This window comes from Colias philodice, chromosome 3, assembly GCF_061535455.1.
Source record: "Colias philodice isolate Cphi_HAF_F1 chromosome 3, ilColPhil1 Martin Lab GWU primary, whole genome shotgun sequence".
Taxonomy (NCBI): domain Eukaryota; kingdom Metazoa; phylum Arthropoda; class Insecta; order Lepidoptera; family Pieridae; genus Colias; species Colias philodice.
This window is the reverse complement of record NC_143088.1, coordinates 10,589,581-10,733,759: the sequence shown is the minus strand read 5'-3', so window position 1 is coordinate 10,733,759 and position 144,179 is coordinate 10,589,581. Positions and strand designations below refer to the sequence as shown.

Sequence of the window (144,179 nt, the reverse complement as noted above, 5' to 3'; positions counted from 1 at the left end):
CTTTTTTTCATAATATGCTTAGTTCAGTTACACTTGTTTTGTCCGCAGATGACACATTTTTTTCAGTTATCATAGGAAACCATTAAAAAAATCTTAATTAATCACAATTTTATCCCGTTATTCCGAAATAAGCGTTTCATCTCCTATTCTAGGTTTAATTCAAAGCGGCAGATATCCGGTCGGAATTACTTAATTAAAATTGAGGAAATTCCTAATTTTTCTGAATATTCCTGAACCAGACTTTCTAGGTATTAAATTAATGGAAAAGTTAATTGAGATTTCAATCACTTATAAGAGACCGTGATTTTGTTCACGTGAGAGATGATAAATAGTGTTTTTCGTAGATTCCTAATCTGTTGAAACTTTTTTCCTATTTAAATAATATCTAGTATGTTACCCTTCATCAGAACATTCATCTTTATCCAAAGAAAATTCAATCCAAGTGACCAAGTCGTACCATTACATACATAGGTATATTGGGCCAGACAAACAGGAAAATAAAGAGAACGAAACAGAATATTTATGATAATAATATGTTCAATGTTCATGTTCATGTTTATTTTCATGTTCATATTCGTGTTCATGTTCATGTTCGTGTTCATGGTCATTTTAATTTTAATTTTCACTAAAACATCACGAAAGAGTGCTAGACTACGCACGCCTGCCCCCCTAGTCAAGTGGCTTTCTGTTAGCGTAGCGTTCAATAGAATAGACTACGAATGTATGAGATTGACGTAGGCTGTAGATAAACGTATCTACAGCCTACGTCAATCTCATACATTCGTAGTAGCGTTCAATAGAATAGACTACGAATGTATGAGATTGACGTAGGCTGTAGATAAACGTATCTACAGCCTACGTCAATCTCATACATTCGTAGTCTATTCTATTGAACGCTACGCTAACAGATAGCCACTTGACTAGGGGGGCTGTTTACACTAAAATAATTTGACACAGTGGGGCTCTAGCTCTTTGTTCGTTTGATGTAAATGCATCGTAAGAAAACATTATGTTCTTATTTTTATTTACTTAGAATAAACTATTAATCTATTCTTTTGTTTAAACTATGCACCTGTTTTTACGCCTGTCTACCGTACCGAATATTATTTAGCTCCTACCTATATTTTAATGAGAACGTCAATGCATTATTACAAACTATACAGGGTGTCCCACTATCGGTATAAAGCGCGAAGGGATATTATGTAGTTTTGCATACACTTATCACGTAAAAAATACTTAAACAACAAAATTACGTCAAAAAATTTTTGCAAAATTTTTCCTTAAAATCCATGTTTTCTTCTCTAACTTCGCGCAGCCGGCATATACCTACCACTTGCTTGTTAGGGGTGTAGTACACAAAAAGTTCTAAGAATTCATCTATTTGAAAAAAAATGCGTCTGGAATTTTTTAAGTATTTTTTACGTACTCCGCGTACCAAAACTATAACCTCATTTGAGCTTAGTATACCAACGGTGGTACACCCTGTATAGGTGCATAGTTATATTGATTGAAGAGAGTATTTTAAGCAATAGCATGCATCTTTGATAAAGGCCTTTGTCCAGTGGACGTCCCAAGGCTAACGACGACGGCGAATGACACAATAGAGGTCTTTGTTGGCCATGTGGAGTTTTAGACGTAACTATAAAGTCACGGTTCAATGTTTTTCACTTAAAGTTTAGTTCGTTTACGGGAGCAATAAAGTACCTATGTACATTCAATACTATTCTATGAATGTATTATAATGTAGTATATTCAATAATCGATAGATTTTTAAAACAATAATAATTATGAAAACATACATCCGAACTGCCAATTTATGTAGCTTCTGTCTCTACCACGATTCTGATGATTGCAACGACTCCTCAAAAGTCAAAATCCGTCCAGCGGTTTGGGCTGTAGGGGGTGCCAAAGAAATATACTTACATACATACACTCCTTTTTATGCAGTCAACTTTTTCAACTGTATAACAGAAAACACGAAAAATAAAATTTGACTTACGATTTAAATAATATGTAGGTATATGCAAATTTTGAAATCGATAGCAATATTAGTATCGATATCAACCAACCTAGTAGTAGTATACCTAACTAGACCTGTGATAAATTTTTATGTGCTCTCTTATAAAAATGACGTTTTTCGCTTACTGAATAATAAATAGGAAGTTTCGATATACGGATTTTGAAGCCATCAAACATTGATCCTTGTAAAAAGTGTTCGAATGCACTGTTATCACGGCAAAGTTTATGTGAAATCCGCGCAAGCTATTCCGCAGCACGCCCGCCCTTGTTTGTGTGTCGGCTTACGACCTCCGTGTAGGTTAGATTAGCTATCTATAGTATGGCTTGAGTATACAGTTTGAGCGATAGAAAGGATGATGGGCTGCGATGAAAAATCGATCATATCTATACTAATATTATAAAGCTGAAGAGTTTGTTTGTTTGAAGGCGCTAATCTCAGGAACTACTGGTCCGATTTGAAAAATTCTTTCGGTGTTAGATAGCCCATTTATCGAGGAAGGCAGAAGGTATACATATATCAATACGCTAAAACCAACAGGAGCGGAGCAAGTTGCAAGTTAACATCAACGACTGGTATATTATACAAGTTATAAAATATATGACGATACACACAAATTAATTTTTGTAATTACATAATCTTAAAGAATACACAATAACAATCATATTATTTAGTAAATATTAATTAATCTTAAACAATACCTAAAAAAAATTAAGGTCATAGTTACCTAATAAATATTTTATTCTTGTACTAGTTCTAAGTAGGAGTCTAGAGTTATCTATTCACAAAAAATAAACTACGAAAGAGACACTAACACTTAACCTTACTCTCTTAAACCGAAAAGAGTTCTCCTGACAATTTTAAAATCAGAAATTCTAACAGAAACTTAAAGCAAACTCGAAAATTAAATTAATTCAAAGGCAGGATCTTCTTCGTTTATAAAACTTTAATGTATAAGAATTAAGTCCTTTTGACTAACTTATGAGGTTAGAACAACTTAAGCTACCACGTGTAACTCACACGTGGATTTAAAAATGGATAACCCATGCACATGTAAAGTGAAGATTCAGTTAGCATTCACTTTGTAACAGTTTATATAGAGTAAAAGCCTGCCCACGACTTTGCTAGCACGAACTAAAGATCGAATCAGTATTAAAAATTGACTTACTATGTACTACGTACTAGAGAGGACATCGCTACTACACTATTTGTAACACGAGTTCGAGTTAATCGTCTCAAACAATTTTTTTTGTTACATTGATTGGTTTTAATTTATAAGTAATAAGAGGCAGAATATCTACGAAGTGTATGACTCACTAGCCACCCCGCGCCGCCGCGCTTGTCGCACAGATTTCGTTCGTGGTGTCCTCTCTATAATAATACCTCAATGGTATTAAATAGGTACATTCAATAATTATATTAGCTTTTTTCATCCTCCTCTCATAAATTTCCAAATTGTGATAAAATTCTATAACTAAATACATAGCTCACCTAATAAGTTGTTAAGTACTCGTTTAAATTTAATTATAATAAAATTCTCGTGTCACAATGTTAGTCTGCATACTCCTCCGAAACGGGTGGACCGATTCTCATGAAATTTTCTGTGCATATCGGGTAAGTCTGAGAATCGGCCAACATCTATTTTTCATATGTACCACGGGCGAAGCCGGGGCGGACCGCTAGTTTAATTATAATATTTCCTTTTCTTATAACACCTTTTGATGTTAGTGTGCTTATTCTCTTTGTACTAGTGTTGATTGCTCCTTATTGGATTAATAAAACAAGAATATCACTGACTTAACTTTTTTATTAAATATATAATAGTCATTTTTATATCCCCAAAACAGTTGACTAAATTACATAACAATTGATTGTTACAGCTGAAATTGCCAAGGGAGTAAAAGTCACAGTAACAAATCGTAACATTTTAGAAAGCCTTTGGACTTAGTAAAAACAAAGCCCTATATTGCAAATTTACAGCATCGTTCAAAGAAACTTTACGATTTTATTCATTTTACGAGCTATTAAGCCATGTAATGAAATTCCTTAAGCAAATCAATACCCAAAAGTTGAAGGGAAAGAATTTGCTTTCACTAAATAATGTATAAATTTGAATTCGTCGATACGACTGCAATATTGAGATTTTATATTAAATTTGAAAAGCTAGGCAACGTTCATATAAATCTGCACATATTATATTCATACCCTTTACCGTCTACGATAATCCGGAAAAATAGTAATTGCAATGCATGCATTTTTGCAAGTTTACCTCAAAATTTGAATGTGTTTTGTGTGATATCTAATTTATATGTGTGTGTAAACAATGGAACAGAATCTATCGAAATATCAATATGTGACAGTTACCTACCCAAAGACTTAGAATCTATACTAACAACCATTTAATTAGTTTTAGCACAGAATACATAATAGTAACTAAACGCTACAGAACGGACACTCTCCGCCTCCCACCAAAATTAAACACTTACCTCACCCCGCACGATCAGTCTGAAAATGGTCCATATTTTTCTACAAGGACGATACGCAACGAAGATTGACAACATTAATCAAATTGACTTAAAGTAATTTTATTATTTTGGATTTGTGATTATCGTTTTTCGTAGAAAATGGTTAGATATTGTGTTGTTTACGGATGTATTTCATCAGAAAAACGCGATTTTTTTTTACGCTAGTCACAAATGTGTCAACCATAAAGCGTTAACATACACATTTGCAGTCTCTACGGTGTGACTGTCAAAACGATAATTTTGTATGGAATGTCCGGGGTGTGGTTTTAGTTTAAGAAATTGAGAGGTATAGGTACACAAAGTGTTTAAGTATTAAATTTTTTTGTTTTAGCGTCAAGGCAATTGAGACCAATTACCTAATTAGAATCAAATAAAAACGTAGATTTCGAATTAAACTTACAACCCTTCCTTTAAACATTTAAATTAGGCGGCAAAGTTTATACCATAAATTAGCATTTGCGATTGAGGTTTTTCAGTCTTTAGGGACGTTTCGAACCTCGAGTCATGATTTCCATGACCTGATCCATCAAAACTTTGAAGGTTGTCTGCTTTGGTTATTCCAAAGAAATGATTATTCCAAATATTTACATTTTCCGATAATTATAACACGCTTTAGATGTAATAATTAACGAGATTTATGTATTTTATTTCAAAAGGGGAAAGGTTAATGTAGATTTTATCGTAATTATGATTCTTGCCCTGAGTCAAACGTATTAATTTGGTTTAATTAATCGTGGTTGTAAATCAAAACTGATTTAAAAATTTTGTATTTATGTATAATATTAATTGATATCATAATAAATTAATTACATAATATATAGATATCATAAAAAATATTTGATAACTCCACTTAAACTAATATTTGAGCAGGTTGAGGTAAGTAATAAGTTTTGATGAGGAAATTTTAACAAAAATTTATAAGCTCGTCTCTCTCTTCGCACCATACCTACTTAAATAAGCAATGGAAAAAATTAATATAGTTACTAATTTTTATCAATCAGAACAGTTTTTTCGCTTTAAAGGCTGCATTTATCAGCCCACGGCGTAATTCCACGCATAATCAAACCTAAAACTGTCAATACAATGCTGCATTTGAAAAGTGCAAGCTAATGTTCATGACGTCACTTCATCCTGGGTTAATTTCCTCCATCCCTGTCGCACCAGCTTCCGACGCTCGCACGTGTTGGATAGAATTCTAAAACAGTATTTGTTACAAAACAGGCCATAGTATAAACTGTATGGTGTATGGCCTCTTTTCTAACATGTCAAGAGGATATTGGTAACATTCTGGACGAAATTTGTTTAATATTTTGTCTATGATTTATTCAAAATAATGTTTTATGTTCATGGAGTACATTTTTATATAAGTACCTAATCGATATTCTCACCAATTTCTTTCTACATTCAGAATACCTATAAATATACTTAATTCTAATAAAATACAAACATTAAACCGTAATCCGATTTTAAAACGCCAGGATAAACCTATGTTACCCACATTAACGGCTCAAGATTACTCCAGGGAAATGTTGTGCCCAATTCAACGCAAATCTAGATAAAATAAATATAAAGCCTAGCTTTCAATTCATTTTAACACAATATACCTAGCTTAAGTCGATACATTAATAATATATCATACCATTATAATTATTTTAAGTTAAAATTTAAAGTTGATGCGAAAAAAGGTACCGTTTCTTTCTTCTTATGATAATAAATCTTCTTATGACAGTGCATTTACATCAAACGAGCGAAAGCTCATTCTAACCCCACTATCTCAAATTATTTTAGTGTAAACAGGCGTAGAACATTCTTTCGTTGTTCTTAGTGCGTTCGAAAAGATTCTATTCAATGTTCTAATACTGAACAACACTGAATACGAGTTTTCGTTTACACTAAAAGATCCCGAAAGAATGCTCTTGTTCTCGCTCGAGCTCTATGTTCGTTTGATGTAAATGCAACGTAATGTCTGAAATTTATATTAATATTATAGATTCAATTCATAAAATTCAATTTTTTGACTTTTTACAAACTGTTTGAAAATAAACGATTTCTTAATAAGTATTTTGCTGTTTTGATGAATATGCAATAAGTGTCAGTGTTTATTTATTTACCTCAGTGTAAATATCAAATACATAATTATCTACATAATTAGTAAAATTAACGATGTCCATTAATTACGGTTGATTCATTGTCAACGGCGACATTGTAACAGGTGAATGTCAACCATTACAATAATATCAAGTAGGGTTGCTATTAAAAGGTTAAGTTTCAGTTTTTCCATATGGCAATATAAGTGTATATTCCTTCTTTTATTAGCGGCGTTAAGGCATGTATGTGTATGCGTCTCTTTGATAAAAAAAAGACTTGAAATATTTAATAATGGTTACCATGGTCTAGTCAATTGCGCAGAATACTAGTGCACTAAATATTTTAAACTCTCAGAGATGGGATGAATGATTGACACGATAGGAGGAAAACAAGGCTTCAAAGTATGACTACAACGACGTACCTGCCTGGCGCCTGGGCCTTATTTCATGAACTTAAATTCAAGGAATGTATTATTTATTACTTCTTATTAAAATTGCTATTTTGCTAATTTCTTATTGGAGTATATTCAAATATTTGGAAAATTCTTAATAAAATTTTTCAGCTTATATTGTAAAAAACTAATCTCTAAAAATGGATTCTGATATCGAGTGTTTAATTTAATACGAATAAAGTGCTCAATAAAGAGCGATTTTTAAAGCCTTTTTAGAGCGTTGAAAACTAATTTGCTTTTAAAATTTTAGACGCTTTTATCTCGCAACTGCTCCGAACAGAGATAATAACTTAAAGCACACGTTTTATCGTAATTAATTAACCTTAGAATTTTTATTATGTTTATACCACACAGAGTATTATGTTCAACTGCTTTATTTATTAAATGCGAGTCCTACTTAAAATAATATTAATATTATAAATGCGATACCGAAATGAACCGATTACAATGACATTTAGCATACATATAGTAGACTGGGGTAGAAGCCTTTGAAAATAATGAAAAGATAAAAAAAATCGCAGTCGGATGAAACCCATTAGAGAAGGAGGGGAATATGATAAAAATGTAAGGAAAAATAAATTACGGTCAATCCGAGTTCGGGAAGCGGGAGGGGGGAGCTTTTAAGAGAAAAAAATGGTGTCTCTCAATTTCCGACAAAACTACAAGTCCTATAGAAAAAAGTTCAATGACAAAGTTGTAGGTAATTAAAAGTTCTACAACTTTTGTATTCACAATTTTTTCATATAACCTAAAAATTTAGGTGAAAAATTCAAAAAACCAAGTTTTTGGTCTTTTATTTCTATCTACTTCAAAATTTTTTTTTTTTCTACGAAATTTGGTGAAAACTTACTTTATTATGTCCCAAATACACTGTAATTTATTTGATTGAAAATATTTATTTTTTCGCCTTATTTTGAATTAATACCAAAAAAACAACCTAATTTTCAATCGAAAAGTCACCCGTCAAAATTAGCTTTTACTAAATCAGGCACAATTCTTGAACTCTATATCTTCTCTTGTATCGGCTTTTCGGTAATATTTCAAAAGAAAAATAATTATCTGTTCTAAGTTCAATATTTTACAGCATATTCAAAAGCAAAATGATGTCGATAAAAACATTTCAGGTAGTTCGAAAAGTGTGCCTGATTTAGTAAAAGCTAATTTTCAGACTGTTTGTATGCATTTCCTGAGAACATTTACTATGGTGGTGTTTATTTTTTTTACACCATATGAAAGTAGAGATTTCAATGAATAAAAGGCACCCCAAGTTTTTGAAAAAAGCTGATATTTTGACGGGTGACTTTTCGATTGAAAATTAGGTTGTTTTTTTGGTATTAATTCAAAATAAGGCGAAAAAATAAATATTTTCAATCAAATAAATTACAGTGTATTTGAGACATAATAAAGTAAGTTTTCACCAAATTTCGTAGAAAAAAAATAAATTTTGAAGTAGATAGAAATAAAAGACCAAAAACTTGGTTTTTTGAATTTTTCACCTAAATTTTTAGGTTATGTGAAAAAATTGTGAATACAAAAGTTGTAGAACTTTTAATTACCTACAACTTTGCCATTGAACTTTTTTCTATAGGACTTGTAGTTTTGTCGGAAATCGAGAGAAACCATTTTTTTCTCTTAAAAGCTCCCCCCTCCCGCTTCCCGAACTCGGATTGACCGTAATTTATTTTTCCTTACATTTTTATCATATTCCCCTCCTTTTCTAATGGGTTTCATCCGACTGCGATTTTTTTTTGTTTCAAAAATTATCTACTCTAGTCTATAGAGGGTAAGTTGGATTAACACATAGAATAGGTTTATGCCGGAAATCCCACGGGAACGGGTAACGGGTTTTTCTTTGAAAACGCGGGTGAAGCCGATGGCGGAAAGCTAGTTTAAAATAAAGCAAAGTATGCACGTAATCCCTCTATTTTGAAATTCTTTTAAAACTTCTTTAAGCGCTTTTGCATCATGATATTATTACAATTAGTTACTACTGGAGAGCAATTGCAGAGAAAATGGAAAACTGTTGCGTTTGCTCTTTTGAAGCTATTTTAAATTCATGAGATGTAATTTCAAGCTTTTAATATTAATAAATAACAAGATTCTACGTCTTCCATCGCTATTTTTCACGAATGATATCACTTCGAATAATAAATGTAGTGCAGGTCACTTACTTGGCTTTTACAAAAATTTGGCGCACATTAAAATGAATCTGGCCATAACTATGTGACATTATGAAATACAATCGGCTAAGTGCGAGTCGTATTCGCGACACTAAGGGTTCCTTACAAACCTTTAAAAAACGAATGCCAAAAGTTTATAGTTTGACAATTTAAACCGAGAAACTAGAGAAATCCAGAATAAAACGGGGCGCTCTTTACCAACAAATAAATTTCTTCAAGATAAAACACAAGCGAAGCATTCATTTTCATTGCCAACAATGCAAACAATTGCTACCTGTAAAATATTTTGAATCTTGCGGCGTCAAACGTGTTTGAAAATCAGAGAAATTTCTAGAACATTAAAGTAAAAGAGATGAGCTTCTTTCAAGAATAGATTATTCTTATTTGAATACGAAAGGGAACAAATCCACAGCTTTCGCAACTCGATCAGTTTATTTCGTTCAAATTGCTTGAGAATTTTTAAAATGTTTGCCTTGCGTTATTTGGGGACGTATTAAATTTTGTTCTTTTACTAAACTCGCTGAATATCTTTCTTTTTGGGTAGCACGTAAGTTTCTATTAAGTGATATTATTATCTACCTATTTGATTCTAGTATTATACTGATTACGATGTATGTTACGCAACTTTTGATTTAATATTTTTGTAGATGAACAATTGTCAATAACTAATATTATAAATGCGAAAGTAACTCTGTCTGTCTGTCTGTTACTCAATCACGCCTAAACTACTGAACCAATTTGCATGAAATTTGGTATGGAGATATTTTGATACCCGAGAAAGGACATAGGCTACTTTTTATTGCGAAATATGTGCCACGGGTGAAGCCGGGGCGGACCGCTAGTTGTCAATAAAGTTGTCATGCTTAGCTGTCGAATACTATAATGGCGCATTCGTACGAATCGTGCCTAGGGGCTCGGACATTTTTTAGGTATATTACGACGTTTGACTCAACTACCCTCACTTTGCTAATAGTCGTTGGTTTGCTGCGATTTGTTATCAACTGCCTACATCAATTAGGCAGTTGTGTAGAATCGCAGTAGGTACTTTTTTAATAATTAAATTACTAATAAATGTACTGCGATTCTACATTCAAACTTATATTGAACCCGGCCTCTCGTATTATTTCTTATAATATGTATAAGGAAACATAAAGCAAAGCATATATTGTTAAATAGAGGCTTTGGTTTTTGACTAATCAGCTGGAATATGGAATTTAGAGGAGGTTATTAATCTCCTAGAGATTGTTATTCAAATTAGTCAAGTTTGAAGTAATAATTGTTTAAAGGCTCATTGATCTACAGTTCAATGGTTTCTTTTGTTGTGGTTTCAAACTATTTATATTTGTGACTAGCTGTGCCCTGCGGATTTACCCGCATAGATCCGCTTCTATTGGTCTTAGCGTACCTAATGATAATATATAACCTATAGCCTTCCTCGATAAATGCAGGACTATCTAACAGTGAAATAATTTTTGAAATCATACCCTTGGTTTCTGAGAATGGCGCGTTCAAACAAGCAAACAAACGAGCTTTATAAGCTGTTCAGCTTTATAATTTACAGTATAGATGAAATATTTTAAATTATTTACATCTAGAAACCGCAGTATAGACCGCTGTATCCATTAAGATTCGTCTGGTTTTATAAAGAGCAGAGTTCAAGTTGAAAATATGGCTTTTGTATGATGGTAATAAATGCGCGGTTTGTAGGAATGTTTTATTGTAGTCACACTACTGCAGTAGCTATTGTGTCGCTATATTATTTGCAATATTTCTGTTTTATTCATGAAAAAAAAATAGTAAGTACTGAATGGACGCTTTGGCTACAAGGAGAAAATTTTTATGTGCCTTTTTAGTTTTCAAATAAACAAATTAAAGGTTTTAATATTTAATTCTTTTAAGCCCCGATTTTTCAATGCTTGGATAAAACTTATCCGTCCAATAAAGTATTATACGATCATATTAAAATATCACCTGTATTAATATGGAAATGTCGGGCAATAGGATACATGTGTAGTGGTTGTTTAATTTGTTATTCGACGAATAAAATTTTATAAACGAATTTCATTATTGAAACTTCAATCTAAATTAAAACTCTGTACAAAGTGTATGCATAATTCTTGTCAACTTTGACACATTACATTAGCATGTTGTGACAGACAGACGTACTGTTTTCATAATTTCATTAATTAATTTATCTGTACGTACGTTGTTTCTTAAGTCATGTCGTTGTTGAGTAAATTGTCTTAAGTTCTTGTTATTTATAATTTTATGAACTTATACCACAGAATAATAACTAGTAGATTTAGGGCCGATTTTTCAATGCTTGGATAAAACTTATCCGTCCAATAAAGTATTACACGATAATATTAAAATGTCACGTAAACTGTAAAATACGGGCAATTACAATACGTTTTTAAAATGGTAGTTTTATACATTATTCGACGAATAAGTTTTATCCAAGCATTGAAAAATCGGGGCTTAAACATACATAGGTCGTCTGTTAAATATACAAATGGTAAAAATATTTTCAATTCATTATAATATTCTCGTTTAAAGTTCAATTGAAAAAATGTTATAATCACACTTTTAAACGCTGAAGATGAAGCTTTTTTGTTGAATAGTTGAATCTTCAAAATCTGATAATCTAAAAGGCATGTATTTTGACATAGTTCAAGTTTTTATATAGGCATGTTTAATGTATAGTTATTAGTTTGTTATTAATAAAAGCTAAACGCAGTGTTCTCAAAATGTGTTTGAATACAATATTACAGAAATAAATTATTTACCAATAGATGTTGTTTCTTATAAACTATTTAATAGAACATTTAGGTTTACACAGCTATGAATAAAAATGTTGAAAATCATTAATTAATACGTTGTATATTCATTGACAAATAAAAACTTTTGCTGAGTTAAACACATAAAATGCCACGTTTTACAGTTTCAATGCTATCTGATTGTAAATATATTATTAATATTTCACAATGAAATTTCGAAAGGATTTGAATGCAGTAATGAGATCGTTTTTATTACAGATAAAAAATAAAAGAGATTTAAAATAAAACCAAAATAATAAATAGTATACTACTACTGTAATAGTAAATTCTTATTGAAGTTTAAACTCCATAAAAGTATTTTATATGTATTAGCATAAGCTGTATTTACAGCTTAATAAAGTCGAATGTTTGATCATAATAAACTAGTTTATGAGCTTTTTAATTATTTTTGTAGGTTTTTCGTTGTTTTTCAACACGCTAACTTTTATATAGGTAGGCTTTTGTGCCTCATAGGTGTGTGTCATTTTTAGCTAAATAAATACCTATCGTTTCATTTATATACAGTTTTTAAAGTGAAACTTTTATTTCATCGTCTCAAACTTTTTGGTCTGTGTAGCGCATGTCGCGTGTATCGCGGCTACCGAGTAGGTATACCTACTCGGCAACCGACCGACACGCGACATGCGCTACACAAAGCAGTGTTCGGAACCGTTCGAACAGTTTCACTTTTACCGTGGTTTCATAAAACCACACAACATTTTTTGAGAGCTAGGTATATAATTAAAACGTTTGTCACGTATTTAATAAAAATATCGTATAAATATATCAAGACTATTATAAAAACATTCTCATACAAAATCTCAAAAATTCAGCCACTGGCAAAAACCAATATTTCCAAATAGCAGAGTTTCAGAAAACAGACTTTAATTATAAATACTCAGAAGGAATTTATCAAGAAGTTCAATTAAAACTAAGCCTCAAGATTAAAAGGCGTAGTATCTGATTGTAACTTGATTAAATAACTTGACCCTTCGCTTATTAATCCACTACTTAAAGTAAACAGTTCAATTTTAATTTAAGTTCAAATTTCTTGTTAACCTCAAAGACTTAATCAATATGGTCTTGTAGAAAAATCTTTTTAAAACTATTAATAAAGGGGTTTGGGGTACCTTTGTATGGGCTAGTGGCGTCGTGATGAACTTTAGTGGCCAGTGATGGATTATTTGGAACTTGGATATTTTAAAAGAGCTTAAAGCATCCTTTTTTATAGCTTTAAAATTATTCAAACACAAAATATAATCCTAATCATAAATTCCTAACCATAATAATATTATAAATGCGAAAATAACTCTGTCTGTCTGTATGTAAAATATATAGTTGTTGCCCGAATGGTTAGTACAAACTTTCATTCCCTATTTTATCACCCATAAGGAAGAATTTATCAAAATCCTTTCCCAGCCGATGCCTACAATCATCATAGTGGCTATTGCATACAAAATATCAACCTAGTACAATATTTTGGGCTGTGTGTTGATAGTTCAGTTTTTCAGTCATTTGTGTTTTATATATTCAGACAGGGATGTTGATTAATTTATACTATAAATTGCTATAAATTTTATAGCAATGTGTGTTAACTAATTAATTATATTAAAGAGACTGTACCGCCTACAATTCAAGGAATCTGTAGCATGATATGTACTAACTTGATTTTGTACATAATGTTAATTAGTTCTGACTAATCAAGCTGAAATGTGATACCGTTATCAAGATACGATTTCCATGAAATAATCTTTGAAGTATTTTTTGTAAGGTTTCGTCTTGAAAACTTTCATAGTTTTCAGTTTAGTTAATATCTTATATGGTAATCAGTGTTCGTGAATTTTAAGTGTTAAAGGTCAAAATATTTTGAGACGTTATATCTGCCTTGAGATAGAAGATTCCTTTTTAACGCTACAACATGGTAAATGGTTAACTATATTATAATGATTCAAAAGCGTTTCAGAAGAAGTCCAATTGAAAAAAAATATACGTTTGAGTTTGAGTTTAAACCTAATATATTTATTTCAGAAACACATATTTTACGGAATAAAAAGAGCGTGTGTGCCGAGCACACACGTCAAGTCTTTGGCAAGATTGAATCTTCAGATACCAAAATGGTCGTCTTACTCCATAATGCGACGGTATTGCCATGACGTGATCTTGAAATTTTCAATAAAATAAAAAATCTACAATTTACACTAACATTTCTTTGTTAGAAGTTGTGTGTCTTATTGCCCTTAATAATCCACCCTTGTTCATTCTTAAAGGGATGTGTGAAATGGGTTACTTGCAATAAGGTAAAGGAAACGAGTAAAGAGGAATTGAAGTGGCTGAGATATATCTTTGGGTTTCGACATAAATGATAAAACTGATTGCCTTGCGTTTATATTTTAACGGTAAAGTTTCAGATAACGGGTTAAATGACAGCTTTGGGATGTATTGCTAGGTTATAGGAAGTGACTTATCTTTCGCCTAGTGAGGTACTATATTTTAGTTTAGACTAAGAGTGTGCCATTAATTGGATTAAGTTTTGTAATAATTACATTCGTAATAAGGTTTGTTTGTCCATTTTTTCTATTTAAGTTAAAGTATGAAAGTTAATTCAAAAGTGTGCTATAGATTATATCCGTGTATAATACATACCTTCTATTTTCATGAAATACACGACTTAATTTGTAACAAAATAATATATTGTCTTGCAAAACGGATTCCTTAGTATTATTAAAATATGCCTTATACATTTGTTGAACATCCATTAGTTTTCTAGTAGCTTTCGAATATAATATTTTATATCAATAACCTACGCACAATCGATACAGAAAGTTTTTAAAGAAATGTATTTTTGGGAATGGTAGGATCATTTTCATTTCCTATTCTATATGAAATTTTAAGCTACAACTAAACAGCTCTTTTATTATAATAAAACAAGAATATAAACTATATTCGTCACTCCAACACTGAATAACTTCGCTAGCCATTCTCACCTACAAAAATGTGGAGTTTTTCCATTTAAAAACCGCAAGCCTTCAGGGAATTAAGCTTGAATGCATTCCTTTAGATTCATGACCGCTGCTTGTTACGAGCACTGTTTTTCATTACTTTACTTATAGCATAAGAAGCAAGGATAAATAAGAAGTAAATAATTGTGTGACGAATGATTCAGTACAATAAATAGATAAATAGTCTGTAAAGTAAACAGTATTAAATACTATCGGTGCCCCGGCTTCGCCCGTGGTACATGTAAACGTTGTCTCTACATAAGAACCATCCTCGTACTTCAACTTTTCTTTATAAAAAAAATAATTGACGAAATCGGTTTAGCCTTTCTCGAGTTATACGCTTAACAACACATTTCGTTATTCATTTTTATATTATAGATAAGGATCCATACTTGTATTATTAAATGGATTAACGCTTTTGAGAAAACCAACATAGAAATCAGTTTTCGATATTGTATTTATGTTCTGTAGCAACTACGATACCGTCATAAATATTGAGGTTCTTTTCTATCCTTTTTTGCTTATAGTCTTGTTTATTTTTCGGTAGCTCTGATAGTTTTCCCGCTATCTATTTTGATGTTGTTACATGAGGAGTTGTGTGTAAGTAATGTATGTTCTCGAAGATTGAAGAAAAATATTCGAGATTTCATTTCGTTACTTAAAACTTATGTGAACAATCTTCGTATTACAAGCACTATAAAAAAATAAAATTAAATGAATTAAATAAATCAAATATTTATTGATAATATATTAATTGAGGTAACCGTAAGAAACGACCTCGCGATATAAAAAATAAATTACATTATATTTTAATTGAATCATAAAATACGCTGACTCCTAGTCTATACTGACTGAGGGATCAGATTTATCCAGCTGATTGCACTTCTAATATCGCAGTGGAATCTCATTTCTAATGTTTTATTTGAAATTTCAAGACTTGTCCTCTCCGTTAATAAATTAATGTAACTTGTTTTTATATTGGATAAAGAAATAGAAACAGAGACAAATATTTTGTTGTATTGAAAAATTCCTAGCTGATAAAAAATGCTTTTGTAATGTTTATTCGCATGTTTTAACACATGACTACGTGTTTTAATCTTTGTTTTTTTTTTATTATACAGATTTAAAATTTTTGATATTGTGTTTTGCTTTGTATTTTTTTGTATTTTTATATCTATACTTACTTTAATATTACAAAGCTGAAGAGTTTGTTTGATTGTTTGAACGCGCTAATCTCAGGAACAACTGGTCCGATTTTAAAAAATTATTTCGGTGTTAGATAGCATAGATTAAAACCAACAGGAACGGAGCACTGCGGGTAAAATCGCGGGGCATAGCTAGTGATTAAATAATTTTTGAAAATAAATTGAGTAGGTATGCGCCAAGATAGGAATAATACTCACCTAAACCATTTTGGTATGTATGTATTTTTAGGTATTTTTAATCATACTTAAGACAAAAAAAGCACAAAGATTCTATTAAAAGTGACACAGAATCCTTAATCACCTAAAATCAGCGTTTACTTGAATCCGAACATTAAGCTGATCTTAAAGAAAATTTTGTCTAAATAAAAAATGAATGGCAAAATTTGGATATTTTATTCAAACCTTTCAGTGGGTATCAAAAGCCTTATGAAATTCAAATGCGTTCTGGGATTTAAGATCGATCCCAGCATAATTTCACTCGAAATGTTGGCTGCTTCAACTAAACAGGGGTTTTAAAATCGCTGTCCAATTTGTCAATAACGTATTGAATTTTAAGGTGATGTTTTAATGGAATATTTGGTGGTGATTAGTCGTGTTGTATAATAATTGAGAATGAATGATATGTCTCTATAGTTAGCGAAATATGTAACTTAATTGTAAACATTACGTGATACCTATTTAATACATTATCAAAGAAAATAATTTCAATATAACAAAGAAAAAGAGTAAGATTTTTATTGATACTTTATTATGTGACATTATTGATATACATAGAGTCTTATATTTTGGTCTATTTGTTTCAATAACATGACGATTAACTATGACGATAGTATTTTGTAGAAAGGTTATAAAAATTGTCCATACAAATAGCTGGTACCTATGAAATAATACACAGACACACATGCAACTCACGTACTCTATAGTCATCCATTATAAATTATCTTCTATTACTACAAAAAATAAAAACTGGAGCATGAACTTCTGTCATCTGCTTGATTTGTGAGAGATTTTACTTTCTGTGTGAATTTCCGAACCTGCAAACCTTCTACATGAAATATTATGTATTTTATCTGTTAAATGCAAATAATATTAATTACTCTATTAAAAGGCATCAACTACCGAATATGCTTTTTGTTCACTATGAATTTACGTGATAACACAATAATCCTAATAGCTCACCTATTTCTTTACATTATAACAAACACAGTTTCGGGAATATAGCTTTTATAAACACAAAATTACCCTGTACGATAAAACATTTTCCTTGCTCACAAAACATTTTCTACAGAAGATAAATAGCCATTGGGTTGTAATAAATGGGTTGGGTGTATGTTTTTATCATACAAATCTTCCAGAATACAAAATGCCTTAAAATTCAAATGCGCAAGGGAGTCTTTCGATTTGGGCTTATTCTCGGATCGATTTGAACGTAATAGATTGTTTGACTATGAAATTTTGTACGATGTAGCAGTTTTGATGAAGAAATTTTTGCTTTATTTATACAGGGAATGAAATATTTAAAAGTCATTGTCTCTTCTATTGTAAACTTTAAGACAATTGTCATAATTTCTCAGTTATAACGAAACAATTTCGTAGTGTTCTAATCTTTTCATTATGAGGAGGATAGCATTTATTCCGTTCCGTTTTTTGACAAAAAGCGGATAAGAAAAGAACATAATATATTTCTAAATGCAGATTAGATCTTCAGACATAAAATCTTAAGCATCCGATATTATATAAGGTGTCGAATTAATGTTAACTAATACGCTTTTCATTTTAATAACATGATAAATGTTCTAAAAGTAAAGAGAGTTTTAAGGCAGTTACAAAGACATCACGAAGTAGTAACCAATACATTCAAATAAGTAAATTCACTTCAATTACTGTTACCAGGACCTCCTTAATCATTAAGGTCATTAACGTGACTCAATAAAACCATAAATTTAGTAAAGAAGGATTGAATTGGAGCAAGTGGCTCTGAGTGCATTTGCCTAAGAGCCTAACGTAATATTTCATCGTAACAGTGATGTTTTAGAATTTCGCTGTAATGGGGATGAAAGGGCCCATTTCTTGTCGTTCTTTCGTATTTTGAGTACAAGTTCACTTTGTGAACCGGTTTCCTGATAATCTATACTTAATATTATAAAGCTGAAGAGTTTTTTTGTTTGAACGCACGTTCCAATGGTCAGAAGTCAGAACTGATTTGAAGATTGACGATTTGACAAAATAAAGAAAACAAAGTCTCTGAACTATATTCCAGAGGAAACTGGTCAGAATAGAGCAAAATTTTAATGGAAACAACTGGAAGGCACTTATTTTAAAATATAAAAGAATCATCAAAATCAGTTACCTAGTCGATAGTTTGGAGGTAACAAACCCTTTGGTAACAATTTTTTTTGATGTTGTAGGTTGTAATATTTATGTGCAGTTCTTATTTTTACGTTCACAGAGACAGGCAGGTTTTTCTTCATAATATATAGAGTCTAATAAAAGATCGAAAGCTCCTTTATACCTAGATATAAGATATTGATTTCCTATCTTGTCGTACAAGATACGTTACCTACACATTTCCAATATTCTTTGATATCCTCTAGAATTTCTTGGAACACACCTTCAAGTTTTAAAAATGGTATAATATGAAATTCTGGTTTTATTTTAAGCGTCTTTAATACTTGAACTATTAATTCTAATAATAGTCGTCTCACTATACTATAAAATTTACAGGTGGCTCTTTCCCATATCCATTAAATATAAGCGATTATATTGATAATCTATTTCTATTTGCGATATAATAACTTTGGTTTGAGTTCTGTTGAAGACAAATTAAAAATTTTAGGTCAATAAACCGTTTCATGTTGGTCGTATTGATTCATTCTTATCTGCTTATTATGTTTTAGATTGAGTTTCGATATCGACTGTTGTATTGAAGCGCTTATATAAAACTTTTATAATTGTGTTTTATACTAAATTGATTTTTAATTGATCAAGTTTTATGATTCTAACTAGCTTTTCGCCCGCAGCATCGCCCGCGTAGTTAAAGCCTTAGTGCCCGTTCCCGTGGATTTTACGGGATAGCAACTATCCTGTGTGTTAATCTAAGTTAATTTCTATGTGTGTGCCAAATTTAATAAAAATTGGTTCAGCAGTTTCTGCGTGAAGGAGTAACAAACAAACAAACTAACATACAAATTTTCGCATTATAAACATACGTATATTAGTAGAATGATAAGAAAAGATTAAAAACTCGTATTTTAACTCGTAAATTTCCTATTCAAAGAGACCCACTACTTAACATAATAAACGACCAACAATTTCACACGTATAAATTAACCATCAAAAGTATCACCTAACTATAATCAAGCAATTAGCCATTATCTCGTATTTACGGAAGCATAATGGTTAATAACGCTGTGTACACACTGCCACGTTTGACCTGGATAATCCAATTTAGCGAAGCTTGTCGAGTGTGAACTATGCACATATAGGCTGGCAAGCGTTCTTGCGTACAATGTCTGAAACTGATGAATGCTTGACACAAGGTTGGTTTGTCCCCGTACACTATAGTGTCTCTTGTTTGGAACTCGGCTGAGGGCTATTTTGCTTGCGTTAATGCTGTGCCACAACCTTTGTTTTTTTTTATAAGGTTTCCGTATTTGGGCAATAAGCCTGTCGTTTGTATGTCTATGCAATATTGTTAATTATTATCAGAATTATTGTGATATTCACTTCGTGGAATGACCAACTTCCGTGCTGGGCAATAAAGCTGTATTTTGTGCACTATGCAATTTCGTTAAGTATTATCAGAATTTTTGTGTTATTCACTAATGACAACAAATCTGAGTTTTAACCAACAGTTATAAGATGAAGACCTATTTATTACCTATTAGGGGTACACAGAAATGCATTTTTTATACAATAAGTGTAACTAATAATACAATAAATTACCACAGATTTCTGGAGTATTTACATAATAAAATTATGGGTACTTTAATTCTGCGTATCACTAATTAGTATACAAAATCGTAGAATTGTACTAATCACCTCATTAAATTGTCACAATTACAATAAAATCTTGAATACTAGCCGCTTATCCCAGCTCCGTCGTGCTCTCCCTAGGGTAGTGACGAAATAATATATAGGGTTGACCACCACAGTCACGAAATAAAATATAGCTTCCTAATAATGTAGCTTTCTATTAGTGAAAAAGCATTGAAATCGGTCCAGTACTTTTCAAGCTTTTTTATGTTTATAAGAATCTTCCTCTTTATAATATTAACGTAGAAACATGTTGCATACAAATAGTGTAGTTAAAAATGCGCACGTGATTCGAATGACATTCATAGAAAGTGACATAGATGGTTTTCCATATGATTGGTATGGATTGGGTGTAGCGGTGCGCTTGACAGGCTCAATGGGGCGGCACTTTGTTGCATTCTGTATGTAGTTGTGGAAAACTAGTTGCTTGCTCTGGCGCCGCCTGATAAAACTTTTTTTGTATAGGAGAAGTTGGACTAAAATCCCGCGTGGTAGGAAGCGGTGATGTGGCATAATTGAGTGAATGAGACAATATGGGGATTGACTTTTTTTATTACACGCTTTATATTAGCTTCACCTGTATGTTTGTAACCGACTTCTTTGGGCGCGATTTTGACCCCCTTTAAACGGCCAGATTTCGTTCAAACTTTGTAGATTTATTGAGGACCGATGACAATACACTAATTTGATAAAATTATTCCATTTTTTCATAATATAAAATAATGTAACGATGAAACTCATACTACGTATCAACTTATAGTAAAAAGGCAAAATAGGGGTTTTACAGAAAAAAAAAATGTGTGCGTGTACTAGAGTACACACGTAAGAAGTGAAACTTCTTTATGACCTTATTTTTCAAAAAATAATTTACTATCTACACTAATATTATAAAGAGGAAAACTTTGTTTGTTTGTTTGTTTGATTGATTGTAATGAATAGGCTCATAAACTACTGGACCGATTTTAAAAATTCTTTCACCATTCGAAAGCTACATTATCCACGAGTAATATAGGCTATATATTATCACGCTAAGACCACAGATTAGAGAATAGTTACTTCGTAACTAAGACCAACAGGAGCATAGCCACGCGGGTGAAACCGCGCGGCACAGCTTGTATACAATATTACAGAAATACGTTAGTCTAACACGCTCGTCGCTTCAATCCTCGCTACCTATTTAAATACAGTCAAAACCGTTTATGGCGACATCGTTTATAATACAACATACCGGTTAAATTGACCAAAATGAAAGGTCCTTGCTGAATGTTATATGACCGCCTTATCGAAAACATTGGTTTTTACGGCATTGTTTACTACGACATACCGCATTAAGCGACCACATTTGGTTAATATTTTTGGAGAATTATATCTGTAGAACGACCGGCTCAGCTGTATTGTAAACAATTTGAATAGGTAACTGTATCCACATCTGGCACAGTATAATAGTCAATGGCTATTATCGTAAAAGTAATCAAAGTTTAGGGTCTTTTGTAATTCTTAGAAACAAAGCACATGCATATTTTGATTGGACATAAAGAGTTTGAGGTTTATTCTTATAAATATTGAATTCACAAAATCATATATGAACACCAATCAAGCAAACACGTGTTAACGTGAGTCATAGATTTATTAATGTTTTAAAAAATTCAATCAAAAACTAAGGTTAACTTTAAATACAATTTTAGAAAAATAAATACCACAATTAAATTATAAATTATATATTATATTATAATTATATAAATAATTTATAAATATATATATAATATATAAATAATAAAATTATATATATTATATTATATAAATTATTAAATTAAATAGATACCATAATTCCACCCACGTGTTAGTGTATTGAAAAATACAATCAAAAAGTGAGGTTAATCATAAATAACTTAGAAAAATAAATACCATTATTACACCTAAGTATTAGAAAAATAGATGTAATTACTTATTTAATTTTTATAAATTCACTGGAATTAGAATTAAAACAAACCCTTTGATTTTGCTGATCACTTTAATATAACATGTATATAGTCAAATTACTTATTTAATTTTTTATAAATTCACTGGAATTAGAATTAAAACAAACCCTTTGATTTTGCTGATCACTTTAATATAACATGTATATAGTCACGAGTACGGCGTAACGCAAAAATGTCACGCGCGCGGCGTAACGTAACGCAAAAATGTTACACAAAATTTTTGTCCACCCCCGATAAAGAAGTTTCACTTCAAAAACAAACAATTGTAGTTAGATTAGTTATTAAATACTTCAGCTAAAATTTGACTATACACAATTTAAAACGACACTATGACCTGCCTAGTTTAGTATGAAATTCGATGTTTGTCATAATCTAACTCGGAATAAGCTGGAGACACAGGTTGACTTCTATACTAATCTATATATATTATATAAAACTCAAAGATGACTGATCTATCAACGCACAGCCCAAACCACTGGACGTATCGGGCTGAAATTTGGCATGCAGGTAGATGTCATAACGTAGGCGTCCCCTAAGAAAGGATTTTAGAAAATTCATCATCCAAGGGGATCAAATAGGGGATGAAAGTTTGTACCATGAAAATTTATCTTTTCCACGCAGGCGAAGCTGCGGGCAACAGCTAGTTTAAAGATATATCTTGAGAGTATCACTTTGAAATCTATTACTAACATTTCACCTGTATTCTTTACTAAAATGTAACAGCACAAAATGTAAGCTAAACTGTTTGCATACTTCTAGCGTTCAAACACCTTAACATTCGTTTCACGGCAACATCACGGATACTTAATCTTGTTGCAAGTTGCAGTAACGCGGGATGTTTCTGGAATATATTTACCTGCTTTACGAATATATACGGAATATAAATAGATGTTTTATAGCGCTTGTAAACTTTAAGTTTGGAAATGAAATGTCTTTTAAATCAAATGTCTTTTGCTAGATAGAAAGCGTTATTGGTGCGTCAGAACACTTACTTGACTTCGCTCTATGATGACGAGATGTATTGTAGGTATTACGCGCTATTGATTTTGTGAGGTAGATAGATTTTTTCATAATAAAACATCTGCAGTAGATGCTCCTTTTTTGTTAGTATATTTTTTAAACTTTTTATTTTGCAATTCATAACTTAACACGCCAAATAGAACACGTTCTTAGCGCGTGCCAGAGTGTTGTAGCTCTTTGACGGTCTGTTAGCGTATAGTACAAAACGAATCGTTTTGACGCACTAATAACGCATTCTATTTGACAAAGCCATGAATTTCTAAAAATTCTAAAAATACACAAACAAAGACCGAGCATGTTCTGCAGACGTTTTAGTATGAAAAAATCTCCGTGAAAACGAGTCTTAATTATATTAAAAGTCAAGGGTAAAGCTTTTCAAGTCATTATATTTATAATTAAGAAGAGCAACCTTAGTTGGAATTTTCTTATTTTTTCAGTACGTCTGAAAGGAACATTATGCTCCACAAAGAATAGTGCTAATGTCTTACAAATTAGGTAAAGATCTTTTACGTGCATTCTTTGTGCTATAATGGACCTTTATTCTTTCAGCTTATAAAGGATTTGAAAGGAGCTTAAGAGGTTATACGGGGAAAAAGGATTCGTATTTATTATAAATCAGGTAAAACATTACGTTAGTGCTTCATAAATATGTAAGTGTTTTGAAATTTTTTAACAAAGCAACGCAAAATACATTCGCATTGTAAGGTTTTCATGTAAACAATGAATTAATTTCGTATTTGTTATCGGACAAAGGCTTCTCAGCATTTTTGTACAATTTTAGCTGAACAAAAACCTGTTATTTGGAGACAGATTTAAATTAAATAGACTTTTTTTACTTAATTATACATTCTACTACTTAATTAGGTAACTGAAATTAATTTATGTTATTCTTGATTCTGGATTATATTATCTGTGGAGATAACTCCTAGTAAAGAGACTTTAGAGCTATAGAAGTAATGAAAAACATCAAAAACGCATTTACTTAGTTTTTGATTTCTTAGCTGGAGATAAACATGAAAGAGAATACAAAAGAAAATTACTGAAATATTTTTTTTCTTTATACAACTTAAATACGAATTTTTAACACAACAATATGCGTTCCAACCATTTGAAGTATTAATTCTGTCACAATAGAAGCTAAAATATTATATAAATGTTCTTTTGGCACAGCTGTATCATATAAATCAAGATATTTAACGGCAGATATTAAATGCGATTTATACATTCAATGTACCAATGTCTATTGTTATTGAAATTTCAGCTAGAGCAGCCAATGTCGGATCATAAAAATATACAAGCCTATTAGGTATTTAATTGACAACAGGGAAGCGCTTGACCACAATCTTGCCTGATGCGTGGCTAAGATGTAGCCCAGGATGGTACGCGCTTTCCTAGAAGGTACCTGTTCACTGCTTGAAGACTCCCATATTTTAGTCGTCATTACTCTCACGTTTCTATGGGACAGAAGAATCCACACGGCGACGCGACGAGGATGATCAGGCACAGCATATATAATTTGTTTTCATATATGCACCGAAAATTTGAATAATGATAACTTCATTTTTACGTAAAAACAGTAGAACTTAGGTTGTTGCAAACGTTGGTCGGGACGTCCCACAGGAGCAGGTAATGAAGCGATAGAAAATTTACTTCAGTTTTACTCAAGTTGTAACTGGATAAAAATTGTGTATGTGATGTTCTTTTGTTTAAATAAAGTGCTAGGTAGTGTGAAGTTTTTAGAGTTAACAAACAGTTACATAAGAAAATACAATGCGCTATGCGTAGTAAGAAAATAAAAGGTAATAAATGGCAGACTATTAGGTAAGCAAATGTGCGTTTTGTGAAACGCTTGTAAAATGTTCTATGAAACTCAGCCATAAAACAATGATATTAATCTTGGCTAGAATCTAGATGCGATAATGTATTCATTTATTTGTAATTTTTCATAAATAATTTAATAAGTGAAGATCTAGTTACTGTTCTTTTTAAGTATAACTTGACTTGAATTGCTACATTAAAATTATATACAAGTATACCCATTACCCATGCTTATGTAAACAACTGAGGAAAACTATAAATTTTCAATCGTTTTATAATAATATAAATTTATTATACCGAGTTAATACACGTTTTTGACTGAGCCACGATCAATCACAGTTACTAAGCTTCGTTTCTTAAGGATTCTGCACGTGCCGTCCGCAAATATTATAATATTACAACGCCATAACGTCTTTAAGTAGCTCATCCAATATTTCTACATCATTACAGTTTAGCCTACAGCTTTACGATGCCTATAAATCAGGAACAAGGATTCGTGAATGAAATATAGTCTTGCAGACTATGGTATTGACATTTCGATCTTCAGTGACAATTTATTCTGGCCTGTCGGATTATGTTAATCGCGAGAGGACGAAGGATGTTTCTTTTATTGAAATTAGCTTATTTGCTACATAAAATACGTTGGATCCCGAATTTTTGGCTCAGAACTTGAGGTGACCTAGATTGCTGGATATTATGCAAGACGCTTCGAATATAATAAGTTTGTTTCGTCAAAGTGAAGAATTTAATTAGGTTGTATTACAGCTGCTGATTTAATTTCAGACAGTATAAAATTTCACCAGACTTCCAATTTGGAACTTAATAAAATTAGTTTCATTATTAATTTTGTTTGTTGGTTTTCTAAAAGCAAATAAGGCATATTTGTTTCAAGGATTAATTCTCGCAGCGATTTGTTGAAATGTTGACTCTTGGTTTTAACATTAGCGCGTTCACAAATAATTCAGGGCTTGATTACATTTAGTATATATACTTTAACCTCACGTCGTTCTCAACAGACAGCTCGTATTTACTCTACATATGGCGTTATTTATTCATTGTATACTGTATCATACATCTGATTATATATGCAAGAAGAGTAACTAAGATATGATTTCATTCGTATATAACGTCGACGAGTAATCCCTGGTTATCCGGCCTGGGGAGGCTTTAGTTTAATTACCTCAGTCCCTTCGAAGATTTCAATTATAAGCGAGACGCAGGTTGCAGAATCAAACATTGCGAATACTACATGAGAAAATAGAGTCAGTAATCATAATAACTTTAAACATATATTTTTAAAAAGACGTACAGATAATATAGAGTAGCGTATACAAGAATTACAATTAGATTAGATTGGACTAGAAGAAATAGATTTTATTATATAGATAATAATAATAAGTAAGCAATACGATAAATGATACCATAAGTTACCTTATGTTGCTGTTTATTTGTTTGAAACTACTTACCTATAATGTTGTCCTGGTCAGCATTACATTTAAAAGGTTTTAAAATATAATTCAAGTAGTTTATGGTACGTCAATTTATTTTTGCCTTAACTAATAAGTAATTATAACGTACCTACGAAGAGTTGAAAAGTTTAAAATAAACCATAACTAGCCTTAACGCATGCAAAAGACAGCACCTGCAACTACAAATAGTTGTTGTGACTGCATTTTATTTATTGAGTTGCTGTTTTGAAAGAATAAATGTATTGAAAAGATAATAATATCGTCTTATCAATAAATAAAATAATGTGCAAACGTAGGACCTCCATAAATAACGAACGTAAATGTCAAATGAACACTTTCCAATTCTTTGAACGTTAGAGCTTATGGCATTGTCTCAAAACATCTTTACAGAACTGCCATTATTAGCTCTTTGTTCCATTTCTGGTGAACAATCAATTATCAACACTGAAAACAACAGCAAAGCCTCTTTTATTGATCAAAGATCTTTTAATAAACAGATGGGAATAGTAGGTATATTGATTACAGTCTTCTAAAGCCGCACCTAATGAAAACTGAGTCATATTTGCGTTACAACAGTAATGAGAATTTCTATGCTTGTGTTTCGAATTATTTTCTCTGAGCGGCGTTTATTCGCAGCCTTGCTAATTAACGGGGCTGTTTAAATGTCACAGCGAGCAGGTATTCGGCTACCTATTTTTGGGTACGACTCTACTGAGGGTACTATTAAATACCGCTTTGTATTCGAGACCCTTTGCAAAAATTATCAAGTCTATAACTGAAGAGACATCACTTCATAAAAGAGGCCTTTTGAAATATTCAGCAGGAAATACTGATCCCCTTTTACGTTTAATAGATCGTGGAAACACATTGATGGTTTATCATCTATCATCGACTTTGCATGTCATTCGAACGTTCGCACAAATGCGATTTCTGCAATTTTATAAATGTTTTATAGACGTCATAATTACGGAAGCGAACCGCACGATCCCTAATGGCTTTGCTGTGATGCGTCGATATTTTATATTTTACCTGTTTTCATATAAGTTTCGTATGATTTATGCGATGGGGAGAATGTCGCCTTGTAAGCAAAGCACGGAAAAGTCCCATTCGTGAAAAATGACAGAGGTAATGGAATAGATTTCAAGCTAGGGGGAGGTGAAGTAAGATTAACACTCTACAATTTTATGTTTCTAAAAATGTTACCTTTCAACAATGTTAGACTGAAAAATTTATATATTTTTAATAAGTTTGTTCCTTTACTTATCTATACTAGTATTATAAAGCTGAAGACTTTCACTGTTTGATTGTTTGAACTCGCTAATCTCAGGAACCAGGTCCGATTTGAAAAATTATTTTGGCGTCAGATAGCCCATTTATCGAGGAAGGCTATAGGCTATATTATATCATCATTCATCACCCTAAGACCAACAGGAGCCAAGCGTAGCAATGCGGGTGAAACCGCGGAGCACAGCTAGTACAAAATAAAATTATATGAATAAATGCATCTAAATAATTATTTCATTATACTCCTACATACCCTTATCTTGTTTTAATGTTTAGCAGTGTACACTCTGTAACTGTACTGTATCTGAACTTTGGCATTAGTCGACATTACCACTGACCCTTCCTTATCTTTATATCTCTTGTTCCAAACAAGAACACCAATAATACTTTTAATTATTTGTATTTTAGAGTCTTATGTAATTACCGTACCTACCGTACATATAAAGAAGAAAGTTATTTTTAACTCATTGAATTAAATATTTTTGGTTGTATGCCGTTCAAATCCCTACTAATATTATAAATGCAAAAGTAACTCTGTCTGTCTGTCTGTTTGATAAGCTTTCCCGCTTAAACCTCTCAAACTATTTTGATGAAATTTAGCACAGACAATCTTTAGACCCTGAAAAAGAACATAGGCTACCTTTTATCAAAACACCACGCGGGCGAAGCCGCGGGCGGAAGCTAAATAAATAAAAATTTACAAAGAGTACAAAAGAATTTTAACTCATTCCAGTTTCGTAAAAGGCATGCCAAAGCAATTCGTAAAAAGCTGATGTAGTATGATTTGTTACTTTTGTGCCAAGCAAAATATTTCAAAAAGCTATTACGAACAAAAATTTCAGCTAAAAATCCTAAGAAACTTGTATTTCATTTCGCAAACGCTGTGGGCTTGTTACGGTTTACTTTTTTCAGTTGAAGGAATGTAAAATTGTATTTTGTTATAAGAAAAACGTATGACAAACTGAAAATGTAATATAATGTGATTGAGTTAAAAGCTGAATTAATGTGCAGGTATCTTTTAATATGTAAAATATGATATAAAATCGTACTCGTAATCAATTTGAAAATGGTTTTAAATTTTTCAAAATAATAAATCAGTTTTTTTCTGCCCAAAGTAATTATCAATATATCAGAGGACTTCTATTTGTTATAATATATTATGTGCAATAAAATTGTGTATTCTATAATATAGTATCATTTACCGTCTCCACAACATATTATTCGTGTATGATTTCAGTAATGGTGGCAATCATCGACGATCACTTGTTGGGCCAACAATGCCCAATGCCCATTGTGAAGAGAGCACATAGAGATAAGAGAACAGATTTGGATGATAAAACAGTTGAAATAAAAGACATAACACGATTACATCGGTTTATTAGGATTCATGATTCCACGTTATGTTATTTACAGATGGTTTTATTATAACATCGATATTAGCAATAAATATATTATCCAATTTCCTTATTTACAATTCAATTATCTAATAGTTGTAGAAAATACATTTACAATTTACATTATTTTATTATAAAATACTTAAGAATACACATTTATTTGACAATCGCATACACATAGGGAAATAGCGAAAAATATACCTACTGAATGTTCTAGAACATAAGAAAAAAAAAACATCTTTATATAAATCTGTGAAAATATTTCATGTTTTATTTAAATTGATATTATTATAATGTAGAAGTGACACTTACTGAAGTAATTAAGCTGGTTTTTGCACACGATGCAAATAAGGACTTTTTGGAGAGTATTATTATACCATATTTTATTCCGAATGGAGTGTCACTTGAAAAAAATATGATTTTAATTTATTTCAATATTCGTAGAGTTGAAGAACACTTTATTAAGTGTGAAACTGGCGACAAAATATGATAATTCATAACGATCAGCAAAAGAACAATAAGCAATTTTTTATTTCGTGGCAAAGAGACATACCTATGGCGTATATTATTATGTTTACTGTAACTGTTTACGTTACATAAGTATAATATTTATGCTGCTGAACTAAATTGAATTGAATTTCTCTTGACCAGACAATAAAAAGAACCGTGATAAAACGTCAATTTGCCCATTTCCACACTTTTTAGATAATTCACATATGAAATTAATAGACGTCCTACGAACCATAATATGCATCGTGTGTAAACACCCTAAAAGTCAGCTACACATCTAACAGTAATAACGTTATAATTATAATATCATTACGTATTCATAATTCACCGCGACTCATTAGTTTGGATACGACTAGAATAATACAAATTGCAAATTGTTTCAACAATATTGCTATTCACTTCATTATCCCTATTTATTATGTGAATAATAATCGACTAGTATGTAGGCAATAGTATAAGGTAAGTAAATTTTTTAGATAAAAATGTTAATATAGTTTAAAAACGAAAAGAAAACACGCTTAAATTCATGAAATTATTGTATTGTCACCGCTCGCGCTCGTTGAAAAGCGTACAAAGTTTAAATTAAATCTGTCCATTTAAAGTGGGTCAAAATCGAGTCTATAGGAGTCGGTTACATATGAATGATACAGAAATACACGTGAAGCTAATTAATGTTAAAAAGGTGTAGATAGGTTACCTGGCATTGGATCTTCAAAAACGGCAAATTGCACACACGATTAGACGACAAAGTAAGATGATTCAACTATCGTGAGCGAAAAAGAGACAGCTGAATAAAATGTAGCTAATTAGCCACATTTCGACGTGCCTCTCTCAGAGACAAACCTATCTACACATTTTACTCATAACGTCATTGTTTCTAGGCTTCAAATAAATCTAATTTACGCTAAGCATTCCAGTCAGCAGAAGGTCATGTCTATATTGTATGTTCATATCTAGGGCACAATGAACGCTATTGTTTGTCTTATAGCCACTTCTAAATGTACATAACTCTGTATTAGTTGTTACGTGATTAGGCCATACTTTAATATTTAATTTTCATTTGTTTTTCGTACACGCACCTTTAAAATCAAAAGCTGTGTAACAAAAAATGATATTTTGAAAATATGATACTTTGAGAAATATAATATGTAGTGTATGGTGATTTTAAGGCATTTAATACATAAAAGTCAAAAGCTTCTACGTCAGAATAAAGAGGCTATTTTGCGATAGTACGGTTCAATTACTATAATAACAAGTTATATAAAAATACATACCTTTGATATTGAGGAATTTCGTATTGCCCTCGTTAAGTAAAGTATTACTTAGACCCTATTTCTATTTATAGAATAGTATTTGACTCAAATAAAATAGTAAGTGGAAAGAAATGTAACAAAAAGTCTTCTGTTCTAAGTACTTGGTGATACCTTCAACGAAAAACTTTAGCAAACAACGATAATATGTGCTCTTGCACTTATCTAATTTACCATCTATGATTTATGATTGATGATATCTGCTTGCGTAGTTTGATACATCACTGATCAATCACGTTCTTGTTATGGCATATAATGTCGAATTGAACCTTCACTATGATAAATAAACTCTATACTTTTCAAGCATTTATTTATAAACTCTAGGGCCAATGGAATGTGACTTTGTGCGAACATTAAAATCCACCGAGTGAATTCACTATGCTAACATCACTACATAGTATAAAACAAAGTCGCTTTCCCTGTCCCTATGTCCCTATGTCCCTATGTCCCTTTGTACGCTTAAATCTTTGAAACTACGCAACGGATTTTGATGCGGTTTTTTTTAATAGATAGAGTGATTCAAGAGGAAGGTTTATATGTATAATAATATCCATTAAGTAGTGGAGAAGTACTGTTATTTTTGAGGTTTCTAATGTGATGTCGTAAAAAATTACATTTATTCCGCTTACATTGCAAACGCAGGCTGAACCCTACGAGTTTTATCAAAATAATGTACTAAGTATTATACACATTGAAAAGGTCTACAGAAAAGTCCGCGATGGTATATGTCTATCTCTTATGGATAACCCACAATAACTTTTTTTTGTCATTTACTTTTTACGACAAATAATGGCTAATTTTCGAAGCGATTTTAACCAATACAGCATTAATCCTTAAGCAATTAAATACCATGGATACATTGTTCATTTAATATAGATCTATATGGCCCTTTACACCGCATGATTTAAGTGAATATTTTCGAAGATATTACAGATTTAAAAATTGCGGGACGTAGCGTTTGCGGCCGCCCGGCTATGTATTTTATACCCGTGCGAATTGCGATGCCGGAGCGGGCCGCTATATTTTTATACCTATACAACGTTCACAATTTTTCTGTAGTGTATTTAGTATCAGCATTGCACCCGTGCGAAGCCGGGGCGGGTCGCTAGTTGACTATATTAGAAGCGTATTATTTAAAGCTCTGTTCATACAAATTGAGATCGCATTCTAACTGAGAGCGCTCCGAGTCCTGGGTCAGAGGACGGGTGGATACGCTCCCAGGGTGCTGGCTATCTTCTCTTCTTGAAATACTGACAAAGCAGCACTTTCTTGAACGCCTGCCTAAATACTTTATTAAATATCGTGTAAAATATTGGATTAACCATAGAAGAAGCGTAACCCAACCAGAGCACGAAATCGAACACCCATATTGGTATACGCTTCTCGCATTCCGGACAAACGGCCGGCACCATGTTCAAAATGAAAAACGGAGCCCAGAGTACGACAAATGTAAAAAACACAACTCCGAGAACTTTAGTCGCTTTTTGTTCGAGCCGCAATATTCTCCCGTGGCGAGAGGAATTACGTGATATTACGCTGGAGTTTCTCGAATGATGCGTTCTTGGAGTCTGCCTTTGTGGGGTGGCGTTGTTTGAAGGACGTGAGTTGTTGGTTCTCCGAATTGTTCTAACTGGCGTCGACAGAGTTGTTCTTGCTGCACCAAAGCTAGATCCTCGTCTGAATCTTCTTGCTTCTTCCCAAGTCACCATAGATGATGCTCCTCTACTGGGTCGTCTGAAGAAATTTGCAGAAGCTTCTTCGGGCTTCAAGTTTCCATTTCGGGGGTATCCATTACACCCATTTATATCTCCACCGGGTACAATTATCACTTCTGTAGTTCGTCTTGGTGGTGTTGATTCTGAACCGAAGTAAGGGCATGTGCAAGGAGGAGGTAATAGCAATCCGTCTTCTGAACTTCGCGATTTTGCAGTTAAAGTAACTGGAGCTAGGAGGCCATCATTTCCTTCATCGTCTGAAGCGCTTCTTGCTCTATGTAATGGAGTGTTTGGATCGCAAGCTGAAGACGGCCTTCTTTTGTCTTGTAACATAGATGATGGTGAACTTGATGATACACTCAAGGATCCAGGTGTAAGCATCCCACCCTTATCCGATATGTTTGTCCTGTGGAGAAATGAACTGTTGAAGTCAACATAAAATAAAATAATACTGCAGTGAAAACAATTGTAGTTCTACCAGGAAAATAAATTACATTGATAAGGAATTGACTGCATGAAACATGGAAATGTTCATAAATTTCGGACGTGTAATCATTTCGCGATTGAAAGCTGATAATTTTGTGTGCAACGTTAAACATCGATGGTGAAAAGTGCATGCTGAATTCCATTTTTTAAATGTCTTGTTTAAGTGAAACTTCTTTAGGCGCGTTGAGAGTGAAATTTCAAGGTCGCATCATGGCAATACCGCGGCGACAATTTTAGGATTTTCAACATTGCCAAAGAAGTTTCACTTCTGACACGTGTTTTTTAATATACCACATAATTTCGATCATGCTCAATTTGAAGTAATGTTCCAAATTGTGCGAGATCGAAGAGCCGTACAAATAAGTGCATGTATTATATACCCTTTGGTTGCCTTAGCTGCAGCGGAAGCTTCCAAGCCTCGAGACAGGCGCAACATCTCTGCCCCGAAATGATGCAGTGCGCTCATTGCTGATGGAGCGGGCTCACTGTGCAACACAACATTGGGACACATGTAACATTGACGTGGGCAACACTAAGCAAAGTGGATAGGGCCGGTTTCGAAGTCCCTGATAATATGTATTTGGATACTTTTAAACGTGAACTTTCAACATTTTTTACTTCGGATTTTAAAGGTAATTTATGAATAATAAAATGTGTGTTTCGAACGTTTTACAGCGAGCGCGATCACGGGGAGATTGGACGTAATATAATGAATAAATCGTTTTTAAGAGCCTTTAAAAAGTGTAATTTGTTTAAATGTATAATACTCGCTTCAAACATAATAAAATACTATACATGATTTGTCATTTAAACTGATAGATAGGCAGAATATATCAGGGAGTGAAACCGGCCCTAAGGGTGTTATAATGGTAATGTCTATGATCGATTAGGTTCAGGTAGTTATTTTAGGTAATTGTTGTGTGACTTCTTATCGGAATGATATTATTTTGAATACATTTATGGGTAGCTTAAATGGAACGATCAATAAATTACCGTATTTAAATGGATTGGAAATTAACTTTTTTTTAGTAACTTAATAAATACTGAAGCAAAAAAAATACAATAAGGAAACATTTAATAAAGCAATCAAAAATATAACCGTAGTTTTATATAAAATTTATTTAAAAAATCAATATAATTTTGAAGACGAAGAAACGGTAGAAAAGGCATTACGTAAAATAGTTTGTTTATCAAATGCTTACTTATTCCTAGAACGAAATTATTATTAGCCAATTCCAGTGCTTGTTATTTACAATAACAAATTAGCTTGGTATTTTCTTAAGAATTAAGGTGAAGGTACACATAACACAACGAGGGAAAAATTGAACAGGCCTAAGAAAGGTTTCGTGGTAAATAAATGATACAAATAAAGCTTTGAGTACTGTGTACACTATTACAATTTTTTAAAGACAACATTATAATTAGCATGCAATACCAACATAGATAATGAAAACATTCTGAAGCGGTCTAGTCTAAAGCCAAGCTATTTGCTGCCGCTAATTGAAGGCTTAATTGTAAGGTTGGGTTCAGGTAATATTAAATTTGTGTCTACATTGATAAACAAAGTAAGAGGTTTATTGCATTATAGGCATTTTAGCGTATTAAAATCGAAGTGCTTCCGTGGTTTGATATGTTTACTTTATGTTGGTAAGATGTTTTTAGTTACGTATCTAGTGACTTGTAATTTTATTTGATTTTATACTACCTAGAGTAAATGTTTGTATGAGAGTGTAAATGTTTATCATTAAGTTATAGTATTATTGAAGTGAAACTTCTTTATCGGTGTTGGAAAAAAATTTAGTGTAACATTTTTTCGTTACGCGTGACATTTTTCCGTTACGCGCCATCTTTTTCTTATCCCTACCACGCGTAATTCGAAGTATTTCTGTAAAGTTGCAAATAGAAAATTATTTTTTGAAAAATAAGGTCATACTTAAAGAAGTTTCACTTCTTACGTGTGTACACTAGTACACTAGTGCGCACACATTTTTATATTTAAGCAGTTTGTTTTATGATTAAAATGTTATAATTTTAATTACATTATTTAATATTATCTTAAATTAACTATTTCTACATATAATTACTTAGATTGAAATAATAACTGACTTTACACGAGATTATACCAAAAATAGAGTAGGTAGAGTTTTTTTTTGCAATTGTGATCTTCTATAATTCTATCAACATTGAACTGACAAACATTACAAAGACAAAAGCAAAATTAAATAAAATCGGATACACACAGTCCTATTTTAAAATTATATCTGTAAACATTGTTTTTGCTTTGCGTTAAAGTTTTTACATGAAAGCCAAACATGACGGTCACGGAATGTAGGCTGTAAATCTTAATATATATAAATCTCGTGTCACAATGTTTGTCCTCAATGGACTCCTAAACCACTTAACCGATTATAATAAAATTCGCACACCATGTGCAGTTCGATCCAACTTGAGAGATAGGATAGTTTAAACATGTAGGTACTACGGGCGAAGCCGGGGCAGACCGCTAGTTTATATTAAAAGTACTCTGTGAAAGCCTTTTAGAGACACATACTAACTACGCAAAGGTACTCTATATATCAAGTTATAAATAAATTCGTTTGAAAATCTAACTACTACTCGTACTAATATTATAAAGCTGAAGAGTTTGTTTATTTGTTTGAATGCGCTAATCTCAGGAACTACTGGTCCGATTTGAAAAATTCTTCGGTGTTAGAAAGCCCATTAATCGAAGAAGGCTATTAAGGCTATATAATATTATCACGCTAAGTTCCTATAGGAGTGGATAATGCGGGTAAAGCCGCAGGGCACAGCTAGTTGTTGATAAAATTCAGGGAACATTAATGCAACAGTAGCGTGCGAATGCCTACACACCAATTAAAACCGCATTCGAATACTGAGTAATAATTAAAAGGGTAAATACTTTTACAAAACGCTTTTATGTGATTTTATTTCTTTCTATTTGCATTTTTATAGACTTCTGTGTTTTGGTTATAAGCTAGACTTTTAAAACAACTTGATTGCTTTGTATTAAAGTTTTATTATTCTTATGGACTTTAGTTTTTACGAGCTTGGTTGTTATATTGTATAGACTAGGATCTAGATAGTGGTTGAATAATAAGAAGGGTTAGTTTGGATTATTTTATTTGTTACAAAATTAATTTTGTCTGCCTTAAAATGGATTTTAATTTTGAAATAGGAAATAAAAGTTTCAAAATACAAAATCCTGAGAAACTATGAAAAAACATTCATGATAATCCAATGAATGCTCAAAAACAACTGAATATTAATATGAATTATACAATGTTAAAACTGTATGTTTTAATCAAAATCCATTATAATGGTTTTTAATTCATGAATACTAGCCGTTCGTTCTTATGTAAAAAAGTTGACTATCTACGAAAAACACATATTATGTTTGAGCAAGAACAATCTCACATTTTTCTCCAATAAAATATGAAAGCAGTCTAAATAAAAGCAATATAATATTTCATAAGTTTTCATATTTTAGTTTGTGGGATCCGATTCTGCTTGTTAGCGTTATAAAAGCTTGTGGTGAAATAACAAAAAATGAAAATGGCGGTTTGTTAAACTTTCGTGTTTATTTAAATGTTTGTTCGATGTAGAACGGCTTTTATATATGAAAAGTATTTAAAATATTGCATTAACATCCCACTTATTTTATAAATGCGAAAGTTTGTGAGGATACAAACTTTCACGCAAATACTACTGAACCGATTACAATGAAATTTAGCACACATAAAGAGGGTAACTTGAATTAACACATAGGATAGGTTTTATCCCGAAAATATCACGGGAACGGGAACTATGCGGGTTTTTCTTTGAAAACGCGGGCGAAGCCGCGGGCAGAAAGCTAGTGATTCATATTCCAGAATAAAGTAAGGAAGTAAAAGTAGTATGTTATAATAATAAATATATTTTCAAACAAACTTATTAACACGCTTTCACGAAATTATAGTATTGTTTCCGGTCCTTGATAATGAATTAAGGGCATGTTTCAATGCTTGGATAAAACTTATCCGTCCAATAAAGTATTACACGATAATATTAAAATGTCACGTAAACTGTCAAATACGGGCAATTAGAATACGTTTTTAAAATGGTAGTTTTATATATTATTCGACATAAGTTTTAACCAAGGATTGAAAAATCAGCCCTAATTGTATAAAAATTAAATTGAACTTGTCAGTTTAAAGTGGGGATTACATTCAAACATGCAGGTGAAGCTTAAAAAGCGTGTTAATAATGAAGCCAACATTGACCATCAAATACAAACATTTGGAAGCGTTTAAACAATTAAAATAAAACAACAAAGCACATATACAGTTGCATATATATTAAATACAAAACGATTAAAGCTGTACTATACAGTAATACAAAGACAATAAAATCTGCATATTATAATTATTAAAGTGCAGTTATTAAAGCTGTATATTTTAGAATTACCTGGAATCCTGTAACCACAGATCCCTCGTGTCAATGGGAGGTAGTTCGGTATCTGTGGACGCGGCGGAGTGTTGGGGCGTCCCTCCGCGCGGGCTGAGAAACCTCTTCCATGTACAACGACGCTCTAAAAGGTGTATTGTGTTTTAATTTAAATACGTTTATGTTTATATGTAAGTAGATATTAGATTAAATATAAGAAAAGAAGTGTATTCGTATAATTTATGCTGTATAGTTGGTAATTGTATGGTAATTGTTGGTAATTGTACTGTATAGTGGTATATTTACCGCCACCTGTACAAAAACCAGTTCTAGATCATTTTATGGATAATTTTAATTCTGTTACTGAAAAATTAAAAGACGAGCATATAATACTCATTGGGGATTTCAATATGAGCTGTTTAGACTGGTCTCACTTAAATGTTTCTCGTTCCAACGCGTATCCTAAATTATATCAAGATTTTATAGATTTTACACATTTAAATAATTTAAAACAGAGTAATTATGTCCGTAATTTTAATAACAAATTGTTGGACTTAATTTTTGTGGATGTACTTGGTTGTCTTGTAACAGAAGCTACAGATTGTTTGTGTAAAATTGATCCTTATCATCCCCCACTTGATATTACATTGAATTTAAGTTTGGATAGCAACTTAGAACCGAACAATTCTGTCAGATTTAATTTTAATAAAGCAGATTATTCGAATATTAACTCGGAGCTAGATTTGATAAACTGGCAGGAACTTTTTAAGGACCTAAAGGATCCTAACCTGATGGTCGATATTCTATACGAGCATATGGATGGTTTAATTAAAAAGTTCGTACCTACAATATTAAACAAACGCAATAAGCCTCCATGGTTTAATAAAAAACTAGAGAGATGTATTAGGGAGAAAAACAAGTACATTAAAAAATTTAACCTTTATGGAAACCCCATGGATAAAATAGCCCTTCGTTTATGCAGCAAGCGCTGTGAGCAATTGTCCAAGCAATGCTATAAATTGTATATAAGTCGAATAGAACATAAAATAACGGAACAACCAAAGTATTTTTGGTCGTATATAAAATCTAAGCGAAACGGATCTAGTACCTATCCAAAATGTATGTCAAATGGAGTGACTTCAGCATCTACTGGAGAGGATATTTGCAATCTGTTTGGCTCTTATTTCCACTCTGTGTACTGCCCAAACAGTAACATTCCTGACGGAAATATGCCATCCACCAATTTAAATGTAATGATTAATAATTCTGAATGTTTTCCTTCTTTATATATTGACAAAGATACTATTATCACCAAGCTTAAAAAACTTGATATTTCAAAAGGGTCAGGAGCTGATAACATACCCCCTATTTTTCTTATGAAATGTGCGGACCAATTAGCTATTCCTCTTTATAGAATATTTAATCTTTCACTTAGCACTGGAATATTCCCAGATAAGTGGAAGCTAACAAAGGTTGTTCCCATCCATAAATCTAACTCAAAAGATAATGTTTGTAATTATAGGCCCATTTCAATTCTCTCAACTTTGGCTAAAGTTTTTGAAAGTATAGTATGCCCAAATGTTCAAAGTTACATAAAAAAATATATATCCGATTACCAACACGGTTTCACTACTGCGAGGTCTACTTGTACTAACCTAGTTCTATTCATAGAAAATACTATTGAATCTGTGGATGCTAATGGGCAAGTTGATGTCATATATACGGACTTTTGCAAAGCCTTTGACAAAGTCTCACATAGTGTACTAATTCACAAACTATCTTCATATGGGTTCACAGGCCATTTTCTTAAATGGCTCAACTCCTATTTGGTTAACAGGTATTTCTATGTTGTTGTTGATGGCTATAAATCTGATATATATGATATAACTTCAGGTGTGCCGCAAGGTTCGCACCTAGGGCCCGTCCTGTTCAACATTTTCATAAATGATCTGCCAAATGTTTTCCTTAACTCGACCCCTTACATGTTTGCCGATGACCTTAAGTTGACAATGACTATAAATAGCACGGATGATGCTCTGTTGCTGCAACATGATATCGATAATTTATACGCGTGGTGCAAAAGCAATGGTATGGAGCTGAATATCAAAAAATGTTCGCACATTACATTCACACGTAAGACAAATCCTATCATCCACTATTACACGATGAATGGCTCTCACTTGCAAGTTGAGAAATCTATCAGAGACTTAGGGGTTATTATGGACAAAAAATTGACGTTTGTTCCTCATATTGATGCCATAATTAAAAAGGCTTCAAAATCTTTGGGTTTTATTATTAGAAATACCAAATCGTTCCAAAAAGCTGAAACCAAGATAATATTATTCAATACGCTGGTGCGCAGTATACTGGAGTACTGTGTTGTTGTGTGGAGACCTCATTATGCAGTGCACAGTCTCAGAATAGAGCGAATTCAAAAGCGTTTTCTAAAACATCTTGCATTTTCGGTAGGAAAATCCAAGGAATTGAGAAGCTATAATAACCGTCTAACTCATTTCAAAATTAAAAACTTAGATAAAAGAAGAAACGCATTAGACTTAATGTACTTATTTAAAATTTTAAATGGTCATATTAACTGTTCGGCGTTGCTATCTAAATTTAAAATTAAAGTTCCTTTTAAATATCCACGAAATCCCGTTAACCTTCTATCTGCCCCATTACGTAGGACTGTCCTTGGTTCCAGTTCTCCGATTCCTAGACTCTGTAGAATTTACAATGAATTTGCTAAAGATCTAGATATGTTCTCGCTTAGGTTAAATAAATTTAAGTACCTTGTCCATCACTTAGTTTAAGTTTTTAGATTAATTTTTTGTTTCCTGTATAAAACCTTTTAAAATTTAAATGTATGCATGTGGTGTTTACCTACCTTAAATTGTACACTTAGTTTTAAGATTAATTTCATATATTATATACTTGTTTATTTTGTGTAACAATTACTGGTAAACCTAATAAATAAATAAATAAATAAATAAATAAATTGAGATTATGCAGTTAAATATTATAAATGTTAAAGTTTTGTAAAAGGTAGGAACACAATAATACCTATACTATCTTTACCAATGCAACCGCCTAAGAAGAGGCTCCCTAACATAATTTCTGGCACTGAGAGACCGGTTAGACCGCTACGGTGCTAGTCCAAGTAAATCTTAAAAAAAAAACGTAATAATCCTTAAAAAAGGCATAATTTTTGAATAAAAAATGAATCGAGCGAAAATTTTACAATTACGTAACTGTCTTGTTCATGGAAAGAAAAAGACACAATAAATCATATACTAAAGTTCCATTTTGATTGTATGTGTGACTGTTTCAGTATATTAATGCAAATTCACATAAAATTTAGGGAGCCTCCTCAAAAATTTGAAATGTAATCGATTGGTGAAAGAAGATAGACACTTACTAACTATACTATACCAACTAACTTTATTAATTTTACAAAGTCCAATTTGCTGATTTCACAAAATTAAACCTTTTTTTTCAATCATATCTACTTAAAACGTTCTTATCCAGCTTTTCATTTGCTCGAAAAATCTTTACATAAAATGTTTTGCACGCACAAACGCAACATCAAACAATTTTGATTAAATATTTCATAAAAAGGGTTTTCATATTTCTGACAGTATGGGAAACGTATTAATGCTTCATTTATATTCTTTAATGAAAAACGGCGTAATCTCTTCGTTCAATTAATTATTATAATCTTCAAATATAATATACATATATTTATTTGAAACCTTCTTTACGAGTTAAGCAAGCAGGATTTACTTTGAAATGTTTATTCGTAAATATTTAATCTTATACGATTGGTATTCTTGTATTTTATTTGATAAATTGAAAATTTGTGTGTTATCAAAATATAAATAAATAACAAGATCTTTTTAAGTTCATTTCTTTTTATTCAAGTTTATTTGAAAATGCTTTTTGTGGATTAGGTATATTATGTGCCATTTGTAAAGAATGTGTATAAATCAAACAATGGAAGTATCATTAGGTTATCTGGACTTTATTCACAAGTAAATTTCACAAACGAAAATTCTGTGCCCAATTTGGTTATTTGAAAGAATTCAATTGAATTCGGCTGAAAATTGAATGTCGCTGTCGATTTTGTGAATACATTATAAAAATGCTATCTATTGTAAATATCTACTGAGAAACTGTATCACAATTATTTGTACATTTGAAAGTAATATTTTCTACATACCTAACCCAATAATATTCAGTTCCTATAGTAGCTATTTTCCAAAACATTGGTAAATGTAATGCTGTGTGTAAAGTATATGTTTGTCACTTTCAGTATCAGTATTTGCTTATTTACGAATTTTGCTTATGTGATCTAATATAACATTATTCATGACTCAGGTTATCCCGTGAATTAAGATCGCTTGTTGAAATTGCAAGGGATAAATTATTAGTGTATTTAGGCACAATTTCCAAATCTAAATAAATCATATTACTACTAGCTTTGTTAAGCGATCTTAATACATTGCTACTTATAGACACTTCTGTTTCGATTAACATTTATAAATTTCACACTGTTCCTCATCACAAAACACAACTAATTCTATATTATCTTACTTTCGTCAATTCCCCCTACGAGACACCACCCATATCTTTTACCAATTCCCTTTTATAAGACACCACCATTATTATTTACCAATCCCTTCTACAGGTCACCACTACCTTTTACCAATTCCCTTTTACAAGACACAACCACTTTATCTTTTACCCCTCTACGAGACACTATCACTTTATAGTTTACCCATCTACATTACAAATATCCTCTATACCACCACTATCTTTTACCAATCGCCTCTACAAGACACAGTCTTTTACCACTCTCCCTACAAGACTATCTTTTACCACTACAAGCAACATATAAAGCATGCCATAAATACCGATGGGCATCGCACCAAGCCAACCCGCCGCCCAGCCTTGTCCCAGGCCCTTCCTCTGTCGGGCTAGCAGTTGTACTGTTAGAGCATACGTCAATAACATCACACCGAGTGGTATGTAGAAGGAGATAACAGAACCGATCGCTTTGTAAAGCGGATCGGGGATCTGACAAGAACCGCCGATTAGTACAGATTCTTCATTCTGGAACAAGGTGCGAAAATTAGAAACGGTTACATATTCTAATATGAGGTATGAGCTTGTATCTTGTTTTATTGGTATTTACATTATTTTTTGATTATGATATGAAATTATTATATTATACACATTTCACGCGTTTGATTTAAAATAATACATAAGTAACTACAAACGTAGTTATTTATTACAAATAAAAAGCAATAGATAAAGGTTGCTTATTACTATTTTTAAATATATATTTAACTACAAATATAGTTCCTGAACTTTATACCTACTCAAACGAAGTTATATAAAAAAAGCTTGAATGTGGGTAGTTTTTAATACTAAATCGATTGAATATACATTCTCAACAAGTATCTAGAATCTAGATATCATGAACGTATTATTAATTACTAATAATAGTCAGTGTTTGTTCAGACCGTTATCTAATTAGATAACTTATGGATGTGTGAATTAATCTGTAATTCGATTATATATTCCATCATATGGGATTCGCAATTAAACCTAAACCCTATTATCATTTATTGGATAATTCGCTAGTGTTAATTCAGATTAGGCTTATCACAGATTGTTATATTATGATAATTATAAACTTATAAATGTATTACTACACTTTCTAGTAGAAAATAGTTATAATGATCGCTTAAACATTACTTCATAGAGAAGTTAATCTAAGCAAATATCAATAAAGATCAACTTTCGTAAATGTCTTTTTTTTTTTTTGTGTGGTGTCTCTCAATGTTAGCCAGAAGGGCTTCTACATTTTAACGCGGACGCGGGGGTGAACTGAAGGTTCACCCTGGTAGCGACATGCACAAGGGCGTCCCCCCTTGACGGGGACCACGAACCTCGGCTTGAGCTGTCGCTTGAGTGGAGGAGGCCAGAAGGGCCCTAATCGGACAGGCTCGTAAATGTCATATTATATCCTTAACTAGTCAAGCTATTTTAATAAAATTGTATTGATTCCTATATCGGCGTCAATAAAATACCCATACGAACGAAAATACATGGATATCTCAATAATTCTTTAGATCTAATATATTATTTTTATACGTAAAGAAATTACAATCCGAATTCCGAATCATATTATTTCTCGAATATAGTGTTGAATGAATAACTTATTTGCATTTACAAATTGTAATTGGATTGTATTTCAATATGAATAAAAAGTACAAAGCAAATATTTTTAATAGGATTGTTTCCTACAACAATAGATACAGTTTACAAAAAGCAATTCGAGTTCCATTGGATAACTATTATAACTATGATACAATTAATCCACTTTTATTTATATTATAATATAACGTTAACAAATTTGTTAGGAAGTTCATATTATTCAATACATATAACTTTGTCACTATATTTTACAAGATCAAACATTATTAACAATAATAAATATTTTCAGGACAATTTTCAAACACGGCACGATCTGATCCCATACTAAGCTTTCGCTTGTGTTATGGAAACCAGATGGCTGATAAACATACATATATAATTTTAAGTAAATACTTATATAGATAATCAACACCCAGACAGAGCAAACATCTATGTTCATCACACAAATATTTGCCCCGGGTGGGAATCGAACCCACGACCTCTGGCTTGGAAATCAGGGCCACTACCAACCAAGCCAACCGGTTAAACATAATTATGGGTAGTGCTCTAATTTAATGCTTACAAATTTAATTAAACTTTATGAATACAATCCATACTACTAATATTATAAATGCGAAAGTAACTCTGTCTGTCTGTCTGTTACTCAATCACGCCTGAACTACTGAACCAATTTGCATGAAATTTGGTATAGATATATTTTGATACCCGAGAAAGGACATAGGATAGGTTTTATCCCGGAAATCCTACGGGAACGGGTTTTTCTCTGAAAACGCGGGCGAAGCCGCGGGCGGAAAGCGTATCAGCGTATATAGTATCTTATAAAGCTAAATGATATTATGCTGAAATATGTGACTTCAGCCATAGATTTATGAAACAAATTTCTACAGGAGAAAGTTTTAAATAGACTGTCCCCAGTATTATTAAATATTTAATAAACAACAACTCATAAATAATCACTTTATGCTAATAATAGTTCCAATTAGGTACCTACTTCACTGTTTCATTTTATCTATTAGAGAGGGCTTATTTATTTCACTTAGTTTCTAATGAACTTACTATTTAAAGCCAAGCCGTTTTCAGTGAATACTATTTTGAAAATTTCTTAGTATTTATTTTCTTTCATAAAAACAAGTTCTAAGAAGACGGAGCTGTGTAAAATATTTAAGATAGATTAGTCTTAAAAATACAGACAGGTAAGAGCTATTGACCCTTTATAAAAGTTAAAAATTTCAATTTATACGACGAATTACTTAAAATATAAACTTATTTGGAATCACAATAAACACATTGACATTTATTATTAAAAACAACAGTGGTACGTGGTACTTCTCGCATATTTTTATAAATAATATTCTTTTTTTTTGCAATGAGTTCAATGAAAATCTATCAAATCGACTTTTATATTATTTTATTTCGCATATGAAGATATATATATATATATATATATATATATATATATATATATATATATATATATTGTATTGAAATAAAACAACTTTATATTTTTGTTCACATTATAACTCATTCATAAAGTTTTTTGTAAAAAATATGTAAAGTAAATTTATAAAGAGCAAAAATAACTTGACTACCAAAATATTGACATTCAAATACCACTGAACTTAATATAATAAGCACCTGTTGGGTTAAAAATAACTCCAGGAAAATAAAAATACACCGAAGCGAGGAAGTAACATTTTAATATAACATTAAAAATAGCTCTGAAGTTATTTGAATGAGGAGAACTTGCGGTCTTGAATAACAAACGAGGCTTCTAAGGTATGTATTGAATACAAAGACCCAGGTTTGACCGCATACTTAGCTTCAAAGGAGCCAAAACTCATAGAAATAACATTTTTAGATCAATATTTATGAAGAGGTTCAAAGGTCAGGAACTTCAGTATACAGTAATATCGAACGCAGGTGTGTAACCGTGAAAATTGTATTTTCTTTTACGAGTCGCGTATTTTAGTAACTTGTAAAACGAATGAACTTTTCTCAATTTCTTATATGGATTAAATGTTGAGCACGACACATTCTATTTATAACATTCGATTCATTTATTTAAATTTCCAAAAGAGTTAAAAATAAGTAATTTAACTAAGTGCCCACAGTATGTAAGAATATTAAACTTTGCTGAACAACTTATGCGTGAAATGTGTATAATATTATGATAAGGATCAATTAAGTCCGAGATATTTTTAGTTTGTCTGTATAAAGCTGCGTCTACGCTAGGAGAGCTGAGCATGAGCGGAGTACGAGCCGAACACAATTCGTCTAGTGTGGACCAACTTACATGCCTCGAATGAGCGCGCTGCGAGCATTTCGTTCGTGCTATGTTGCGTTCCGCCTGTTGATGGTTTTTGACGAACACAAAGGGAAAACTACGTTCGAGAACAGTGATCGTTGTAGGTTCGTTGTACGTCCACACTTGACGCCGCGAACGACGAAGCCGAGAACGGCTCCGCATATGCTTCGCTCGTGCTCGGTTCGTCTAGCGTAGACGCACCTAAAGGTATCTTATCTAAAGAAAATATGAACTACTACAAAACTTTCCAACAAAATTAATAACTATATTTTACTAAAAACAAGTTAAAAAGTTACCTTAGAATACATGAGACTTAATGGTAAGCTCATAGCAGTGGATAATATCCAGACAAACATGATTTTGATCGTCACTCTCTTCCTTGTTTTATTCCTGCCAAAGCGCATTGGATAGCGTAAGGAGAGATACCTGAAAATAAATTAATTTTAAAACGAAACAATAAAATCCCGTCTATTGTTAAAAAGTATTTTAAAACTATATTAAAGCGGATGAATTTGTTTGAACAAGCTCAGGAACTACTAGTTCTAACTGAAAAAAAATATGGTTTATAGTCCATTTGAATATTGTGAATTAAATGTTTTTATATATAATATCTTTCTTTCTTTCATTATCAATGAATATCTATAGGTTATTAAAACTGGAATAAAAATATTACTTTTCAGAGCACACAGTGCCATTGGTCAGCTAGTATACTAAATACGCGCGTCGACCTACAGAAAATGCTTTGTTTTTAGGGCACAAAAGTTTGTAGAAAGAATACAACAATCCCTGCAACAAGTAAACATAAAACTTCAAGTTTGGAAGATATCCTATTAAATATTTGTCACTATAAGACAAAAATCCATACTAATATTATAAATGCGAAAGTAACTCTGTCTGTCTGTCTGTTACTCAATCACGCCTAAACTACTGAACCATTTTTCATGAAATTTGGTATGGAGATATTTTGATACCCGAGAAAGGACATAGGCTACTTTTTATCCCGGGAAAATGACGCAATCTTGGAAATCCCACGGGAATGGGAACTATGCGGGTTTTTTTTTGACTGCGCGGGCGAAGCCGCGGGCGGAAACCTAGTATAAAATAAAGCTTTACAGAGTATTTAAAGTTTATTTAACATGTAAAAATACGAATAAATCAAATTCAATAATTATGACGCCTTATTTCCATAATTAAGATTTTAATGAAGTACTTATAAGAAGCATAATATTGCATAAAAATGTACATTTCATCATTTATTCAGAACATTGTGTTCATAAAGTCGTTTATGAGACTGATAAGACCCTTTTTGAAACTGTTTAAAGCAAAGTATGCTTTGCATTTATTTGATTATGTTTTTCCCTTTCATTCTATGACTCTTTATTTTTGTGTTATGTTTTGAAGTGACTACTTTAGGCGCGTTGAAATTAAAATTTCAATGTCGCGTCATGGCAATACCACTACGTCATGTCATGGAATAAGACGACGATTTTGGTATCTTTGAATCTTGAGAAATAAGTTTCACTTCTGACGCTTGTGCTTGGACACACGCTCTTTTTTATATTTGTATTTTGTTAGATATTTTCAACCATCTTTGCATACTTAATATTTTGGGATGCTTCAACAATTTACATAACACTATTAAGGCTGTATCTACATTCTACACTTAAAAGCTATATAGAGAGATTTTTTAGGACTTAGTCTCACAGTCAGGTAAGCTATTCTCAAGGGAAATTCCGCTTCCTCGAATCCATAGAAAGTTTAATCAGCGGGTCGCAGACAATATTTCCTCTTACTCTAATTGGCACATAGAAGTTCTATATTAACTGGGAAATGTTTAAAATTTATGCTTTTTGTTTATAATTTGAGATACCTACTTTAGAACTTCCAGGAAGTTTTCATAAAATTGTTTGATGATTAATTATGATTAGACTAATTAATTCATAGGAAGCCGTCATGTGATATGGTGAATTCATGTTAAATCTGTTATTTTACCTATACTAATATAATAATTTTATGAATATTATTTTGCGATGTGCCAAATAATGTATAATGCATAAAAAGATAAAATATCAATCAGTATGTATCAACGATTTTATTAGAAAAATGTATGTCCGCTCTACATACATTTATTGTTTGTTAAACACGATTATAGCCCGCGCCACAATGGGCAACGTTGGCCCAACAAATGATCGTCGATGTTTGCCGCCATTACGTTGATTATGAAAATACATCTACAGTGACGGCCGATGTTAGACATTTAACTGTCTTACCACAAAAAACTTTAGACACGGTTAAGCGCGGGTTCTCTTTAATCTGGTTTTGTCGTATTTCACATAGACAACTATTAAAGTGACAGATCCCTGGCTTAAAGCTGTATTTAAATTGTTTTGAGGTAAGACCATTAGGCTCTACCCTATCGTGATTGCCTCTACTCACCCAACGCCGCCCAATGTGAAGAGGGCCTATTACACACTATCATAAAAACCCATAAACAGGTTTGAAAAAGAACTTACCTATCAACACTTATAGTACACAGATGCATGATGGATGCCGTGCACAATAGAACATCCAGACATACCCACACCAGGCAGTACACTGCTGGAAGCGGGAAGTAACCTGAAACAAGGAATGAGATTAATTGTATTGAAATATTTTGTGCCCAAAATAAGAATAATATGTATTTTCGAAATTTGGGAAAAAAGACGACATTTTTTAATGTTACGGTACTTCGCACATTTATATTGATATTATAAGTTCAAATGAAACCATACCTACTTTTTTATTTATTATGTTTTTAGAATAAATATGTTTATATATAATATGTAGGTACATACCTCTCGATTAATAAGCATATAGTGCAACCTTAGCAAAATTTTATCAAGTAACAAAATTATAAAACCAGAACCCTCTTTATTCAAGGCATAGAAACAAAAAGAACTTGTATCATGATTTGTAAATTACTATTATGTGTACCTACTACCTACCCATATTGTGATGAATTAAGCCTTTAACAAAAACTGACTGAACAGGAATAAATGAAATAATCAACATTCGAATTGTAAAAACAACGTGATACATTTTTAATGTTATTTCTGTTCATCTGCAAATCTATTAATTATTTATGATGAAACAAAATACCGACTACATAAATACATATAACACATCAAAAAGCTTTTATATTGAAATCTCTACATAATATTATAAAGGTGTAGAGTTTGTTTGAATGCGCTAATCTCAGGAACTACTGGTCCGATTTGAAACATTCTTTCGGTGTTAGATAGCCCATTTATCCCTATAGCCTTATAGCTTTATATCATCACGCTAAGACCAACAGGAGCGGAGCCACGCAAAACCGCGGGCGCAGCTAGTATCATTATAAAATATTAACAAGTCGTTACACTAGTGAAAGATATTTAATCAATTTATAGTTTCAATTAGTTAAGAAAAACTAACGAAAGAAAAATAATACCAAGTAAAATTTCCATTAGAGTTTCTGAGAAACTTTTTATAACGAACACGATTCCTGTTAAAGTATGATGTCATTTCTATTAGTTAGTTAAATATTAGTTGATGATGTAAACTATAAAATAATTAGTGACGTCATAAAATTTGAAAACTTATAAACTTATAGGTACGCCTCGCGTGGTCATATATCCATACTAATATTATAAATGTGAAAGTAACTCTGTCTGTCTGTCTGTTACTCAATCACGCCTAAACTACTGAACCAATTTGCATGAAATTTGTTATGGAGATATTTTGATACCCGAGAAAGGACATAGGCTACCTTTTATTGCGAAATATTTACCACGGGCGAAGCCGGGGCGGACCACTAGTATCTTATATATAAATCTTGTGTCACAATGTTTGTCCTCAATGGACTCCTAAACCACTTAACCGATTATAATAAAATTCGCACACCATGTGCAGTTCGATCCAACTTGAGAGATAGGATAGTTTAAACATGTAGGTACCACGGGCGAAGCCGGGGTGGACCACTAGTTATTACGTAAATACTACGCACTATGTGTGAATACAAGCTACATATGCATTACAAATTATTTACTAGATTCTAGCTCTTGCAGATATCTCCTGTATATGTCACATGTCTTTAAGCTCTCCCATGAAACGTGTGGATAAATGCAGATAAATGAAAAAATCTATTTAATTTTTGCATGTTGCATAGTCTCGTACGTCTCAACATCCCGACTTGATTGAAGTCGTAGTCTCAAACAACTGAACGATCTGCTACGTTTTGTTTTTCAATTTCAGTCAGTTTAATAATAATGTATGAAATTTAGGTCAAAAACTGTCATATATAGACTGCCCAGTGTACTTGAACATTATAGGCAAAACATGGGCAAGCAATGAAACTGACTAATGTTATTGCAGGAGCTAAGTTGAAATGCATAAATGATTTTTTACGAATTAAAAATGCATAACTATATAAAATAATACACAAAGTTTATGCCATGTAAGATATTACAGCACATTATTGGCTCATCTCATCGCAATTTCCGGGCTCAAGGATGGAATGGAGGAACAGGTTATAGAACGTCTATAGAAATATGTTACATTGTTACATTGTGGTATATTATTCTTGCATGAAATAATCTATAAATAGCACAAAAAATTGAATTTATAAAAAAAAAATATTTGTGGTTAAGTTTTTTGGGTATCTACATAAATTGTTGGTATTATTTTTTAATATCTATCATACAGAGATATCATATAATCTAAATAAGACGATTCCGTAGAAATATTAATTTTTGAATCTTTAGAATAGATGAGTTCTTGTATAATTAATTTATATTAATTTTCAATACTTATGATTGTTTAGAAAGCGCAAAAATATACGGAGAGAAACATGTGGATATAATATCTACAAAACTACGTAACACGGTATAAAGTTTACGTTACTCGTTCTAGCCGCAGTGGCTAAATACAGACCTTTATAAATTGCCATCATTACTCCAAAGTTAGATATGCAGCGCTATTCGTGTAATGCCTCCAATTACTTCACTAATATTTTAGTTGATAAAACATCGAGTTTATTACAACAAGAATCACACACGCGCTATAATATTATTATATTTCACAGAACAATATTTCCCGCCCGCTTTTTTTCACTATTTTAAAATTGGAACGACGTTCGTTCCATGCGCGTTTTTATTTTTAATTCTTTACGGCCAGCACACTAATGTGTTGTTAAGGCGCAGATAATAAATTCGGTGTTTTAATAATGTTAGCAACACTAATTGAAGGTTATTAATCTTGAAACAGCAATGTTAGATATGCTTTGTAACTGACAGTAGCGGCTTTGAAAGGGACGACGTCGGAAAGTGACGTCAGCATTTATGAGGACAAAAGCTATCGTTGCGGCTTAATTATAAACTTCGCTTAACATGGTCTTTGTACGCACCGTTACATCAAAAGTAAGGTTGCGCTTTCGGATTATCATGATTACGGACTCTTTACAATGTTACTGACATATGAAGAAGTTTTGTTGAATCAACTTTACTTTAAGTACATGATTACATAATATGTAGTATGACAAATCGTAATATTATGTATGTAATATGAATGTCATTAACCGTAATAGTTAGACATTTGATTCGTGAATTTTATTATTAAGTCGGTACTTATTTATTTATTTTATTTATTTTAAACACTTTATTGTGCTGCCAACATTACAGTAGTAGGTACAATAAAAACTTAAACTAGGACAACTTAGGACTAGTAGCAAACAAAAATAGCTCACCAGCTTATTATCGTTTCATAATATATTAAATATAAAAATTTGTAATTAATTAGTATAACAAAGAAGTCGAACAACACAAAGACGTAATTAACTTTGTAACCGAACCCATCAAAACGTTGGTTAATTAATCTTCCACGGACTTGCTGATGTTTGGTTACGATATGCTTTTTGTTAAAATAAAATATAAATTTTTATCCGACTGCTAAAGAAAAAGGGTTATGTTTTGTATACTTATTTCTTTTAAACACGCCCAACCGCTGGACGGATTTTGACTAATGAGGTGTCGTTGTAATCATCAGAATTGTGGTAGTAAATAATATGTTATAATATAATAGCAGTAAATAATAAAAAACCATTGCTAAATTTGTTGATTTTATTAAACACAAGATTGTATACGGGATTGCTTTTAATAATTTCTGTAAATAAGATTCTTATTGAGTAACTTAATATTTTCACACGCCTACGCGTAAACATCTCTTGAATAAATTAAAATTGTGAATTAATTATGGTATTATTTGTGTGGGATGATTATAATTTATAACCAAGATGTAGCTCAAAATAATATTTGATAAAATTATATCTATTTATAATTTTGTGTACTTAAAATAAGTGCTTTATGTAATAAACACAGATCATTTCGTTAATCTGTATTAGAAATTGTGTTTGCCATCATTATATTGTATTTAAAAAGATATATAATTTATACGTATTAGTATAAATTATATATAATTTATACTTTATAATTTATACATATACAGCTGAACCGTTTGTTTGATTGCTTGCTTGAACGCGCTAATCTCAGAATCCACGGGTCCGATTTGAATAATTATTTCACTGTAAGAGCGTATACGCACTATGCGGGTAGCCGCATTGCGGGTAGCCGTCCGGCTGACCGCAAGCACAATTATGTACGTAATATTCATTTATATGCGCACTGTGCGGTCTGCGGTAGCCGCATCGCAGTGCGCATAGAAATGAATATTACGTACATAATTGTGCTTGCGGTCAGCCGGACGGCTACCCGCAATGCGGCTACCCGCATAGTGCGTATACGCTCTTAGATAGTCCAATTATCGAGGAAAGCTATAAGCTATGTATCATCACGCTATGACCAGTGGAGCAATGCGGATAAAACCGCGGGGCGTAGCTAGATATTCCAGGCTATTCAGGCATCTTCATTCTAAAATTAAACTTTTTTTATGCAAATGAATATTAATTAAGTATTCAAATACTATAGGTATTATACTTTTTATAACCACTTTTTTTAGATGAGTGGTGGTAAGAATTAAAAAGTGATTCTTATGCATATTTCAAGTAGAAGTCAAGTTTATTTCAATACTAATTGGCCCACGTTCTCAATAGAGCAGATATCTTATAAAAAAGAAACTAGAAAGATTTGCAACGTAGAGGTTACATATTTTTTAGTTAATGAATTTTAACTAAAACAATGAGTATATATGATTTGCGACTTCAATACGCTTTTGTACAAATATACAGATTAATTTTTAACGTTATTCTTCAAATTACACTCTATCATTGTTTCATCCATACTACATTTTTACGGTATTTTAGACGGTAGAAAGTCTTACTCTCTCTCGTAGGTCTGTAAGAGAATTCATGACATATGAGTATAATAGTATAATAATGACGCTATGCATATTACTTCAGAGAAAACGATCTTTGTAAAGAATGACAGTTTAGCAAATAGCAATATGCTTTTTTGGGAGGGGTACATGGTTTTCTAATCCGTTGAAATTTCACAGTTGCGTACTTTCTGGCACGTAAAATAATCCTTTTCAGCCCTGTTAAATTGAGGCATAGCTGTATAAGTCGTCCCGAGAAAGATCTTTACTCAAAGACTGAATAAAGACAGTCATAAAATAATTTGGTACTACCGCCAAAACAATTGGTAATAAAACCCAGAATTTATTCTATCTTGCAGATAATAGCACTAAAGATACAGTTAGATCCAAGAGATTTCATCATAGGAACGAAAGCAACAAATGTGATCGTTTTGTACTTGAAATGGTATATTCCTTTGAAGTGAGACTAATGAAATGTTAGTTACCTCATCGGCCTTTCTCTCTTTTTAGTGTATTCTAGTATCTAGTATTAGCTGCAGTTGCTCACCGTTCCTCATTATCAGGAATATAAAAGTGTCTTTGGTGGTTATATCAGTAAATAATATAAAACAAAGTCGCTTTCTCTGTCCCTATGTAGTATGTATGTTTAAATTTTGAAAACTACAAAACTGATTTTGAAGGGGTTTCTTTTATTAGAGTGATTCAAGAGGAAGATTTTAGTATATAATTTATTAGGTTTTACTCCAAGCGAGCGAAGCCGCGGCCTAGAAAGCTAGTTTTGTATGAATTAATTTTGGAAAGAAAACTTACAGAATTTAATTTTTGAATATCAAACTAATATTTTTTCTATTTTTTCCAAATGGAATACAAATGTAATATAAAATAAATAAAATACTCTGAAATCATATTCCTCTATACGAAGTATTCACACAAATATATTTTTTCCAGTTACAGTTTCCACCTTACTAACTTAGAAACTAGATGAAATTTCCTCCTCCTAAATTTCCTTTTATGTACAAAAGAATTGAGTTAACAAACTTGAAAACATTTTAGCTGTCGCAGTACAAGTACAGTCCAACTTCGAAAGGGAAGTATCGAAGAAGAATACAGTGATGGACGGACGGAAATAATACAGTCGACTTTTGCCTTATTTTTAAATAAATTGTGTAAATAAATTTTATTTTTTATTTTTATTTTATAAAACTTAAATTTTTCTGTATGAGATTTCACATTGGTTTTTTGGAACAGTCATGTATTGTACCGCGATGAGCGTCTAGGGCCTTTCGTGATATTTTTCATCCATTTCTGGAAAGGTTAGTTGCCAAAAAAGTTTTTTAAATAATATTTTATGCGTTTTAATAGTTGAAAAAGTGCATTCTGCAATGTATGTCCTGTCTCACACTTTAAAATGTTCTCTATAGTGTGCATGAAAATGTCATGCGGAGGCATTAAGCAAACAGCTCTATTTAAACAGAACATCTCGCCAACGAATTTCAGAATCTAAATTATCTTGACATTTGATCTTTTAACTAAATACGGTAACCTTTCGCTGGTCAAAATAGTGTTATCTAAATAATTGTTCGCTTACGTAGTATTTGTATTCTCTTTTTTGTTCGTGTGGAAGTGAGAGACACCAATTTCTTGTTTAAAATTTGACAGAAAAGTGGAGACTCCCTTGTCTGATGTCAATTTTGACAAAAGATTAATAGATTAATAATTTTTAATCGACAGATATAGAAGACAAAGTAACAAGACTAAAATAAAAATGATGTAACTAGTAAATATATTACCTATGTAAGAAATTTTTAATAACAGAAAAAGTAAGACTTTTGAATGATTCTAAATAAAAAAAAGGAATAAAGTTCTTACTGATGGAGTTTAGAAACCATTAATAAAAAGGCAAAATATTTACTTTCAAGAAGTGTACATACGTTAACACTTACAAACTCTAATCAATTAAAACCATTTGCAACTGCAGTTTAAAGTAATTAAATAGGGTAAGAAGTTTCAATAAAAGAGGAAATAGGTAGCGGTGCTAGAAATGTTCAATTTAAATGTCTAGGTAAGTAATGAACTATTTGAAACTCTTTTTACTAGGCACCACAAATTGTAAGTCTCTATTAAAAAAGTGTGTGCGTGTAACCTTTACGCGCGATTGAAGTAAAACTTCTGTGGCGTTGACGACATATATCACTGAAATGATTAAATATTAACTTAAATAAATAAATATTATATTATAATTTAATTATATTTATTATTCATGTGCTTTACAAAGATTATTTAAATGTTATATTAATATTATTCATTCGAAACAGGTAATTGAATGTCATCATAATTTCTTACGTACGAAATTATAGGTTTGTGGTAACTATAATGTGAAACATAAATTTTACTCTCTAAATTTGCTACTTTTCTTGAAAATACAGCATCTATCGTTGTACCGAAACGCGTTGTTGAATGAAGTCGAGAAGTATTCATAGATAAATCAAATTTTTCTTCTAAAAAATCAATTAACGGCTGAGATTCCTGAGAGCGAAAAACAACATTAAAATCTCCAGTTAGAATCACCGGTAATTCATGATAATTACTATTTAAAAGTCGAGAACCTTCAATTGTGAAGTGAAGTAATTGCTGATGAATAAATTTTATGATATTTGTCAGGCTAGTATTTGTAGAAATATAAATAACAACGATAATCACAGGTTGTTCATTCGTATTAACACATCGAACCAAGGCGATGTCACCAATTTGTGAAACCTCATCGGAAATTTGTGATAATATAGTTGGTGAAATATTTTGAATTGGTGTTACATTGTTCAGTGTATCTGTAGATGAATGATATACAGCTACTCCACCAGCAGTTGAGTTGGGTCGTTTGTATTGGGTAACGCAATAAAAATTTTCAATAAGAATTTGTTCGTCATTTTTCATCCAAGTTTCGGAAAATAACAGCAATGTGGACCTTTTTAATACTTTATCATTCAGATCAGAAACATGAGCACGTAAACTTTGGCAGTTGAAGGAAAATAGTGTAATGTTACTCTCATTTACAAGGTTATATAATTCTTCCTGTTGTGTTATTAGGCGAGAATTTGAAAGTCTTTCAAATTCACACTGTAAATCAACTATTCCCCCTGGACGCTTTCTTCCATGATAAAATTTGTTGTCATCGGTGTTTGAGACAATGAACAATCCATTTATATCAGTTACTCATGATAATGCTACATATAACAGCTGCTGACTGTGACTTTTATTGTATTCATAAACGATTTGATCAAAAGTACCACCTTGAGACTTATGTATTGTAAGCGCACAAGCAGATACTAATGGAAAGTGATTTCTCTTTGCAAATATTGTCTTATTTCTATTCATTGGTACAGATGACGATCTTCGTAAAATTGGGACTGCTGTTCTACTAATGTTTAGAGTTTGAATATGATGGGCAGCTTTTTTCCTAATTTTCTCTCCTATCTTACCAGGAAACTTAAGCGTATGATGTTATCACTGTCATCACGTTCAATATACACTAACTTTCCAACACAACCGTTGGCTAAGCCATCAGATACATCAATATTGGTTGTAATAATGTTAAATTTGTTAAGAACTAATATGATTTCATAAGGCGATCCTCCTGTATCAATAACTGACATTTTATGAAATTGTTGGCGTACATATGCTTCTTGTTCAACTGAATGACAACCTATATACATATCTGTTGCTATGGATACTACTTTGTCTTCAGCAATATTTAAAATAGATTGATTATAATCCGCAACATGTTTATTTTTATTTTTAATTTACTTATTTTAAAAGGAATAAATAAACAAGTATATTTAGAGATTTTCAAAAAATTTTGCAATTTAAAATAATGTTTTTGAAACTGTTGAATTTTTCATTCACTTTGCTATTCACAATTGATCCGTTTGAAAATTTGAAAATAAATAATCCTAATTGATTATGATATTTGCCACTAGCTGGCGTATAAGTCAAGAAGCGTGTAGTATATGACATATACTTACAACCAATCAGAATTATTATTTTTAAATGGCGGAAACTACACAGCGTTACTTCCGTCAGAAAAAAAATCTGAGTTACTCCCTAGTCGCGCCTAAAGAAGTTTTACTTCAAAAAGGTTCATTCAATGAAAACAATTTAAAAAAATCAAGATAAAATTATCTTATAAACATTAATGTGACATAAATGTAAATCTATATACAGGGTGTCCCACTATTGGTATACTAAGCGCGAAGCGACTTGTAGTTTTGTATACACTGATCACGGAAAAAATACTTAAACAACAAAATTACGTCAAAAATTTTTTGCTAAATTTTTCCTGAAAATCCATGTTTTCTTCTCTAGCTTCGCGCAGCCGGCATATACCGCTTCTCTAATATGAGCATTTTGTCTTTGAAAATATAATCTTAAACGATAGCTCACGTGCTGGTGTCAAAGTTGGGTGGGTTGCTTGTTATGGGTGTACACATAGAGTTTTAAGAATTCATCTATTTGAAAAAAAAATGCGTCTGGAATTTTATAAGTATTTTTTACGTACTCAGCGTATGCAAAACTATAACCTCCTTTGAGCTTAGTATACCAACAGTGGGACACCCTGTATATATAAAAGAAAGTCGTGTTAGTTACTCCATTGATAACTCAAGAACGGCTGAACCGGTTTAGCTGAAAATTGGCAGGGAGGTAGTTTAGAGCCAGGAGAAGGACATAGGATCTACATAGAAGAAATTATATATAGCTTGAAATAATTCTGGTTTGCTCTAGTTTGTTAATTTAAGTTGGACTCCTCAGAAACGGGGACTTTGAAACAAACTACTCGGTTATCTAGAAGATAAGGTTATATGCAAGTTGGAAATTCTTAGAATGTTAAACAATTAAACACAGTAAGTACTCCTAAGTTATTCTGCTATCTATCTAATACATATTATAAAGGCGAAAGTTTGTAAGGATGTATGGATGTATGGATGTATGGATGTATGGATGTTTGTTACTCTTTCACGTAAAAACTACTGAACCGATTACAATGAAATTTAGCACACATATAGAGGGTAACTTGGAATAACACATAGGATAGTTTTTATCCCGGAAATCCCACGGGAACGGGAACTATGCGGGTTTTCCTTTGCAAACGCGGGCGAAGCCGCGGGCGGAAATCTAGTATAATATATAATACATCATTTTTTATAGCCAAAACCATTTTTACGCGAGTATTTAGAAATTAAAGACTTTTTAACGTATTTGAGTTAAGAGTACGTATAAGAGGAAGTGAAACAGGTATGTCTAATATTATACTGAGGTAGAACAACAATAGAAATACATAAGGTAATCGAATTGCATTCATAAGTAACGAACTTCTGTAAAGGCGTACTCATTCCGATTGCTACATAAACTCACCTCTTACTAGCGTCAGTATGCCCACGGGCATAACCAACACGGCCACCAGGAGGTCCGTTATCGCCAACGACATCAAGAAATAGTTCGTCACATTCTGCAACCGCCTCTCCAAGTAAATCGCCAAGCACACTAACACATTCCCAGCCGCCGTACACACAACCAACACTAACGCGATCAACGCCCACCAATTGTTCACGTCTTCATCCTTATCGTCCGTTTCCGTTCCATTGCCGGTTTTCTCTTCAATTATACTATAGTTGCTCGTTATAACACCCCAAGTTACGTTAAAGTTATCGATAGCATCGCCAGTTGGATAGATAATGAACTCCAGCTCATTCATTGTTAGGCGCTTGCGGTGTCGTTTTCAATTTCATTTTGCGGAAGCGATTCATCTTATTTCATAAATGTGGTATATTGTATTCGGCGGGTCCATTTTCTTGTTCATTCTTGGCGTAGCATCACTGTTACATTTATCATCTGTAAAAGAAAATTGATATTATTGTATTGTGTTGATAACGATCCATTATAGGTAGTTGATCATGATATAAGACGCTTTAGAATTTTTTTACCAACTTTTTCATTATATATCTATTATCAAAGCAATTTTAAAATGATTATTTGATAGCATTCAAATCAATAGTCATTTGCAGCTGACCTAATAGCTTCAGTAAGCTATTATAATATTTATAATCGTATTAAGGCTATTGTTTTAAAAACTAATAAATGCTAATATTGTAAACCATAAGCTACTGATATATTTTAATATTATGTTCAATATTTTGTCACCCCTTTATTTATGTCAATAATTATTTCAGTCTCTAAATTAACGATACTTATGTATATTGTTCAACCGCATACATTGGAATGGATCGGACGCTAACTACAATGGATAGTGTGTGATCTAATCATAGGTTTCCTGGGTACAGTTCCCGGTAAAAAAGAAAAAGTTTCAGTTAGGCAAACACAGAATCACCTTCTTGTAAATAAAATCACTCAAACAGACGTATAATGCACCCGCAACCTACCCCATAAGGGGACACTTTTTTAAGCAGTTTTTGCTGAGTTCGTTAACTAGTTTCACTACTGATTGTGTAGTTCTCTACTCCATTAAAAATTTCTCATTTCTCTTTATTTCTCATGAACGGGAATGGCAGTGGTCGGAACAAGTTAATTTCTTAATGAAGTTATTTCTTCACAATCTTATAACGCTGTTATAAGCAGTCTTATTATAACTTGTTAAGTTTCAAACCGGTAATATAATTAAGTTTTCCAAGTTTTTCTCATTTCTTATGTTTTTACAAAGATTTTAATTTGTTTATGAAACTTGCTTCCTTATTACGCTGGATTAAGTTTTTAAAGAGATTTATTAGCATCGAAACTATCTTAAGATTAAAAACAGAATCAGTTCTTCATAGATATAATATGATAATTATTAAATGTAAATCTGTTATTTTCATCAACAAGTAATAACGAAAAACTAATTTTTAATTTGTTTATTTATATCGCAAAACTTTATCCAGTCATGATATCGGTATTGTATTAAAATTACTAACATTACAAAAATTTATTGATATACTAGCGGTCCGCCCCGGCTTCGCCCGTGGTACATGTTTACGTTTTCTCTCCATAAGAACCATCCTCGTACTTCAAGGAATATAATAAAAAAATAATTATTTAAGTAAATCGGTTCAGCCGTTCTCGAGTTATGCGCTTACCAACACATTTTGCGATTCATTTTTATGTATAAAGATAGATAAAGTTTATGATATCTTACAAGAAGATGTTAATAAATAAATTCACAATTCTTAAAAACTTTAATAAAATTAAACTAGACAGCCATAAGATTTTTTTTCAAGGGGGATAATGAGAGGAATAAAGCCTTCGGCTTTCCTTTTTGGCGTAATGGCGCATTTAATTGGGTATTAAGGTGATAAAATATGGTAATCTTTATTTTGGATATTATTTTAGCTGTAGGCTCTAATGTTCAAAAAAATGAAATAAAAAACACATTGCTTATATCATGTCATTTTTTTTAAAACCTCAAGCTTATAAAACTAAACTCGCTGTAATGATGGAATTCATTAAACGTGAGATAGTTTAGTAACCTACTCATATACAAAGAGCACATAAGAAAATTATTTAATACAGGTAATCTAAATCAGAATAATAAGATAGTCTTATATTAAAAATGAAAGATCACAATAATTACGTAAAACACACGTTAATATTATAATCTTCATTAATTCTTACATCAACGAACGGTAAAATAATATACCAGATTCATAGCATCATTAGGGTGCTTCTCTACTATGATGCAGTGGATGTGTTTGATACCCTTCAATCATAAATTCGCATAGCTTAGCACTGCTAGAAAGGGATTCAACTAAGATACGCTTTATACATGGAGGAATAGCGTGGATGTGTGCTATGAATGTGTGATATAGATAGTCGTATGTGCTATGAATGTGTGCTTTGGATGCGTGCTGTCATGAGTGGTGTAGCTATGCGCGGTGCCTAGGTACTATCGATACATCGATACGCATAGGCATAGCTCGAGCTGCGCATCTTCATAGCACATCTTACTCGCACTACTACATAGCTTAGCAACAGTGGAAACGGTCACATAGTTTCACAGCATAGCTATTACATTTTCGCAGTACAGCTGCATAGCTACTGCGCCCGATGGGAAGAAAGACGTATCTAACACTTTTTCCAAATTTGACTGATATACATTGGTGGCAAAGCACCCTTAAGGCCGAAACACGATAGTACAAGTTGAGTTAGCATATCAAAGGTTGCTATTAGCACTCTCTATTGCCTCTATACAGTGCCTGTATTATATCGCAAAGAGTATAATAGCTGACGTGGCAATTAGTTTTGTTTTAGGTTTAACCGACTTTGGTGGTTAATATGTAATAAATATTCCGTTATTACGTTAATTAGATTATAAATATTGCTAATAGTTTTAGAAGCTACAATATATTTTTTTTCATGAGAACTTTATCTAACAAATACAGTTATTAATATATTCATGAAAATTATTGTATTGTCACCGTTTCGAGATTAGTAGGTATACATAGTTTGAATTAAACCTATCCAATTAAATTGGGCCAAAATGCATAAATAAAATAAAATAAAAAGCCTTTATTGTTGATCTTAATTTAAATTACAAAACTTTTCTAAGTATGCCTGAGAACTAATTACTACTAACATTAACTAATTATACTTTATAAACTCAACAATTTATATTTAAGTGATTTTAGTTCGGCAAACGGTAGTTACTCCTCAACTTGTCTTCCGACAAAGGCCTCCTCTATAGATCGCCATTCTGTTCTGTCCCTGGCCTTTCGAGTCCACGTTGGACCTGCTATTTTCCGAATACCATCTTCCCATCTCGTAATGTACTATACATATAGCTAATTATTAAGCGTGTTAAAAATTAGCGTTATCGCTCCATTCTCTTTAATATGCTGATATGCATAGATACATAGTAAAAGAGAGGGAGGAAGGAACAGGGTAATTATTTAATAAAATTTGAATATTATCTGCGAGTTATTGCCTAATTTTAGTCCTGTTTTTGACTTATAGCTGACATATTCCATCCATTTATCTTCATTGTAACGTATTTTTCTTTTTTTAATGAAATAATAAGCTTCAGAAAAATTGAAGACCTAAGAAAATATCTAATGTGTAATGTGTACTCTGTTGAAATACATCGTTACACGCAAAAATTTATAGTTGAAATTTATTCCCCAATTCCGCAAATTACACTTTTAAGTAAAACGAAACGTTTTGATGGATTGATGTAATATTTCACGAATAGCGGTCAGGTAATAGCGCGTTAAAATATAGGGCTATTTCCCTTGATAGTGCTATTTTTACCGTGAATAATTGACTTGACAGTTTTCTTGGATTTAGTAACGATAATTTATAAAACAATCGGTATTTATGACTCAAAGGCTTCATTTTTGTTTTTAAATTGTCCGTATTTATGCAAAATGGAACCAGTCGACAAATTTCGTTTTTTGCTTTTATTGAAGAATACTCATCCAAAAGTGGTCTAAATTCTTATACAAACAAGAACCACATGATTTTTACGTTGGAAACAAGGTATACTAAAAGCAGAAAGGAACCACCAGCAACAACGAATAATACCATATTAAGCAAAACCGAACCACAGCACCACGGGACTGCTTTGTTCAAACAAGTAAACGAAATTACTATCATGTCATTTTATACAAAACAGATCCACACCTACTTGGTACCATTATACATTACACATATTTCTATTAATAACAATTATTTTTAATACAAAAAATGGAACCAGGTTTCTGTGGTATGGTTATGCGTAAAATAAATAAATAATTTAATTGTAATTTTTTATTGCAAAATAAAACCACAAGCATTCGGTTCTATTATGCATAAATAAATATTGTAAAACATCCTGAAAGCCATCATTGCTATATGGAACCAAATGCCTTGACTTGTTACAATGCTTCTCATCTTTAAACAACGTATTTCATTACTTAAATACTTATGATCTAAGCTTAAATAGCTCAAAGTGTAAAACTCCAATTTTTAAAGTAAAACGTCGAACATCTGTCAATATAGGTGACATAATTCAGCGAAGTAGTTCGAATACGTGACGGTCTAAGGTGACGGTGTTATTTTCCTCCGCAAAGTAAGTTCTATTGTTTTTGTTAATTACCTTTAAAATTAAATGTGAAAATGTTTAGTAATACATAAATAAGCAAGCAATTGGTAAGAAAAGCATTGGAGACGAACACTGAAGATAATAATGAAGATGCAACGGGTAAGTAGTTTTATTTAATGCATTTAAGTACTTATTGAATCTGAGATGCAGGTACGCTTTATCCACTTTTGATTCATTCCCGATTGTGGTGTGATTTTAAGAAGATATTTCATTAAGTAAGTGCAAGAGGAATCCTCTGTGGATTTACGTATTTTAACGACAATGTTGTTGTTCACGAAGGCGAGTCGAATTAAGAGTCATTTTGTTACGATTCATCTGTCATTGTGAGATGAAACTACTAAACCCTGTTTTAAAAATAACTGTCGATGATCTAGGTACCTACCTACTATTTTGGTAAAATACGTTTAGATTCAGATTCAGTAGGTACAGTACATTCAGCCACATCATTCAGTGCATATAATTATTTGTTTGATTTTAAAACTCGCGCGGCCACTGTTTTGACCGGAACAAGGCCCTAGCCTGCGAAATTCAAAATTTTAACAAGTTTATTTAATTTTTTGCTAGGGTTGCCACTGTTGCATATGATTTTTAGGGTTCCGTACCCAAAGGGTAAAACGAGACCCTATTACTAAGACTCCGCTGTCCGTCTGTCTGTCCCTCCGTCTAGTTAGACAGTTGAAATTTTCATATGATGTATTTCTGATGCCGCTGTAACAACAAATACCAAAAAACAGAATAAAATAAATATTTAAGAAGCTCCCATACAATAAACCGTGATTTTTTTGACGTTTTTATAGATAATGGTACAGAACTCTTCGTTGCGCGAGTCCGACTCGCACTTAGCCAGTTTTTTGTACATGGCGCATGTACATACAACATAGTCATAGACACGGCTTTATAAGAACTAATAATATTTTGCTGTCGCCATATACTTACGTATAAAAGCCACGTGGCTTTGTTTTGATTTAAAGCTTTTTTCTTTTTATTACAGAAGCTATAACGAAGAACCTTATACGTCGGTGCCTCTGGAGAAGCTTTCTTCACCTTCTAGCGATATTCAGGCCATATTACATCTCATTCCACAAGATGCACAGAGTTTTTATAACGGTCTCATTAGTGATGATGCAATAGAAGACCACATAGATGGACTAGACACGGTGGATTTCGAAATGCAATTTGATGATAACGTCGAATAAACGTCCTATATAAGTATTATTTTATATATTTATTTAATTAAAGCTTTATTTCGATATTATAAATATATAGTTTCATTTATATCATTAAATCCCTGGGTTGTGGTTCCTTTTTGTATAAGAGAAAACCTATCAATTGATAAATGTTAAAAGGAACCACATGCACATTTTCTTAATTATCTAGAAAGTTTAAGAGTATTCAGAGCAAATTTATATACACATACTTAAATAAGTAATTTATCAATGAATTTAAATAAAATAAATTTTAATTTTACTTCATCTAACAGAGCTGCAAATGTTTTTGTAAATCCTTTAATATCTCAGAAGTGCGTTTTTGCTGGGTGGTTCCTTTTTGCTTAAATACGGACAATTAGTATTAGGTAAGTATTTGACCATCGCACGGTGGAAAGCGACAAGAGTGGTCTAGGAAGTAGGGAAGAGGTATGAGTAAGGTTTCCTTATTCCGGTCGATGTAATTCTGACTGTCAGCTAGCAATTATGCTGCCTTGCTGATAAAGAGTAAAGAGTTTATAACTCGTTTTTATATATTATTAAAATTGATAACTTAGTTCGTGGACTCCCACTTTAACGACATATTGTCGGTACCTTACTCCGTCTCGTATCCCACGTTTTATAAAAATTGATAACTATTTGTATGAAGACTTGAACATACAGATGAGTTATAGAGGTAAATGGGGAATAATGCCAATCAATCAAACGATTAAACAAACTAAAATACATTTTAAATATGTTACAAAACAAACATCTGTAACAATAAAATTCCGCTTTCATTCCGTTCAAATTATATTTCTATCAAAATTCCGGACCGAATTTGGTACGAAATGACATGTTAAACCCGATTCATATAATGGACCACTTTTCCTGTTCAACGCTTGCCACATCGGATTTCTTTTATCTGGAATCAAAGTTTTGTCCTACTTCCGAAATTGGTCCTTTTACGCCTTATGGATAGTTCGGTACTTCTCTTTTACTAGTGCGTACATCATATAAAACTATTACCTACTGTTAATATAATGAATCACTAACCTAACCTAAACTTATGTAAATAACCTACTCTAAATCTTTAACTAACGAATGATATTTTTTATAAATACCTATGTTTAAAATTAAGTTTCTAATATCTTAATGGGAAAAATGTCTTTAAACCTTAAATCAAATGTGTTATGTGTTTTCAATTTTAACGACAAAATTATTGAACCTACTTTGAACAACACTCGCAGAAAACTGTTTGAAACGCCGGCTTCAAATCATCATGTGGTAATAATATTTTAGACTCATCATCATCATCATCAGTCCATATACGCTCCCACAGCTGGGACACGAACTTCCTATGAGGGTACAGGCCATAATTCACCTGTCATGCTGGTTGGAAGATGTCACATGACGTCGAACTTTCAACACGTCAGTTCCTTCACGATGTTTTCCTTCACCGTTTTAGCAGTGGTGATGTTATAACATGCGCAGATAAATTGAAAAATCAATTTATTTCCTGCGCACTCGCCTGGTCTCAAAGCCCCAACTTATCTATCTGACGTCCGAGGTCCTCTCCCACTGAGCCACCACTGGTCTTTTAGACTAAGTATATAAAATTGTCCAAACTGTTCGTAAACAAACCCTTACGACTCGACCCCTTTTGTATGCAATTTTTTGTTTATATTTGGTGCCTGAGAATGGGTTGAAAACAATTTTTTATACCCTTAAGTGACAAGGGTGTCCCGAACAACGTCCGCTGGGTCAGTTAATTTTGTTATATTTATATATACAAAAACGTTGTTTTTATTTCTTTGCTTGCTTTTGCGATATTACATACATATTGTTTAATGATTACATATACCTTCCTGATTGGTATGAAACTATTTTAACAGAGGTCATTGTTTAAACTAAAACATAGTATAATTAATGTATGTACCTACAATTTTTGTGTAAACCGCAGTTAATGTATTTTTGAGACAAATATTTTTTTTATATCAACTATCAAGGCATTAATCACATTTTAAATCCTGTCTTATTTTCTACGTAAGTGTAACATTTAGGAAGTGGGTATATTCGTGTAAAACACAAGAAAACACAATAGGTACACAGATTTTAAATGAGCAACTGCGGAGTTTCCTGCCTGTTCTTTTCCGTAGCAACTGCTTTCCGATGGTCATTGGTAAACCTATCTTATGACTATTCAAAAGTGCTTCTAGAATTTTAGTTGAATGAATAAATGTTTTAGTTTGAGTTCGAGTTTCATGATTGAAAGGGTCACTAACCTCAGCAGTCAATAATCACTTGTATTATTGAGTAAACATGTTATAATCAATAGAGAGATGAGAAATGGCTTCATTGAATGAAGGTTCAACGTCTCCTGTCAAGTTCGGCTTATAACTCCATCTTGTTTGGCTTTTGTTGTACGGTTTATGTTTAAGATTTAAATAAATTAAAATAAATGCTATAATAGATTTGTTTCCTTGCAATCTCCTACTTACCTACTAATTATATATTATATACCTACTAATTATATTTTATTTAAATTTCCAATTTATTTTTACACATTTTATAGACAGCTGAGAATCACCTCATATACCTATAGCATGCATTAATTTATAATATTACTAGCTGCGTGCCGCGGTTTCACTCTCGAAAATGAGTTTTTCTTTTTAATCCTAATATTCCTGTGGGATAAAAAAAACCGTTCAAAATCAGCCGTTCTCGAGATGAGTCGGAACAAACAGGTAGACGGAAACAAACTGTAAAAATGAATATTATCTGTACTTTGTATCCATATACATTTAGTACAAAGCTGTTATTTTAATATAACAAACAGACACTCCAATTTTATTATTGGTAAAAATGTTATTATAGGACCATATTTTGTGACCCTTTAGAGCCCAATCAATATGACATAGGTCGATAGGCACCGTTATTACCTGACCTTCAGAAATTTAACCATATCCCCTAGTCTGACATTGTCGCGTAGTTATTTGTATACTTTAATAATAAATTAGGGAACTTATAACGACGAAAACATATTATTAAAGAATAATAATGTGATACTAAAAGTAAAATACGCTACGCTGAAGAAGAAAATAAGAGTTGAAAATGATTTTATTTGAATGGAACTAACAAAAAAATCATAAATAAGCAATAAATAATGCTTGGTGCTTTTAATTTTTTCTGTTCCTCTATTTTCAATGTAGGATTTTACAATTATATCGAGAATTATCAGACCGTAAAAAGTGAGACTAAATCATGGGTGTCATTTACACCTAAGGTAATTTTACCAAATCTCCATGAAAAATTATTCTTCATCCTACTTCATGAAGGATTTACTTTAAGTACATTAACGTACAGTTTCTGCCTAACATATCACTTTAGAAGTTATACCAAGCACTAACTCTTGGCACATTTGCAAACTTTCTCCTAGTTGAGTACATTAAAACATAATAACGTAAACCTACTAATTATCCTTCCTAACTGTCAAACATTAACAACGTAGTCTAGACATAAATTGCTTTGTTCAAATATTTATATTAACAAGTGGGAAGATTTTTACCTCTTTCATATAAAAGACGATGATGTTATATTTAGAGGTTTAAAACCATTTACTGTCTTACCACAAATACTTTAGACATGATATAACTTTAAGCGCGGGTTCTCTTTAACCTGGTTTTATCGTATTTCACATAGACAACTATTAGTGACAGATTTTAAGTTAGACTGTGTTTAAATTGTTTTGTGGTAAGACCATTACTGTCTTATTTATAGTAAAGATTCTGATTGGTTTTATCTAAACTTAAACTGTACTTAAAAACTCTAAACTAATAAATAATACTGTACTTGAAAACTCTAAACTAATAAATAATAATATATAAGTTGCAAATCTGAAAGCCAATATATACGACCACATTAGGTACTAATATTAAAAGTGTAGTCTCGATACAAAATCTACATTGTATGCATTCAAAGCAATGCCATACATTGTATTAGTAATAACAGTACCTCACTTGTTAACGTAAACTTAGGGTACCTATATCCGAGAGATCTAAGTTTATTTTCATATGGAAATATGACATTATGTTTCGCAGCTTCATTCTTTGCGATTTATATTGACATGGTGTAGTAGCGTTCCTAGCCTGAGCCTTGCACGGGTTTTTTAAAGTTATATTATTAATTTCAATTAATATTTTTATAATTTTTAAATTATACTTTTTTTTTTTGTGGCAACACTTTTTACCCCTACCATTTACCCCCATCATTCAAACGGTTCGTTACGATGTGTAGGTCATTCTGCGTTTCCGTGCTCAAGCCTTCGCACGTCACCGATAAAATCATTTTTGAATTTTAAAAAATTAAAATAATTAGTGCTCAATGTGGGGAAGAAAAGGAAACATGAAAAGACGGACGAAGAAATTAGACGAAAGATTAAAAAACTAGAAAATCGGCTTACCAAAAGAGCAAATCAATCTACAAGCGATTCGTCGGAAGAAAATATGATAAGTAAGTTGGTAATTTTTAAAAAATACAACGGCTTTTTGTTTTGATTAATTAGTGATGCGTACTGCTAAAATTGGGCTGTTACTATCATCAACATTAATCAATGCTTAGTGATGCGAGGATACCATACCTGGGTTTCTTCTATCACAAATAAAGCGACGCGTACTGCTATACTTGGGCTGATACTGTCGCTGTTTTTAAAAAACATTTGCTATATAGAAATGTTTTTGCAAATGTTTTCGCCACTGAGGGACCACCAAACTGATGAGGCACCTCGACCGTTATCACCATGTCCTTTGTCACCTCAAGAAATCGCGCCACGTCCCGACTCGCCACGACCTGATGAGTTTGTTGAACCGCAACCGGGAACGTCGGTGGGCAGTGATAAACGAAATGAAGAGCTGGAGCTGGGTGAAGATGTCCTTCAATTGTTAGGAGACGCTCCAAAAACCGACACTTCGCTGAGCCCTGCGATCCATAAGGATGTCGCCAGTAGGTGGCAGGATATCCTTTCCAAAGGACTTCCTAAGGAAATAAAAGATATCCTTTACAAAGAATATCTAGTTCCCAATAATTGCGATTTGTTGCTGGCGCCTGCTCTCAACCCGGAGGTAAAGGCTGCACTGCCTGAAGCTTTAATTAAAAGAGACACGTCGCTCTGCTACAGGCAAAAACAACTTGGAGTTGCACTGTCTGCTCTTGCAACAGTCACCCAAATGGTCATAGCGAATGAAACGTCAAAACAAAAAATTTTAAAGCCTTTAAGTGATGCGTGTCGTATACTGTGTGACAGCCATCATGCTGAAACGAGGACACGAAGAGAATTTGTAATATCCTAATTGATTAATTGATGTGATTAACACCAAATTAAAAGACGCCCTAATAGAAACCAAACGAGATGCGTTACTGTTCGGTGAGAATATCTCGGAAAAACTTAAAGCAGCCAAGTCTATCCAACAGTCAGGTGAATCTTTAAAGAATATACAAAAACCTAAAAATAGACCTAGTGTATCTGTGTCGACTAATGAAGTCAACAAGGGCCGTTTGAACTATGTTCCTCAGCAGCGTCAGGCGGAAAACAAACGCCACGACAACCGTTTCCCTCGTGTGCCCAACATGGCGTCGCGTCCACCTCCGAGCAACAGTGCACGACGACCCCCCGACCGGACGTATCCGCCTTCGAAGACACCAGCACCGCAGCGGAGGCAATAATCGACCAGGTGCGATATGCTGGAAGACTTCAGCATTATTTTAATAACTGGCGTAATATCACTAATGATAAGATCATTTTATCGTGGGTTAAAGGTTATTCTATACCTTTTAAGTCTTATCCGTTTAGAACCGATAAGCCTAGTGTGTATCCTAAAACGGAACAAGAACGACAAGATTTTGATACGTGTTTGTCGAACTTATTATCTATAAATGCGATATCGCATTGTAACCATGAACCGGGCGAGTTTTTATCCTCTATTTTCCTAGTGTCTAAACCAAATGGTGACAAGAGATTTATTCTTAACTAGCGGTCCGCCCCGGCTTCGCCCGTGGTACATGTTTACGTTCTCTCTGCATAAGAACCATCCTCGTACTTCAAGGAATATAATAAAAAAAGAATTATCGAAATCGGTTCAGCCGTTCTCGAGTTATACGCTTACCAACACATTTTGCGATTCATTTTTATATATAAGATTTAAAATGCCTTAACAAGTTCATTGAAACTAAACATTTTAAAATGGAGGATTATCGTACTGCGTCAAAGTTGATAACTCCAAACTGTTTTATGGCAACTATCGATTTAAAGGATGCTTATTTTTAGTGCCAGTTAATAAAATGCACAGAAAGTACTTACGGTTTGAGTATGATGGAGTCCTTTACGAATTTAATTGTTTGCCATTTGGTTTATGCACCGCACCGTTCGTGTTTACAAAACTTCTAAAACCTATATTTGAATTTTTAAGAAAACCTCATCGTGTGATATCAGTCGTTTATCTTGATGTCTTTTGTATTGGTAGAACACTATTAGAATGCCAAGAAAACCTAACTTTGACCAAAACACTTTTTGAAACACTAGGTTTTTTGATTAACTTAGAGAAAAGTTCGTTCCAGTACCAAAGATGCAATGCAAGTATTCGGCTCCAATAATATGTTTTTAAAACTACCCGACGATAAGAAGTTAAAAATTAAAAAAAAAAAAGTTTCCACCGTCTTAAAAAGTAAAAAATGCAAATTACGAGAATTTGCTCAATTTATCGGTTTATTAATTTCAGCTTGTTCCGCAATTCAATATGCTTGGTTATATACTAAAATTTTCGAACAGTATAAATATGTGTTTGCTAAACCCTAGAAGCCTAATCTATATAGAACATACACAAAGCCTTAATATACGTCTCAGAGGCGTACACATATAAAAGCCCTTATTTTAGGTATATTGTTTAATTATTATTATTTTAATAAAGCGGAAATTTGAATTTGGGAAATAAATTAAAAATAAAACCACACTGTTATCAATTATAACTATAATCACAGTTGTTTATTACAACATAAAAAACAATAAATGCATAAATTGGAACAAAAAATTAACTTCTTCAAAATAAACTAAAACATAAATTATTTTTATAGAGTATCAATTTCTGTTTTTTTTAACGCTAATTATATATTCTTAGATCAAACATTACAACTAACCAGACTTGTAAAGGACTAGATTAACTTTAGGAACAGTCTACACATAAATCAACCTTGTGCTCGCCACACACAGATTTTTTACATTTATTGCATACTAATTTTGATATGCATGGTTGGATTAGTTTCTTCAGAGGGCCCAGATTCTTGTAATGACGCAACGAACTCAAACACCTCATTATTTTCGTCCTCGCTTTGAACGTCGTCGATAATCTGGTCATCCACAACTTCGGATTTGAATCCTCGTGAGAAGGACGTCTTCTCCGTTCAAAATCGCGATAATGTCGTCTTCATTTAATATATTGGACCGTGACATATTTATACCTGAAACAATTCCTAAAAAAGATATAAAATACACGAATAACAATCAAAAGTAAAATCACTTAATCTTAGTTAAAAGTTACACAAAGTCTAAACATACGTCTCACAGGCGTGCAAAACACTTCGAACAGATAATTAAAATTCCAGATAATTTAAAATCGGATATGTTTTGGTGGATCCGTAATATAGATATAGGATCAACCACAACCTACACATAACTCTGAAGTTGGTTGCCGCGAAGCTTTCAGGCAAGCTTTACTAAGGAAAGGCTTGTCACCAAGTACGGTACAAATAATGTTATCATCGTTATCTGATTCTACCTACAAACAATACGATGGCTGCATAAAGACATGGATAAACTACTTCAGTACTCACAACTATAGATACATCTCGGCATCTGTCCCTCTAGTTTTACATTTTCTTACCGATTTATTTAATAAAGGTGCTAAATACAGTACCATTAACTCCTATAAGTCTGCCTTATCATTAATTTTATCTAATTTAGAAGATGATAGAGTAAAACAAATCCTAAATATCATATAACCTGGGATCCGAGCATACTTCTCGAATATTTAGCCCAACAGTGGCCAAATAATGAACTCAGTTTGGAAACTCTTTCCAAAAAGACTGCAACTCTATTGGCTTTGGTAACAGCGCATCGAGTACGAACACTTGCTCTTATTAAATTAAAGGACCTTGATATAAGAGGCACAAGTGAAATAATAATAATGATTTCAGATTTAATTAAAACTTCTAAGCCGTACTCGTTACAGCCTCTTTTAAGTATTCCTTACTTCAATAGTCGCTCGGAAATCTGTCCAGCCAAATGTCTATTCGATTCTTCTGTAGTATTTGCTAAGTTTTACAATAGACATGTAATTACTGATCCTACCAGCTTTGCTAAAACATTGTTATCTAATAATGATTGTAACCTGCAAGAAAAATAATTAATGGTTAAATTATGAAAATAATGTGTGATTCATAATATTTATATTGATTATTGCAAATAAAAATATGAAACTTACCGAAAGTTTTCAATTTTTATCACCATTTCACATTTTATTTACTCTAAACATCTACACCATGTCAATATAAATCGCAAAGAATGAAGCTGCGAAACATAATTGAAAATCAAACGAACTTACCAAGTGAAGTTCGATGACAATTATGTGAGCAGCTTCATTCGAAGCGATTTATAGATACCCACCCTAAGATTACAGTTAATTCGACAACAAACGTATTACATAACATTTTAATATATTCCCTGCCCTATATAAAAACAAAATGTGAAATATCTCTCAACAAATGACCTACACATCGTAACGAACCGTTTGAATGATGGGGGTAAATGGTAGGGGTAAAAAGTGTTGCCACAAAAAAAAAAAAGTATAATTTAAAAATTATAAAAATATTAATTGAAATTAATAATATAACTTTAAAAAACCCGTGCAAGGCTCAGGCTAGGAACGCTACTACACCATGTCAATATAAATCGCTTCGAATGAAGCTGCTCACATAATTGTCATCGAACTTCACTTGGTAAGTTCGTTTGATTTTCAATTATTTGGACTTTTTTATTATTATCATTGTATGTAAATGCAATCGTGTCTAGACGAGCACATTTGTATCGCAAAAATTGGCAATTTTCCACTTTAACGGTGTCATATGAAATTGCTTTATAGCCCACGTTGAGACCACGACAAACTCTCCGTGAAAAGAGGTATCTTCGTGAAACAGGTATCGTATTGGAACGAATAATAGCTTATTCTTGCGTTTCATTGGCCTTTTCGATTTCTGTACAATGGGCATGATATCATTTGCTGGGTAAGATACGCTGTTGTTATAAAGAGATTCTGGATAGGTTATTTTTGGTAGTTGGAAGATTGAAAAATATTTTATGTAACATTTTTTTTGTCATTGAAATGTTTTATTGTATGGGATATTTTAGTTTTAGAGTATTCTGAAATGGCTGAAAAGGGACGTAATACAATATTAGTTTACTTGTTTTGTTTTGCAGAATATAAATATTTTTATTTCGTTACTTCTGTAGTTCATATATTCAACTCAGTAATTATTTAAGTTTTTGTTATCTGTGTCCTTATGTTTACGTTGTTATTTCATTCATTTTCCATGGCTCAAAACACATTTCAAACTCATAGTTTTTTCACGTAATAAAAACACGTTTTAAACCAGTTATTTTCGATCGATCCAACCAATTGATTCGCAAGGTATGCCGAACCGTAGCACACAATACCATGTGATTAATTCGCAATGATTCAGGAAGATTTGAACAATCGAATAGTGACGGGTCACTGCACTTGATAATTTGGCAATTTTTTCCGTTCTATCCCGCTATACTATTGTAACACAGTTTTGTTCAATAGTGCTGACTGTGTATGGATTTTAGTTTGTTTTGATGGACCTTTTAATACGATAGGATTGTAGAAATTATATTATAGTAACAGGTCACTGTTTCTGATAATTTGCCAATTATTTTCCCTTATATTCTGCAACACGATTTTATTGAATAGCCCTAACAAAAATTGTAGTCGTGAATATTTCATGTACATTTTAACTCGATACGAACCTTCATTTTCTCATCTCTAGTGTGATCAATACTAGATTGAAAAATTTAGTCCATTAATTGATAAACAGAAAATATTTACCACCATATTCCACCCCACGTCCAAAACAAAGACTAAAGTAAAACATTAAAAAGCCACGTCAAGTGCATTGTTTCAAACACGGCAAATCAGCCTTAAAATTCCGAACACTTAAAAAGGATTCCCAACGAGTTTACCTGAAGCCTTTAAACTTTAATGGGCTAAAGTGTTCCCGGGACAAAACTTGCACGCGCCAATTTTATTTTCCACTATAGACTAGTGTTCTTTAAAGGGTGCTTTTCCACCAGAGATGTGGAGCTATGCTACGAAAATGTTATAGAGCTATTCTATGAAACTATGTGACCGTTTTCACTGATACTAAGCTTCGTAGCAGTAAGAGTAAGTTGTGCTCTGAAGATGCGCCTCCGCAAAGTAGCTGTGCGAGGAAGATGCGCAGCTCGAGCTATGCGATGTATCGATAGTAGGCGCTCTACACATAGCCATATCTACACATAATATCCATAGCACACATTCATGGCACGAATCCTTCCATATAAAAAACATGAAAATCTGTCATAAATCCTGGAATTTTATAATTGACTAGTGGTCCGCCCCGGCTTCGCCCGTGGTACCTACGTCCTACATGTTTAAACTATCCTATCTCTCAAGTTGGATCAAACTGCACATGGTGTGCGAATTTTATTATAATCGGTTAAGTGGTTTAGGAGTCCATTGAGGACAAACATTGTGACACGAGATTTATATATATTATGATGGCCATGACCTGACAGGCCCATGATATAGATGTAATGTCATAGGATAGGATAGTATTTTGGAATGTCATGATAAATAAATAAATATCTTAGCTAAGACCGGTTTTCACCATAGCTACGGTACGTGCATTAATGAAATGCAGTAACGTAGCTATAGCACAGCTCTGGTGGCAAAAGCACTCTAACGCTTAGTCCAACGCCTTTAACTGCAAACAATGTGGAACTTTCCTACCTTGTGATTAGTGTATTCTGTTGAAAACTTCGTTCATTTTGAACGTAGAGTAGAAAATAAAAGGGACTGAGAGCTAATGAGATAATCGCTTTGTTTTACTTATGTGGTAAAATGCGCTTCTTATTGTAATATTATGTCGGAAAGTTTCAACGCAAATATGGAAATATTTTATATTATATATTTGTGACGGACAGCTCTATCTATGTTTAACATTTTGCAGATACATTTTGGCTATGAAATACATAGCATAACACAGTGTGTCTGGTAGGGATAATTATTACGTTTAATTAATATTTTCTTACATCAAAAAATAATCATCGGAATTTCAAAATCAATAAACCAGATTATAGTAATAAATAACAATTTAAATAAATATTATAAAATAACAGATAATTCCTTTAAAAGGTTATCAAAATCAATACGAGAAACACTCACTCGCAAATTAAATTGAGCGACGGCTAATAAAAATAACCCCTCTCGACTGAATCGACTTCCCAATAACGTTAGGAACATAAAAACCGTTGAGCAATTCGTTTCACAGGTTATAGGTGTGGTAATAAGACGAATTTGCCACGTTATACCGTTGGAAAGGTCGGCGTGAGGTAATGGCCTGAATTTAGTTTTACGGTTCTGTTTTCAGGTTTGGAGGATGATCATTGTCTAATGTCTAATTTGGAAATGGCAAATTGCATGACATTATTTCTATCATTTGAATGCTAGTTGGAATGCAATATTACTAAAATAATATATAATATAATGTTAATTTTATTAGAATTTGTTCATAAAATCTCATTATTTATTCAACATTGATACATACATAGAGCAAATCTTAAAACTGCTCCAAAATTGTAGTTGTAAAAAGAAAATGTACAACCTACTATGTTTTATGTAAATAACATTCACTCCACTACATTAGGTTATCCCATTTTGTCTGTCCTATCTGAGTACATATATTTCACCTAATAACCTTGTCCATGGCTCCGTATAAAAGCATTACGAATATACTAAACTAAACTAAGCTTCAGACTAAACTATTGTTATTATTCACAAGGAATACGGTAAAGATTAAAGAGGTATAAGTTGAAATAGCTTACTTGCTTTATGTGTCTGGTATCTGTTACACGAATTTAAAAAACAGTAGCATTTAATTTAAACATATTTTGTTACAAAAGGTGAATCAACTAAAAGAAGAATATTACATAAAGATAATATGGTTTGAAATCATACCATACCTCCAATATTCAGACAAATATAAGTCATGTTGGAAAAAATAAATTATCATACCCCCAATCCTTGAAACATTACTTCTTTAACCCTTCAATTACCCTTAAAAGAAACTTATAAATATTCAAAACTAGTTGTCCACCCCGACTTCGCTGGAGGTACATGTTTACTTTTTCTCTCCATAAGAACTATTCTCGTACTTCAAGAAATATTACATAAAAAGTATTTACGAAATGGTTCAGCCTTTCTCGAGTTTCTCGCTTATCAACACATTTGGCGATTCATTTTTATTTTATAGAAGAAATAACTCATATTATTATTCCATACAAACCAGAAATTCACAATCACGTTTCAACCCAAAACGGGAGCCATAATAGTAATTTGCTCGAAGATCTCACATTAGGCACTTTCCTCACACCATTGATTCTTATTGTCTCTTATCACAAGGCTGAAGATAATGCCCACCTTATTAGGCAGGTTCACATGGAGCGAGCAATCGCGAAGCATTTTTGACACTCATTTAATTGAGCCCAATGATAATATTGTAAAAAAAGGTGTAGAGAGGTTACTCTCGATGTGGCACGTCAACTTGGATAAAAAGCCACATGTTACTTCAGTTGTCTCTTTTTCACTCACGATAGTTAAATCATGTCATCTTTATTTGACGTAATCGGGTGTGCGGTGTGCCGTTTTTGAAGTTCGTATGTTGTGCTGGTAAGTCATTTTTATCAACAGTCAATAATTAATTATTAGCAGGAGTTATTAGAATAACTGTTTGCTGGTCCTGATTGGTTTTTTTTTATTTGTATGTACACAGTGAAACCTTATGTATTACGATAATATTATATTATTATTTTTGTTATTGTACCCGTGTGTTCTCAAAAATAAATAATTCATTTGGAGAAATAAATAAATAATATAGTTGCGATAAGAAAATGGTGGCACTAGCGCTCTCCTGCGTCAACCCTCGTCCACACAGATTTAGCTGCTACGCAGAGCAATTGCTTCGCGTGGCTGCTCGTTCTGTGTGGACCGGCCTATTTACGAATATTGGTTACAATATAACCCGTTTATGAAGCGAATTCATTTCGCAATACTTGTCTTTTTATATTGGTTGTTGACTTTCCGATATTATTTTTTCTATTGATGCTTATTGAATTGTTATTGAATGTTTACAAAGTGGTTTCGTGAAATGAAATTTGTTTGGGAAAAACAAACCATTTGCAATATTACAAAACGTACAGGGATGGTTATATAACTGCAGTATTTCCAGGAAAATAATTTTCATGTGTTATATTTTTTTTAAATATATTTGTAGATTTAAATTAAATTTTATTTCGTGCAATAGATAGTCAATCTTAATATAATACAGTACATAAGGATATTTATTTACTTACGAGTTATCTTCTACCAATAATTATTTATAAATTTAAATAAAGTTAATAAATAAAATAAAAACCACGTATTTTAGGATATCAATAATTTACCAATCTTGTGTAATTTTCGTAAAAAAGTTTATAGATAAATTATAAACAATCCGCGTAAATGAGAATATACAAGTTTGAATATAACTAAATTTTATATTAAACAAATCTAAACACTGAACTCAATAAAACCGACGTATAGAAACGTTTTGAAAACTTTTATTTGATGTTTAGTACAAATATACTTAATATCTGCATATTTACAAATTTATTTATTAGGTAATTCATTCAAATAAAGGCAATATAAATGATACTTAAATATAAACTCAAATTTTTATTTATTCAATTAGACTCCTTTGAAACACTTTTGAATCGTCATGACATAGTATTACTAATTACCACCGATACGGAAAGCAATTTCTACGAAAAAGAAACAGTAAGAAACTCTTTTAAAATCATTAATTTTACATAATATGTACTACATATTATCATATTATATCGTAATAATTTTTGAAACGATTTACCACCTGCGGTGTTTCCGAACATCTACGACTTTGGGGCCTTCAAGAAAAGAGCTTACTTGTCCATAAAAGTACAAGTTACAAGTTTTTATGGGCGGTGGTGACCACTTCACATCAGGTGACCCACCGATTTGCTTGCTCTGACATAAAAAATATGCCAAAGATCTGTTCTATAAAGAAATAAGGTTGATTATAAGTATTCGGTTTCTCGAACTTACGAATTCAATAAAAGATAATAAGATTCACAATGAGACGTCTATAGAACCAATAACCATAATGATTACTTATATATAAACCTTTATTTATTTTCCTCGTCGGAAGCAATAAGCATAAAGGTTTTATACGGGATTATTTGTTGATAAACAAACTTGTATTTCGACTTATTTCGTTTTTAAGGCTTTGCTTTCGAGATTTGTTTTATATTTTGATTTGATTGAATATTTATTACTTGTTCTTGATATGTTTTGTGTCTTCATGTATTATGAAATGATCCTCTTATTGTAATATAGAGATTAGAGACCCTTCTGATTATTTTAGTATCGGAGATTGTTTTATTAAATCTCATTTTTTTACCTTAAAGCTTTTTGTTATGTTATCTCATATTAATAAAAGAAGCAAAGAACTACTAAATTTACTCTTTATACAGCAAATAAGACCGTATACCTCTTTCATGTATCCGAAAGGTAATTGATAGTTATGTTTGTTTTTTTATGCATTTGTACAAAAAAGTAAGTACTAAATAATGTTCAATGAGAGCTTGTGACTTTTTATTTATTTGATTTGCATTTAATTCTCATTATTTTGGGCTCAAACATAACTTTTTTTTGCAAAAATAATATATAGAATTAAAAAAAAATGCATTGAAATCAAACGTGATATGAAGGCAGTAAAGCATCGAATAAAGCAAAAAGGCAATTCTCGTCCGCATAAATGTATTGGAAAATCTACTTTCGAAGCTTTGGCGGCCATATTGAATTTGCGATATGAAACGGCAATTTATTATATTACAGTTTTGATTTAGTAATAACTTGCGATTTACAATAACCTTTATGAATAAAGTAATCGTAACATGCACATTATTTAAATAATAAACCCTAAAACGGTTTAAATAAACATTCTTACTTTTTTTAAAGTTGCTAAAAATAATGTGTAACTTTGGAGAAGAACAATGGAAATATTCTATAAGATAGAATAAGAATTTCTATAAGAAATACGAATTTTACAGTTATTCTAAAATTTATTTAACGGAAACTTGGCGATATTAAAAACAAACTTAATACCTATTATCTAGAAAAGATTTATGATTTGTATGAAAATAATCGTGCTTTACTTGCTTCCGAAACGTAAGCATTCGTTTTCCTAAATATATAGGTAGCTAACAAAACATATAATACAACATTATAATACATCTTCATATAGTCATAATTCACGCTAGGTTGAGCTCAGGTGCAGCTCTCAGTAATAACCTCGGACAAGCAATGTTGCCCGCTTTTCAATGAATACCTTATTATTTATACAGCCACCCTAAATATTCAAAGCTCCTATTAAAATTGAAAGCTTATTTCCGTTTGTTTACCTCGTTACTTGAAACATAAATATAATAATTAGGTAGAAATCTGCACTTTACCAACTTTACTATAGAAAATTCTCTATGTATTTTTGTCGAGATGCCTTGGAAGCTTTTTAAATTAAAAACACAGACTATATTCTCCTTGTGGCAGAAGCTTTTCTCTATTATATATTTGTTCTCACATTCAACGGTTCACGAATTACCTATTGTTAATGCATTAAGTTATTAATATATTTTATATCGTCAAAATGGATTCAGAAATTAGCCATAACATAGTATGTAACCAAACAGAAAGACAGACACAGTAAGCCACTGCTTGACAAAATTGATCACATTATATCGTCAATGTAAAGTAAGTTTATTTACCTAAATAAAAAACATATGCGCATGCATTGGCTGAACAAAACGAAAGACATAAACAACATAAAATTAGAAAAGGAGTATCATATAAACACAATTTGCACATAATCTGGGAAATAAACGTATATTATTCCAGTCACGCATTCTCCTAATTTCTCCACATTCATACGGCGTGTTTCTTGTATTGTTAGATGTTATGGAAGATGTTATGCGCATGTTTGATTATATCTTGTATAATGGGAAGATTAATTGCCGTTTTCTCTTAATTATGTGTTTGCTTAAAAGTAAAGATAATAATTGATATATAATTGCAAGGAAGAGTTATGTTTATTTGCGATTTATTCTATTATAATATAATATTATCTATTCTTAAGTTCACTTATTGTAATTATTATTCATTGTATATAGTTTCAATGTTCGTTTAATGACAAGATCTAGGAACCAATTTATTTTCATTTTCATACGATTAATACGATAAAGTAATAAAGAACTGCTAGTTTCTACGATATAACATGATTTCTGATTAAAACTTTTTAATTATTATTTTTTTAAATTCTAAGAACAATTACGAAAAAATATAACCTATAATTTATTATCCCTTATTTTTTTAAATTTGATTTATATAGTTTAATAACCATGAAACTGTTGATACAAATATAGTTGCACAATTACGGAATAAATTCCTACCAAATGCTAAATACTCCATAGAATATTATGTAAATACAGAAGCGATACTATAATAATTTACTCAAAGCATTACATCAGTAATATTAAAATGCATGGCACGCAACTATCGCAAAAAGCTTACAATACAGACTATAAAATATCAGAAAATACTATCATGAAATATTCGCAATTGCTTTTGCTATTGGCGACCGTTTGTACCGTTAATAAACAAATTTATTGGTTGGATAAAACGGCATTATATTGTATTATTTAAAGAGAGAAAAAGTAAAAACATCCTTCACGCCTCTAATCTAATTATTAATCTAAGATTAAACTAAGTTCAATTGGCGGTCTTATTGCTTTAGAGCGATTTCTTCCAGACAACGTTTGGTACAATAGAGGAATTACTTATTTTATTTATTTATTTATTTATTTATAACCCTTTATTGCACAAACTAAAATATGACAAAAATAACATTAATACATAAGAAAGACATAGTTTGTACAAGAGACGACCTTATTGCTAAGCAGCAATCAATTATATCAAGTAATATTATAAAGAGATAAGATTTGATTTTGCCTTGCGTGTATGATTCATGTCAAAGTTAAAAACAACACGATAGAAGTATTATGTGAAAATGTTTTTTGAAGTGAAACTTCTTTATCGGGGTTGGAAATAAATTTAGTGTAACATTTTTTCGTTACGCGTGACATTTTTCCGTTACGCGCCATCTTTTTCTTATCCCTACCACGCGTGATTCGACTTATTTTTGTAAAGTTGCATATAGTAAATTATTTTTTGAAAAATAAAGTCATAAAGAAGTTTCACTTCTTACGTGTGTACACTATAAGTACACGCACACATTTTTTTTCTTATCATTGAAATACACCATGTACGATGATATATTTACGACTTAAGACTTTTCATTAGCCTACGTCTTTACCTGATTCATAAAAAAATTGCTTATTTGTGGATTTTAGTTACCTACATAGTTCCTAAGAAAAAAGCTTCTTTGTTGATTTATTCAATAAAACTTTAAATATATATGAGTAGTTAAAAATGCAATAAGAAATAAACATATTCAATATAAAAAGGAATATAATAGCCGTTTCGCTAGCGTGCGTTTCACATTTATGTGAAAGCTCTCAGAGGAATTTAAGTGAAAACTTGTTTGAGCGATTGTGGAAGCAAAACGTTTGGGTTAGCGCAACCTACATCTTCTTAATATATAATTATATAAATCTCGTGTCACAATGTTTGTCCTCAATGGATTCCTAAACCACTTAACCGATTATAATAAAATTCGCACATCATGTGCAGTTCGATCCAACTTGAGAGATAGGATAGTTTAAACATGAAGGTACCACGGGCGAAGCCGGGGCGGACCGCTAGTAATATTATATTACTATGCTATTATGGATTAGTATATTACATTTGAAGCAAATATCATTGATTCTTATATTCTCTTCGTATTACTTTTTAAATTATATCCATATAAAAATAAATCCGGGAAAGTGCGAGTCGGACTTGTGCACTCAGTGCTCCGAACAAATATATATTTTTTATTATGTTGTAACTTTAAATGTATGCTTTAAGTAATTTTTCCTTTATCTGTGCTATTAGACGTTGCTTCGTACCAAACACAGGTACCAAATTTCAAGAAATATGGTAATTCCCGTGAATGAAAACCTACAAGTTTTGATTCCCTTGCGAATGGTGAACATATATATTTTTCACAGACTACATAATTTTCATATTTTTATTCAAGCAAGTAGTTTTATTACACACTTTGTTCATATAAATAGATAATTTGATTAACAAATGAACATAAAAGCCGTGTAATATGTTATTATATATTGAAAGTCACATGCACTGAATTACCACGCCAGAGAGAGTCCATTCTTGTTACCTTAAATGTTAAGAGCATAGATTAGATTTATGTAGAGTCTGCATATATTTTCTCTATAATTTCTATGTTTTATCATAACCTAACGAGAATACCGATTTACAATGTAAATTGATGTTTTGAAAGTCTGTATAGATGCATATTATACAATTCCATTTGTTTTATAATCGACAGATAACTAGATTTTTCCTTCGACATTTATAATTTGCATAGTATCATTCTAAATAAAGTAATAAACATTTAAAATCGAGAAAACAAGCAGATAAAAAACCAGCCCGCCTCAAAACAAAAATTTAAGTAAATTAACTGAAAAACATAGGTAATATAAATAAAATGTTGTCATTATGTAAATCGTGTCTATAGAAAATAAATTTGATAAAGAAAAATACCACTATAATAAATTAAACCACCAGCTAAATCTAAATTAAGCGTACTATTGACCTTATTATCATGAGCCTATCCCTATATTAAAAATTTCCCAAAGCCCCTACACGTAGCTACTCTGTGCTGTCGACTGTCCTCTAGCCACAAATTCAAGCCGTTCATAAAAGCTTCCCACATCGTTAGCGCTACTTCACATTGTGACATTTTTATGTAGAAAAGGTTAATTTCACTCTTTAAATCTACTTTGGCAAACTTTTGAGGGACTTATGTTGGAAAGGTTTTTCGTTTTGTTGCGCAATTTCTCGTGTTACATTGTTAGAAATGTGCCTTACAACGATATTACATCTATTCTATACTAACGGTCCGCCCCGGCTTCGCCTGTGGTACATGTTTACGTTTTCTATCCATATGAACCATCCTCGTACTTCAAGGAATATTATTAAAAAAAATTATGTAATAATTGATACATTTATTACTCGATAAATTTATTTGAAAATTTGGACAAAGTAATATTCTCACGTATTCATGAGGTAATCCTTCAAAATAATATAATATCTTATAATCTATATATTCTTCAACCTGTCTAGTTTATATCGCTATACAAATATTTTATAACAAACAAATGTCTTACCATAACACTAATGAATGAAAATTATAGCTAAGTACTTAAATATTATGAAACAGTCTATATTTGCCTTAAATAAATAAACACACTATGATATCAACTTATACAGGGTGTAATCGTTAAGTGTGCACAGGCGATTATTCCGTAACTATTACAGATATCAAAAAACTTTAAACTGATATCGAAAGTACTTAACCTAATGAGTAAAATGGCCATAATAAATTTTTAAAAATAATACGAGAAATATCTAAAAAATTAACTTTAAACCCTCCCATACATTTAGTATGAGATATGAATATCCCATGTACATGGGTTGATCCAAAAGTAATGATAATCAATATTAAACAAGGTCATTACAGTTAAAATAATTATGTATTTCTCTAGATAGTCTTCTAACTAGATAATACTTCGATATTTTTTTTCCTTAACTTAGAAAAAAAAAACTTTGACTTCATCTACAAAAACCCCTCAAAATCGGCCATCACTTCGCTGTCGTCTTAAAATTTCTTGTATCGACGGTGTTTCTTGTGCCGAGGTAAGAGATAGAATTAGCTAGGAGCTAGATCTTACAAACAGGGTGGGTGTTCAAGCATTTTCAATGCCGATTTTTGATTGGCAGCCATCGCAACTGACGCTTTGTGATCTGGTGCGTTGTCTTGGTGAACCAACATTCAAGACCGAAGTTTGCCATGTCTCTTTTTCTTACTAACCTACCCGCAATCTTTTAATTTGGTCTGTGTAGTAAGAGCCCTGTGTAGTAGTGGCTACCTTCTTAAAATATTCCACATTTCTTCAGCGTCCCAAAAAACTACGGCTTTAATCTATCCCACTAATTTTCACTTTGAAAATCTTCACCTTCACTTTGGAAGCTCGCATCCAGGCCATTGATTGTTTCTTGGTTTCAGCATAAACATGGTGAACCCAGGTAATGCCCATGGTCACAAATCGTGACAAAAAATTATCCTGATCTCATTAAAAATTTAGAAATTCACCCTCTAAATGTCGAATCGTTGTTTCTTCTTTTCGTCGGGAAACATTTTGGCTCGCACTGTTCACATTAAAATTAATGTTAATACTTGGAAACGTGGCCTGTAGATATAATTTTTTTGTGATAACTTAGTGATTACATGAGCAAGCATAAAACATTTATTTTATATTTTTATGTGCACAGGAAATACCCAATTATCATTACTTTTGGATCAACCTATACATTTAATATGAAAGATTTTAGCTTTTTTTTTGTTTTTTTGGTTTTCTGCTTTAATTACTTCGCAAATTTGGAGGGAAGTTCATTTAGAAACTGTAAATAGACCTCCTCATTGTATTGCACAATAAGGACGTCACTTCGAAAATCTACTATGAATACAAAATGTATGGGAAATAAATTGTATGGGAGCGTTTAATGTAACATTTTTGGTTATTTCTCGTTTTATTTTTAAAAATTTATTATGGCCATTTTACTCATTAGGTTAAGTACTTTCGATATCAGTTTAAAGTTTTTTGATATCTGCAATAGTTACGGAATAATCGCTTGTGCACACTTAACGATTACACCCTGTATAGTTGCTACGCAATTTAATATACATAATATAATTTATGAAAAAATATTTAGATTACGACAGATTAAATTATTTAGATTATTTTACTTCAATTACATTATGTCATACCAAGTCACACGAATACATGAATCAGAGATTTTTATTGTCTGTAAGTAATAATTTTTTTTCTCTGTATGATTTTCGTTTTATGAAAACCGCAGTTTTTCTATTAGAAATTTTTATTGAAGATTACATAAATAACATTGTAGCATAGTTATAGGCGCAAAGCAATAAAAAAAATGTTGAAAATTATGCAAAACCACATCTACCCCCCTCCCACACGAGTTGACGGGCACAACTATTGAATAAACTTAGATTGACCCACAACCCATCAAATGGGTTTTCATAAAGTGCGCCCCAGAGCCTCAAAATTAATCACAATTGTTTACGAACCGGGCCATAAATTAATGTCTCTACGTGCCATCCCAAATATGTCGTTAATAATTTAAACAGAGCACTAAAATGGGTCGAGCACCATAAGTTTGCGGTGTCCGTTGTAAATTAAAATTGTCGTAAAATGGAATGGTGGGATTGATGGAGTTTTCTATAAGGATACTTGCTGCTGGATTGAACCTGCATTTATTTATTTATTACTATTGTATACTATTGAATGAATGACATTTAAACAATTGGTGGTCTAATCGCTATGCAGCGATTTCTTCCAGACAACCAGACGTACAGATAAAAAATAAATTTATTTCTATAATGGAGTAGTAAAACTTCACAGTTTCTAGTTGTTACTTCACGAACTGATTGTAATATTGTGCAAAACTATAAAAACTAATGATTTTATAGAGTAGAATAAAGACAAGTTGATTTGCTAATAGAGTTACAAATATTTAACTGGCCATAAAATATATTATTTCAATATAATTATTGAAATAATATATTTTATGGCCAGTTACCATGCCATACCATACCATGAGCTTTCATTTCAATGTACCTAAGTTTTCAGATTCAAAGACTTAAATAAAAATACACAAAATAATTAATAAATAAAGTAAAATTTATTTAATTCAGGCCACATAGCCCATATAGTGTTAGTAAAATCTTATCCTAGTGTTAGTATTACAATTCACTATTACCTACATATATTTATTTCTACAGATTAATATTATCTTTTATTATATACTAGCGGTCCGCCCCGGCTTCGCCCGTGGTACATATTTACGTTTTCTCTACATAAAAACCATCCTCTTACTTCAAGGAATATAATAAAAAAAGAATTATCGAAATCGGTTCAGCCGTTCTCGAGTTATGCGCTTACCAACACATTTTGCGATTCATTTTTATATATAAGATATATACCTAGCTTATATAAAATATACCTGCATGACATTGAAAGGCACTTATTTTCTTTACTAGCCGCAAGTATATTAAGTACCTACACTTAAAAATAACATACAAAACTCACGATTCTCAGAAAATATAAACCTTGGCATTTGATAGCGCAAGGAACCGGCCATAATTATATGGTTTTAAAATTACATGAAAATAGCCCATTAGAAAATATACATGTAATTTATCCTTCTATCGAAACACTTCATACTTATTTCTTATGTAACTTTTAATTATAGTTAGTAGGTACCTAAAGAATGATATTTAGTTGTGTAAATAACTAGATTTTTAACCCTTAACTAGAGTCGTGAACAATTGTTACGTATGTATAGTCGTGGGTCCATTAGACCCATGTATTTTGAAATGGTCATAATTACTTATTTATGCATTTTTTTAGGTAAATTTAAATAAAATATGATATTTTAGTTTATAAAGAATATATATTATAAAAATCAACAATTAGAACTTTTATTTACTTAACATAATTTCACTTATAAAATCAGTCGTTGTTTTCTTATACAACAAAAAGGCGTCTTACAAAAATTATAAATCTCAACAAAATTTTTATTTTTTTTAAATCAAAATTTTTTTTATCTAACTAAAAAAAGTATGTTGCTTCCTAGAAAAAACAAAAACAAACTAAAAACTCTTATATAAAAAAATAGCAATCCCTAATTACGTGCAAGATTTCCAAATTATATTTGCACAAGTCATGCATATGGGCTCCCTGCATTTAGTGCACGAATGTACAGTCTTTGCTCTTTTTCCAGGCAAACAGAATGAACATCGCTTCCTTTTATTTCTATCTAACAACAAAATCTACATCATCATCGGAAAACTCATTATCTGATTTAGTTTCTGCAATACGGGAAGGTGTTGAGTTTTCATCGGAGTCTTCATCATTTCTTAACAATTCTTAATTTAACCATTGTTCTAACATCTCTTCGTTATCAACACATACACTTCTGGGATTCGACATAGCGATAAACTAAATAAAAATACAATAATAAATTTAATAACGAAAATAAAAAAGTTACGTATCTATAGTCGTGGGTCCAGTGGACCCCTGTAAAGGTCAGTACCTACCTAAGGAGTACCGAGCTGAGCACGTCTGTGTCACAGGATACACTCCGGTGTACTATAGGAAGGTACTGAGCAGTGGGAGGTTCTGCGGTAAGTGCCGTGGAGTAAACGAGACTTTAAAAACTCAACCTGGGTCCATTGGACCCACAACTCTAGTTAAGGGTTAAAAGCAAAAGCAATCGTAAATGAAAAAATCAAACGTTTATCTCGAGAAAAAAAGAGCGCCAAAAGTAGTTTATCGCAGATAAAACCAAAACTAAAAGTAATTACACAAAATGCTCTGACAAATATCTTGCAAATGTTTTAATATAATTGTTTATGAAAAAAAAATCATAATAAGTATTACCATGTCAAGTAGAAAACGTAAAAGTGTGAAAATTAGAGCTAACTTGGTGATTTTTTTTTATCGAGTAAATTTTAATATTTTATGTTTTTGATTAAACAGAATCGTTGAACATATAATCTAGTTTGATATATATTTTATTTTTTAGATTTGGTCTTGAATATTACACGTATCATCTAATAGAAGATTGGTAATTTTGCTTTATACGCACCCTTAAGTGGGGAAATCTTGCATAGATACCCACGGCCTCCGGGGAAGGGGCCGTGGGTTATGTCGGATTCCTACCGACCAAAACCCCACTGTGTTCCGTCAAGCCGCATCAACGACAGGGCCAAATGTTGAATGCGTTCTCTAAAGTCCACCAACCTTTAACCAAAGTCTATTATTACTAATCGTTAAACTCGCAAAACATATCTTAAAATACATCAGCAAAAGCTCTTAATTCCCTAAAATTATTGCCACAACACGCCCCACACCACGCAAACACCGTATTTCATTCAGCTATTAAAATGCAATGAAGCGTCATTTGGACTTTGATTTCTGTCGTAATGATGCTGAAATTGCTATGCAACTTTGCTGCTTAATGCCTTATGATAAAGTTTCAAATCGTTTAACCGCATCAGTATTAAGGAAAAAGTTTTTAAACATTTTTGCTATGATTATATACAATAGAAAGGGTCACAATACTATTGACCAATTACTAACACCTAAATTCTTAGGTACAAATATTATATATTACAATTATTGTCTTAAAACCAACTAACTCTAGCAGATGTTGCTTTTCAACTCTTGAAAAGTGTTAAAAATAAGGGGTCCTGTATTTTATATCATTAATTGAATTTAAATATAATAAATAACTAAGTATGATAAAATAACGACTTGTGATATAAGTTCAACACTTTTACAACCAAACATCTTATAATTTTATATTGATTGACAATAATTTAGAAATACCTTGATCATAAAAAATTCGATTGAAAATGAACATAAAAATTATTACAATCACGATAGAATATAGTTTGCCATCACTCACACATATGAAAGGTCGCTATAGCAATAACTCTAACTCCATCAGAATGCTACCTTCGACCTGAACTCACGAAATGGGTCAAACAAAAGAACATAAATCTTTATAAGACTTATAACAAAGGAGGAGTTATTGTTCAACTTTCGGAATCTCGATATCAAATTGAATAGAAAGATACAAAAGTTGAGGACGTGTCTAAGTATCTGTAAACAAATGTAATGGTGTGTAAGTTATTTAATACTCTTATGGTTTTACGGAGGAATAGTTCTAGAAGTTGTATAATAGTCTCGTGTATACAGTGCCGTGTATTTTTTCAGTTCTTAGCGTATCAAATATTCCATTGAACTCAGTACACTTTTGTCTCTATGTATGCTTAAAACTTAACAACGGATTTTGATGCAGTACTTTTTAATAGAAAGAGTGATTAAAGAGGAAGGCTTAAGGGTATCTTAGGCAAGATTTCCCCACTTGAAAAAAAAAAGGTTTAAGTATAAAATTTAATAAGATTTCTACAAAGCGGACGAAGTTGCGCGCGGAAAGCTAGGGTTATGTAAGACAATCACTTCTATATAATCAATGTTTAAGATCTTGTAGGTATATTACCAACTGCTCGTATCGACCCCGCCAGGGTTGACACTTAATAAAAATAAAATATAGCCTATAACACTCACAGATGATGAGGCTTTCTATTGGTAAAACCATTTATAAAATCGGTTCAGTAGATCCGGACCACTCTACAACGTCATAAAATAAAAAATTCACAAACTTTACTTCTTTAATTTATAAGTAGGTAAAGAAGTTTGAAATAAGTGTAGATCATACTTAAAATTTTGAATTTCATTTTCTTTCAATAAGTTGTTATAATTGTAAAATGATTTACATAAAACATAAACTATACAAGTTTTAATCAGTTATGTTTTACGTTGCTTTAGTAATAAAAACGCGATTTAGTCCGCCTTTATTTGAATGAAATTTACGACTTTTTATTAAGGCAAGTTCTTATAGATTTATACTCTATTTTATAATATGAAATGAAATGAAATGATTTATCGCCACAATAATTTGGATACTAAAAACTTAAAATCTACTTAACCGAATATGCTAAAATATATAACCACATAATATAGAAATCAGCCAATGAAAGCCTTTTAAATAAAATAATAGTGATGTACTAGTTTCCATTATCTCATACTTTGAAACTGGACCACAAACTATATTCATCAACATATCGCTAAGAAATATAACTTGTTTAGTCCGGTTCAAACTAGTTTATCCTGGGTTAAACCGGTTCCGTCCAGGTTAAACTAATTTGGTTCTCCTGGTTAAATATAGACGGGAAATCGGTGTTAAGTTTTTCAATAAGTGTTCCGATATTCCGATATTAACGTTTACTGTGTTATGTATTTTTCAGCTAATTTGCTTCGTTTAAAATGAATAGAATTTTAAGGGATATTTCGGTAGTTTTGCTGACATCCAATCTAGAATGACACATCCACAATTAAAAAAAAAATGGTATATTGTGTCTCATTATTCTTCCGCCTTTTCTGAGTTCCGTAACAAAAAGTTAATTGTGACTCTATAACTGAGCCTTCGCTATCTGTCTGTACATCCGTCGGTCACCAGACTGTATCTAAGGTACCGTGGTAGGAAGATAGATAAAAATTTCAGAAATGATGTATTTCTGTTGTCGCTATAAATTGTGAGTATTATAGATTGGATTAATATCGCGAGTTCGACTCGTACTTGACCAATTTTTATCTTATTATGTTTATTCAAGGCTTATATTATTACAAATTAAAAGTTACGTTACATTTTCACGTTATACCATGTTCAGTTCTCTCCAAAGTACTGGATAAAATCACTGTTTAATATTCTCCTATTTAAACATCATAATAGAAAGATACGCTTAGTTAAATTTATAAAATATCCAAACAGTGAAACACTTAACTAAACAATAAACATTTAATTTGTGCCTTTCTTAAATAACGTGTTTAATTAGTAAGTTAGTAGACATAATATTCTCTAAACAAACACTCATGTATATAATTTGTTATATTGTACATTATAATACATAATATGTACATTATACATAAATAAATAGACTAATTGACCCTCACCAACCAACTAGTTTGCCAGAGCGAGCTTTTTCTTATAAATATATGTTAGGAATATTTTCGGTGTCTCATTACAAGCTATGTTGAACAATTACTATACGTATTACGTCTTATAAATAGTTGAGTACACAAACAACTCGGTTTTATTTTCTTTAAAATGTTTTGATACACTTATGTCTACTATAGGTAAACCACTGGACGGTTATTGAAATTCTACGGTTATTTCCTATCACATTATTGATAATATACGATAACTGCCAACATATTCTTCTGCAAAAAACTTATACATAATATTATATCAATATCCGTCGTATTTTCAATACTATAACGGCGAACATATTCTTCTTTTACAGAAAAAGAGCTTATGTGCCGAGCACACGTGTCAGAAATGAAACTTCTTTGGCAAGATTCAAAGAAGCCAAAATTCGTCGCCCTACATGACGTGGCGGTATTGCGTTGACGCAACCTTAAAATTTTACTCTCAACGCGTCTAAAGAAGTTTCTAAATCAAATATATACATTGTTTATTCAACACAATACGCACCTATACTGAAACATTCGTAATCACAAAGCTTCGAATATACAACTATACCCAAAACTGTGCCCAAAACTGATTAATCTACGTCCTCCACACAAATACGCAAATAATTTATTTAGTTAATTTCCTTTCCCATCGCTATCTGTCCGCGGTGTGAATGAATCGTTATGGCCTCAGAAAGCGACTCGCTGTAAAGAAACCGGTGCGTTCCAATCTATTATTGGAAGTTAGGTAATCTATAGGGTTCCGAATAACTTTTTAATAAAGAAGGATTCGTACAAGGTCAATCTATTTCAAACTGAACTTTCCCTGTCGATTAATATCAATTCCTGTGTTTTTCTTTGTTAGTTCGATACTTGGTTTCTTTGGTAGAGGCACAGACTAATAATAATATACTACGTATACAATAGTAATGGTAGAGGTAATGTTGTGGTGCAATGTAGTAGTATACTAGGTTTAGAATATCTTCTTCTTCTTTATATTAGATAGGTATCAATCAAAACTATAATATATTTTGACGTGACAACGTCTTATAATTCGATAAAGCGGGCTGCACGCACGAGAAAACATGACTCATGCGGCGTTACCTCGCTCTGACTCATCTGAGGCGTTCCATGTAAGGCTTGAAGTGCGAGCGAGAGCGCGGAACGAGCGACAAAGAAGCCAATCGGACGTTGTCACGTTCAACTATCGTCAGTAAACCGACTTTACAGACAACAAATTTTTTTACTAATAAAATATGTACTGGATTTAAAAAGCACCAAATAAAACCTTTTCTTTCATATTTTTTGTTTCTTTGCATTTAAATTCTTTGAAAAAGTCAAAAAGTAAGGGAATCAGTTACTAACAAATCACAGTTACTTTGTTACTATGAATATTAATTATCGGAGGGTAGTTAGGTCAGTTATTGATCAGACAATGGCCAAGACACGCGCTACAAAATGAAGTTTATATAATACATGTTTAATAGTACTTTTACAATTTATAAAGAATGATTTGTTTCTGTCTTTTGTTTTCTGACGAAAAAACCAGCTGGAGCATTGGATAATCGTTCTTTTATGGACTATGAAGTATGCACAACGCTACATATTAAATTATTTTAATAATATGAAATAACAAATTAAAAAAAAAATATCCTACTAATATTATAAAGGCGAAAGTTTGTATGGATGTACGGATGTTTGTTACTCTTTCACGTAAAAACTACTGAATGGATTTGAATGAAACTTTACCACAATATAGCTTATACATCAGAATAACACATAGGATAGGTTTTATCCCGAAAATCCCACGGGAACGGGAACTATGCGGGTTTTCCTTCGAAATCTAGTATATAATAAATCCTCTTATCTACATTGCGTTTAAATCCATACTTGCTTATGACACGAAAATTATACAAAAGAATTTATGAATTTTCAACATGTGGTAAGTCCTTGGTATGTCACTATACAATTTAAGATTCATGTATCAATTCCTCAATCCAGTCTTTAGGAGACGTGTGACACATATTTTGGGCTTGTTTCTGATCGATTCTATACAAGTAGGTCAGCCTATACTTTCTTCGAACAATACAATTTTGACCCACTATTCCGGTCCAAGGTGAGTTTTGGAATTCCAATCTCCATTATTTGCAAAACGCATTTTATATAAATTCTATATAACATTTTTTATAAGAAAATTCTTATACCTTCATCTTGTAATATACACACTATGTATACATATACATATATTCGATATTTTCTTACATAATACAAAGTTATATTTCATATTTTGTAAGAAACCTATGTTGTCAAACTTGATTGATAACAGTTCAGTATTTCTTACTTGATTCTATAACCAATTTTCCTATGATTTATGATGCTTCGACAGGACATCTATTTTGTATTAATTAGGTAGGTATAAAAATAGTTATTTATTTTTAAAGTATTATACGAAAATACTCATCACTTAAAACATAACTAATATTATCAAAAATAACTCAATTCACAATCATCAACAACATAAAACAAAAAAGAGCGTTTGTGCCGAGCACACGTGACGGAAGTGAACTTCTAATCAAAATTCAAATTACCAAAATCGTCGCCTTACATGACGTGACGGTATTGCCATGACGCGACCTTGAAATTTTACTCTCAACGCGCCTAAAGAAGTTTTACTTCAAAAAGTATTGGTTTTATCACATGCCATTACTTACGGTTATTTTAAATGAATTAAAAACTAAGAACTAAAGCTATATAAAATTATTATTTTATTTATTCTACCACAGATGTTAGAAATTTACTACTGTATAGGTCGTACTCAGAAAACCTCGTCAATTATAGTACTCCGTACTAATAACACTGTACTTAATTGTATATTGATTAAATTTACTTTATTGATTCCTATCACTTACAAAGAAGGTATGCAATTATTTTTAATTACGAAACTTCGTAGTATATTCAGTTATTAATAAGTAATTGAAATGACTTAGAATTGTTTATTAATTCGTAAAGAAAACCCAAGGATTTCTTAAAGTTAAAGTTATGAAAAAGCGAACGTGTTAATAAATTAGAATGTCGACCAGAGTTAGCTAATTTTAAAGCCATAAAAACTCTTTAAATAATATTAATTTGTCCAATTATAACATATACTAGCTTACCGCCCGCGGCTTCGCCCGCTTTGTCTAAAACCTAATAATTTATATACTAAAACCTTCCTCTTGAATCACTTTCCCTATTAAAAAAAACCGCATCAAAATCCGTTGCGTAGTTTTAAAGATTGAAGCATACAAACTGACATAGGGACAGAGAAAGCGACTTTATTTCATACTATTTCGTGATAGGGATGCTATAGTTAAACATTTTGTATCTAAAGATTTGTGTAGGTACAAATTGCCGACACTCTAGTTAAGTTTAAAGGCCTAGTAGACCGTAGCTTGGAACATTATGATAATACTAGCTTAAACTTGCATACTTGCATACTATCCTTATCGCGTATCTATGTAAATTTTCTACATAATATAATATGCAGTTATCTATATACCTACACTTCTTTGTATCAATAAATTTTTGACTGTAAGTTCTTTATAGAATCGTAAACTATGCATTTGATCATGATGATCTGCAGCAAACTGTCTTGCATGAGCCCAGATACGCATCTGAGCTGGAACGACATTTGACAGTGAAGCACAAGTAAAGCCTGAGTGTAAAGCTAGTATAATATAAGAGGAATGGTTCGTCTCTTAATTTTAAAGTTTATAATGGAATAACTACGAAAACTACTAAATCGATATAAAAAAATTCTCTCGAAGTGAAAAGCTATTATTTCCAAGTGATATTGGCTCAATTTTTTTTTATTTTTTCCAGGGTCATCCCGGGCAGAGCTGGAGCTAACGGATGCTATAAAATAAACTACTTTCTAATCCGATAAACCGTTTTTCATTCAAGAGAGGATCAATTTACATGATCTTTGATATACTGGATTTATTACCTGAATAAAACCTATTTAAATATCGGGTAAAACACAGATAACCGGGCTAGAAAGTTAAATCAATATTACAACGCCATATTCATAAAAATATGTCTTTTCATTTAAAAGTAATTTGATAAAGTTTTTGATTAAGAGACAAATTATCAGTTCTTATGAATAAACCTAATATTTTCATACGTAAATGAAACTAATTTATGAATTAATGAAATCGTTTTATTTCATGTTAGCGGCTGTATTTCTTAGAAATAACGCCCTGAATGAAGTACCGGTTATACGCGATTACGCTACTTCGTGGCGTATTCGTAGAAGCGTAGAACAAGTGCGTAGCTGGGGGCTACGGTACGTTCTACGCGTGTCGTTGATTGTTACGTAAGTAATTTAGGAAAGGAGTTATTTAATTTATTCAATATTTTGGTGTGACGTGATAAAATAATAAATAATAATAATAAAATGGTCTTTATTTGTTTCTCACAACATTAGAAAGGTTACAAAAACTTATTAATACTACACAATGTACAGTAGAAGATAACGTTGTGAGAAACTGGTGCCTGAAATAGACTACATAGAAGTCTGAGGTACAGGTCACCAGCCCCTCTCGCGGATATCATACGAGAATACACAAGTTTACGTACCTACAAAATGCATAAAGTTTTACAAATTTTATCAGAAGACAACTTTACCTTAAAAACACTAATACAAAAAAGTAAAGAGAAAAAATATATATATATGTATATATATATTTAATTTTAATCCTACCAAATCTAAAAGGTATGAATGTGAGTGTGTTAGTGCTAGTATGCTAGTGTGTGTGAGCGCATGTGTGTGTGTGTGTGTAAGTAAGTGTGTGCGCAAGTATATGTGTTTGTGTGATTAATCGTATGTGTAGGTGTGATTATATGTTTATATCAGTTTACATAAAGCGTTATTAATTTGCAGTAGAAAGATAAGCCCACAGAAATTTTAAATGAGTTGTTTAAGAAGGTCTTCGGTTTGTTGGTAATCCAGTGATTTTAAAAAAGTAGAAACTGTCTTTTTGCAGTTGTAATTGTTCAAGGGATAAATGTTTAATTCCTTATTTATTTTATTATAAAGAAAGGGTCCCAAAAAGCAAAAGAAATGATGTGAATGAGTTGATGAAAAGGTGGCAGATGAACAAATTTTGTTATTACGGCGCTTATTTTTGAGTAAAGTGGGGTCAAATACCAGCTTTGAATGTTGCTTCATAATGGTGTGAAGTATGAATGTTTGTCTGACCGAAAGCACACCCCACATTCTATAGAGCTCTAACGTGGGGTAACGATATGGAAGTCCAGCACTCACTTTAAGGATAGCACGTTGAGCTCTTTCAACTTCAATAAGGTGTGACTTTGCACAACCGCCCCAAGATGTAACACAATAATCTATCAGTGAATTACAAAGTGCAAAATATACTATTTTTATCACCTCTCTGTCAGCAACATGTGTAAGACTTTTGAAAACATAAATCAATTTTCGCAGTCTGGAGACTAGAGTGTCTACATGGGGTTTAAAAGATAAAAGTTGGTCGATAGTGGTACCGAGGTATTTTATAGTTTCAGTCCTCTCTAGTACAGGACAGTTACAGTTCACGCGATTTGGGGGACAAGTATGAGCTGAGATGACGAGTGTAGGAGGTGGTAGTAGATTGACCTTATGAGCGAAGACCATATATTTAGTTTTGGAAATGTTTAGCGTTAGGATATTTTGGCGTAGCCAATGCCCGACCTTATTAAATCCATCCTGAGCATATTTAAACACATTGTCCCAAGTGTCACCAACAAAAAATAGCGCGGTATCGTCGGCAAATGATACGATCTTCCCATTAAAAAGAGGTAGGTTACACAAATCATTTATGTAAGCCAAAAAAAGGGTGGGGCCGATGACACTGCCCTGAGGAACGCCATAATTTACCGACAATTCCCCACTAACCACGTCATGATTGAGCTTCACGCGTTGTCGTCTATCAGATAGGTAGTCAGTCAATAGTTTTAGGGAGTTATCTCTTATACCCAATCGTTCCAATTTATACAACAAGTGAGAGATAGAGACCGTGTCAAATGCTTTAGCTAGATCTAGGAATACTGTTAAACATTTCTTTTTAGAGTCTAAATTTGTGATAATTGAGTCAACTAATTCATGCACAGCATCGCCAGTAGCTTTGCAGCGCCTGAAACCGAACTGGTTGGATGATAGTAGGTGGTTTACTTCTAGAAAATTAATTAGTCTTTTATTGATTAGTCGCTCTAAAATTTTGGAAAGAGTTGGCAAAATGGATATAGGTCGGTAGTTGCTGACACAGTCTCTATCGCCTCCTTTGTGAATGGGAGTAATAAGGGCTGATTTAAATGCTCTCGGAAATGTGCCCGAATCCATGGCAAGATTACAGATATGTAGGATAGGTTGTGTCAAAAGTTTACTGTACTTCTTTAAAATTCTTCCTGAAATTAGGTCACTACCAGCTACAGAGTCGCTCTTTAAACCATTTATAACATGAGAGATTTCGTCATTGTCTGTAGGAAGTAAAACGAAGGAATTTACAGGTGGGGACAAAACAGGAAGGTGGTTAGGTGGCTGCTGTGGAAACGCATTATGATTTAGGTCGATAATTTGTTTTGCTAAATTTTCGCCTACGCGAGAAAAGTATTGGTTAACGTCATTGGCGCTTTTTTGGGGATCACATGAATTTAAAAGAGCAGAATTATGATTACCAGATTTATCACAGTTACTTATTTCCTTGATAGTTGTCCATAATTTTTTAGTATTACCCTTAGTTTTTTGTATAGCTTGCTTATCGTAGTTGCGCTTTGCTTTTTTTAATGAAGAGTTGCAGAAATTCCTGTAACGTTTGTAAATGAGTTTTAAAGTTTCATTAGTCGGATGTTTTTTTGATTTAATGTATAGATTGTCCCGATTTCTCATAATACGCAAAAGCCCTTTTGTGATCCATGGCTTAAAGATCCGTTGCCTTGATGGGATTTTGACTATACACGTGTTATTTTTTATATGTTGGTATAAAAGCGATACAAATTTATCTGTAGCTAGATTAACGTCTGAGAAGGTAGAAATTTGTTGAAAATTAGTAGTTAATAAGTCATTTTCAAGCCCATCAAAATCAATTGAATGACATACATGATTAGATTTATAATTAGATATGTTGAAATTTAGACTTATAACAACGCATTCGTGGTCTGTAATAGATGACTCAATTATTAGGCATGTTACATTTAAGCTAGAGCGTATCATGGCATGGTCTAGGCATGTTCGTCCGTGAGTGGGAACACTATGGCCTGGCAGAATTCGATGGCTAGCTAGGATGTTAAGATATTCAAATGAACGTTTATCGCTTGTGTTCGGTGTGATATCAATGTTGATATCACCGCATATGATTATATTTTTGAAAGAGTTAAGTCTGGTTAGAAGTGATTCTAGTGAATTGACAAAGTTTGAAGTATTGGTTTGGCCTGGAGGGCGGTAAATAGCAATTATACAAGTTTCAGAGTTGACAGATAACATTAAACAATTAGCATCGCATATATAAGGTTCTTCGTGAGTTATGGGAAGGTTTTTATTAAAGTATATAACGACTCCTTCATTTTGAGTTTTATGAGAAGTAGATGATGCATGGCTGTAGTTGTTAAGGTTTGGAATGTGTCGCGCAGAAGGGAGCCAACATTCAGTTAGTACTATAACGTCCCAGGTTATTTCGGTTCTATGTATAAGCGTCAGTAGATTAGAAAAATTACAATTAATACTGCGGATATTTTGTGATAGTATATTAAGGTTAAATTTATTTGTGCCAATATGATTTTTAATATTCTCAACATTGCAGGTAATAACATTAGCTACTCGGATGCTGTCTAGATCGGAATTAAGTTTCTCAATAGCGGTCATTATAATTTAAATGAACATTAGGTGTCAGCGGCATAGGCCGCTACACATATATAGAAAAAATAAAATAAAATAATCCGATCAGACATACTAGCAGCGGCTATCACAATAGTGTTAGTAATAATTATTATATGGCAATGTTTGAGTTTTATTAACTGAGATTGTAATGATGTAAATGTAAACGTTGTATATAGGATAGTATGAGTGTTGTGTGTATAATATTGTGTATGTGTAAGGAGTGGTGTAATTGATTTTAAGTGATTTGGTAGGTAAAAATTGTATAATATAAAAACTAAAACAGTACAATATTCCAAGTAGATAATATATCCTTGAATAGATATTTTAAGAATCTTATACAGATGAAATAAAACTAAAAGAAAATATTTATAACTAATGTGTAAGAAGACTAGTCATGCAAGTATTGACAATAAATCCGCCTCTTCGTTTATACGGACTGGGGTCGAATTCTGATTCTTCTTGATGTAAATCTTTCCGTGCGCTGTCCAAGTGCTAAAAATCTTATTGTTTTTAACATTTTGCCGAGCCATGTAAAAAACCTTTCGTGATTTAGAGGATAGATATTCCGAGATAAATATATTACGAGGCGCGCCCGATAGGTTAATATGTTCTGTATTTAACTGTTTATCTTTAGTAAGGCGTTTCGATTTATTGAATTTAGAATAACTAGATAAAAGTTTCTCCTTATGATGCGTTGTTGTAAAGTCCACTATTACGGCGTTAGACTTTGTGCGGAATATCTCCCGAATGTCCGTTGGTTTAATAGTTGAATCAGTACATAATATTGAACTCAAACCGGTCACAATATTGAAGAGAGATTCTTTGTTTTCATTTGTTTGTATAGGCAAATTCCTTATTTCAATTGTGCTGGAATGGGCTGATTTTTCGAGTTGATCTAATTTAAATTCCAAGTAGGCTATTTTCTTTTTGTGTTCCCTATTTTCATTCTCTAATTCATATACTCTTGATAACAATTCTTCATGTTGGCTTGTAATGCATTCAACCGATTTTTGTATGTCTTGGTTTTGGGTGATAATCGTAGTGAGAGCTTTAGTTAAAGATTCGAACTTGCGATCCTGTTGTTCTTTTAAATCAGTAAACATATTTTTTATGTCCAAAATCGACGAAGGGGACGGCATAGGACATTCAGCAAGACTTCGTTTTTGGCGTTTGGTGATATTGAAGTAATTGTCATCTGCATCCCGACTGCATGGACGGTTTAGGGCCGAATCTGAATTATATTACGTTATGACGTTAGGTGTATTAAGTTGAGTACAAGAAACTGGCGGAGAACGCTGGATAGACATCGTAAACAATAATAGAATACGGTTAAGTAAGTGGACTGTGGAACGTATGAGCTATGTCTCCCGCGTAAGGTAGTAATTAGCGTAGCTACTGAAAGCAGCGATAGCTGTGTAGATTACTCACGCGAGTTTTTGTCTTCGTCGCACAGATGAATATCCTGCTCATTAATGCAGATCACTTTTGTCCATATAATTCACGTGGTACTCGAACGATGTAATATTGTGATTGTGTCGAGCGTAATTTGTAGTTATCGCAGTCTTTCACAGTGGTTGATGATTGTGTTACGATGGGCGTTCTTATAACTCTTCAAAACTGTGCGATCCTCAAGGTTATGAGCGCCTAATATTGTAAGTATAAATAATTCACTTTATAAGAATAAGCTACACACGTCTGTACCGCACGGAGACCGCGAGGGAAGCAAAAATAAGTATTCTTTTCAAATTGTGAAAAAAGCTGGTCGCACTTGCTATATTTTCAAAAAATATTTTCAATAACACTGCAGACATTTAAAAGGAACATCATGTTCATTAAATTTTGAAAAAATCTGCATGTTGATTACGTGTATGTAAAGTAATATCAAATCATTACTATAACTATAATAAATAACCATTTGACGATGTCCATTCGTTTAACTCGTACAGAAAATAAAGGTTTCTTTCAGTTAATTCTAAACAAACATAACCCTTCATAAATCTAGTCATAAGGGTAACCCTTGCAAATAATCTTATTACGTATTCATATTGATTCAATATACACCAAAACAAACAGAATAATTGAAGACCCGGTTCAAGATGTAGTACATAAATAAATATTGTGTTATGAATATTTTTTTAGTATATTCAAATTTTTGTTTATCGCATATTTTACGAGGATATGGCTATGAATTTAGCATTATATGTCGAAAAGTGTCTGGAATTCTTATTTAAGCATAGCATAATCGATTTTAATTGGTTACGGCAATTAAAAATGTTAAAAAACACACTCAAGCTGTAATTTTTGAAACTATCTACAACCGTAATGACTACACTTTCTCGTCTTTAAACAGACCCTTGTCAGAGAAAAAGAAATTCAGAACTTTTGCGAATACAACGTATTTTTAGCTAATTTCCCTCCGCAGATGTAATCTCACGGGCAACCCTCCGAACATCCATCTTACAATGTATCCAAGTAATACCAAAACAAATTCGAAGCCGAAAGGATTAACACCAGGGACGTACCTCTGTAATAAGGGGCCCCGTATTATTTTAAATATTAGTGTAAATAAAAGAAAAAAACAAGTGCCTAAGTAAAAAAGTCGATGAACTTCATAAAAATAAACATTGAATGTTATTATTAATTACAATAATTTATTATCTATAAAATGAATCGCCATGTGTAGCTCAGCGTAAAACTTGAGAATGGCTTGACCAATTCGGCTTTGACGTTTTTGTTAAGGCATAAGGAAAGTTCTTATGAAGAGAGAGAAACATGAAACAGGGGCAATAAGACCGAACGACGTCTGCTGGGGCAGCTAGTTACAAATAAAATAAAAAGGAGCGTGTGTGCCGAGCACACGTGTCAGGAGTGAAACTTCTTTGGCAACAGTCAAAGATACCAAAATCATAGCCTTACGTCATAAACATACTTAAGAAAAAAACTAAATAAAAAAAGGTACATATTTTATAAAGGTATCTTTATTATCGTTTGCTATAAATGAGATCATTTACAGTACCTACAATAATCAAAATGCTATCCATTTTTATTACCTGACTATGAGTGTTTTAGCACTTTTTGTAAAACGGTAATTCTATTTAATGTAATGTACTTATGGACTAAACTAACATAATATTATAGTTTTAATTTTCTTTTCATTAATCTCGTCTCTGCAAAATTTCTTACCATAATAACAACAGTTAACAAAAGCATTTCAAACGAACTTAATTGTGGCAACAATAGTTTTTAAATTCAAGTTAGATGGAGATAATAAAACAAGTAAATTATTAAAAAAACAAAATACCCGACTGCACACTAAAAAAAGAGTGATTGAAATGAATCTAATGATACCGCATACATATTTTTTTAAAGGGAAATTTAGAAAAAATATTATTATGTCTTTATCCCGTGGGACTTTTAGGATAAAATGTATCCTATGACACTCCCGTAATCAAGACAAATCTAACGATACCTCATACATCAAAATCCATCAAGCCGTTTAGGCTACAGGTGGTCACAAAGGAAAAGACATACATACATACTTACATACACTCGAAAAACATTACCCTCCTTCTTTGGCAGTCGGGTAATAACAAAATAATAAAGTTAACGAAAACCTACATATCTCCTTATTTCACAGCTATTATCTGATAATAACTCGTTAGGTAACGAAACAATGTAGTTGAATAAATACCTACATAATATAATCTTATTTCACAGCTACTCACTTCGATAATAACTCGTTAAAACACGTAATCTTATACTTTCAGCGTACATTGGCTTCAAATTCATTTGTTCCCTAACACGCGTCTAACAAGGTACTCTACGGTTACTATAAGATAAGCTCGGTCTGCCTTAAGCTGCTGTTACATGCAATTTTATTAGTGTGATTATTTCACATTTTTTTTGAGTTTAGCTGAAAAAAATGTCTATGTCCTTAATTATCTATCTAATTATCTACAGTTTATACATGACTAGCAGTGCTCCGCTCCTGTTGGGCTAAGCGAAATGATATATAGCCTAACCTAACCTAACCTTCCTCGATAAATGTGCTACCTAACAGTGAAAGAATTTTTCAAATCGGAAAAGTAGTTCCTGAGATTAGCGCGTTCAAACAAACAAACTCTTCAGCTTTATAATATTAAAGTGTAGGTTAGTGATTGAACAAGGAATGGCTTATCTATGCATTTAAAATAAAACGAACATTTTATAGCAACCAAAAGAAATGAACATAAAGTAACAATATCATCATCATCATCATTGAATCTAATTTATCACAAAAATTGACTACACATACCATGACTATCTCCAACTATTATACATTTCTCCCTCTCAACTACGAGTTTTATAACAACATTGTACACTATATCCCTATGTATACTTCAATCTTTAAAACTAAGCAACGGATTTTGATGCGGTTTTTTTAATAGATAGAGTATGTCAAGATATATAATTTGGCAAGTTTTCTTGAAAGCTAGCAAAGTCGCGAGCGGTAAGTTGAATATATTTTGTCACGAAAACTGACCAAACTATTTCTGTCCTTCTCAACTACGAGTTTCATACAGTATAAAAGTTATAACTTCCCGCTCGTGTACCGAATGTATAGTCGTCTTAACTCGTTATAAGGAGGTTATACATACAACTTAGCCGGGCCTTTCACATCCGCCGACACTAATTGCACTGTATCCGCCTGATATATTGGATTTTATACTTATACGTGTTTCAATATCGAGTTTAGATTAAATACCTGTGGTAAGGAACCAGAATGGTTATGTTTTTAACGAGGTTCTTTACAAGTTTGTTAACCGGCAAGATAATACAATGAGAGAAATAAATTGTTTGATAACTTCGGGTTGAAATATTTCTAGACTATTTTCTTGTATTTTGCTTTACTTTCATGTTAACAATTATATAGGTAAATATGTTTGGAAATAAAATATTAGATATTATGAAATTAAAACAACTGAAACACTGTCCATGGTTGGGATAAAGTCTTTTTACTTCTTTGTTTTTTCGTCTGTGCAAATATTTATCATGTAAAGTGGGTAAATTAATTATTATATTATATTGTATTAATTCAGAGGCAATATTAGTTAAACTTCAATACGAATACTATTAGCATCAATTAAAATCAAGACGGTCCGACAAACATCGCTCTAAACTATATTCATATAAATAAATATGTAAGAGTCCAAAAATTTTTTTGTTGTTACTAACAGCTGTATTATTACATTAATCATTTAATTTATAAAGAAACTAACTGTTCCCCGCAGTTTTACCTCCTCTTAGTCTTAGCGAGATGATAATATTATACAACCTTCCTCGATAAATGGGCTATCTAACAACGAAAGAATTTTTCAAATCGGACCAGTATAGTTTCTGAGATTAGCGCGTTCAAACAAACAAACTCTTCAGCTTTATAAAATAAGTATATAGGGGTGGCACCGTCAAAATTAGACCTTTATCATTAATAATTCAAACAAAACTGAAGTTTGTTTGAGTTTTAGCAACATTTACGCGAATTTGAAATCGTTTGAAGTTGAGAGTTGATACGGATTACGGTTATTTGTCTTTTTGATCACTGGTCTATAATTAAATAGTTTTAAAGGCTTTCAGGGTTGCTATCGGCCGCAATCGAGCAACCGAGCAAATGTTTGTCTGTTTATTTATTGAAAGTTGTATTGAAACTAATATTGGACTTATTATTAGATGAGATGAGTAATACGGGGTATAGGGGTCGTATTGTGTAATATTGTAACTATATATGTATAGAAAAGGATTAAAAATTGAAATTCTGTACGTGACTCGGGCATGTATGCGATATTGAAATACATACAGAAAATGATATGAAAGGTTTATATTATGGAAATATGGTCAATCATTATTTACTTTTTCATTCGCTTTTTTACAAATAAGAATAAATGTCAAAAATATAGCTATTTCTAAAAATTAATATCCTACTTATAATATTCTAAATGCGTAAGTTTATGAGGATGAATGTATGTATGTTTGTTACTCTTTCACGCAAATACTACTGAACCGATTCCAATGAAATTTAGCACACATGAGGGTTACTTGGATTAATAGGTATAGAATAGATTTAAACCCGGAAATCTCACGAGAACGAAAACTAAAAGTATATTGAAATGCACGTATATTAATTTATATAAAACCATAAATAACTTGCCTCCGAAAAATAACAGCAGTAAAGTCTATAAGGAAATAGGGAATTTGTATTGACGGCGAAGATGGAAAACCATGATTTGAAATGCACATAAAAATAAGATTGAATCGTGATACGATGTACAAATGTTTACGAGGTAAGAAGGAACCAAACATGTTATGTAAAATTTATTGAAATTTTGATCAAAATGTACTCCTAGATATTAGTTTTTGATCTATGAAACAATTTAGTCAAAGACAAACAATACATGTTAAACAAAAGAATGTAATAGTAGGGGAGCCCAAGAGGGGATTTTGGGATTTACTCGAGCGCGTCAGATTACTATAAGGGACGGAACCTTAGCTATTCATTAGTACCTCTAGTCAATATGAGCAGTTATGGTTGGTGGGTGCGCTCAGGGGCCCCGCTGGAAAATTTGAATAATCCATAATTCCCTAAGGTTGAGCTCGAATCGTCAGATTAGCGAAATGGGGACTTCTTATATTGTAATTAACCCCCCCCATATATTAATCTGACGCGCTCGAATAATATTACTTTAATTTTTTACCCTTTCTTCATAGCGATTAAATCGCCACTTAAATCGTCAGATTAACGTATACTTTTTTTCAGTGACGTCCTGGAGCATGCAAAATATCAATATCTAACGCGCTTGAGTATTTCCAAGCCAATTTTTTTCTTTTTTAAATTAAAAAAAATCAAAAAACCCTTCCCCACCGCTAAAAGTGAAAACATTATAGGACCTTTTTTTCTCGCTATGGTCTAATCTACCAATTCTAATAGGTTCCCGTGACGCTCGAGTAAATCCACATTTAGCATCCTGGGCTCCCCTACTATAATAAGTAAATGAAGACAGCATAATGCAAATAGAATAACAAAGGAATTCTAAAACACACAAAGAATTAATTCCCGTCTTGAATTTTTAACGAAACTTAGTACATTGACGCAAACATTGGCAATGAGAATTCACTGCATGAAGACATATTGATTTTTTACCTTTTAATATTTGACGTTTGTTTCCAAAGCTAGTGAAAGAACTATTGTTGTAACTAGGAACTGAAAATAATATATGAGGATTCTTTGTAAATTGAAAGATTGTATGGGAAACAGGACACACAATAATTTGTCCGATATTAGAGTGGACAGGTGCTCTTTATGAAGTATTTTTTGTAGAACAAGAGAACCGTCTATACTAAACAGGGCCATTTCTCAGTTTCGTAAAAACCTTTAAATAGCAAAGATACTCTAAAAGTAGAGCTATAGTGTGTTTGGTGAATTGGTGGTTCTTAACACGTTCACTGCGGCACCTAAAATGCCAAACTTACCGTTGTTGCGGCATGTCTTCCATACTTCACATCGGCAAGTTCACCACTGTGCGTCATGAGCCATTTTTATCACATCGCACCTTCTGACTTTGAAGGTTAATAATTTCATGAAATTTCAAGATATTTAAAAAAAAAATTTTTCAGATAATAGTTTATATAGTCTAGTATATACCGCATAAATAGCTTTTAGTTTGACCCAATAGTTTAAAAGATATGAGGGAAAATGTAAACCCCTGATTTTGTGAAAAATTATTTGCCATCCCGCACTGCGTTGATACGGCATGTTTACAGTGATAGCGATGGGAAACACAGTAAAATAAAACATCGATATCGATATAAATCAATTTTGTATATTTCAGTCTGTTTGTTAACAGATAACGAGATCGTCGATACAAAAAAAAAACACATAAAACAAGGCACTTGATAGAGTAATATCAGGAAATTGTTCAGTAACTTTTGTCTTAATTTGTTCAGTAACTTTTGTTTTAATGTTTTATATTATTTTCACAACTGTCATCACATTTTTGCATTTATGCTACGAAATAAAAGGAAGTAAAAAAACTAAAGCCTCTAAGGTATCATTGTCATTTAAAAAAACTCAAAAGAAAAGTGCTTCGGTCCTGGTGCATCACTATGCGAGACTGACACGCGGCGCGCTCGCAGTACAGTGCGGCATGAGGTGCTTGTCCATGGCAAAAAATTTGACATGCCGCACACAAAAGAAACGGTTTCTTTTCTATGCGTTGTGTCCAATATTTTGCCATCCGATTTTTAAACGAAATTGAGTCCTACTTCAAACTGTGATCACAAAAATATATTTGTCTCTTTTCTAGTCATTGATTAACATATAAAAAACCTCGCCGCACCATGGTGAAAACTGCGATTTTGGGCGCCGCACTGTGGTGTAGTCGCTGATGGCCCGATACTGGACATGCCGCAGTGAACGTGTTAAATGACAAAACAAAATTCATATTTTGATGGCATACTACTTTAAACATTTTTTTAGTTTTATAATGATACAACACATACCTTGAATTAGTATAGTCATTCGAAACAATCTATAAGAAATAAAAGCAATTACATGGAGAAATGATTAAATTACCAAGTAAAACAATATAGCAGTGTAGATGATATGCCCATTACCATGCAGATTGCAGGCTGCATAAACAGAGCCAAGATCGCAGTATTAAATTCATTACCTCGGGCTTTCAAAGACCTTGCGGGTTTTAATATGTTATTATTATTAAAGCACACACGATGCAAAGCGTTTGATATTCCTGCAAAGTTAAACGTTAGTGAATGTTATTGTATGTTTGTTCAGATAACTTTGTGACTTTGGCTCTTGATGGAACTGCATTTTAGAGGTTATTAAGCTATTGCATAGCTTCTATCGCGGGCCTTGAGCGCGGGGACCGAATCGGGAAATTCCGTAACGAAAAACCCTCACGCTCCCCACTCCGACGGGCTCGGAGGTGTGGCTTGAAGGCATGCTATGCAATAGCTTTACCGCTGCAGTCCCCGAGTGCCACACGTCTTTTTTTTCTAAATTTTAGCTATACCTGATGATGGTGCTCAAAAACCAATTGTAATAAAATTAGAAATAGAATAAAAGTGGAGCTACTTATCTATACTAATATTATGAAGCTGAAGAGTTTGTTTGTTTGATCGAGCTAACTTCAGGAACTACTGGTCCGATTTGAAAAATTTTTTTAGTGTTAGATAGCCCATTTATCGAGGAAGGCTATAGGCTATATTCATTACGCTAAGGCCAACAGGAGCGGAGCCATGTGGGTGAAACCGCAAAGTGCAGCTAGTTGTATAATTATTATATTTTTGATTGTACAACACACATACATTCTAATTGAACAAATTTTTGCAATAAGCTAGCGAATTAAACGTTTGTTTATTGAAAAAATGTAAAACTATCTGTTAAGTAAAATATTGTATCGTACTAATTGTGTCTTTAATTAGAAATTATTTATAAACTAAATAAAGGTCGGTGAGGAAGGTCGTGCAAGAAATAAATTCGTGAGGATAATTTAAACACAATCATTAGGTACTTCTTGTTATATCTTATATACTTATATAAGATCTGCAAATTTATATTAAATTGAGTACAAATGTATTTCTCATGTAAAACATTACTAAAATATTCGTGATTAATGAGTAATGTGTTGTAAGCAGGTACAGAGATCTTTTAGATTCTAAATTAAATTCTAAGATAGAAATGTGAGGAATATAGCCTGCGGCCTGCCTAAATATTATATAGTTATATTTATGTCATTAATAATGACAAAGAAGACTTGCTTTGATAACATTTGGATAAAATAAATTATAATAGTCCATAATTGTATTCGAAAAGATTTTTAGTTTTATCTAGAAACCTAAAATAAATATTTTATTATAATAATTATTCTATCATTAAATTGTTATTCCTTTTCTTTATTTACGTTACATTTATCAAATAAAACGAGAGACATTATTTTAAGGTTGAATCTAATTATAAGAGCATTCTTTCAAGAACTTTGAATGGACAAAGCAGACCTTTTGAAATTTTAAACGGTAAAAAGATTGTGATCATAAAACAAAAGAAACTATTGAGATGGATTGTCAAAGGCAGTCATTGTTGGATCATTTAAAAATTTTCACGATCAAAAAGGTTTTATAATATAATACTGGTTGGAATTCTCGTTAAGAAATGTAATCCAACAATAATTATCAGTCGTTTTTAGTTCTGTGGAGGTCGTTCGACGTTATTTAGGGCCGATTTTTCAATGCTTGGATAAAACTTATTCGTCGAATAATGTATATAAAACTACCATTTTAATAACGTGTTCTAATTGCCCGTACTTGACAGTTTACGTGACATTTTAATAATATCGTGTAATACTTTATTGGACGGATAAGTTTTATCCAAGGTTTTATCCAAGCATTGAAAAATCGGCCCTTAATCGAATAAACGAAACATAAATAAAAATATCTATGCTACACGCATTCACTAAATATTCATGGATCACGTTAAAACGTTTATTTTACGACGGACAAAGGTATTAAAAAAAGCTTTGGACCGGCAGCATTTTGCGGTTCATCCAAATAAATTGAGCGTGAAGTTTAGAATGCCCGAATAAATAGTCTTTGCTGACAGTAAAGAATGAATTGTGCTGGAATTCATTACACGGCTCCAGCGGGGATTGTGGACTGTAGACGGCTATTAATAAACTTTGCCTGGAATTGCGCGGAATGCTTGTGTGTTTTTACCGTTTACCTCTGAGGAGCACTCGATTGCCTGTCACTTTTCCCGCGCTTGTAGAATATGCTCGTGCTAACGTTATAAGGGTGATTTTCCATCAGAGATGTGCGGGGATGCGTATTGCATGTGTTTATATGCATGTGTTTGTAAAGAACCAATCATATCGCTTCATTTGGCGTTTGAAGCGATACTATTGGTTCTTTACAAATAGATCGCTACCCATCCTCGCACACATCTGGTGGAAAAGCACCCTAAGAACACTGAAATTTAAACGAATATTAGGAAATGCATGTGTTTTGTCACTCATTTTAACAAATTTGTAATATTTTCTTACAAATATACGTAGATAACACAGCTATCACATGAAAAGTACTGGACCGATTTCGAAAAATGCTTTCACCAGCTGAAAGCTACATTTTATGACACACATAGGCTATTATTATTAAGATAGTTGGGCATATATATTGTATTCCTTTTTATCCTGGGTCAATCTAGGATGAGCCGGGATGAGCGGCTAGTATTTAGTAATGTAAAAGGAATTTATTAGTTGGCAACAATGGTTAATTAATAATTATTGCCAAATTTATTCGTTTACACAAATACTATAATGAGCAAAGTTTTGATTACCTTGTACATTTGTAAGGACATTTCAAAAAGCTTCTAAAGATTATTAGTTAGTTCAACGACTTTTTCGACGACTGACAAATTCGTTTAGGAATTTAATAAATATCTGAATAAGTGAATTAAGCAAATTATTCCAGATTTCTTGAGCGTTATTTATTCCTAATTTAATTTACTATTCAATACGTTTGATGGAATAATATGGATAGATTGAACGTATTCCTAATGGGTTTCGTATAGTGGGCATGAAAAATACGCCCAAGTCTTGTGAGTTTTATATTATTAGTTATTACCGTTGAATTTGAGAGTATTTTGCGTTAGGTATTCTTATAGTTAAGCCTGTTTAATACAAAAGTATAATAGGTAGTTAATTAATAGTAAATTTCACATAAATTTCACTAGCTCAAATTGTAAAATGTTGTATGGAAATAAAAGGCTTTTTGAAGTGAAACTTCTTTATCGGGGTTGGAAAAAAAATTTAGTGTAGGTAAGTAACATTTTTTCGTTACGCGTGACATTTTTCCGTTACGCGCCATCTTTTTCTTATCCCTACCACGCGAGATTCGACGTATTTCTGTAAAGTTGCATATAGTAAATTATTTTTTGAAAAATAAGGTCATAAAGAAGTTTCACTTCTTACGTGTGTACACTAGTACATGCACACATTTTTTTAAATACAAAAGTATGGTACAAACTGCCTCTTGGTACAGTGGTTGACGCAAGAGCGTAGCACCGAGGGGTCCTGGGTCCGATTCCCGGTGGAGACAAAGGGACACGGGACTTCACTTTTAATATAAAAAAGTAAATCGAATGAAAAATGTAAAACTAGCTGAAGTTTTGAAGTTGTGTTTATATGTAGATGAAAATATTGAATAAATACTACAGTGAAAAGAAACTACGACATAAAACTAACAAATAACAAATTCCTACATCCCTCATTATTTAATTATACGAATACTACAAATTTCACGACCGTTTCGAAACTTGGCTTTATTTTCCTACAAAACACAGAAGGTTCATTATCGTACAAATTCGAGTGACACTTCACATTAAAATAATAACGATGAATATTATGATAAGTATATTAACGAACAGGTACATGTTTTATTCGGTACAAAATAAGCGTTCCCGAAATAATCACATTATGGATGAACGGTAAATTAATGCTGTCGATGATTAAAGTAGCCGAAAGGCTGAAAATTCAATGCTTAATGAGTTACGGGAAGAGTTATAAATGTATATTGATATATTAATCAGGAACAAAAATGGTAAGTAATGAATACTGTCATATTAACCGGGAACAAAGATAAATACAGTTGGTTTAAAAATCAATGAAGCTATACTTGGTATTATTGTTTCTTGATGGAACTGCATTCGGGATTTTAGATAAAAAGTAATTGTATTCCATAGCTTACCACTTTTATTTACTCTTTAATATTTAATTTCAATACAAAAACTAGGGTTTTCCTAAAGACGATGTTCCGAAACCGACAAAACTGTAACGCAATAAAGCTTTGATATGTAGATACTCTACATAATGTAAGTACCAAATTGAGTTTTTATTAATAACAACAACGTCCAACAAACTTGTTGTTATACAAATAATATTATAAAGCGAAATTTGAAGCCATGTTTTTGTGTCAATAATGAGCCAGAAAACATAATGACAATAACCCATAGAGGAAAAAATTGACTATCAAAAGTATGATTATTATCTATACATCTATACAAATATTATAAAGAGGAAAGGTTTGATTTTTTGTTTGTTTGTTTGTTTGTATGAATTGAATAGGCTCCGAAACTACTTGGCAGATTTGAAAAATTCTTTCACTGTTGGAAAGCTACATCATTTCTGAGTGACATAGGCTAGGTTTTATCCCGGAAATCCCACGGGAACGGGAACTATGCGGGTTTTTTTTTGAAAACGCGGGCGAAGCCGCAGGCGGAAAGCTAGTCTGTAATAAAAGACATCAATACGTAATCCAATCCAAATAAATATGAACGAAATGACATTCCAATTCGTGTAGACAGAAATCTATACATGGAATATTTGGAATATAGCTTGAAATATATTTTTGAGTCGAGAAATTTAATAAAATATTTCATTATTAATAAGTCATGTACAATACAATATACTTTTATTACATAAATATTATCTACACATAAATTGACTAGCTTTAAGCGCGTCACACACGGTGAAGATACTATATTATTTTATCTTAAGATACGGTAATATTTTATATTATAGTATCTTAAGGTATCCGGTATCAGCGTTCTGACCATCATTTTTCTTTTTGTCATTGCGTACTAAGACCCCTGTAGAACCGCCATCCTGTTACAAATGACCCACAATTCGGGTAAGTTGTAACAGGATGGGTAAGTTGTGACAGTAAGTGAGCGCGGGTCGTATACAGCTGCGTAAAAAGCTACCTATGTGCTTAAACATTATCTATTTCTGCCAAATTTCATACAGACCTGATAAATATGTAAATAGTAGGTACTTGTACTATACAAATTTAGTTCTAATACTTTTTCTAATACTTATGTCTTTTTTTCAATATCCTTGAAAACGTTTTAAACGAAAACTTGAAAGCAATTCTCACTCTTTGTAAGTTTGCGATTACAAATGTCAAAAGGAATGACCTTTCATTTAGAATACTCCGTCACAGTCCGGGAGCGATATCTCCGTAACAAATTATTCTGTTACTTTTTCTGACAGTTTTTCTACTATCTTTGAATATTTTGCTTCCTTTCCGCTTTAATTTATTCAGTTTCTTTAATATATTGCATATTTTTACCTAGTAAGAATTTTATAACTTGAATTACAGACATATCTACATTTTATAGAAAATCAAGACGGTATGTCGGTTGTGTAATCTAAAACCTACGTTGAATATCAAAAACCCTATATAACTTTGATAAATGGGAGGAAGATATACATCAAATATAATTCAGTACTGTTCTCATACATAGACCCAGAGGCGGCTCGCCCTAAGGAGCGCTGGTGCAGTGAACTCCCATAAATAATTATAATAAAATCATACTCCTTAATTTAATTATTAACATTAATTATTACTATTTAAAATCAATCGTAATCTTTAAAACTACTGTTAATACCAATGAATATATCCATCATTCCATCATCCCATACACCTGTATAATACCTACTGTATTATGTAACGCGCGAAGCGGTGCGCTCACGATTGCGCTCCAATGAAAAAAGATTTAGTACATTTCCTAATACGAAATCCAATAGGAGTGAAAGAGAGGGTTTTGCCAGAGCCCTGCGCGTGAAACAAAAGATTTTCTATGGAAAAGTAGCAAAATTCGGTGCGCCGCACCCGCAAACGTTGCCGGTTCGTTTTTACCGCCCGGCAGGACAGCGATTGCGACGTTGCCAGTTGCTACGTCTATAATATAAACAAACACTCGACTCTCGAGTCAACTTCAATGCACGCGCGCGATTCATGCAATTTTCTAATTAAAATTATAAAATACGTGTTGAAATAGCCTGTACTTATCAGTATTACTTGTGAGTGTTAAAATGAACAATAATTATAATGTGGCGTTCATTAAAAAGTGTGATAAAACGTTACAAATTCGGCTTGAATGTAAAGCTAAGGGACCGCCACGGCCTGAACTTGATCTTACGCAAAAATGTACGACAAAAACGAAAACATATACGCGTGTGTTTAAATCTGAACAATATGTAAAAAAAACCGTGGTTGTGTGGTTGTGATGAAAGCAACAACAGATATTTACGAATGTCTTGTCGCTTTAAGTTATAGATATTTTTGCACACCAAAAAGAAAGACGTATGTAGGTATTTCCTTTATAAGTAATTTTTTTGATAAATGTACTGCTTTACACCATGTATTTTCAGTGTTTTATTTCAAGTGAACACCCATAAAATTTTGTCACGAGCCGCCTCTGCATAGACCCAGGCAGAACTCAAACAAGGCTCACAACAAAAATATTAATGTTAGTGTAACACATACTTAAAACAAAAATTTTACACATCTTAAACTTAAGGCAATTCATTTCAATTATTTTATTAACTACAAGTATTTTAACCAATTGTATAACACAACACAATCGAACAGCTTTTTGTCTAGACAATATCAGAAGTAATCATTTTACCTTAAATCGAGTTCAAATAAAGTTCTATTAGAGTTCTTTTTCTTTGTAATCTAATTACCAACGTTTGGCGCAGATGGATTTTCCCACGACAAATTCTTCGGATGTCGTCCTAATCTTATTGAAATGCATTGAATAATCTATCCTCTTAATTCATTCGAATCGAATGTACCGTTTGTTATTTGGAGACAAAGGTATCTCGGGAACGTCAGAATGTTTTAGCAAAAGTTTGGAATTATTTGGAGTTCGTTAAATGTGAAATAAGATCCGGTTGGTTTGAAATCAGTTTCGTACATGTCATGTTTATTTGAATTTGATCTGAGACTTTTTAATTTCCGCCTTCGTAAATGTATTTGTCTGGTAAATGTAATATTGTTGTAATTGGAAAACATATTCATTTTATATGAAAAAAAAAATATTATAAAGCTGAAGAGTTTGTTTGTTTGAACGCACTAATCTCAGGAAATACTGGTCCAATTTGAAAAATTATTGCGGTGTTAGATAGCCCATTTCGAGGAAGGCTATCCATACTAATATTATAAATGCGAAAGTAACTCTGTCTGTCTGTCTGTTACTCAATCACGCCTAAACTACTGAACCAATTATCATGAAATTTGGTATGGAGATATTTTGATACCCGAGAAAGGACATAGGCTACTTTTTATCCCGGGAAAATGACGCAATCCCGAAAATCCCACGGAACGGGAACTATGCGGGTTTTTCTTTGACTGCGCGGTCGAAGCCGCGGGCGGAAACCTAGTAGGCTATATATCATCACGCTAAGACCAACAGTAGCGGAGCAATGCGAGTGAAACCGCGGGGAACAGCTAGTATGAAAATATAGGTGCTTTGCGAACGTTATATCCTTCTTATAGGTTTAGTGTGAAAGCTTGCATTAGAAGTTTCTCGTCTTCGTTTAGTTTTGTTTGAATAGAATGTAGTAAAAGATCGATTTACTAAGAAATCGAATCTCTTGCAAAGCACACAGCATCCAACACACCAATCTGGTTAGGTACATATTCACTCACATTTCAAGACATATCCACTAGGATACCGTATAAAATAAATCTCACTAGAAGCATTATATAAATCTCGGTACACAACAAAGTTCGGAGAATATTGAACGGAGAAAGTATTAAATATAACACCAATATTACAAGAAATATGAATATTTCTCTTCGCGTAAAATATGTAAATTTCACGAAAATAACGGAGCCTCTTATATTTGTTAGTCAAATTCTTTATCAGGGTAGCGGCACCCACGTTTCTTCAATAAGCCAACATATTTATTTTATTGAACAGGAGAAAGTATTAAGTCCTAGCTATGCCCGCGGTTTTACCCGCAGTGCTCCGCTCTTGTTAGTCTTAGGCTGATAATATTATATAGCCTATAGCCTTCCTAAATAAATGGGCTATCTAACACCAAAAGAATTTTTCTAATTGGACCAGTAGTTCCTGAGATAAGCGCGTTCAAACAAACAAACTCTTCAGCTTTATAATATAAGTATAAATGACATCAAAATAAAAATATGAACTTCACTACTAAGCGTAATAATATGTAAATTTCACAATGATAGCCCGTAATATTTGTTAGTCAAATTCTTTTAAGGGAACACCCACAGTTTCTCAATGGAACAATATTTTTATATTCTGCAACACAATAGAGCGCCCCATTTAGTCTAACATTTTACGCCTTTAATGTTCAGCATACAATATCGGAATTGGGGTATCATCCTATCCTATTGATATTATAAATGCAAAGGTTTGTGAGGATAGATAGTGTGTATGTTATTTCTTAACGAAAAACTATTAGACGGATTTGGATGAAATTTAATAATTTATGTTATAGGTCTTTTCAATAATCACAGGTCGATGTTGCTGGCCAGTGGTAGCCACTTAGTCGGAGTGACCTCTATCAAAAATATAATTTGTTTTCCATCTAATTATGCCAAGTTACACTAAAGGACAAATAGCACAAAATAATAAAATTATATGACCCGAATCCATTAGAGCCTTGTTTTACGTCAAGTTCACAGAAGAATTGATAGAAGAATACTTGATTTTCTCCGCCGTCTGCGAGGGAAACCGCGTGGCAGAACTAGTTTTTCTAAATTAATTTAGATTCATGCAAAATTGATTACTCGCTATTCCAGTGCACTTCGGTTCTGGATAACAATAGCCGCTTTGGCGGGAATAGATTGAATGTAATGTATTTCATACATTTAAACTTTGAATTCGCCAAATGGTGGGTTTGAATAAGTTGAATATGTAATTAATGCCACAGATAATATAACACTATACTAGTTATTTAGTCAATACTATGTTACGTGTATAAAGATGATACGAGTAAAACATTAGGTCAGATCAAGCTAAACATTTTCGAATTAGGTAGGTGTATTTTTTGATATAAATTTTTATTTGGAAGCGCATTTCAATCATCAAAATAAAGATGGGAATTCGAATTATTAACCACCAGTTCGGAACGCAGTATTTAAAGAGAGAATCTGGAAAAACAACGATGACGAACATATAAATATCGTTTTTAAAAGTATTAAGTATTTAAAATTTTACAAAATTTGTAATCCTGATATTTACTTTTAGAAAATCGTCTAATTATGTGGTATTATTATGTTTTTGGTTGTGTATATTTAAAGTATAAGCCCTGTCCATATCTCACATATTAAAAGTTTTAATAAAAATAAGTTATTTTTTACAATAAAAAAGTAATAAGCCCATTATTATCGATTGCTTCAATAATTACACTATATTCTTTGATAGATTCTTTTCTATAGGTCACGGTCGTAATTATATCTACGACAATTATTGTCCAATTATAATTAATAAAAATAATTGGTCTACACGATATTCAATTAAAAATTATACTTTAAAAATGTAACGTTCTATTTATAGTTTTATCCAAAAATAAAATACAAATTGATTCTGCGAACAGAATTAATTAAAGACCAACCAGCCCTTATTTTCAAGAACAACCCCTTATAAGGAAATCTTATACGAAATGTCTTTCCCTTTTCGATAAGAGGAAATTCACGCAAGCGAAGCCAGTAAAATATCTAAGCCGTATAATATGGTGCTAAAAATAACTTCTGAAAAATATAGAGTATATTTATACAATACTAGCTTTCTGCTCGCGGCTTCACCTGCTTCGTCTAAATCCTAATAAATTATATACTATAGAATCATCCTCGAGAATCACTCTATCTATTACAAAAAAAAATCATGTGTGCCGTGCACACTTGTTAGAAGTGAAACTTCTTTGGCAAGTTTTAAGATACCAAAATCGTCGCCTTACTCCATGATGATATGGTATTGCCATGACGTGATCTTGACATTTTACTCTCGACGCGCCTAAAGAAGTTTCACTTCAAAAACCCCATCTAAATCCATTGTGTAGTTTTAAAGAATTAAGCACGCATAAGGATATAGGGACAAAGAAAGCCTATACGCCGCCCCGGCTTCGCCCGTGGTACATATTTACGTTTTCTCTTCATAAGAACCATCCTCTTACTTCAAGGAATATAATAAAAAAAGAATTATCGAAATCGGTCCACCCGTTCACGCGTGATGCCGTGACCAAGGAAAACGGATTTCATCTTCTTATATATAAAAATGAATCGCAAAATGTGTTGGTAAGCGCATAACTCGAGAACGGCTGAACCGATTTCGATAATTCTTTTTTTATTATATTCCTTGAAGTACGAGGATGGTTCAAATGTAGAGAAAACGTAAACATGTACCACGGGCGAAGCCGGGGCGGACCGCTAGTTTTTATATATAAGAAGATGTGTGTGTGAGAGTGATAATTGGTATTTTCATTACAAAAGCACTTAGGTAACGAACAGTAAGGCTATACTTATCACTTAACGAATCGAATAGAAACATGTAAACATTATAGGTTTTATAGGTCTCACTCTAGGATAAAGCTTTAACTGTTGTTATTGGGTATAATTGCTTGTATGTTATTTGTTTCTGTACGCGCTTTTCAGAGCTGCGCGTGTGGATGTCTTGAATTAAATTGAATTCTTGACTTTTCAGTGAATTCAATAAATGGTGAGAATGAATTTTTTCAGAAGGTTTTGAAGGTTTTCGAATGAATTGAATATATACATCATTTTATGTTTATCAACTGTAATATAAATAAACGAAAGGGGGTTATATGAGATGAAGCATTTACAATTGATTTTGAATTTAAAAAAAACCGGCCAAGTGCGAGTCGGGCTCGCGCACAAAGGGTTCCGTAGCAGCAAATATAATAAATTACAGTTAAATCAACCTATCTCAAAAACTATAAGAGATACTTTGATCAAACCAAAAATCGTTGAAAGAGTTAATTAGCATGCATCACCTCTATTTTTTTTAGAATTTTATACCCCGTAGTTATAAAAATAGAGGGGGGGGGACATACTTTTTACGACTTTGAGAGCTGATATCTCAAAAACCGTTCACTTTAAGAAAAATGTTTTTTAGAAAACTTTATATCATTTTAAAAGACCTTTCCATTGATACCCCACACGGGTATGTACATCGAAAAAAAAAATTTCATCCCTCAGTTACATGTATGGGGGGCCCCACCCCCAATTCTTTTTTTTACTATTTAGTGTCATATTTTTGTAGCGGTTCATACAACACATATTCCCATCAAATTTCATCACTGTAGTACTTATAGTTTCCGAGTAAATCGGCTGTGACAGACGGACAGACGGACAGACGGACAGACGGACATGACGAAACTATAAGGGTTCCGTTTTTGCCATTTTGGCTACGGAACCCTAAAAATGCATTAGGTACTATATTAAATGTAACAATATGAGGTAATTTACATGTCGTGTAAGATACAAAAATCATTATTTCCAAGGATAGAGGTAAAAAGCTGGTAATGTTAACGTTTAATATGTCAAGGAGAGAGTTTTTTTTTATGTCAGAGCAAGCAAAGGGGCAGGTGGGCCACCTGATGGTAAGTGGTCACCACCGCCCATAAACACTTGCAACAAGTTTTTTTAAAGTAAGGATTTCACTGTAACTGGTTGTGAGAAAATGCATTTATTATAAACAAACATTTCGATATCTTTAAGGTTTATGCGTAATTTGTGAACTGTCATCTGTCAAAATACTACTTAACCTTCTTACATAAAAGTAAAAAGAAAGCAGGAATGCTAGGAGTAAAGAAAGAATATTCTTGAGTAACGTCCTGGGTGTAGCCGGGCTGATCGACTAGTTTTGTAAGTATTTTAATTAAGTTAAGTTAATGTAAATTCATTAAATTAAATTTACAGCCACATTATTATCCCACATTGTACATCATTTAGTTAAATAAGCCTTTATTATATAATTCTGTGAAACAATGTTTTCCGAATCTATATAATTATATAAAACTCAAAGGTGACTGATATAGTGATCTATCAACGCACAGCCCAAACCACTGGACGTATCGGGCTGAAATTTGGCATGCAGGTAGATGTCATAACGTAGGTGTCCCCTAAGAAAGTATTTTAGAAAATTCATCCCCCAAGGGGATCAAATAGGGGATGAAAGTTTGTACCATGAAAATTTATCTTTTCCACGCAGGCGAAGCTGCGGGCAACAGCTAGTCTATCATAAAGTATAATGTTCAAACATTAATCAATAATGGTTCTGATGGTATCATTGAATGGAGAGACGAACATGTCAATCAATATAAAATTGCCAGCGATCTGTCTGTATGGAATATGGGATTAACGTCAATCATAACTACTTTTTGGAATTAACTGGGCTTTTTACAGCGGTTTTACAGGAGTTAAACTGGTTTTGCAATCCTTGTTGATAATTAAGTCGTTGAATATTTAATATTTAGTTTCATTGCATTACAATCTTTTGCAAACGAGTTATTTAAAGTTATTTTAAGGATAGTAATTGACATAAAGAAGCGGGTTCGAATCCCTGAAATAGATACCTACACAGTGCTTTCTGAAAAAGAAAAATATTGAAAATCTACAATACAATCTACCGAAAACGTTTTAACTAGTAGTTCAGAAGTCGGTGTTTTGTATAATAAATAATGATAGAGTCAAATTAAATCCGTTTAAAAAATATTAATAATTATGTTCAGATATTCACACTATATAACTAATTCATACCTTTATGAAATAAAAAAAAATCTATAAAAAACATCCTGTGCTTGAAATGTATTAGTAGAAAAAGAAAATATTTCACTACACAACTCATATTAATTATTGATAAATAATGCTCTTTTTTCTTTCTAAATAACAATTTCTATTACGTCTCTACTCTCCCATGATTACGTGCATTACCCTAATTTCGTAGCAAATTGGAATCGCAATCTACTTACTATTATTTAATAATGTTATTTATTGTTATTAGTTTATTCTGTTCTATTATTCATAGAAATCTTCTGATCATTTCAACTCAACTAATATTGTTACTAATCTTATATGAATTTCGTAGATCTGAAAGCTGTTTTAAAATAACTAACTAACTTCAACCCATAGTTTACTTTGCTTGGTAAATCATTCAAAAATCCTTTATTATGTACCTAATCGTAAAAAAACATGTTATTTCTAATTATTCAGTAATTTTCTATAGACAAATCATTAGGAATTAAGACATAAATTATTTATCCTGTGTTTAAGACATATATATTGAAGGAAACTTTTTAATATACTAAAAGATAAAAAGATAATAAAGCTAAACGTACTCACGGTATATTTAACTTAAGCAATACAATAAAACCGTTATATAGCGCTAAAGCTGTGCAGTTACAACGTAAGTGACTTTATTAAATGTACAGAAGTTAATATACGTCTTATTTGAATAATTATATTGTGCATTTATTCTTAATATAATGTGTATCTTTTCATATTATAGTCTTGTACTAAAATTTTCGGATAGAATTCAGCAGTTTTGATCGTAGTTTAAGCTGAACCTAAAATAAAATTATCAAGATGAAGACTTCGTTGTAAGGGTTAAAATTGTTTGACGAAAATATGAATAATTTTATCAGTCTCATAAATAAAATTCTGAACTCTTAAAAAATTGTGTTTATTAATTATTAAACATAAAAATGTGTCAAGAAAATATGTGCAATTTTAAAGCTCTACATTATTCCATTAGACGTAGATATTAACCAAAACATTAAAATAGACATCAAAAACCATTTACCTCCGCGCTATCCAATCTGTTCCAACATCCACACTCAAAGTTTATGTTCTTGCAATAAACTTAACAGCGACGTTTCGTCTTTACCACTCACACATATTCATATAACGGCGCGAATTTAATTTCCAATAAAACTTTATTATTCAGAGCTTTTTACCGCATGAGCATACGTCCGTCATCCACGGCGGTTGCCGCCGACTGATGTTCAAAACGCACCTGTTGCCTCACACACTGAAATCAGTTGAATTTCAGCAGCGACTCTTCAGCTAGTGCACGAATCCATGGCTGCTTTTACACGAGAAGTTATTAGGAAAGTCGTGGTTCAACGCGCAATGTATTGCAATGCTACGTGGTTGAAAATGTTCATTCTCAATATAAATTCAGGGCTGTAGTTTCAAGACGACCCTTAAAAATTAATTGAAGTTTTACCGACAGTAGTAATACATCTATTTTTATTTTTTCCCATTAACGATTTCACCGCTGTCGCCTGCCTTGCTGTTAATGGAAAATCGGGACTCGTAGCGTACCTAATAAGCGAAGAGCACTTGTCGTAAAATTATTTTGATATTTTTGTAGAAAATTCGAAATATAGCAGGATTTATTGTGAAAGGAGTGGGGTTTTAAAGCAACGAAAATGTGAAATTAAATTAGTTTGAGAATTACTTTGAGATGTATTATTTATAGTTTATATGTGGAATTTTGAGACTCAAGGACAGCGCTAGCCGCTGGGATAATTATTTGGACCTTTCATTTCCATGTGGTATAAAGTATATCGGTTGCAGAGCTTAACCGACCATCAGTGCGTACGTCAGTCGCGCTTGTCATATGTATGGAAATACGCGTGCGTATAGTCGGTCTAGCTATGAATGGTTTTATGAATTTCCATACATATGACAAGCGCGACTGACGTACGCACTGATGGTCGGTGAAGCTCTGCAACCGGCCTGACAAGCGCGACTGCAGTACGCACTGATGGTCGGTGAAGCTTCACCGCAGAGCTCTGCAACCGGCCGAGTTGACATAATTTTTATAAAACATGATGCTTTAATATAAGGAGTGATTTAGAAATAAGATTAGGTATACATGTAAATTGTATAGGCAGTAGACATAAATATATAATATATAGAACCTACTGCCGGATTAATTCTTCGTAGATAGTTACCAAAAAAATTAGGAAGCCCAAATAAACAATCTAAATATAATAAATTGTTGTATGTGATAAATTCTTTATTATCCCAATACAATGTAACCAGAACATTTTCATTATAAACAATATAAGTCCCAATCCGACAGCGACTCTCTCTGGATTCCCGTATGACGAGGGTAAGGGATTTTTCCACGAACTGTCGCCTAAGCTTAGCTTATTAAATGGTGTATTGTGTCAATTGGGATTTATTGCATTTAATAATAATTAGAATACAATAGAGAAAAGAATTAAAATAAATGTTATGAATTTCCACGATTTATGTTTTATATTTTCTTATATTTTATGGAGGCAGTGTTGTAACCATTATAAAAAATGCATTTTGCGGGTGATACATGCCATAATATAATAAAAATGCATATAAATTACACAATAAAATACAAATTGAAATAATATATTTATAATTTAAAGGACAAAAATACTATACTTTACAATACGCTAGTGATTTAGTATGGATAGTGCTACGTTTTCGTAGCAATTCAAATCCTACACTTTTATCTGTGATATTATGTTATTTCTAGCAAAAAGTAATGGTGGTCATAATTCATATTTTAAATGGTTTGAAGAATACCTCTTATATACGAATTACTTAAACATAAGTCATACGACAGGAAAATGAACGATTATTATCTATAAGGGAAGTCCCATGTCCCCAAGTGGGGTAAGGGGCAGATGCATTATGCATACATCTGTTTTACTGATCGATTTTATTTAGGGACAAGTAGGTGATCAGCCTTCTGTGTCCTACCAGACCGAGACATTTTTTTTTCTTCGTCTCCACCGGGAATCGAACCCAGGACCCCTCGGTCCTACGCTCACGCGTCAACCACTGTACCAAGGAAGCGGTCATTAGTATCTACAGTGCTATTAATAATAACAACTGTCCTATACACAATATAACTCAAATAATATACTCGCATTAAAAACTTAGTACATTTTCTATGCCAATTATCTAATGCGGTCTCTTTCAAACCATGTCAGACGTTCCTTTCATATATGCTATAACTGGGTCCTATTCCGATGAAATTGCTTCTATCTTTATAATATTTTATATCAGTACCTATTTGATCGGTTTAATAACATGAAACTATTTATTTTAGGCTCAAAATACTGCTATTTTTTGTAATTTTAATGATGAGTAATATCATTTTTTAAGGCCATTTTTCTATCAGAAATATAAATTATAAATCTTCTTTAGAATATATCATTACAAAAAAATTGGTTGTCTTTAAAGTCGGTTTACTGACGATAGTTGAACGTGACAACGTCCGATTGTGCTTCTTTGTCGCTCGTTCCGCGCTCAAGCTCGCACTGGAACGCCTCAGCGCGCATGAGTCATGTTTTTTCGTGCGTGCAGCTGGCTCTATCGAATTATAAGACGTTGTCACGTCAAAAAAATCCTTTTAGACGATTGTAAAATAACAAAAATAATGGGGAAAAACAAAGAAAATAAAGTGGATTAAAATATTTTTTTAAGAATACTTTGTGAGAGAAATTTGAGCCATCGAAAAAAACAGGATTCATATTGTGATGGGAAAATCTTTGGATTTTCCTTTAATTTATTCGTCTATTCAATTTAAAATCGTATTACAATACATATAAAGCGTATTTTACTACTATCGTTTGTCTTTATAGACGGTTACTGCTTCGGGTCGTTAAATGAAACTATGTTCTAGATTGAACCGATTTAATAGTTTGGGTTATGTTAGATATTACAATATAACGACTTGTACGATAATTACTAAAATGTCAAATAGTAGAAAATTGTAAAATAAGACGTATGTGTCTCTTGACTAAAAGTGCATTGTATACCTAATCTTTTTGTATCTACAGAAAATAATTCGATACTGCAAAAAACATTTAAGACATTAGAGAATTACAATAATTGCTCTAATAATTTAATTATTTTTTTTCAACACAATATTTCAAGTCTGTTCAAGAAATTTTATTGCATCCAATTTACTGTGGTATATTTAATGAGTATTTTAAACAATATTTATCTTAGGGCTGATTTTTCAATCCTTGGTTAAAACTTATTCATCGAATAACGTATTAAACTACCATTTCGAAAACGTATTCGAATTGTCCGTATTTGACAGTTTACAGGTGACATTTTAAAATGTTCGTGTAATACTTTATTGGACGGATAAATTTTAACCAAGGATTGAAAAATCGGCCCTTAAACTACTTAATAATTAAAAACGTATTTAAACTAGATATTCTAGATAGAATTATAAATTCATTTATTTCTCTACAATACTTGTGGAACCAGCTAAGTGCAGTTGGTTGTTCCTAGAAGTTTCAAGACGCGGTATTAATTTTAATTGAACTTAAGTATTCCCTAACATCTTCATAATACATGTAACAAGAACAAAGTAACTATTATTTTATAGTGTTTGATTTTACACGAGTATTATACATTTAGAAATTAAAGATTTTTCATTACTAGCTGCTGCGCGTGGTTTCACCCCGTAGCTCCACTCCTGTTGGCCTTAGAGTGATGTTATATAGCCTATAACCTTCCTCGATAAATGGGCTATCTAACACTGAAAGAATTTTTTAAATCGGACCATTAGTTCCCGAGATTAGCGCGTTCAAACAAACAAAGAAACAAACTCTTCAGCTTTATAATATTAGTATAGATATTATTTCGTTTCGCACACTTTGCAGCGATAAAAATTTTTAATTTCTAAACAAAGTAACTATAGAAGAAAAGTTTCGATACCTACTATATAATTTTTTCGTTTAAACTGCTCTGTTTATAAAAATAATAGCAAAGCTTTAAGCAGAAGGAATATTACAAGTATTATTGTCTCAAGCAGAATCGCAGGAAGTTTCTTGGCGACACAAATTTAGGGCAAGAAAACAAAGCAATGACCCGAAAAGAATAAAATCGGATAAACATTTACATTTTTACGAGTGTTTGTCGATTGTTTTAAATATTTATTTTCAGAAGATATGAAATACAAGTTTATTTTCAGAAAATTTATGTGTTTTTGAAAAAAAAATACAATTTTAAGATTAAATTAAGCTAGTTAATATGGTAGAGGTGTTCAATAATTATTTAAAATTGTACTAAACACAATAGAAGCACTTAGTGAAAAATAATACATTTACTTAAGTTTTCCATTAATTAGACGAGACTTAAACAATTACATTTTTTCATATAATAACAAAACAAATAAACAGTAAACTAACTAACAAATATAACAATATTAAGCAAATACACAATAATATATGTAACATTTTCATATTTACGACGTACAGATACGACTTAGTCCCAAAAACGACATGCCTCCATGATTTTACCTATGGGATTAATTTTCAAATTGGATCGCGTCGGGTCCCCTTTCACTGGCTGATAAGTGCGAAATCAATTTTTCATCCCACCTAACTAAAGTACCTTATTCCTTAAGACATTAAGTTCAAACTCCTACAACTCGCTTTGACGTGAGATTTTAATCTCAACTTTTGAACGCCGCCACTCATTTCGAATACGGCTTTAATTTTGACGGGATTAACCTGATAGTTTAACCTTGAAAATTGTGAAATTTTTTAAATGTATTGTTATTTATTATGTGAAAATATTCTATACTTACTTTTTCCTTTCCTTTTAAAAATAATAATCATTAATACGTAAATAGTAATCAAATCTCATCGACTCTATAATAGGTGCGCTCATTTAAAAAAGAGCGTGTGTGCTGAGCACAAGTGTCAGAAGTGAAACTTCTTTGACGCGTATTGTCATGAGGCGATCTTGAATTTTACTCTCAACGCACCTAAAGAAGTTTCGCTTCAAAAATATTATGCAAACAAAGTCCAAGTTTTTTTTAAAAAGATAGAGCCGAAATTGAAAACACGTACTAGAATAAACCCTTTCTATATAAAATAAGTGCTTTTCCGTTGATTTATTAAGGATACTTGATTAATTACGATTAATGTAATGACTGTATAAATTGAAGCGATGGATAAGAAAGTGTTAAATAAGATATCGCTATTTATAGAGAGGTTTACGCCGACGCAAAATAAATGTGTGGGTTTTCTATTTTCTCGTCTCGTGGATGAAATTTTATAGTATTTTGTAGACACTTATTGGGTTTTCATTGTATTGTAAAATAAAGAAAGGACGCATTTAATGTAGTTATAAACAGACTTTTGTGTATTTGCCACTTTGTGTCGTTCGAATGAAACCAAACTTAAGACAATCGTGTATTTGCATAGATACAACTTTCAGCTACAATATACATCTATACTTATATTGTAAAGCTGAGGAGTTTGTTTGTTTCAACACGCTTATCTCAGGAACTACTGGTCCGATTTGAAAAATTCTTTCAGTATTAGACAGCCCATTTATCGAGGAAGGCTATATTATATAGGCTATATATCATTACGCTAAGACCAACAGGAGCGGAGCCATGCGGGTGAAACCGCGAAGCGCAGCTACATACATACATAATATATACTGATCATTTTATAACTTAGTTACTTTATTACCACTGCAAAAATCGATGAATAAAGTTAAAAACATAAAACACAAATATACGAAATGTTGTAGTGATAACAATGCAATTGGATTCTGGCATGTCTCTAGTCTTAATGCTGAAATAAATTCGATGAGATCTAGAATTATTACTATTATTATTATTTGCATAATAAATACCCTAATTTTAAGAACTTAGCCCTAATATTGCCCTTTCTCAGCAAGAACGAAAATAGCAGAAGAAATAACATTGAACTTTAAACAGCACATTACGCCTGAACCTAAAAATTATATTAAAACTGACTGTCCCGGCAAACGTTGTTCTGATGTGCTCTTGTCACTTAGGAGCATCAAAAAAAGATGTTAGCTTATTCACAGATGTACCCAACAGGCACACAAAATTACATCAGAATCGGTCCAGTCGTTTCGGAGGAGTATGGTAACTAATATTGTGACATTAGAGAAGATAGACAATGTGGACAAAATACCCAAGCTTACACGTGGTTGAATGGAGAGCAATCGTATTAATATAGCAGTCAGTTCTCAATAGCTAATAATACTATGTCTCCATTGTTGTATGTATGTTGCATATTACTCCTACGCTGTTTACTTTGCGCTATATTGATACAGAATGCCACAGTTCACTCTAATACTAGGTTTAACTTGTACAATAAATGGTACGCTTTAGATGTATGCGGGTATTCATTTAGGTCGTGTGGTTGGATATTGAATGAAGTTTCGATGCCTTTTACTGAAGAAATATTATGAACTAGCTGTTGCCCGCGACTTCGTCCACGATTCGGTCGTTTTTCGTCATTCGTCGTTTAAAAAAAATACGTGACACTTTATTTTTGAATGTTCTTAATTGTCTCTTATAAAATTTAACTACATTAAAATTGAATACTCTGATAAGAAAATCTTAAAATCATCGAAAATCATAGACATCGAATAACTGAGGAAAACATGAATGAATGTGATTTAAATTCTACATTTCTTAGTAATTAAAATAATAATCTAAATTAAATGTAGATTAACAGTTTGAGCGCACCATTATAGAATATGTACCTAAGTAATAAATTACGTTAGTTTACATTGTAACTTTACTAAAAACACGATGACTTTCTTTCGCGCTCGGTACCACAAACTAAACATGTTTGTGGTACGTGGCCCGCGTCACTTTACCCCCCACGAGTTCCCCTCCGTTGCTATGCGAAAATACATTCGTCGCCCTACTGTAGGAAAAATTGTAATACTGCGGCCTGGGCGTTATAACACGCTCAGGGAATTCCTGAGTGCTGATAGACTTCCGTCTATCGGCATTTATACCAATTTTATATTAATATCACCATCTTGAGGAAAAGCTTCTAATGTCGATTTAAAACGCATATATACGGATTAACCTGATGAATTAACATGTTCTAAAATTGTGAAATGAGTTCAGTTTTAAATTCGAGAAATATTGATTTCTTGTATTCGATTATTCGTCGTAGTCGAATACAAAATATATTTAAAGAAACTTAGGTTGGCCTTCAGGCAAAAGGGATCCTATCAAATGATAAACTTGACCTTGTATCTTAAAAGTAAGAATGAAAGGAGCATCTAATAATTGTTGAGCACCAAAGGATCATTTAAAACGCAATACTATAAGAGCTAATATTGTCTAAGAACTGTTTAGATTACACATGTTCCTCTAAAACTTAAAAGTAGTGATTTCAAAGGTTCCGGCGTATCTTCAAACGAAAGCCGACTCCTTACTCCACTTTAAAGCATTACAAAAAGAACATACTACGTTAATATCGCCTATACAGAAGATGATCTGTAATCAATTGTGAGGTTATAAGCAAACCCACTTTTATATTATTTTGTCGGACCACACCACCGAATTTGTAGATTGATCTTCTATGTTTACCTCTAAGTCATTAAGACTATGTCGAAATCTGTTTGCAATAAGACGGGCCTCTCGCTATTCGTCCGTTTAAAGAGACCAATAGTTTCAATTCTTAATCTTTCATTAAACAAACTTATTAATCGTTCTTGTCTCAAATAATGGTAATATTCGCGTCCATACTCTAGTCATTGCTTATGCTCATGTTCATCTTCGAGAGATCGAATAATATTATGGTGCACCCTATTATTTGTCAAACGGTCTTCATATTGAGTAAAAGTTTCAGAATTCTCGAGATAAAATATGACGATCGTGATCAGCTGTGAGACGTAATTCCCTCTCAGTGAGGGTTTCGGTCTCACGGGATAGTACAATATGCCATTTGCGATCAGCTGTGAGACGTTATATATACCCTCAGTGAAGGTTTCGGTCTCACAGGATAGTACATGCCGTTCGCGGTCAGCTGTGAGCCGCAATTCTCGTTGTGAAGCGGTTTCAGGTTCGGCATAACACATGTTGTTTTCGGTCAATAGTAAGCCTCTTATCTCTAACGATCCTTGAGAATTCTTATTTCTCATTTTCTTAACTTTGCTCGAATTTCGATATATAAAGATTTTTTAGGTGGCACTGATGCGGGTGAATAAAAATTAAAACGGACTAAGAGTGTTATAATCTCAATCATCATCATCAATACATATAATAAAATTGTGGAAAAGTGATGTCTGTACAATTAAAATATGTAGAAAAAAATTAGCAGGTGTTATTATTATCGAGAAATCGAGAGAAACCATTTTTTTCTCTTAAAAGCTCCCCCCCTCCCACTTCCCGAACTCCGATTGACCGTAATTTATTTTTCCTTACATTTTTATCATATCCTTTTCTAATGGGTTTCATCCTACTGCGATTTTTTTTTGTTTCAAAAATTATCTACCCTGGTGTATAGGTAAATTTTCCACATAAAATGTCCTTTAAATTATGTCGTATTATATTTTTAACCCCCGACGCAAAAAGACTGGTGTTATGTGTTTGACCGCTATGTATTTCTGTGTGTGTGTGTGTGTCTGTCTATGGCACCGTAGCTGGCTAACAGGTAAACCGAATTAGATGCGGTTTTTTTTGTTAGGCAGAATATTTTCCGACGCTGGTTCTTAGATAAAGTGTATCAAAATTGATTCATCCACTTATTATACCTACATAGGGGTAAAAGTGGGAATGAAAAAAATGAAAGTTATAATTTATTTTTAAAGATCGTCGGGAAGTTTATGAAAGTATTTATTCCTTTTTCTATACACTTTTCTTCGTCTAAACGGTTTAGTTACGTGCTCTCTCTCTCTTCAGCCTTTAGTTACGTGCGTGAGACAGGAAAGATCTAATTTGGATTTGTTTCTGGATTTGATAAAAACTGAGTATCGATTAAGCTGATCAGTGGCTACTGGCTACACCATAGATTATTAAAAACATCCGTTTAAGAAAGGAAGGAAATAGAATTTGCTCCTCTCCCCCCCCCTGGTTCCTAAAAAATAATATGACATAATTTAAAAGAAATTTTACGTAGAATTAGTTAGGCATTTCTTTTTTGATTTTCGATATTATATACTAATCATAATTTTTAATTACAATATGTAGTAACTATTTGGTATAGGTTAGGCATTTCATTTCTTGATTTTCTTTAATAATTTGGTACGTAAGTTTTTTAGCTCAGTTTAGTAAGAAATTTTAATAACAATTCTTTTAATTATTTATGGTAGTACAACAGTACAGTATGGTTGTACGTATTTACTCAATAATTGTATGTTAAGTAGTAATTCAGCATGGGCGTAGCCACGGTGGGGCTGGGTGGGGCGCTTACCCTGGCTTTGATCTGGTAGGTACTAATTGTGAAGGGGAGTGGGCGTGGGCGTGGGATTGGGACTGAACGTGGCATATGGCGTGGGAGTGCGAGTGGGCGCGGGAGTGGGAGCATGAAAATAAAAATGATTTTTTATTGTTGCCCCACCCTGAGCCCATGGTCATAGGTCCCATAGTCACTATTCCACGCGAACGAAGTCGCGGGGACAGCTAGTAGACAAATATAATCAGAAAGCTTTGAACTCCTAAGCTCAACCATAAAAGATAGACATTTATGATGTCGGGAGATATTTTTTATATAATATGGAGAACATTTCTTTCATACTTGATTTCTGTGTAGCTTTAACCATTAAGATACACGCATTAAGAACGCACACGCGACGAAAGCTTAAAAATGGAGTTGCTGCTCTGCTCACGAATATGAAAAATAATTGTACCAAGTTTCGTTTAAATCCGTCGAGTAGTTTTTGTTTCTATAACGGTTATACAGACAGACAGACGGACAAACATTTTTGACGTCGATGTCGATCTCTAATCACCTCGTGATAGTTATTTAGGAAATATATTTCATGTGCAGAATTGACCTCTACAGATTTAATATAAGTAGGTATACATATATTTAGATTCCAATTTCCATGTAACGTTAAATTCGACTATATAATAACTAACAGACAACGCAGGTTACTCTCGTTTCCGTAAGTTGAGGCGGCTACATATTCGGTCCTAATAACATGACTTTTTGTGAACGAAACGACAGCGCGGTTTAATTCGATGGCAACACCATCAGAAAAAAGGAAATATTTTTAACTTTGAAAAAATATTATGATTTACACTATTAATACTATTTTAACATTAACACAAAATATAAGACTGTGAGTGTGTAAAAATAAATCCAGCTAGTTTCACATCACACTTATGTTTATAATTAGGTATACGACATGAAAATATATTAATTACCAAGCAATAATCATACAGATAAATACTGAACAAAAGTATTAACAGTCAAAGTATATTTTTACTAACAACATGTAAATGATGAAGGAATAATAATTATCAACGAACTAACCTTTTTGTATTAGAGTCCCGCCTCGTGATCGAATTATTAAAACACGAAGATTTTTAAAAATGTAACCAATTAACACAATCAATATTAGATTAACTGTAATGGTGTCTAGTTTGACTTAAAATAATATACATCTACCCTCACTTTTAAAAATGTAGTATATTCACACGAATTATATAAGCGCACCTTATAGGGAAGGGAAGATTTATTATGGGTTAAAGAGTTAAATAAATAAATAACATAATTATATTTAAATTATTAATTTTTAACATTGTGTTCAGTAGTGTTAACATGTAAATTGATTTGATTTTTACGAAATCTCATAGATGGCGCTGAATCAAATTTGTCTTTATAGTACTAAGATTCATTAAACAGTTTCTCTGCCCAAATAACGTAAATGACGTAGTTTTTATAGTGTAAAGCTAGATAATAGCATGGCTTACTCAAAAACAACATTTAAACATGAGTCTTTAGATTGTACGCTGTCGTAGTTCACGGAATACGTAAGAAAAGTAAAGGTTCACAGCTCCTCCCCCGGAGGTGATAGCATGATAATATGTTTAAAAAAACCTCACACGACCTGTTAGTAATATTCATGCAAAATTTGAAGTCAATCTATGCAGTACTTTTCGAGATTAGCTCGGACAAACATACAGACAAACAGACAAACAGACAAACAGACAAACAGACAAAAATTCTAAAAACTATATTTTTGGCTTCTATATCGATTATAGATCATGGATTATGTATTCTTTTAAAAAAATATTCAATGTACAGTTTTGACTTTCCTACGATTTTATTATATGTATAGATATTACAATTTCTATGCATTTATTAAGAACTAGATGTGCCCCGCGGTTTTGCCCGCAGTGCTCCACTCCTGTTAGTATTACCGTGATGATAATTATAGCCTTCCTCAATAAATGGGCTCTCTAACACCGAAAGAATTTTTCAAATCGAACCTGTAGTTCCTGAGATTTCCACGCGTTAAAACAAACTCTACATCTTTATAATGTTTATTGGAAATTGTTTCACCAGTAAAATGCTACAAACATTTATTACGCAGTAAATTAAATAAATAAATTATCTTCCAAAACTAAACACAAACAGCGAAATGAACATAAATGTTATCGGATACCATAATTCAATTGAAGTACTATCGAATCCAAATATTTGGGCATGTTAAGGCAAAATAGTTAACTCGAGCCAAATGCTAGAGCAATATTATTGCAATCAACACTCGCTGGGTTCAGTAATAAGATTAACATTGATCCAAAATTCGGGGATCCAAGATTTGTACCAACTTTTTCGAGTTTCTAGCAAAAATTTCAGCGTTCTATTTAGGAAAGTTTATGAGATGGAGATATCTTCACGTACCGAAGTTTTGCAAACGCTTACTCAGCTAGTAAGTTACCTCTTTCAATTTGTTTCAATCGTTACTGTTACATATTTTTCGAGATAATTTCAATATTTTATATGTTATCAAAATATTTATTACGTCTAGTAAGTAACAGATGCATGTCTTTTTTCAATTTTGAATATATATTTTAATAGAAGAACTACAAAGATTACACAATGTGTTCCTTAAGTAGCACTAGTAGTGTCTTAAAGTACTGTAATCATTTACAATAAAGTTCGTTTTTAATGTAGTTTGTATCGCTACGTATTTAAATGTTTTGTATGTAACATAAGCACGTTATGATATGCCGTATGGCGTATGTACAGTACGTATGTACAGTCGGAACTATAGTGTAGTACTAAGTCAATGTTTGTAAATTTCAAAAAAAGTACTTTTCTTTCAATATTATGAAATAACTTTCGCAGTTTTCAAATAGTATGTCCTTGTACGAATGTAGACTATTTCCTACCCTCAGTTTTAGTTCGAGAAACATGAATGTGGCGTATTTTTACAGCTCGAATCAACTAGCTGATGTTTCGTTTTCATCTCAATTCAATACGTTAAAAGCTGACATGACATTTCCCGGATGCCAACGAGTGTCTAACATTGGCCTTTCTATTTTTGACATTTTTTAGCTGAAATAGCGTTCTTTTGCTTTTTATAATTGGAGAAAGAATAATGGTTTTTAATTTTTATCTTTATTCTTCTTTTCTTGATTATAATTTCTTTGTAGGTATTTATTAGTGTGTGAAATTGATGAATTGAGTGTATTTTATTTTTATAATCTAGTTTTAAATTCGGTTCCATCAAGAAATAATAATTCAAAGTATAACTAAGACAACTATCTAATTGAATTAATAGTTAGTTGATAACAAATCGCAGTTCTCTAAACTATTAAGATTAGTAAGTGGCAGTGGTTGGGTTGGATCGTCGATTAAACAACAACTAATCAAGGGTCAACCGCCTAGCGCAGGCGTATATAATTCTTAATATTATGATTTGATTTCTGTACAAAAATGTTTTGAAATAATAATTACTATAGTTTAAAAAAAAACTGAATTAAATTATTGTATTGTCACCGATCCTTGATGTGTGTACAAAGTTTGAATAAATTAAACCTGTCCGTTTAAAGTGGGTCAAATAAAAATAAAGTCTAAAGGAAGGGTTTTAGCTTTACTTAAGTAATTTTCATTACCAATACCACCAATTGATAATGAGTAAATATTGTGTGCTTTTCAAAACTCTAGTACATAATTAATTATAAAAAAAAAACCTTCACAGAGAGGAAGAGATAATTTTATGCCTACAAAACCTTTAAAGCATAGATAAGAGTCGCTTTTATGTATTGTTTTACAAAATGGGAACGTTTTCTGTAATTTTATTGAAAGTGATAGAAGCTACACATTAGCGGTGTTCTTGTTCTTGGGAATGATAAGTATTAAATCAAAGGAATTTAAATATAACTAAAGATACAAAGTATTTCTCGCTTTACTAATTTTACTAAGCAATAATGTTTATATTTCATGTTCTTTGATAAATCACAACGATAAACAAAAAAATTATGATTAGAATTTAAATTCTTTTTATTTTACATTTATTAATTAATAGATTCCATTTTATGTTTAATAAGATTTTAGCAAACAATTCTAATTCGATTTTACAATCATTTCACCAGAAAAATGCTACCTTATTCCTGATCAAAATAAACCATATTTTTCCGGGTTAACCCGAACAAAGCCGGGGTAAAAGCTAGTTTCTAATAACATGAATGGGTGCACGGTTCAACAATTTAGTTCCATTTATTGGGTCACAATAATATGATCTTTTTGAACCCCAATTCCCGCAATTCGACCCAATACACTTCACAAAATTGCCTTTACGAGATCACATTATTGAATTTAAGCATTTTGTTTGTATTATTGACGCATTCTTTATAAATACGATTATAACAGACTAGGTTTCCGTCCACGTAGTTAAGAATCTGCATTATTCCTGTTTCCGTGGAATTTCAGGGATAAAATCTATCCTATGTACTTTCTCAGGTCTCAAGCTATCTTTGTACCTAATTTCATCCAAATCAATCCAGTGGTTGAGGCTCAAAGAAGAGACAGACAGACAGAGTAACTCTCGCATTTATTAGTTAGGATTAGCCTGTTCTTGCTTTGACGCCAGACCTGAAAAAAAGATTTTATTAGTAAAAAAGACTGTAGAATTTACTACGAGTTTTAACAGATATATTAAGTCAGCAAATCCATTGCACTATCATTATGCGCTTTCCATTTAAAAATAAAGAAGTTTAAAATATCTAGGTTGTTTTTTTGTCGATGCATTTCTGCAAAACTATTCCACTAAGTACAATCATGCTTTTATAAAGTCATATATTTAGTACAACAATTATAATGAACGTTTCATCAAAATTAAACGCAGAAGATAAACCAAAATGTTAGATAAAGCTTTAAATACTCATACATCAACTTTTTAAAGAAAGAAAGAAAGAAAAAAGCTTTATTGCCAACAAAAAACTACCTTAAAAAATAAACAGATATTAGGCAATCGGAACAGACTCAGTCATGCTGTGGGCTAACACCCGAGCAGCGCTGATTTTCAGTCTGCCTGCGTATTTTCCGAGGTCCTACATTTTATATAAATACTAATTATAAAAATTACATCTACAGTTCATATCAATAAAAATAATAATTTTTCCATAAGTGTTTTTAAATATTTATTCTATGAATAGAAAAAAAAAACGCATCGCAGTTATAATTAATACCCAGAAAGATGTCATTAAATTTTTCTAAGACGCAGCCCGCAAGAGGATATAGAGATGGCCATTAAAACTTTTATGAATTTCAACCATTTCAACATATCTAATGTTAAATGTATTTTCTTTGACTCGAATAAATAAAGCAATTCGCAAACAGCAATAAATAAAGATGTATCCAGCGAAGTTGGTTAGAATTTGAAACGTCTCCACATTGATCAGTTGAACTTAAAAAGTTGGGAACATTTTTCGCAAAGGTTTCGTGCTTACGAATTACAATTGTAGAAAAAGGTTACAAACTTTACTGAAGCTAATTATGTTAAAACTCTTTTGTTGAGCTAGAGTATGAAAAGATTAATTATGAATTTATGTTAAAAAAAGTTGTTTTCTATATGTACATTGTACATATTATATTGTTAGGAAAGGTAAACATAACATTATTATGATGTGTGAAAAACGGTGTATCTATCTATATAATCTATACTATAATTGTATATATACTAATATTATACAGCTGAATAGTTTGTTTGTTTGTTTGAACGCGCTAATCTCAGGAACTAGTGATTAGGTTAGAAAGCCCATTTATCCAGGAAGGCTATAGGTTATCATCACGCTAAGACCAACATGAGTGCCGTAGCTCTCTTGCATCTATGTTCAAGTTAATGTTAATAATATGTTATGTTGTTATGTATTGTTCTTATAAATAATACCTTAATTAAATGCTGTCCAATTATAATAAAACATATAAATATTTGTATGCCAATTTGTTGGCGAATAATAATTATTGTGCGGTAATTTTCTTATAAAACCATTGTAACCACAATTCTGACTAATAAATTTTTCATTTCATTTCTATATAAAAGACCAAGTTTCACGCTCACCATTTGGACCTCTGGCGCTCTAGTACGGTGCGATTTACCCGCCACTTCATTCCGCGCACAACCAAATTGTGGAACAGCCTGCCTTCGGCGATATTCCCGAACGCCTATGACATCGAGGCATTTAAAAAGAGAATATACCTCCACCTTAAAAAGTCGGCAACACATCCTCGGACACGTCTGTAGATGCCTATGGGCTGTGGAATTGCTTACCATCAGGCGATCCACATGCTCGCTTGCCTTCTTTCATATAAAAAAAAAAAAATCCACAACAACCAATCTACAAAATACCCAATACATTTTATATTGCGTAAACCATCTAACAATTCAATTCAAGGCATTAAAAGAATCACATTTCATATCGTTGCAATTCCATCGTTTCTATACAAGTGGGTCATCCGTTCCCGCTCTACAAATAACGATACGCGAAAGCACTTGATACTAAGTCTTTGGTACGAATTAAATCTTTAAAAAAACTAGACGTTTTAGTGACTATTACTTGTATTTGATCTTGCGTATTTTGATTTTAAAAATTATTTCATGTTAAGAACTCTATAATATAAATCTCGCATATTTTACATTTGTCAATATAACTAACTGTGTTCCCGGTTTCGCCCGGGTCGTCAATGAAAAAGATACTCAATAAAGAGTGGTAAAGGTATCTGATTGCAAAATATTTTTTTAAAATCAATATAGCAGTTTGAGTCTAATATTTAAAAACCTAAAAACAAATTTTTGCTCCCTATAAAATTATAGTAACATTATAATATAAACCCGTATGAACAAAGTGTAAAAATATAACAAACTAGCAAACTAAAATAACAATGAAAATATACCGTAACTTTATTGTGATGGATGACCATAAAGTTTTCATATCTAATACGTTCCCATTCATAATTTTATGGTCCGCATTTTATTCCTTGATGGCAATGTTTCATGACAATCTTCGAATAACATTGTTGATTTTATTATCTTACTAGCTTCTGTCTCCTGGGTTCGTCTGTAAGAGTTTTATTTAGAAAAAAATATATTTTAAGTGATTATACATATTTTTATAACATAAGTGTGTTTTTTAGATCGACTTCGTCATGAAAACGATTATATTAAATTATAATTTTTTACCATCCTATTGTTTAGGTAGTCCTTTTTAACTATCAGTGACAAAAAGCTCTTTAACTATCTCATAACTGATAACCACCTAGTAAGTAATCATACTGCAAATGTATAGTAAAAATTGGTTGTCTGTAAAGTCGGTTTACTGACGATAGTTGAACGTGACAACGTCTGATTGTGCTTCTTTGTCGCTCGTTCCGCGCTCTCGCTTGCACTTCAAGCCTTACATGGAACGCCTCAGAGCGAGGTAACGCCGCATGAGTCATGTTTTTTCGTGCGTGCAGCCGACTCTATCGAATTATAAGACGTTGTCACGTCAAAAAGTTATATCATGAAGAGAATGATTATTGACGTACGTACAAACATATATAAAATAACTTACGAACGTATAGTTACAATACTTACAGTCCATCCATAAAATACAAAACTAAGGAATTACCATAATACTTTTGGCCGAAAAGAGATATAGGTATATTTAAGTATGGTTCCTTCGTTCAACGTCAAATGCTTAATTCAGAAACTGTCCGATCTTTTTAATTCTAGTAAACTAAGTTTAAAAGACCATTGCTCTAGTGAGCCACTGGCTAGGAACAGTGGTCGTTAGATTGTAATACATATTAGGAAATTACATGCAATGATTTATAGAACCTACGCTAGCCGGATCGTTGGCCCCGATAGATAGCGCTCAATCTTTATACTGGTTAGTGTCTGCGTACACGAATGTATACTTTCTATGGTGGAAAATGGGAAAATGTTGCTGGAAAGGGTGTGGTTGTGCTGATGTGGTTGTGTGGAAGTTTTTAATGTAAACAGTAACATATAATTTAGGTTTTAAGTGTATGTTTATAACATATTATTATAGTTTAGGTTGCTGGAAGAAATCGTCAACGAGAAGGCTGCGAAGTTGCATACTGTAAATCTAAAGTATCACGAATATTTTGATGTTTTTACTAGGCAAAAAGATAAATACAATTACGTAGTTTAACAAAAGCCACTAATATTAGATACATATTATTGAAAATATACAATTGGGAATTGATTTTCGCGAAGACGCTTAGCATTAGAAAGTTTATATGACTTGAATGAATCGGGGAAGAAATTGAAGGCATATTATGTGAGTCAGGTACAAGGAATGAAGAATTAGAGCACCCTATCACAATAAAATGCTACCGTACAAGTTAATACTTTTATACCAATCCCTCTATTCTGAAATTTATTCCAGAATTTAGGAGAATATGTACCAAAATCTTATTAAAAACGCTACGAGTAAAATTTTACCCCAACTCTATTTCAGCATGCGAAAACTTTTTATCGAACGAAACGTGAATGGTGCACGGAACTCCCAAATAGATTAAATGGCACTTTCACGATACGATTTCAAGTCGGTTAATGTAAATTGAACCTTACATCTTTCAATCGTATTCAATTGCTAGCTGTGCTCCGCGGTTTCACCCGCATTGCTCCGCTCCTGTTGGTCTTAGCGTGATGATATATAACCTAGAGCCTTCCTCGATAAATGGGCACAACACCGAAATAATTTTTCAAATCGGACCAGTAGTTCCTGAGATCAACATCAAGCGCGCCTAAACAAACAAACAAACAAACTTTTCACCTTTATAATATTAGTATATATTTATGGTGAGCTTTCTTCTGTGAAAATTTCAAAGGGATTGTGAGATTCATCCATCGTTTTCTTTAGTCAAATTAACTTTAAACTTACTCAATCATTAACGACGTCTGGTTTTACTTGATCGCATTGCAAATTTGTATTTTATGCTACCATTTATTATTATAATAAACATTTTCAAATTCATTCCTATTAATAATTGGAATTTATTGGCTCTACTTATAGTTTTTTTATTAAACACATTCTATGACCCATGGACGAAAAAAATGTTCAGGAACAGGCAGAAGGTGATTTCTGACTTATGAAGAAATAGCTATGGGGTTGACCCAAGTTAAAGACAAAATAAAGTGAAGCCTCGTTCAGGATTAAAGTATGTAGCTTTTTGCTTTCAAAGGCATTTTATTAACAGTCAGTGGTTTCGGGGCCTACCGCCTATGCAATAAGCCTTTGAAATAAACAAACATACGATCAAATGTTTTAATCATTTTCAGAATAGTTAATCACTACATAGTAAAAAAACAAAGTCGCTTTTTCTGTTCCTCTGTCCCTATGTATATGCTTGAATCTTTAAAACTACGCAACCGATTTTGATGTGGTTTTTTTTAATAGGTAGAGTAATTCATTAGGAAGGTTTAAGTATATAATTTATTAGGTTTTAAACAAAGCGAACAAAGCCGTGGGCGGAAAGCTAGTTTGGCATAATATAATACGAAAAAAGAAAAGACTTCACAGTGCCTGTAAATTGAACATTGTTAACATAAAAACTAATCTCCAACCACTTAAAAAGCAATACATCCTGAACCCAAACTTGTTCGCAACGATCTTTTAATCATTCCTACATTATGTAGCAGTGACGTAAAGAAGGTAATTCCTCTTGAACAATCTCGTTTGACTAAGAGGCTGTCAATAGTGGGAAATTGGCTGGCCTGATTTATTTAGGACCGTGCAAGTAAACTTTATGAGGAATCGAAGATGTACGTTCCACGTGTGCGAGGAGTATAATATCGTGCATTGGTAAGGAGCATTTTAAATTAAGTTTATTTTCGCCTTTATTTAGATTTAACAGACTTCAAAGGGGTAGGAGGAGGTTCTTGATGATTCGAGTGCAATTTCTTGGGTTAGTTTGCTCAGAGCTTTCGACTGGGTGTGATTTTGAATGATTAATGATATTTTTTAATTTGAAAACCTCCTTCCTCTAGTGTAGTCTCATTTAAATTCAGTCAGGGTCTCACAACTTGAAGGTGGTTAAGTTTTTTTGTTAGTAATAGGTAGTATTAATTGCAAACTATCATGCGGAAACTAATAAGTGCTAATAACATGTCTGGTAATTTCGATATTTCTCAATTAATTAAATTAAATATACTGTTATTTCAATGAAACATGTTATAGGTATTATAATTTATAGTTTGTCGTGAAATTGTTTGTAGCTATTTGCTCACGAAACTTCTAAATCGATTTACTCACAGTGGAAAATCATTATTATGTAATGAATGATTCCTATGTTTTACGTACAAGAAGGTTATCTTTAAAATTTTCCAATACATATCAGATTATCAGCAATGAAAAAGTTTTATAGTATGTTCATTGTTCAATAGCTTCATCAATGGCCCTTTGACATGCAATAAAAAGAGACAGCTAATAAAGACTAACAGAGCGAAAGAGATAGATTGCTTCAATCTGATAGCCAATTTTGAAGTTTTATGGTGCATCATGAAATTGTTTTGAACCATTTTGAAAAGGTAAAAAAAGTTTTCGTTTTTTAGAAAGTAGCTGACCCGTAGAATTTACAGTGTATCATGTTAAAGTGATTTTGCACACCCTTTTGTTATAAATAACATAATATTTTATTGTACCTATTTGGTTTTAAGCGAGTATTATATATTTACAATTCATAAGCAAGCTCGCTGTAAAGTGTTCCAAACGACAGTTTAAATAATACCAATTATTGTATCTCTATAGTGCTGCAGTCATGGGCAAACTGCGGCTGGTGTGCCACAACACATTAAAATTCTCTAAAGGGCCTCTGCGTGTTGGACCTGTGTGACGTAAGCCTTCCAAAGGAGAATTATATGAATAAATCGCGTTTAAAATCCGTTCTCCGTTCCAAAGTCTTTAATTTCTAGAAACTAAGGCTTATGCAAATGCTTTACAATTTAATTTCGTACTTAATATTAAATACGCAAATAGGTAGATATTGTGGAGGAAACTACACTTGATAGACACAGAATAGACAGAGTTATAATAATAAATACTTATAAATAGATACCTATTTATAAGTATTTATTATTATAACTCTGTCTATTCTAAAAGAATTCTAAAAGAATTTGTCAAATCAAATTGGTCTCCAAAATTTCCTCCCCTTTCGTTCCGGATCCTTTCATTAAATATGTATACAGAAACTCTCAGAGAAAGTTTTCGGTATATAAATTATGGATTTTTCATTACCAAAATACTTTTTTGGGAGATAAGGGGAAATGTAGGGGAGGGGTATCTTGGTTATAAACGATGCAGATTATTTAGTCTATTAATGGCCATAATGATATTATATAAGAATTCCTTTACGTCTTATTATTCCTATCAGAGACGATATAAAGCCGTTATATTTTATGATATAAATTAAAATAGATAATAAATATACCTGATCTTAAACAGGAAATAATGTAATTTTTACTTTATTTATTTACTTTTATTGAAAACTGTCTTTAAAGCAATATTACAATTATAGCAATTGTAAGCAATAATAACATTAAAATATTTATTACTTAATAAGAGAAATTTGATATAACATGCTATAACATTATCATTCAAGTTTATTTGCCAACCGACTTGGGCAGGAGTGTTTGAATATGAGGGCTCTTACTATAGAAAAATTCCTTACTTTTACGACATTCGCCTTCTATGAAGGTAAGTAATTTACTAAAAAGTGTGAAGTCATGGCGCTATAGAAGGAAAATGCATGTCATACTAGTATAGTAAGTAATAGGCATATGTGTATATTAATGATTGATTCTTTAACTTTTATTAAACATCATTCGCCAAGTATAGATAATCTCTATGACCGAATCAAAGTACTGGAAAGCCACCATTACATTACTA

General features: G+C 32.2%; 1 protein-coding gene across 1 annotated transcript; it reads right to left on the bottom strand.

Moving 5' to 3' along the window:
* Window positions 1–32,310: 32,310 nt before the first annotated feature.
* Window positions 32,311–122,937, bottom strand: 5-HT2B (5-hydroxytryptamine receptor 2B). The gene is made up of 8 exons (XM_089714813.1): window positions 122,829–122,937; window positions 59,019–59,495; window positions 48,782–48,884; window positions 46,565–46,694; window positions 42,655–42,853; window positions 37,766–37,889; window positions 33,682–33,786; window positions 32,311–33,221 (listed from the first exon to the last, which is right to left on the bottom strand). The coding sequence occupies exons 2-8, from the start codon at window positions 59,356–59,358 to the stop codon at window positions 32,330–32,332; spliced, it is 1,893 nt and encodes a 630-aa protein (XP_089570939.1). The 5' UTR covers window positions 59,359–59,495; window positions 122,829–122,937; the 3' UTR covers window positions 32,311–32,329.
* Window positions 122,938–144,179: the final 21,242 nt, after the last annotated feature.

Coding starts and splice junctions, on each gene's coding strand:
- 5-HT2B (XM_089714813.1), bottom strand. CDS start 59,358: ATGAATGAGCTGGAGTTCATTATCTATCCAACTGGCGATGCTATCGAT. Junction 46,695..48,781: donor TGTACTATAAGTGTTGATAG/GTAAGTTCTTTT, acceptor ATTTATTTTCAG/GTATCTCTCCTTACGCTATC. Junction 42,854..46,564: donor TAAGTCTCATGTATTCTAAG/GTAACTTTTTAA, acceptor ACCTTGTTCCAG/AATGAAGAATCTGTACTAAT.